The 141,578-nt window shown below is 41.6% G+C and overlaps 1 protein-coding gene, 1 non-coding gene and 1 pseudogene across 3 annotated transcripts; 1 reads left to right on the forward strand and 2 right to left on the reverse strand.

The window, feature by feature from the left end:
* Positions 1–15,051: 15,051 nt before the first annotated feature.
* Positions 15,052–15,404, reverse strand: LOC127206381 (uncharacterized protein C11orf98 homolog; annotated as a pseudogene).
* A 3,457-nt stretch (positions 15,405–18,861) lies between these two features.
* On the forward strand, positions 18,862–109,277 carry Trim33 (tripartite motif containing 33). Of its 2 annotated transcripts, XM_051165914.1 has the most exons (20): positions 18,862–19,456; positions 54,409–54,527; positions 54,893–55,037; positions 55,356–55,488; positions 68,432–68,548; positions 72,634–72,748; positions 75,370–75,516; positions 76,075–76,192; positions 77,853–78,127; positions 79,035–79,199; positions 83,184–83,381; positions 92,109–92,241; positions 93,965–94,028; positions 96,539–96,698; positions 98,176–98,522; positions 100,653–100,776; positions 102,363–102,437; positions 105,695–105,847; positions 107,268–107,318; positions 107,398–109,277. In XM_051165914.1, the coding sequence occupies exons 1-20, from the start codon at positions 18,877–18,879 to the stop codon at positions 107,608–107,610; spliced, it is 3,432 nt and encodes a 1,143-aa protein (XP_051021871.1). In that variant the 5' UTR covers positions 18,862–18,876; the 3' UTR covers positions 107,611–109,277. The 2 variants fall into 2 exon arrangements, with proteins under 2 accessions (XP_051021871.1, XP_051021872.1); XM_051165915.1 differs by lacking the exon at positions 107,268–107,318.
* On the reverse strand, positions 42,632–42,738 carry LOC127206758 (U6 spliceosomal RNA). The gene has a single exon (XR_007832854.1). It is a non-coding gene; the product is annotated as a U6 spliceosomal RNA (small nuclear RNA).
* Positions 109,278–141,578: the final 32,301 nt, after the last annotated feature.

The raw sequence follows: 141,578 nt of genomic DNA on the forward strand, positions 1-141,578 counted from the left end.
AACCAAGGGATGGCTGAAGCCAAACATTCCAGCCTTTTGTTGATAATAAATGGACAAGTAATTGTCTTTGACTATTTCATGCTGGCATTGGGGGGCATCAAGTTGAATGTGGGAGGGCAGAAAGCTAGAATGTTGACCAAGTCCTGGGAGGCTGTTCTGCTTGATGCCCAGGACCTGTGAGACCATCTGTGGCTAGGAAGCTGCAAGCCCAGCTGAAGCAGTCTGTGAGGTTTAGGCCAGAGCACCTCATTCTGGATGTAGCTCTTGAGGAAGTACCTGGACCCTACAGGGTGCTAGAACAAATATGTGTTATGTGTTAGGGCCAGAAGATAAAGCTGAGGAGCTTAGGGGGAGAAATTTTTATTTTTATTTTTATTTTTATTTTTTGACATGCATTTGAAACTAATTGGTTCAGAGGGAGTCTCAAAACCAGGAAGAGGACAATAGAGCCCACACCCAGGCATGGGCAGGTAGGGAGACAGGCTCTTAAGTTGACAGAACTTATCTGGAGTCCATTTGGCCTGTGGGTTCAAGTGGATTCCCCAAAGCTTACGGGAATTTAAGTTTAGCTGGGCGGTGGTGGCACATGCCTTTAATCCTAGCACTTGGGAGGCAGAGGCAGGTGGATCCCTGTGAGGCCAGCCTGGTCTACAAAATGAGTCCAGGACAGCCAAGGCTACACACATAGAAACTCTGCCTTGAAAAACAAAACAAAACAAACAAACAAAAAAGAATTTAAGTTTAAGAGAGAGAGAGAGAGAGAGAGAGAGAGAGAGAGAGAGAGAGAACTTCCAGATATGTTAGCATCACCTCCAACCTTCATAACTTGCATTTACCAACCTTAAAACACATTCTTAGATCCTCAAACACTTTCTTAGATCCTCAGACCTATAAACTTTACACTCTTCTGAGAAGGCAGCTAAAGCCTTTGGCTTTTGCTGTTAAAATGATCTTCAAGCCCATCAGAGACCTGAGAAGGATAAATTACCACAGGACGTATAATTCAAACAGCCCATGTATCAATTCATATTATCCTGTAGCATTGATGGCTTTGTTATGGGCGTAGATCCTAGGGGCTGCATCAGTCTTTGGCTGCCAGGCCTGGTCAATCCGAGAGGCCTTTTTGTGGAGGAGGAACTTGGGAGACTGAATGACCTTGTTGTGTCTAGGCAAAACTGGGCAATCAACTCCTGAGTGCCCTGTTTGTCCACAGTTCAGGGAGGATCTTAGCAACAGTGGAGGCATTGGGGCAGTATTGCCCACTAGTATAATCCAGGTGGAGTTCTCTGTCATTGTGCCTATATTTTCTTGGAGGCCTTGGGGTCACCGCTAGGAGCTGGGGTCTCTGTCATAGTAAGCATTTTCATTTAACATTTAAATGCCATATTCAACAGGTCTCTGACAGGCTTGTGGGCTAGCGCCTATCAAACATTCTGAGTTAAACAATCCTTGGGTGTTCTTAGTCATCCACTCTAAACTGTAAACATAAAACAGGAGTACTTAGCATCACTTTAAATTTATGAACACAGAAAAGGATTTGATCATATTATCATCAAAGCAAAACTTTCAATCACAGATACAGTTCATAGACTGGCAACCCTGATGATTCTACTACACCGCATCATTACATTACAGAAAATGTAGTTTTCTGCATGTCCCAGTGCATCCACACAGCCAAAGCTCAAAAAATAGGAATTATATTTGGTGGTCAGCAAGGTACTGAATGCCATTTGGTAGCACTTAGTTAAGACGGTTGTGAAACTACTACTCTCCCACAACAAAGATGGCTGGCAGTCATGTGACTGCCCTTAGTCAAGATGGCAGTGAACCTGTGGCTCCACCCTCTTCATTCCAAAGCCAACATGGCAGTCAATCAGCCACCTGTTCTAAGCTGTCATCAGAGCTGGTATTGCTGTCATTGTCACTGGCCGAAACCATGCATGGATGAGAAGGAGGTGGGATAGAGGGGGGAGGGGTAGGCAAGCCCTGGAGCCTTGTGTGCAGAGAGCCCTAGTAGGATGTGGAGGAGGGGAAGAGACTCAAGCGCAATCCGCCCCCCCTTAAAAAAAAAAAAAAAAAAAACCTGGATAAAGGCAGCGGTGTCTGTGGGAATGGAGGTTTAGACTCAGTGTCACCCATTTTAGCAGCGTTTGCCAGAATCCCAAGATTATGGAAGTGGCCTGTAATCAATACCCTGGGATTAGACAGTTTGGGCGGGGTAACCTACAATCAACCGGTTCCACAGCAAAAGACTCCCCCAGAGCAAAGACCTGGTCTTTGTTTTGGACAGACTGGCTCTGGCCCTTGGCTTGACAGAATAAGTGCAAGGGATCTCAGACTCAGGAAGAGGCAGCTGGTATCTTCTGGCATCAGCTGGGAGATGGGTCACTCTCCGAGTCCAAAGTTGCCTCGGGCTGAGAGGGAGATAGGAGGAGAGAGGCGGTCCCCGTGTGGCCCTGGAGCACCAGCCTGGGTTCTCAAGCCCTCCAGGGTTTCCAGGCAGAGAAAGATGGTGGATTGAATCATGTGGGGAAACAAGAGGTCAAGGGAGAGGCCTCCTGTGTCAGGCCTGCCATGGCCTACAGGGCTAGGTGGAGCTCAGCTTCTCCGCAGTGAGATGAGCTAACTACAAGAGAAAGTTATAGCATACAAATGCAGGGTTATTGGAAGCAGCTCTCAGCTGCCATGCAGGGGACGCAGGGAGAGAGAGAGCGAGAGAAGAGAAGAAAAAGAGTAGGAGAGATACAGAAAGAGAGAGGAGAGCGAGAGGAAAGAGGGGGGAACCAAAATGTCTGGATTATAATATAATAAAGGGCCGCTGGGAGAGGGGAAGCCCTGCCCCCGGGCTGGGGAATTCAGGGTGGAGGGCAGGGTATGCCAGCCATGCCCCATAGCAGGTAGGGACCTAAGGACGTCTAAAAGCAAACAACAGGGTTTCTTTGGCTGTCCCGGAACTCACTCTGTAGACCAGGATGGCCTCTCACTCACAGAGAGGTGCCTGCCTCTGCCTCCTGAGTGCAGGAATTGAAGGCATGCACCACCATTCCCTGGCCACTGTTATGTATTGTAATATAAATATCCGATATTCAGGATATCTGGTATGCAACCCTGTCAAAGGGTTGTTCAACACCGCCCCCCCAAGGGGTCATGACCCACAGGTTGAGAACAATTGTCCTAACAGATCCATAACAGTTGATGTGAATGATGCAGCAATGGGAAAAATCCTAACAAAAATAAACCTGAGCAATGGACAGATTCACTGCTGAATTCCGCCAAGCTCGAAAGAAGAGGGGCACCAATGCTCAAATTGTCCATGACACAGACATAGAAAGTCCTGCCAAACCCATTCTACAAGGCCAGGATGACTCTGATACTAAGATTGGATAAGGAAAATTGATTTAGGCCAGTTTCCCTGATGAATATAGATACGAAAATTCCCAATTAAATTCTTGCCAAATATAGTCAAGAACATACTGAAAATATATACTATGATTTAGTTGGTCTCATTCCAATAATGCAAGTTTGGTTCAATATATGCAAATCAATACATGTAATAGAGCACATAAAAACACTTAAGGACATATTGATAAGAGCACAAACAACCTTTGAGGAAATTCAGCATCACGTCATGATTAAAAACCCCGAAGAAACCAGAAACAGAAGGAACATATCTCAACATAATAAAGGGCAGGTGGAACAAACCTATAGCCAAGTTCTTACTAACTGGGAAAACTAAATGGGAAACTGAAAGCGTTTTCTCCAGAATCTGGAGTGAGACAAGGATGAGCACTGTCTCTATTTTTGTCCGCTGTAGTGTTGAAAGGCTTAGACAGAACAATAGCAGAAAGACAGGGCTGAATACAGCTCAGTGACTAAACGTGTTCACTACCACGGAGTCACTCAAGACCACCAGAAAACATAGATACTTATGATATGATTTGTAACAGTAGCAAAATTACAGTTACAAAGTAGCAATGAAAATAATTTTGTTTAGCCGGGCATGGTGGCGCACGCCTTTAATCCCAGTACTGGGGAGACAGAGGCAGGTGGATCTCTGTGAGTTCGAGGCCAGCCTGGTATACAAAGCGAATCCAGGACCGTCAAGGCTAACACAGAGAGACCCTTTCTCGAAAAACCAAAAATAAATAAATAAATAAATAAATAAATAAAAATAAATAATAATGATGATAATTTTGTTTGAGAGTCATTACAACATGAAGAACTGCAATTAAATCACTGCAGCATTAGGAAGGTTGAGAGCCACTGATGTACATATACGTCTTATGACTGAGCAAAACTCATCAACTCAAAATGAATCAAAGGGGGCTGGAGAGATGGCTCATCGGCTAAGAGCACTGGCAGCTCTTCCAGGGAACCCCAGTTCAGTTCCCAGCACCCACAAGGCAGCTCCCAGCTGTCTGTAGCTCCAGTTCCAGGGACTCCAACTCCCCACGCATGCACGCAAAACACCAATGTGCATAAATTAAAAATAAATAAATAATTTAAATAATAAATTAAATCACTTAAATAAAGTAGTGTTTAAATGTTTTTTAAAAAATAGATCAAAGTCTCAATGTAAGACCTGAAATTTAGTGACTGCTTAAGAAAAGCATACGTAAAATATGTCAAGATACAGGCAACATGCAAGGCTTTCTGAGAAGAAGTCTAATAGGGCAGGAAATAATCTCAAAAACTGATAAATGGCATTGCAGGAAACTTGAAAACTTCAACCTAACAAAGGAAGCAAGCAGTGGAGTGTTAAAGTTGCTTTTGTTGTTGTTGTTGTTGTTGGTGGTGGTGGTGGTTTTTTTCAAGACAGGGTTTCTCTTGTGTAGCCTTGGCTGTCCTGGACTCGCTTTGTAGACCAGGCTGGCCTCGAACTCACAGCGATCCGCCTGCCTCTGCCTCCCAAGTGCTGGGATTAAAGGCATGCGCCTGGCTCTACCAGGCACTCTTAAAGCCAAATTTTCTGAATGCTGGAATTTCCAATCCTGTTTTTATTTCCTTCTTCTCATTTACCTTTTGTGTGGGGTGGGGTGTGGGCGGGGCGGGTTGTGGGGCTGAAGCTGGAGACGTGGTTCATTGATTAAAATTATGCAATGCTTTTGCAGAGAATCCAAATTCAGTTCCCAGCATGTAGGTCAGGAAACTCATAACTGCCTATAACTCCACCTCCAATCTAGCACCTTCCTCTAGCCTCTGTGGGCACCGGAGTTCATGTACACATAGCCCACACAAGTACTCATAAGTAGTAATCTTAACTCGTGTGTGTGTGTGTGTGTGTGTGTGTGTGTGTGTGTGTGTGTCTGTCTGTCTGTGTAGAGATCGGGTGAGTGGATGTTATGCTTCACAGTCTAGGCTGGTCTGGAACGCCAAGTTCTCTTTCCTCAGCCCCTGAAATATGCTTACAGCATGCATCACTCTTCCACTTTACTTTTTTTTCATCCTTGTTATGAATAGCATACTACATGTGCTGCAATTTATGTCCAGCTAGGAGTGTGTGTGTGTGTGTGTGTGTGTGTGTGTGTGTGTGTGTGTGTGTATGTTGGAAGGTGGGAAGTGATCTTATAATAACGTAGACACTAGAACAACGACAATCTTAGGACTCTCATAAATCTGGAATGAATTGCACCAGTCTCTTTTATTGATGGCTATTCCAAGGCACGGTAGCCCTTTGTGTGCACAGATCAGCTACACTACTTACAGTACCACAGTGACTGTTCAACAATCTTTGAGTGAATGAGTAATTATCCCCTTAGAAATCCCACTTCTGTTTATTTTCTTAAATAGTGCACTTTAAAGGTTACAAAATACTGATTTTTTTTTTTTTTTTTAATTCTTAACCTCTAGATTCTGGAAATATATGTTTTTCACATCTTTCGCAATCAATAATGTTACCTTCTTTGGTCATCTCAGCTATATGGCAAATGTCACTTTTTATTTGTATTGTTTTTTTGTGTAATTTTTTTGATGGCTAGTGTACTCTAAATGTTTTTCTCATATGTATGTCATTTATTTTTATTTTTGTGTAATTCATTAGTTGTGTTCTTTTGTTTCATATTCATATTAAGTGCTGGGATTAAAGGTGTGACCCATCATGGCCGGCTGCTCCTCAGCTTCCTGGTTTTTAGAAGCTCTCTTTCTGCACGACGGTAACTAGTATGATATGGCCCATACACCTAGGGAACCAACATGGTCAGCTGCATTTCCGGTCATGTTCACTATTCGAAGCCCCCTGCATGCTCTGTTAGAGGTCATCTCTCCTCCTCGTGGCTTCCGAACTGCTCGTGATTGCCCAAGAATCTTAGGAAGCTTACCCAGCAGAAAGAGACACAAAGTCCTCATCTTTTCCAGTCCCCTTGGACTCTGGGCCTTTGCACTTTCAGATAAAATCTCCTGAGCTCTCTCTAGATAGGCAGGACATGAGAGCGTTGCTCGTTTCTCCTAAAGCCTCGTTACTCGGGAATGGGGTATCTACTCTGCATACCTTATAGAAACACACATCTCAAAAGGGTCTCTTAGCATCTCCTCACAAGTCAATGGATGTCTTCTAAAATTATGTCTTCTTTGTTGTTGTTGTTGTTGTTGTTGTTGTTGTGTGTGTGTGTGTGTGTGTGTGTGTGTGTGTGTGTGTGTATATATATATATATATATATATATACTTTTATAGGCTTTGAGAGAAAAATGACACAGCAGGCAAGATTTGAACCTTGGCAGCAACAGGGAAGCAGGCTGTGGAGGAGAGGAAGAGAACAGAAAGAGCCAGGCTGGCATGGTCCGCAAGGGAGGCAGCGATGACAGTGAGCAGCTGCAAGGCAGAGGGAGTCAGCTCCGGTGAAAGAGCCACTACACACACAAACGTGGGGTGGGGGAAGGCACACACACATGATAAATGTCAAAAACAAACAAACAAACAAACAGCTTTAGACATTATTCTAATCTTAGTTGGCTATTTCATTCCAAATTTCTTCTGGAGGGATATGTCCTGTTCTGGGAGCCCACTTTCAGTTTTCTCATCTTGGAGATGGTGCGGAGGCCCATCTTCTTGCTGGGTCTGTTCACCAGGAGGACAAGGCTTCATTAGCAAGTTAAGTGGTAAGCGTCTGCTAATTATTTTGATGTGCTTGTTCGTGTTGACAGAGTCAGGTACCAGAACTCGGTTTCCTCCAGGACAGGCAGCTGTTTCTCACCCTTTTATTGTTCTAAGATCTCTGGGATCTTGGTGTCTCTCTGCGGAACTGGTTGTCACTTACCCTTTATTTGGAGGGGTAGTGCTGCCTAAAGGTCTTCAACAGCAGGGCTTGGGGAGCCCCTCATGTCCCCTGAGCCTGCAGCTGGGCCTAATGACAGACATCACGCCAGTGGGGACTTGACTTAGGCCCTCCTCAAAGAGTTTTTTGTTTGTTTTCAAGACAGGGTTTCACTATCTAGCTTTGGCTGGCTGTAAGTTTGCTATGCAGACCAGGCTGGCTTCAAATATCCTGCCTCTGCCTCCCGAGTACTGAGATTAGAGGCATGGGCTGCCATGCCCAGCTAAAGAGGGTTGGTTTTTTGTTTTTTTGAAGAGTTTTTAAGTACCCTTGAACTTACAATGTAGCGAAGGATTACCTTTAACTCCTGCTCTCCCTCCTTCTACCTCTCAGGTCCTGTGATTATAGAGACACGCCTATGATTACAGACATGCCTAAGAGCCTAGGATCCAACCTAGCGTTTTGTGCATGTTAGGCAAACTCTCCATTATCTAACTTATATCCCCAGACCTGGTACATGTTGACTTTTCCCCCCACTATGGTCTTCGGGGTTTTTTGTTTTTTGTTTTGTTTTGTTTTTTGAGACAGCGTTTCTCTGCGTAGCCTTGGCTGTCCTGGGCTCACTTTGTAGACCAGGCTGGCTTCAAACTCACAGAGATCCGCCTGCCTCTGCCTCCTCACCCAGCTTAGTTTTGTTTAAAAACTTGCATATCTATGTGTCGCCTATGCATCTATGTATCTATTTGTTATCTATGTACGTATGTATATATATATATATATGTGTGTGTGTGTGTGTGTGTGTGTGTGTGTGTGCCCATAGGCTAAATTATCTAAGCACATTTGTACAAAATGTACTTGACCACTGATTGACACACCCCTAACCTTTCTCTTCCCCATTTATTTATTTATTTATTCATTTATTTTGTGTGTGTGTGTGTGTGTGTGTGTGTGTGTAAGACAGTGTGACTTTGGGGAGTCAGTTCCCCTCTTCCATTATGTGTATTCCAGGATTAAACTCAGCGCTTAGGGCTGCAGGCTTGGCAGCAAGCACTTTCACTCACGGAGCTCAACAGCTCCTCTCAGTTTTTTTTTTTTTTTTTTTTTTTTTTTTTTTTTTGATTTTTCGAGACAGGGTTTCTCTGTGTAGCCTTGGCCATCCTGGACTCACTTTGTAGACCAGGCTGGCCTTGAACTCACAGCGATCCGCCTGCCTCTGCCTCCCGAGTGCTGGGATTAAAGGCGTGCGCCACCACGCCCGGCTCCTCTCAGTTTTTTAAGAAGGGAGGCATAAACCTGTGTTAACTTTATTTTAATGTGTATGTGGGAGGGTGGGGTGTCAGGTGTATGCGTGTGCATGTGTGTGTGCGTGTGTGTGTGTGCACCCACATGTGCCTGTGTGTAGATGCTCTTGGAGGTCAGAAGACAGCATCAGACCCTCTGGACCAGGCTGGAGTTGTGTGCCTGTTGTGTGACCATGTGGGTCTGAGTCCTTGGCAAGCGCAGCCGGTGCTCCTAACTGCTGAGCCATTTCATCAGCCCTGTACTCACATCCACGGTCTTAGCTTTTGTCTGTCGGTTTTACGTCATCCAGACATTTCCCATGCCAGATTTATCAGAAACATCTACCCCAAACCTCTTCTTGCATTTTAATGTTCCGTCCTCTCAGCTTTCCAAAAAGCATTTGGTGAAGCAGTGAGGTAGGTAATGTTCCCAACACTCGGGAGGTAGAGGCAGGCAGATCTCTGTGAGTTCGAGGCCAGCCTGGTCTACAAAGCGAGTCCAGGACAGCCAAGGCAACTACAGAGAGAACTCATCTTGAAAAGCCAAAGAGAGAGAGAGAGAGAGAGAGAGAGAGAGAGAGAGAGAGAGAGAGAGAGAGATAGGTAATGTTCCAAATTTATGTTCGCTGTACATGAAAATCCAGCTGTATGATTCTGTATCTCATAATTTAACTCTTCTCATGATCTGACAATAATAATTTTCTCACAGCAAATAATTACATAACTTTATTTCCTTTTTTTGTTTTTGTTTTTGTTTTTTGAGACATGGTTTCTCTGCATAGCCTTGGCTGTCCTGGAACTCATTCTGTAGACCAGGCTGGCCTCGAATTCAGAGATTTTCCTTCCTGTTGCCTCCCAAGTGCTGGGATTAAAGGTGTGTGCCATCACGCCCGGCACAACTTTTATTTTTATCTAACTAATTCATTTTGTAGGGTCGAGGATTGAGCACAGGGCCTTGAACATGTTAGGCAAGCAGACTATCACTGAGCTTCATGCCTGTCCTTTTTATACTTTTTATTTTGAGACAGGATCTCCATAAGTTGCCGTGTTGCCTCTGAATTTAGGTTTCTCCTATCTTAGCCTTCTAAATGTGCTGGGATTATAAGTGTGTGCCACTATTCCTAAATCCATGATTTTGTTTACTTAAAAAAAATGTATATGGGTATTTTGCCTATATGCATGTGTGTGGACCACATGCATGCCTGGTGTCATGGGAGAACAGAAGACTACATCACGGATGCTCCTGAGCCATCATGTGGGTTCTGGGAATCAAATCTGGGTCCTCTGAAAGCAGAGCAAGTGCTTTTTTTTTTTTTTTTTAAAGATTTATTTATTTATTATTAAAATGTATTTAGTGCTCTGCCTGCATGTACACCTGCACACCAGAAGAGGGAGTCAGATCACATTATAGATGGTTGTGAGCCACCATGTGGTTACTGGGAATTGAGCTCAGGACCTATGGAAGAGCAGCCAGTGCTCTTAACCGCTGAGCCGTCTCTCCATCTCCACAGCAAGTGCTCATAAGTGCTGAAACATTTCTTCAGACACCATGACTCTATTTTTCACATAAAAGCTTATCTCTAGGTCAGGTATTGGCAAAAGTTTTATTTGGCAAAGGCCAAAAACAGAAAACACTTTAGTCAAAACACAAGATAAAAAAAAAAATTCTATAGTGGGCTTGGAGAGATAGCTCAGTAGTTAAGAGCATCTGTGTCTTTTGTAAAGGACCTGGGTTTGGTTCCCAGCACCCATATGGTGCCTCACAACCATCTTAAATTCAGTTCCAGGGGATCTGATGACCTCTTCTGACCTCCATGAGCTCATGCAGGCAAAACATTCACAAACATAAAATAAAAATAAATAAAAAGGATATTCTACAGTAACTATATAATAAGAACACAGCGGCTAATCTTGAGGTTACACTTGATTGCATTGAACACGTAGGAGATAAGGGAAGCTCATTTCTGAATGTTTCCATGAAGATGTTTTCAGAGACCATTAGATGACAGATGGTGCTGATCAAATGGTTTGTTTCATTGATTGATTCCAAATAATGCATTATTGGGGGAGAGACGTAAAATTCCACTAGCCCAGGCAAGGTCATCCTTGGGCTATTTCCTGCCCTAATCCATTCTCTCCATTTCTGCTTCCTGTCTCAGATTATAAACTACTCTAACAGGGCTTCCCACCACACTGGAAACTTCTGGAAATGTGCGCCAAAATAAATCCTTTCTCCCTAAAGTTGTTTAAGTCACACATTGCTGTTAATTTAAAAGTATGATCCAATAATGCTTATTATTAGGCCTTTAATTATTATGGTGGTAGTTTCTAACCCATTATCAATCAATAAAAGACAACTGTTATATTTTAGAATAGCCTGGGTTCACCTAGGGCAGGGCAGATATTAATATCCTAAACTACCTTCCATATCTCCCTGCCCCCATCCCATGCCATCTGCTTCTAATAATTTCTGTCGAGCTAACCGCCCCCCCCCCCATCCATAATCCCAAGTACTTGCTAACGCTCTTCATCTGGACCAAATCCTCCATCCATGATGGCCAAGTGCTTCCTACTCCACCTCGCCCATGGTGGCGGCTTCCTTCCTTCTCCTCTTCCTCTCTTCTCAAGATCCTCTCTGTCCACAAAGCCCGCAAACCTTAGCCAAGTCTATCCCTTTTGCCTGGCCCAGGTGTGTTGGTTTTTTATTGGTCAAACAGGAGTAAGTTTTTAGGCAAGGTTACAAACATCATTTTAGGGTATGTGAGTCTGCTCATTTGGGCAGCACCAGACCAACCCCCAACCGTCAGGTATTTTGATCACAGTGACAAAAAGCCCAATTACTAGGAGGAAAATCAAAGTGCCACCTTTATGTATGTGTGGTGTTGGGTGTGGAAGCCAGTGCCTATAGCAGGCTAGGGAACTGTTCTACCAGGGAGTTATACTCCAAGCCCTCAGTTCTGTGCACAGCACTGAAAAATGTAATCAATCAATCGATCACTTTTTTGGTGGGCCTATCAACACTTTGTTTAACTGGGACTCACTGTGTTTCCCATTACCAGATTTTTTTTTTTTTTGTTTTTTTTTTTTCGAGACAGGGTTTCTCTGTGTAGCCTTGGCCATCCTGGACTCAGTTTGTAGACCAGGCTGGCCTTGAACTCACAACGATCTGCCTGCCTCTGCCTCCCGAGTGCTGGGACTAAAGGCGTGCGCCACCATGCCCGGCTCCATTACCAGATGTTAACTATTTGCGTATTAAACCATTATTCCCCTCCGGAAGCACACAGAAATAGGCTGCAGTCTGATTTGGCCTATGGGTTGTATGTAGCTTGTTGTTTAAGACACAGTCTAATGCAGCCTAGGCCAGCCTCAAACTTGCTATGTAGTTGAGGATGGTCTTGAACTCTCAATCCTCATGCCTCTATCAACCAAGTTCCAGGATGTAAGAGTCCCCACTGCAATAAGCTCTAACTGCTTTACAATACTGTTTCTTACAAAATATCTTGCATAGGAGAAATACATTTGGAAGAGCTGGGCGTGATGGTGCACATCTTTAATCCCAGCACTTGGGAGGCAGAGGCAAGTGGATCGCTGTGAGTTCGAGTCCAGCCTGGTCTACAAAGTGAAACCAGGACAGCCAAGATAACATAGAGAAACCCTGTCTAGGGGGAAAAAAAAGAAAGAAAGAAAGAAAAGAAAAAGAAAGAAGAAATACATTTGGCTGGGCAGTGGTAGAGCTCACCTTTAATCCCAGCACTCAGGAGAACAGGCAAGCAGATCTCTGAGTTTGAGGCCAGCCTAGTCTACAGAGTGAGTTCCAGGACAGCCTGGGCTAGAAACCCTCTATTTAAAAACCAAAAACCTAGTAATGGGGGACACAGAACCTGAACCAGGCATCTTCTGTAACCAGGCGAGGCCACAAGTGGAGGGAACCGGGATACCAACCAGTCACAAAACCTCTAGCCTACAGTTTGTCATGCCTGCAGGCTGTGCCGGGACTGGAGCCTAGCATAATCATTGTCAGGGAGACCAGAGAGACTTCATCCAGATTGAAGCAGATGCAGAGTCCCGCAGCCAAATGTTAGGTGGGGCTTGGGGAGTTTTTAGGAGAAAGGGGAGGAAGAATTGGAGGAGCTAGGGAAATGTTGGATGGGCTTTCAGAGAGCAGGGAGCCTGTAGGGGTCTGACCTAGGTCCACTGCATCTATGCTATGGGTGTGTAGCTTGATGTTATTGTGGGATTCCTAACAGTGGGGACCAGAGCTGTCTGACTTTTTTTTTGCCTGCTTTTATGACCATTTTTCTCCCACTGGGTTGCCTCATCCAGCCTTGATGTGAAAATATGTGCCTAGTTTTATTGTAGCTTGTTCTGCTGTATTTGGTCGATGTCCATGGAAGGTCTGCCCTTTTCTGAGGGGAGATGAAGTGGGGTGGGGGGTCGTATCTGGGGGAAAGGGGAAGTGGGGGAGAAAGCCTGTGGGTGGAGGGAGGGGAACTGCAGCCAGGATATAATACGTATTTTATAAAGAAATTAAAATATAAAAAAATAAATGCATTTACATAATGAAGTCTATTATCTCAAAATTAGGGTTTATGTTACTGATTGAGCTTATTGATGACTGAGAAGCATATCTAACAAAGACAGTTGCCCAAGAGAGGAGCCTTTCTGAGATGAGACATAAAGCTTGAGTAGGTGTGGTGGGGGTGGTCAGAAAATGTACAGGATCCCTAAGGCCAGTGGTGTGTGGCACAGAGATGCCACTGGAACTACAGAGGGAGCCAAGGGAGACCTGGGTGCTTAGAGACCTGCGCAGATGATCCGAGGCCTTGGAAGCATTTGATGGTTTTCTTTTTCACGTTAAGAGCAATGGGGAGACATGGGACGGGTGGTTGGGGAGGTAGGGACCAGTTTCCTCCTAGAAATGATGGCAGCTTGGATGAGGATTTCAGAGGAGACTGAGCACAGAGATGAAGTCAGTATTCTCCTGAGGGTAGAAAGTTAATTTAAGATGGTGACTGTGGAAATAGAGACAAATGGAGAGATGTGGACGAATGTTTGGGAATTCAAACTTCAAATAATGGATAATACATTTTTGCTTTGTTGTTTCGAGATAGGGTGTCTAATTCATGTTTCTTCTCCTTTTGCCTTCCAAGTGCTGGGGTTACAAGTGTTAGCCTACAACTCCTGCAGGAAGGAGACTGAACAGGAGGAGTCCGAAACTGTATGTTGCAAGCATGACACATTCTATACATATTTAATATAGAAAAAAGTATCATTTAAAAATTCTTAAAAAGTTTACTTTTTTGGTATGAATGCTTGCTTGCATATACACGTGCACACTGTGTGCATGCCCTGCATAGGCCAGAAGAGGGCGTCATGCCCCTGGAACTTCAGTGAAAACCCACTGTGAGCTGGTAGCTGACCCAGGGTCTTCTGGAAAAGCTTAAGTGCTCTTAACTGATGGGGCATCTTTCCACCTCCTTTAGATTTTTTTATTCATGTGTATGCATGTATGTGAGTGTCTGTTGTGTGTGATCCTGGAGGCCGGAAATAGGCATCTCTGCCTGGAGCTGGAGGAACAGTCCATTATGAGCTACCCTGGGCAGGCCTGAGAATTGAATTCTGTTCCTCGGGAAGGACACCAGTATCCTTAATGGCCGAGCCATTTCTACAGCCTTCAGTATTTATTTCTAAATGATCTTTCTACTGTAACCAGTGAATAATAACCATTCGCTGCGATGGGGGAATGTGGGGGATGAGGGGCATCTGCATGGGGAATGTGAGTCTTCAACATGCTGAATTTGTGGAGCCATTCATCAAGGAGAAAAAAGGCACTACCCAAAGGGCCTAGACTTCAAAGGACAGACCTGGACTGAGATAAAACTTTGGGAGTTGTCATTGTATCAGTGGTGGATGAACTTGTGCCATGAATGAATTTGTCTAGGGAAAAATGATTGAGAGGAGAAACTACAGCCAGGAGTTGAGAAACTTCAACATTTAATAACCGTGCACATGAAAATGTAGCGTCGTAGGTCTGTCTGTTCAAATTGTCCATATTCTAATGAAAAGCTTGTCTTCAGGCTTCCTACAAGTATGAGTTTTTGAGGAAGCAGCCACAGCGTACATTTGACCTCTGGAAGGACAGAGTCTGAGCAGTTGAGCTGTCATGAGGACCTATGGGACTGACTCCCAATACAAATGCTGACAGCATGGCTTGGGTGGGCTTCTCTGCTTGGCAGCATGATATATATATTGACACACTCCATTCCTGGGGGAACTAATGTAACTCTAAAACAAGGGGACACCTGGAAACTTTGAGCCTGTTTTCTTTTCTTTACTTTCGAGTGCTAGAGAGGGCACTCCACAGTCTTTCTCTGAGTCCTCCCAATATTTGCCTCCAGGGGAGGCCAGAGAGTCATTACAGAAGAGGTGTCTGGGAGAACGAAATATGGTAATATTTTCTCCAAAGTCCTCCTAATCCTCTGGCTGCTGCTGAGAATCTTCTGGTAGAAGAGGTAGGAACTTTAGCTCTCATCTGCAAGATCCTCCATGTCTGCATCCTGGGGGGCTTTTTATCTTTTGTCATCATATGGGCTGTGGCTCACTAGTCTTGGTTGACTTGGAGTAAGTTTTCACTTCCATGGCTGCTTTTTCTTTCTGGGCAAAGCAGATCTGCGGCAGGACTTTCCTGTGCTTCTTCCTAGGGAGTATGATGTTGGCATGTGCACTGGATGCCTGCTTCTTGAGGTGGTGCCTGGTAGTCAGCCTGGACCACCTGGCACTTCTGTCCCTAATCCCTGCTCAGCACACTACTGCACTTGAAGAACTTCTTCGGTTCCATCCAGGGACAACTGACCTTTCCTCCTGGAAGAGCCATAGCTACACTCCTTGAGCCTTTTCTCTACCGGACTTTGCCCTCCATGTCTTTTGCCATTGATGTTTTTTTTTTAATCTATACCTGTCAACTTTAACAACGTATAGCAGACTTTTGCAGTTCTGTAGGTTCATTCAGCAAATCACTGAGACTAAAGATGGTACTGGGGGTCTCTGACACAGTGTGTAGCATAGGGACAGCAGCTCAAGTGGCAGGAGAGTCAGGAGAGGGTCATGTCAGGAGAGCCAAGGAAGTGATTCTGGAAGAGGAGAGGGCAACAGTGTCATAATGCCTTGAGAAGACAATGAAGGTTAGGAGTCAGACAGGTGCACTGAGTGCAAAGATATGGAAATAAACTACAATGTTGGTGAAAGCAGTCTTCGTAATGCTGATATGACTGGAAACCTGGCCAGAGGGGACTCAGGAATGAGTGGGATATGGCAAAATACAGAGACAAGCATGTGGGAAAAAAACCAAACAAACCCTGAAAGTTAATTACATTCATATTTATGATAAAAGTGCATCAAAACTGTTTGGTTTTTGTTGTAGTTGCTCTGTTTTGTTTTTTAAATAAGGGTTCCCCTTTTTTCATATCCTTTCCAACATTTCAGTTTCTTGATGACTGCCATTTTGACTGGGGTGAAATGGCCTTGCAAAGTAGTTTTAGTTTGCATTTCTCTGATGACTATGGAAGCTGAACATTTTAAAAATAGTTATTGATCATTTATTTGTCTTTCTTTCTTTTTTTGAAAGTATCTATTCATTAGTCCATTTGATGACTGGCCAGTTTAGTTGCTTGGTATTTGTTTTTTTTCAGTTTTTGGTAAATTGTGGATATTAGCCCCTTGTTGGATGTATAACTGGTAAAAGTTTTCTCCTATTCTGTATGCTGTCTTTGTGCTCTGATAGTTTTCTTTGCTGTGTAGAAACTTTTTAATTACATATACTCTCCATCTGTTGACACTTGGGGCTAGTCTTGTTATTGTTCTGTTCAGAGAGTTCATGCCTAGCCTAACGGTTATTTAATAGCCTAAGATAGTGAATTTGTACTATTAAAAACCTTTACAATGGCCATACTATTTGAGTTAGCAATTCCATTTTAAAAAATATTCAGAAGAGTCTGGTGTGGTGGTGCACTCCTTTAGTCCTAGAACTCCAAAGGCAGTGGCAGAGGCAGGTGGATCTCTGTGAGTTCAAGGCCAGCCTAGTCTATAAAGCCAGGACAACCAGGGCTCTGTTACACAGAGAAACCCTGTCTAGAAAAACAAAACAAAAAATCAGAAGAAATAGAGACATGTAAAATATGACCACAGAACTTATCACAGTATTGTTTTTCAATTAAAAAAAATAGAAACTACCTTATTGTTTAGCAGGAGATAGCCAGTGCACTATAATACACTCATGTAGTACTTAAAATCTACTTATTGTCTAAAGTAGGACACATCTTACTAACTGCAAGAGTTAGAAATATGTTTGAAAGCAATTTGTAAGTTAGAAAGTTTCTGCTTAAATGCTGTTGTATTTATTACTGGGATACCAATGTACTCCTTAGTGATCTTGGAAATACAGAAAGGCTGATAATGATTCAGTGCAGAACGCCTATCTGTCCTCATTCTTTTTGATATTTGTGGTTGTCAAACTTAGTGACTGAGTGACTGGAAGTTAAAGTGTTCTTCACCCATCAAGAGACAAGCTTCCTGCAACAAACCACACCTCCTAATCCTTTCAAGCCGGGCCTTCCCCTGGCGACCAACCATTCAATTAAATGAGTCTATGGGGGGCATTTTTATTTAAACCTGCACAAGTCTTATCTCATGCTCTCCTCCTTTCTTTGTTCAAGCCATTCCAGCCACACTGACTCCAGGTTGCTCCTCTACTAAACCGAGAAAACCTATTTGCCTCAGGCCCTTTGTATTTGCCACCTGTCCCCCTATCTGGAACTCTCTTGTGCAAGCCAGGCTTCTTCACCTCATCAACAGAGCCCTTGCTCAGTCAGCACTAATCCTTCACATCTTCCTTAGTTTTACTCCACAGCACTTAGCACCCCCTGACACACTACCCACGTTCATTCATTACATCGCCAGCTTCTTGAAGGCAGGGAGCTTCTTCCTTCGTTCCTAGTGTTTGTTTCTAACACATAAGAGGTCATCAGAACATTTGAAGGAATTAATGAAAAAACGTTTTTCTGTGAATTCAAATAAACACACGAATACATTTCCTGCAATACTATCTACTGTCCAGGATGGACTTCTGAGACTAACATTCAAACAGCTGTTGAGCTCACATACATTTCCCCTCTCCCTACAAAGCCTAAGCTGGCCTTTAACTCAACAGTCTTCCAGCAGGTGACTACAGGTGGGCCCTGTATCACATTACACTTGTATGCAGCACTGGCAAAGTGGCGGTTTGATGGCAGCCTAAGGCAGAGGCCCGATCTCAGAAAAATAAAACCCTCTCAGCAAGCTTCTGATACTGAGGTTGTGAGGACAGTCGGGTAGCTCACCTGGGGACGCCGAATGAGACTCTTAGAATATAATATTGACTAGAAACGTGGTCTCCCAAACTGGCACAGCGGCCGCTGGGGCTTTTCAACATTCATCTGCTTTCCAACTTCCTGATTCTGTTCTGGGGTGTGGCCCTGGCATCTCTGTTGAGAAAAAGCTCATTTGATTGGCCCTCAGGTATGTGGCAACGTTGGAGAATCACCTTAGGAAGCTAAAAATAGATTTTTAAGAGACTTCTTTCTCACCGGAGGAGCCTATTTCTGGAGACCTTTGGGTGTGTTTGTGTGTGTTGGGGGGGGCTGTGGGGTGCTCTGCGCAGCCGCTCTCTGGAGTCACAGCCCTCTAGAGAACGCGGTCCATTAGCACCCAGCAAAGACCCAGGTGGTCTGCACCTCCTAGCCAGGAGGCCTCCGCGTCCGAGCGCGCGACAGGTGAAGCTTCCGCGGTGGCGCGCCCGTCGCTGGGGATGGCGTCGCCGAGGAGACGCTCGTTCGTGGGGCGAACGCGGCCCGGCCTCCTACCCTAGCACGCTTTCCCTCCCTTTTCCCCGCACCACCGCCGCTTGGGCGCTAGCAGCCGATTCCGCGCTATAGAGACCCAGCTCCACCAGTTTCAGGCTTTAAAACGCTCCTTTCGAGTTACAGAGTCCTGACTGTTTCGCAACGCACCACGCCGAGGCGCGGAGCACCACCGCGGACTGTTCCGCGTGCGCGCGCGGCCAGCCAGAGTTCCCGCCTCCCCCCTCCTCCCGGAGGACGTCGGTGCGTGCGTGCTCGCGCCCTCACCTCCCGCCGCGCGACGCGAGGGCGGGGGCGCCGCGTGCGCGCGCGCTCTCGTGTGTTCTGCTCGCTCGCTACCTCGCTCGCTCTCGGCGGCCGCTCTCGCTGTGGCTGCGGCTGAGGCTGGGGGCGGCGGCGGCGGCGCGAGCGGCGGGCGGCGCGGGGCGGTCCGGCGGGTTCAAAGAGGAAAACATGGCGGAAAACAAAGGCGGCGGTGAGGCAGAGAGCGGCGGTGGGGGCAGCGGCAGCGCGCCGGTAACTGCCGGAGCCGCCGGGCCCGCGGCGCAGGAGGCGGAGCCGCCTCTCGCCGCGGTGCTGGTGGAGGAGGAGGAGGAGGAAGGCGGCCGAGCTGGCGCGGAGGGCGGTGCGGCTGGGCCCGACGACGGGGGGGCGGCCGCGGCCTCCTCGGGCTCGGCCCCGGCCGCCTCTGTCCCCGCGGCCTCAGTGGGTTCCGCGGTCCCCGGGGGCACGACATCGACGCCGGCCTCAGCTGCGGCTGCGGCTGCGGCTGCGGCTCCGGCTCCGGCCCCGGCCCCGGCCCCGGCCCCGGCCCCGGCTCCGGCTCCGGGTCCCTCGTCGGGGCCGCCTCTCGGGCCACCAGGCTCGCTCCTGGACACCTGCGCCGTGTGTCAGCAGAGCTTGCAGAGCCGGCGTGAGGCGGAGCCCAAGCTGCTCCCCTGCCTGCACTCCTTCTGCCTGCGCTGTCTGCCGGAGCCCGAGCGCCAGCTCAGCGTGCCCATCCCCGGGGGTAGCAACGGCGACGTCCAGCAAGGTGAGCAGCAGGCCGCACCCGGGAGGGTCTGGTGACGCGGGTGGGGGCGGGGGGGGGTTCCTGAGGGCTGCACGGACGGTGCAGGTGCTGCGAGGTCTCAGAGGCGAAAGCCACGGCCCCGGGGACGGTTACCAGAGAAGCTGCACCGCGGGAGATATGGGGAGGCAGAAGGGAGGGGTGCCGGCAGCAGCGAGGGGCTGGGGGAGGGGATGCTGCTGCGAGGGAGGGTTGAGGCTCTTCTACAGAGGGTGGACTAACGGAGACAGAAAAGGGGTCTGCAAAACCCGCCGTGAGCTGTGTTTTTGGGTGGAAGGGCCTGGTCCGAGAGAGTGTGGTCAGAGAGGGGTCGAGACATTGGAGACCTTGATGTAAAAGAAGGCCCTCGGTGACACCGCGTTGAGAAGCTCGGTAAGTGGTCATAGTTGTGAGGGGCCTGTATGGTTAGGGGAAATCCTTGGGTTTGAGGAGGAAGAAACGAACTTGGGAGGGAAGAGAGTGCTAGGGAGAGTTGGGCTTATGCTCTTTCATTGGTTGCACTTTAATAGGCCCAAGTATTTAGGACACTGTGCTAGGACTGAATAAAATACTCAGTGAGGAGCTCATTCACTCTACTAGGGGAATGCTATGTGACCTGCAGCGGGTAAAGCTAGTCAGTCTTGGAGCATGGTCCTTGACGAGCCATCCCCAGGAAGGGTGGATGATATTCCCAGCACAGGACACTTCTAACAGTTCCAGGTAAAGGATGTGCAAGGGGATTGGTGGAAGTTAGATTCGATTAATGGGCGGAATAGTTAAGGCGCCCACCCTTCCAGTTTCTGAAACTGTTAGCTGTAGATGTGCTTTGGATTTGAGATGCAGTTTTGGAACTTTTTTGTTTCCCTAGAAAGGTCTCTTCTGTAGTACTCTAGCAGGGTCTGGATTGGTATGCTCTCATGGAAATGTTTCCGTATAGAAACTAAATAACCAAATTAATGGGGTAGATAGCATCCTACAACTAATTGAGTTAGGTTTTGTGTGTGACAAGGTTGCTAAAAGGTTTAACATTTCAAAGCTTTTGAATTAATTTTGGAACTGCTGGGAAGGGATTGTGGGCTGTACTATAAAGGGTTGGTTGGGGTTTATCCTGTAGGCTAGAGGACCTTCCTGAAGGGTCTCTTCTATCTTAGGCTGGCCTCAAACTCTTTGTAATGTCTAGGATGACCTTGAACTTGGGATCCTACTCCTTCCTCCTAAGTTTAGGGCTTACAGCCAGCTATATACCACTACTGGTTTTATGCAGTGCTGGGTGATAGAATTGGAGGTTTCCTGTGTGCTAGGTAAGCGCCTGGCCAATTGAGCTAGCTCAACTCCTGAAGTTTTTGTATCAAGAAGAAAAAAAAAATCAGATTTGCAATCCAGAAAAATGACTTAGGGCACTTGGATGGATGAGGCTGGAGGCAAGGCTTCAGGTGGGAGGACCAGTTAGGAGAACCTTGGCATTGATTTAGGCAAGAATTTGTTTGGAATGGGTAGTAAAGACTGACACCAGGTGTTACATAAGGGCACATCTGGTATTAGGGTAGATACTGGCTTTGTGAGAAATGCTGAATTTGGCCTTTTACCTAGGGCCATTTGCTTCTTAGCATTTGGACAAATGAATTATTTCATAGCCGCATGTTTCCTCATTTGTAGACTAGAGACAGATATATACACACTGTAGGGTTGAGAAAACGAAGTGAGAGGAGGTAAAGTGACTAGTACATGGTAGCTAAAAAATGGCAGCCAGTTTATTGTAGAGGAATTTTAATCCAGCAACATGGTTACTCTGGCAAGGGATCACATTCAGAAACTCAGGTCTGTGTGATCCATCTGGACTACAGACACACCCTTAGTATGTATTCAATTTTAATCCCTCTGGCTGGGATATAGACATGACACACCTTTAATCCGTTTGGCTGGAATACAGACATGCCTTTTGTACAGACCTTTAATCCCAAACAATTATGCCTAATTGAGTGACAGACAAAGTGACAAATCAGAGAAAGATTTGACAGAATGAGTCATGAGAACAGAGGAAAGGGAAGCTACTTAAGAGCAGTGCAGAGCCAGTAGAGAGTGGTAGAGTACAGTCCAGGAGTGCAGTAGAGATCATGCAGTCAGTACAGGACAGTTGGGTTGAGTTTGATGTAGGCAGTTCAGTGCAGCTCAGTTCGTGGAGTTCAGAGGCAGTTTGCCCAAGCAGAGCAATTCAGGGAGAAGTGGAGAGAAGCTAATTTTAATCAGTCAGCTTGGAGAAGGGTTTTCAGCTAGAATGTTGGAGCAGTCAGCTAGCGCTCACAACTGGAAAGGGTGAGTTTATTCAGCAGAAAGTCTTGGAGGTTGAAAACATTTAGGCCTAAGTTAGCGGATGGAGGCTGGAAGCTGCAGTCTTCTAGGTCCAGGCTTTCGGAATCTTTCTGGTTGGCCCTAGGCCTAGGGATACTTAGGTAGAAGTGCTCTGGGCTCATCCCAAGCCATGTAGTAGTAAAGCTTGGGTACAGCTCTCATCTCATTCCCCATCAAAGGAAATAAAAACAACATTTACAGCTTGTTACAGCAACTCAGTACAGGTGGCCATAGAAAATGGAGGTGGAGGAGAGCAGTGAGATGACTGTGAAGGAGATGACCGTGGTTGGATGAATTCCAGGGTCCTTGCTTGGTTGGCTGTACCTTTATTTAAATGGATTTCAGGCACACAACACTCAGGTATTGGTGATGGAAGAAGGATTTTTGAAATATTACTGGAACATGCAGGCCCCTTCTTTTTTTGTTGTTTGTTTTGGGGACTGTTTCTCTGTAGGCCTGGCTGTCCTGGAACTCACTCTGTAGACCAGCCTGGCCTCAGATCTGCCTGCCTCTCTCCTCCTCAATGCTGGGGTTAAAGGCATGAACCGCCACAGCCCAGCTAAGAATACAGTTCTGAGCTGCATGTGGTGGCATATATCTGTAGTCCCCACCACTTGGGCTGAGGCATGAGGATTGCTGTTGAGTTCAAAGCCAGCCTGGTTACATAGTGAGTTCACAAGCAAACTCTGTCTCCACATGATAACAGCAACAACAGATAAGTTTTAAAAACTGAGTTTTCGTTGATGGAGATACTAAGAGATAATAGATGTAAAGAGGATATCTGCTTATCCCTTAAGAGCATAGTAAGACACACGAGACTCAGTGTTCCTGTGAAAGCCTGTGTTGGGGACACATTAACTGGGAACCAAAGATGCAGATGCCTGTGATTAACTGAGGGACTGAGGCGACCAAGTTGACTCTCTGAAATTTGTACAGTAGAGAGAATAATCTGTAAATTCCCTCAGTTATTTTCCCCTTTGTTTTTGAAATAAGTGGAAAGGAATAAACAGTCATTTCTTTGTTTATTTTCGAGACAGGGTTTCTTTGTGCATCCTTGGATGTCCTGAACTTGCTTTGTAGACCAGGCTGGCCTTGAATGCCTACCTGCCTCTGTCTCTCCCAAGTGCTGGGACTACAGGTGTGTACCTGCTCCCCGCAAACACAGTCATTTCTAAGTAATGCTGCTTTCTGAAGAGTATCTAAAACAGATGGAATCAGCCATGTCTTTAGGCAGTCTAGAAAGCATTTTGTCAGTAGTAACTTGTGTATGTACCCTTTGCATTTCATAGCACAGTTAAAATCTATTTTTTTACTTGTTTATCTCTTATTTCCTATTAGAAAATTATAGACTCTGTGTTCAATAAATGGCTTTTGAACAAATAAGAATCATCTAGAGTAGTGGTTCTCAACCTTCCTAATGGTGCAATCCTTTATTTTGCAGTTCCTCATGTTGTGATCCCCAACCATAATTTTTTGTTGTTGTTGTTGCTGCTGCTACTTGATAACTGTAGTTTTGCTACTGTTATGAAGTGTGACGTGAATATTTTTGGAGATAGAGGTTTGCCAAAGGGGTTGCGACCCTCAGGTTGAGAACCACTGAACTAAAGGGACAGAAGAGATAGCTCAGTGGTTAAGAGCACTGTGCATTTATGTATTTTGGGAGGGGGGGGGGGGGCGGGAGTTGAATCCAGAGCCTTAATCATTTGAGGCAAGCTCTCTACTACTGAGTTGTACCTGCACCTCTCGTATCTGTACCTTTATTGTTGTTTTTGAAACAGAGCCTCATGTAGTCCTTTCTGACTGGCCACAGACTGATGGTCTTGAACTCCCTGATCCCCCAAGGGCTAGGATTACAGGCATGTGCCACCAGATTGGGCTCTGTATATATGTTTTTAACATGCCCCTCATGTGATTCTGGTGCAGGTAATATTTACCATACTTTGAAAAATCTGTATTTAATTTTTTTTTTAATTAAAATTTTTATCTTATGAGTGTTTTGTCTGCATTATGTGTGTGCCACATGCATGCAGTGTCCATGCAGGTCAGAAGAGGGTATTGGATCCCCGTGAAATGGGATTTCAGGAAATTAGGAGCTGCCAAGTGGATGTAGGGAATTTAACCTAGGTCCTCTGCAAGAGCAGTAAGTGCTTTTAACTACTGAGCCAGCTCTGTAGCCCATGGATTTAAGTATTTTGAGGAACAAGTCTGATTTAGTGTTAGAGCATTGGAAAATCAAACTATTTCATGTTTATTGAATCTCAGTAGTGAGCTTTTAAAAGTGCGTTTGTGACTTAAAAAAATGTTTGGTGCCTTGTCAGGTTGTGTATGTTTAAATCTATAATGTAATAGTAGAAATAAAGATTTTATTGATACATCTAAATAAGAGTTTAAGAGTTTAAGATAAACTCTTAAAGAGGAGACCTACTTGGGTACGTTTGTGATAGTGCAGAGTAAGTTGCGTTGGGTTCTGCTGTCAGTCAGCTGTGTGATACTTAGGAGAGGAAGGCGCCTAGGCATCAGGGCAGCTCTTCTGCACTCTGAGGCTGCTGATTTTGCCCTGTAAAATTCTAAGGTTCTGTTGTTGTCCTGTGACATCAATATACATTGATATTTGGGGTGAGGGGGCTGCAGAGACAGACATAGATGCACTGACTTGCTGTTCATCCTTGGCTGCTTCTCAGCTCTTAGATCTGGGTGTAATGTTCTTACAGTTTCTGGGGGAATGATAGAAGAATTAGCATAAAATGATTTAAAGCCAGACTTTGTGGTCCATGTCTAATCCTGCTGCCCAATTGACCAAGCAGGAGCAAGACATCCTGTTTCAACCTTAAATTTATTCTTTTTTTTTTTTTTTTTTTTTTAAGTTCTAGTCACTGTGTGAATTAAGTGGAAGGGAAAAGCTGGGCATGCTTTGCAGAATAGCACTCTATAGTGTTTCTGACTGTTCACCACAGTTGGTTGAGCTACTCAGAAGTCTTGTGTGTGTGAACCTTGGGATTTATGTCCCAAGAGTACATACACTGGCAGTTCTAGCTTCCGTGTGGCTTACCTATTTGGACACTTACTATCATCATCATCATCATCATCATCATCATCAGATTTACTTTATTTTTAATTACTTGCTTGTATCTGTGTGTAGGTATGTGCATACAAGTGCGGGTGAATCCAGAGACCAGAGACCTTGGATCCCCTGGAGATGGAGTTATAGGCAGTTGTGAGCTGCCTGATGTGGGTGTTGGGAATTGTATGGGTTCTGGAAGAAGAGTATGTGCTCATAATAGTGAAGCTATTTCTTCAACCCCACTTTAAATTTTAATTCTAATTTTTTGAGACAGTGTCTTACATAGTTGAGTCTTGAATTCAGTATGTAGTTGAACATGACTTTGAACTTCTGATCTTCCTGACTCTGCCTCCTGAGTACTGAGATGACAGGCATGTACTCCTGACTTATGTGGTGCTGAGGATTGAATTTAGGGCTTCATGCCTGTTAGGAAAAAATTCTACCGACTTACAGTTTAGCCCTGTTTTTCAAGGGAGGGTCTTGCAATGCTCAGACTGTCCTTGGGCTCAAGTAATTGATCCTCCTGATTCAGTTTCTTAAGAAATTGAGACCTTAGGCTAGGGACCTCTTTGGCTAGCTAAACAGCAGTTCTTTTTTTTTCGAGACAGGGTTTCTCTGTGTAGCCTTGACTGTCCTAGACTCACTTTGTAGAGCCGGCTGGCCTTAAACTCACATCTATCTGCCTGCCTTTGCCTCCCTGAGTGCTGGGATTACAGGCTTGGGCCACCACACCTGGCTCAGCAGCAGTTCTTAAAAGGATGGTCCACAGAATGTGAATGGTGTTATTTTTGAGACCCTTTATGATTTGCAGGGCTAGAACACTTTAAAAAATTAAATAACTACACTGTTACATTATTTGCTTTAGTTATTGTGATGACACAGTGATGGTAAAGAGCAATAAAATTGCTGGCCTCGTAGCATAAGATGGTGGCTTCATGCCTTACTACTGAGATTTATCTCTTACCTAGCCTAAATCATTGTATCCTTACTGCCACTTTGTTAAAGTAGTTCTGAGCTAACTTTTTTTTATTAATGGAAAATAATATGTTAATTAAAAGTGACTGACAGATGATGTTTTCAGGCATGGGTGTTTGGCAGCCATATCTCAAGAATGAATGAATTGAGCCTGTCACTTCTATGAAAACAAATTGCAGTTGTTTGCCAAGGATAAAAATTGAGCTTCTAGATGAAAAATGGAATTTTCTGGCTGTCCTGGAACTCTCTTTGTAGACCTGGCTGGCATCAAACTCACAGAGATCCACCTGCCTCTGCCTCCCGAGTGCTGGGATTAAAGGCGTGCGCCACGCCCGGCTGCTACTTGAGAACTTGATAGAAGAGGATTGCCTGAGTCTACAAGTTCAGGGCCAGCCTGGTTTCAAACCAGTGGAAACTTGACTAGACAACTTAGGTTAAATGCAGGTTAGTGTCTACTAAAGCAGACATCAAAGAGATTGAAAGTTATGTAGCAAATGCCACTCTTAACTATGGATCTGTCTGTCTGTCTGTCTGTCTGTCTATCTATCTATCTATCTATCTGGTACATATTGGATCCATGTCTGGAACATTCCATGCACATGCTTTACCACTGAGTTATATATATATATATCTATAGCTTACACACACACACACACACACACACACATTCTTTTGGAAAATTATTTCTGGTAGTTTTTTTTATGTCTGTGGTTTGTGTATTTGTATGTATGGGTACATGTATGTGCAAATATATGTTCATATGTGTGTGCTTGCCTTTGGAAGCCTGAAGTTTATGTTGGGTGTCTTCCTTGAATACTCCACACTACAGAGTCAGGGTTTCTTGCTGAACTTGGAGATTGCCACTTCCAGCTAGTCTGGTTTCCCCTCTGACACTCAAGTGCTGAGATTACTGCCAGCAGTAGGCATTCCCTCTTCTCTCTCTCTCTGTCTCTCTCTCTCTCTTAAAAATGAGATGATGTCTCACTGGCTGGCCTGGATCTTTATATGTAGACTAGGCTGCCTTGAACTCAGTGATCTGCTTGTCTGCCTGTGTGCTTCTGCTCTCTGCCTCTGCCTCCCAAGTGCTTGGGTTAAAGGTATTTGCTGCCATGCTTGGCACTGCAGTGTCCTGGCTTTTAAAAATGTCGGTTCTGGGGATCTGAACTCTAGTCCTCATGCTGTACAGCAAGCAGTTTATCCATTGAGCCATCACCCCATTCCCCTAAAATATTAAAATATGAAGATTAAAAAAAGAATTGATACATTAAAAAAATTAATATTGTATGTATGTATGAATAGCTATATCTGAATAGCTATTCAGAAATGCTTTGAGTTCCTTAAGAACTAGAATGTAAGGATTCTGAAACCAAAATAAGATCTGGTTCCTTCCTTAGGACAATGCAAAAATGATAATTTGCAGTCATTGGGACAGTGAGGATAGGAGGCAGCAGAATAATTCATTTAAAGTCTTTAGATTAGATGTATCCATAGTGGGCCCCTAACAGAATGTAAAAATGAAGTGTTTCTTATCTGAAGTTGGCTGTTTCATAAACAGTTCACCATATACCTACTGATTTTGGTTTCTTTATGGTTATGATTTTTCCATCACTGTATTTTTCTAGTGCCAAGTTTAGAGATCAGGCTCAGGATGATGGATAAATAAACCTTTATCTCCTCTGTGAGTCACAAACTGCTCCTCTGTCCCTAGTCATTAGTCGCAAGGGACAGTGGGAAAGAACTGCAATAGTGAATGAACACAGATGCATCCTTTGTAGAGAAATACTTAAAGTTTGTGACTTAGTAATGAAAAACCGTGCACAACATGGGACTAACGAACACGCTCTACACATGCATTTGTCATATGTTGGGTATCAAAGCTAGGACCTTTACATGTTATGTTAGACAAGTGTTCTACCTCTGAGTACAGCTCCTGCAATACTTTGTGAGTTTGTTAATATGATTTATGTTCTTTCTAGGAATTGTCTGTATGTTTTCTTTTTTCAGGTTGCTTTTCTTTGTTTTTTACAAGAATTTTCAGTGGATTCTATATATTACTTTTTGTTGAATATGCAAATTGAAGTTTTCTTTTTTTGTTTTTTTGAGACAGGGTTTCTCTGTAACAGAGTGCTGGGATTAAAGGTGTGTACCACCATTCCCAGCCAAATTGAAAGTTATTTTGAGCCTCTCTATTTTGGTATGGTAGCCAGCCTCTAAAGTAGTGTCTTGTTCTTGTCTTTTTGTGTTTGTGACCACTGTTTTCTCAAGGCTGATCTCTTTGACCAAGAGAACACAGCAGTTAACAATGGTTTCCTAAACAGCACCCCCAGCTGGCAACCAGGTGTTTAATATTAGAACCTAAGGGGACATTTCTCATTTATCCACCACACCAAACAAATGGGCAACAAGGCACTGACTTAAAGCAGAGTGGACATTTAGTGAAGAAGGAAAATGAGGCTGATGTAGAGTGCTCAGGATGTAGAGTGCTCAGGATGTAGAGTGCTCAGGATGCATGTTGGAGTTTGCAGGGAGGGGAGCGTGAAGAGGAAGCAGGAGGAGGACAGAGCTGTGATCACTAGGTTCTAGGGCCTGAAAAGGAAATGAAAGGAAGGAGAAGAAAGAAAGAAAAAACAGAAGCAGAAGAGGAGCCAGCTGTGCTGTGGTGGTGTGTACGCCTGTAACCTTAGCACTTGGTTGTTTAGTGGCAACATTCAAGGACAGTGTGAGCTATATGAGACCTTGTCTCAGAAATCAACCTTTAAAATACCCCCAAGAAATAGGGAGTTTTGGCTCAGTGCCTCTAATGAAGTCATAGTCAGAATCACTAGGCTACAATTATTTGAAATGGATTAGGCTAGAAGATGCACTACTTCTAAAGTTGTTCATTCATATGGAAGAAAATGTCTTTGCTTTATGGGCCCCTTTCAAAGGACTCCAAGAGAGTGTTCTCACAGCACAACTTTACCCTCCAGAATCAAAAATCCAAGTGTATGTAAGTAATTGTGTGCCTTTATTGACCTGGCCTGAATCACAGAAGAATTTTTTACAAATAAAAAATGAAATGACTTTATGAACAAGATAAATTTCTGAGTCTTATTTCTAACAAGCAAGGAAAGTCCTATAGATGTGGGCTTTATTTTAAATCTTCAGTTAATCAAAATGTTCCAAAAATTTTCTAAAAACACTTCGATTCTTATTACAGTTTTACTAGATTATTTCATTTTTGTTTTTTTGTCAATAAAAATTATAGAAATTTGTTTTCTTTGTTTTGTAAGTTCCTCTCATATTTTTGATGTTGTCTCAAGGCCTAAAACACTGACTGTGCCTTCTGATACCATATCCCCATATTTGGATATGGTGAGACCTATTAGGTAACAGTTATGAGTCAGGTTTTAAGAAGTGTGTATGCAGTCTGGTACGATATGTAGGATTTGAAAGATCACCCAGATTTTTACTTGAAACAATAAAAGTGACTGCTAGAATACAGTTTTTGGAGCATTATAGTCAATTAATATAATGTTAATATCCTAACTATACAATATATCTTTTTTTAGAAACAAACTAGTGTGGCTGGGTAGTGGTGGTGCACACCTGTAATCTCAGCACTTCGGAGGCAGAGGCAGGCTGATCACTGGTGAGTTTGAGGCCAGCCTGGTCTATAAAATAAGTCCAGGATAGCCGAAGCTACACAGAGAAACCCTGTCTTGAAAAAACCCAAAAACAAAAACACTATTTTATTGGGGTTTCTTGTATCTCTTCCTCCCTTCTCTGCCCCAATCCCTCAAAGGAGAGAAAGGTTACTGGGGAGAGGGGTGTGGTTCTCTTTAACTGCTTCCTGCTGGTTAGGGTCTCCAACTTGTCAACCTGTGTCAACAGCAACCAGGAGCAGCGGGGGGGGGGGGGGGGGGGGGGGGGGGGGGGGGGGGGCACAGCCTTATTCCTCAGAGCCCCCTGTCTCTGGGCTCTGCATTTATTCCCTCTCCAGATTCCTCAGAATTAAACTATTTGCAGTCGGCAAAAGGACCCCCTCAGAGCCAACACAAGGCTAATAGTCTGCTGTTGTGGACAATCTGAATCAGCCCCATTTTTCACACCTGGGGTGAAAACAAAAACATGTTTACAAAGCATAACATAACTGAGCTTTTAAAGGCACCAGAACTTATACTACAGATAAGAGGGTAGGGTGCTTAAATCATTTCACTGTGTTTGTAAGTCTAAAGGAACAAAAGTAACAAAAGCACTGCATTTCAGTGTTGTCTACATATATTAAATTTTCTGTTTTCTACTCAGCATTACCTCCATGTATTGTGAAGCCTTTTTTTTGGGGGGGGGTGATATATGTAATAAACCTTGAGCCTGCTGAACCTTGCTGAGGTGATTAACACTTATTATTTTTTAAAAATGGTGTAAGGTATTTGTAACAATAAATCAAATACTCACCGAAATGTTTAGAAGTAGCAATTAATTATAGCTGAAATTTACTGCTTTTGCCCATCATGTGGGCTTGGAGGTGATCTCTTTTCCTCATATACATATTATATATGATTTATTTTGGTCCTTATCCTTCATTTGAAACTCAGGCTGTTCTTCGCATCTATCCAATTTTTTTTCTCATTTTCCCCTCACTTAATATTGTATGCTTTCAGGATAGATTGTTTAATTAATAATGGCAGGAAAAATGAGCTCTAGACAGACAGTGAATTATTTGAATGCTCCTTGAATTAGTTTAGACCACTTCATTATAAAATAACCCGAAGTTCAAGCTGGATATGGCATGGCTTCATCTATAATCCTAGCACTTGGGATTTGGGATTTAAAGATAGCTTGGGTTACCTCTAGCAAGATCCTTTGTCAAAAGCGAAACAAAGAAAACAATCCCAATGTAAAACATTTTTATGCTATCTTATTTGCTTATAAAGATCTGCTCAAAGGGGTGATGTTATTTTTCTGATGCTAAGAATCAAACCTAGGGCTGTGATCATGTCAGTGAGCCATCCTCCCGTTCATCGATTCCTTCCCCCTTGAAAAGAGCCCCTCACCTTTTATAATTTTATTTTTTTATAAACAAACAAGGCCACGGAGTATTGATACAATCATATTTAAATATGGCTCTTCTGTGTTGGAGATATTAACATATAAGATATGAATATAAGTAATGAAGAAATCCAGCCTGAAGTTGAGAAAGAGGGTGTTGGATCCCATAGACTGAAGTTGCCGACAGTTGTGAGCTGCCATGTGGGTTTTTGGGGATTGACTCCAGGTCCTCTGGAATAACAGCCAGGTATCACCTCACATTGGGCTGCAATTACTCTGGACTATCAAGCCGCCAGCCACCCAAGTAATGACAAGGAGACCTTTTATTTATTATGAAAGCTGGGCCTAAGTTTAGTTATTCCCAACTAGCTGTATAACTTAAATTAACTCCTTTATACAAATCTGTGTTCTGTCACACGGCTCATTTCCTCAGTGCTGGCATCTGCATCTGGCTGGTGAAACCCCCATGCCTGATTCTTTGCCAGTATTCTTGTCTGTGCCTGGAAGTCCTGCCTGTCCTCCCTGCCCTGCTATAGGCCATCGGCTCTTTACTAAGCCAGTCAGAAGGTGATGGAGAAACGTGTTCACAGAACACTGAGCCTTGGAACTCATATCAAAGTCTGGCCTGTTCTCAGCTCCCTGCCAGTACAGAAATCAGCATTTGAATAATACAGAGACAACCTTTACACAGCGCACAAGAGATTATCCCAACAGCCAGGACTCTTAACCACTTAGCCATCTTGAGTTCCTCAGCTTGACTTTCCAACTTTGACGTTTAAGTTCTTTAAGTACTTAATAACTACTTAAGTAAACTTTTCCATTTAGAGTTTTCAGTAACTGTATTGTAATATATTGATGTTATTTGTATGTGTATGTGTTTATTCATGTGTGCCTGCAATGTGCCTAAACCAGAGGTTGATGTCACATCTTCCTAAATTGATTCCTAGACTTTATTTATTTATTATGATGATTATTATTACTTTGGTTTTTCAAGACAGGGTTTCTCTGTAGCCCTGGCTGCCCTGGACTCACTTTGTACACCAGGCTGGCCTCAAACATCTGCTTCTGCCTCCCTGTGTGCTGTGATTACAGGCATGTGCCACTGTGCCTGGCTTGTGTTTTATAATTAAAATTATCTTTTGCTCTTTGTGTGTATATGATGAGGGAGATGATTTTTTTAATATTTACTTATTTTTATGTATTTGAGTAGTCTATGTGCATGTACACCTGCATGTCAAAAGAGCGTATCACATCCCATAATAGATGGTTGTGAGCCACCATGTGGGTGCTAGGAATTGAACTCAGGTCCTCTGGAAGAGCAGACAGTGTTCTTAACCTTTGAGCCATCTGTCCAGCCCCAAGATGATACTGTTTCAACAAAACTCTGACACTCAGTTTCATCAATAAAGACTCTGGATCTAGATGGGGGGTGGGGGGAGAAAGCCTACTAGATCAGAGAGAACAGAGAAAGCACCCAGCTGACCTTTCCTGCTCAGCCGACCTCCCCAAAAGAAATGTCCCTTCTACTTCCCTTCTTACTCTCTGTTTTCCTATATTCATTCCCTGTCAACTGGTTGCTTGCTCCATCTCTTAACCTATGGTTGACTCTATTTATCCTGTTTATAAGCAGAAAGCTCTTGGATAACAGGTGTATACTAAGGTATGGACACAACAATTAGAAACAGTTTTTTTTCTAGTAAATAACATAATCTTGGGGTTCACAGTGTGATTACATACCCTGCAACATTCCCTGCTTTTTGTCTAAATAAAATGGAAAGATTTTAAACTTTTTTTTTTTTTTTTTAAAGATTTACTTATTTTACAGTATTCTGCCTGCATATGAGCCAGTAGGCCAGAAGAGGGCACCAGATCTCATTATAGATGAGCCACCATGTGGGTGCTGGGAATTGAACTCAGGACCTCTGGAAGAAGAGCTGATACTATTAACCTCTGAGCCATCTCTTCAACCCAAGATTTTTAACTCTTAAACTAGTGAAATGATTTACAATAACGAAGCTATTTCTGCCAAAATTTCCACAATGGCCAGCTTAGTTGTATATTAGTCTCATGAATTGAACAATTTGAATGTTCTCAGCACTTTGTAGTCTAAAGCTGATCTTTGGGTAGTGTCTGTCAGCTTAGTGGCAATGCTGACTAGGTAGAACATAGTAGTCAACCCAGTCGGCGTCCACTGTTTGAGCAGGACCTGGCGACAGAAGGGGCGCAGGCAGTTTGGACCAGTGGTTAGCGTTACCACAGTGCAGGTGGGTTTGTTGTTGCAAAGCCCCATGATCTTCTTGGAGACCTCAATTGTTAGTGTTAGGAATGGTCATGGTTGATTGTAGAAACCTTAAAACATTTTAAATGCCATATTCAGGAGATTTCTAAAAGGTTTGAGGACCACAGTCTATTAAGAACATCCGAGGTACACAAACTTTGTTCCTAGTTACCTGCTTTAGACTCAAATCTGAAAATCCATACAGGAAGGTAGATGAAGCTTATTTCCAGGGTTAGTTAGTGCTCTATGGCTAATAGTATCGTGACAAGAAGTTTATACATACATAGCACTGTTGGAGATTTTGCGATGGTCATACCTTAAGAACAGTTTTAAAGAATCAAATGAAAACCCCAAAGACTATGAGATTAGTGGCAATAAAATAGTCTCTTATTTTTTGTTTTCCTCTGTCCCACGTCAGCTGGCTTTTTTTGATAGAGACAGACATTTTGGTTTTTCTTTAACAAGTGTCCATGGGCTAGAGAAGAAGAGAGCTGCATTCCAACCCCAAAGCCAAAGCCAGGGTTTTGTTTTTGTTTGTTTGTCTGTTTGTTTTGGTTTTTCAAGACAGGGTTTCTCTGTGTAGTCTTGACTGTCCTGGACTCACTTTGTAGACCAGGCTGGTCTTGAACTCACAGAGATCCATCTGCCTCTGCCTCCAAGTGCTGGGATTACAGTCATGTGCTATCATGCCTGGCTGCCAGCTTCCATTTTAATTGAATGGGGACCACATAAGAAGCACTCACCACCTGTACCTGTAGGAGGTAGTGATACCACTTGGCCAGTTTACTCTTTTTTTGTGGGACATTTTCTCTTGATGATCCATCCTTTTTCTTCAGATGTTTCACTTGTCCAGGGGTCTCCAGATTCCTTAGATGCTTTCATTCTCCTGGAAAGATAAAAGCAAAACTCTACCCCAACTCTCTTTGGGGTGGGGGAAGTTCTTTTTTGGAGTGGGTTATTTGTTTTCTAGGGCAAAATGTTTTTATCTTTCAATTGAAATAAAAAATTTCTTTTGAAAAACTGAAACTAAATATACTTAGTATGTGTAGACAAATACAACTATATTCCCCTTTCAGGAATACACAAACCCTGTCAGTTCAGGGTTTATGTATTTATTTTTAGATCACAAAGGCCATTCACTTTAAATTTCAGCCTCCTTTTTGAAAGTGGCTTTTTAATTTAAAGCACTTGTAATTCTTATATGTCTGCCTCTGTTTCTCATGTGCTGGGATTAAAGGTATGAACCACTGTCTGGCTATGGTTTCTTTATAATAGTTAGTTTCATAGGGTTTTCCTGGTTTAATTTGGTTCTCCATTATATTTTAGTGTTAGGGGTAAACTTCCAACTTTTTTGAATGCGTATATAGTCTATCGTTCTTGCTGATTTATTCTGAGTTTGTTCCCTGACAAATTTTAGCATTCTAGTCTTAATTAAACATTTAAACATGATACCAATTTGTCCTCTATTTCGTTATTTTCAGATGTCTTACCTGCCTTGCCTGTATGAGCTATATAAAATTTGATGTCTTTGCTAGGTTTTGCCATTTTATTCATTCCTCCAATGACCTAATGCCTTTGCTGTTGATCTGCCAGTTAGTGGTTTCTCATTTTGGTGACCGTACAGCTATACCATTGTACATGTGCCATGAATCGGCGAAGTTAGAAGTTTTCCTTCTGCTTCCCTAGTTGTTTTATGGCCAATAGTGCTGTGCTGATTTTGTGGTTCTTTCTTCAGTATTTTCCATCCCACCACCCATGTCTATAGGCTGCAGTTTCCCATTAGTTCCATCAGTGGCTGAATCATAATTAACCATGCCTTAGTTAGCCAAATGTTGTGACCATTTCCTTTAGTCCCCACAGTTCAGTAGGTGCCTCTTTTGGGGAGGAGTAAGCAGTTTAGGGATGGGGATTATAGGCAGCTGAGCTGTTTCCTTCGTGGGGGAAGGCACAGACCCCTTTGCTACCACATCCTGGTCAAGAAGGGATTCAAATAGGTACCAGTTCAACTGTAATATCTTTCCATTCCATGGCTAAGTGCTTAGGAGGGACTCTTGCCTTCAAATGGATCCAGTCCAACATTGGAAGAGGTGCACTTTGACTATAGAGTGGTTGGGAATGACTAAGTATAAGGTTCTTGTAAAATGTCCAAATTTGGGCCGGAGAGATGGCTTAGCCGTTAAAGGCTAGGCTCACAACCAAAAATGTCCAGATTTGTTTCTCAAAGAGAGAATATTTATTTTCCATATATTAAAAGTATTTGCAATAGAAGCCTACAGGGAATACCCCGTATAGTGCTACTTTGGATGGCTTGAAAATAGAAGCAGAAAACGAAAAGCTAGATGGCTTAACTGAAATTCGCTCAATATAGATTATGATTATTATTATTTTGGTATTTCATATTTTAGCCTTACTAGAAATAGTGACTATATCTGTATAGTCTCAAAGAAAAAAGCTTTAGAGATACAGGCAAAGAAAAATAGGAAATGTGGATTGATAAGATACAAGCCTTAGAAGAAAAATTAGACTTATAAATGAGAAAAATACTCAGACACAGACAGGACTTTAGACAAGAACCTACTGTTCTTGTTATCACTGTGTGATGAAACTGAAGAGGGGTGGCTCAGGGTTGTTAGGAAGTCAACCTTAGCATACCCAGTTAGTGTATAAGGCCCACCAGGAGAGACTGTGCTTATGAAGAGATTAAATGCAATCCTATAGACATAATAGATCTGCGGAGATTTTAGGAAGCTGTTGTTTCAATGGAATGCATTTACCCTGTGTGAAACATACTAAATTCATGGGCAACTCAGAATAGAATTATCCCCCAAGACTGGAAAGATTTGGTAACAACAATATTGGAAGCTGGCCCTCAGTTACAGTGGTGAACATGGTAGGAAGAGGAAGCAAGGGCCACAGAACAGTGACCCAGGTTAGGGGAATTGCTGTTTCCCAGGATTAATTGCTAGGTGAAACTCAGTGTGCTGAATTACAAAGACAGCTGGAATTTGAGGATCATACCTTGGCCGTGTGCTGTTAGCAGCTTTAAATGCTTGCGACAAGATTAAATAGTCAGGAAAGAGGTGTGACTTATTTACTAAAAGTACACAAGACCCGAAAGAAGCCTTCACTCATTTTCCCCCAGAACTTGACTTCAGATGTCAATAGAATAGTATCAGATTCAGAAGCCAGACAAATATCTTTGGCTTTTGAAAATGTTAGTTCAGGGTGCAAAAGGGTGATCAGGCCTTTAAAGGCAAGATCAGCAAAAAAAAAAAAAAAAAAAAAAAAAAAAAAAAAAAAAAAAAAAAAGATTGGATTAGAAATATTGCTGATACTGGATCTCACATTTATGATGCTACTCTGATAGGAAAAGTAATTTTTAAAAGTTTTAAGAAAAACAAAAATGTTAGATGTTTTAACTGTGGTAAGCAACGCCATTTGAAAAGGGATTTCAGTCAAAACATTCCTAGAAATATTTTTTTCTAGAGATAATGCCAAAAGAAGGCCCCAGACTTTTGGGGTATGCAGAAGGTATGGCTAAGGCTTGCATTGCATTAATGAGTGCAGATCAACAAGAGACAGGGGGATCTCTGTAAGTTAGTTGTTCATGCCTTGCTGGCCACAGGCTCTGGGTGTTCAATCCCCAGCACTTCAAGAACAAACAAACCTTAAATTGCTGGCTGGGAATAAGGCTTGGAGGTTGTGAGCCACTGTGTGTGGACCAGGAACTGACCCCAGGTCCTCTGTAAGAGCTTCACTGCTGAGCTATTTTCCCCATACTACCTTGTATTTAAAGAATTTTCTGGGTTCCTTGACTTTTTCACTGCATATAGTACATGTTGGTATCTGTGTGTCAGTATTCATTTGGTCCACAATCTTGTTTGTCCAGCCATGCAGGGGACTGAACCTTTAGGTTCTTGTATGCTAGTTATGTGCTCAGCCCATGAGCTGCACTCCCAGCTTACAGAATCAAACAATTAAAATTAGTGTGTTGCTTTTTACTTTGTAACAGATTCTGTAGACATCTTTAGAGGGTCATTATTATTTCTATCTTAATTTAGCTACTCCAATTCTTTTCTTTTCCTTTTAAAATGGTATGAGTGTTTTGTCTCTATGTCTGTGCAGTAGTTGTATACCTGGTGCCCACAGAGTACAGAAGAGTGTCAGATCTTCTGGAATTTGGAGTTACAGAGAGTTGTGAGCTACCGTGCAGCTGCTGAGAATCAAACCTAGGTCTTCTGAAAGAGCAGCCTGCTCTTAACTACTGAGCTATTTCTCTAGGCATGTGTTACCCACTACTCTGGTGGTTTGCATGATAACATCTTTTCTAACCCTTTACTTTGAATGTATTTGTATATTGTGAGACTAAACTGTCTTTCATTTACAACATATAGTTGGATCTTATTCTTGGTTTTAATCTAATCTAATTTGTTTCTGGGACTTGAATTAAAGGCTGTGTTATTTTAAATTGTCACTGTGTTATGACCCAGTACCACTGTCTGCCTTTTGGTTGTTTTATTTTTATTTTTTTATGATTTTTTGAGACAGAGTCTCTCTGTGTTAGCCTTGGCTGCCTGGACTCCCTTTGTAGACCAGGCTGTCCTGGAATCCACCTGCCTCTGCCTCCCCAGTACTGGGATTAAAGGCGTGTGCCATTACACCCGGCTTGGTTGGATTGTTTAATTCATTCATACTTAATGCTTTTATTGGTAGAGTTGGATTTACACCTACCATTTTGGTATGTCTTATTTCTCATATATCATATGTTCCTTTTCTAACATTGCTACCTGCATTTATTTAATTTAGTGTTTTTGCTTTTGGCTTTTTTGTGGTGGTTATTTTGAGATAGTCCCATGTCCCAGCAGGTCTTGAACTTGTTATGTAGCCAAGGATGACCTTGAACTTTTGATCATCATGCTTCTTCCTCCCAAGTACTGGGGGTTACAAGTATGTGTCCGTAGTTCACTTCATTGACGTGCTGGGGATCAGGCGTGGGGTCCAGGTCATACCTCCTGCATGGTAGGCAAGCACTCTTTTAACAACTGAGAGCTCCTGTCCCTAGTATGGATGTGGATTGTCCTCGCTTCTGTTATTTACTGGTTTTTGCTTAGTGTATATTCTACATTGTGAAACATCTGTGTCTACTTTTAGAGGGCATTAGCCTTTGTGAGTTTCGTAGAGGCAATGGTTTTAGCAGGTGAAATATGGCTGAGCTCTGCTTAAGTACTTTCCTCTTGATGTCACAGCTAGCCGTGGGGACCTGCTAATTTGTGCGTGTGCTTGCACATGTGCTGGGGGCACTGCTGTCTTAGCTATCCCTGTTCGTCAGTCCTTGTGTCCTGTCCCTTGGTGTACTGCACCCCCCCCCCTCCTCAAACGTGTGAGCCACAGATTTGACGTTAATCTTGAGAGATTTGTTCTGACCCCAGAAGGAGAATGCGCTTTCGTGGTCTGTCTTGTCAGCTCTGTTTTGTGGAGTTGTCATCTATGTCTTAACTGTTTGTCACCACAATTTCCTGTTTTTTAAAGAGTGTTGTTAGGCTTTGAATTTTTTTTTTGTTTGTTTGTTTTTCTGTTCCAAATTAAGTCAGTTTTTTGAGGGGTGGGGGAAGAGCTTGATGGTTCTTTGTTCTCACTGGCTTCATTTTCCCTGAGCAGATTCATATTCATATTCATATTCTCCCTGTCTCTCTCTCTCTCTCTCTCTCTCTCTCTCTCTCTCTCTCTCTCTCTCTCTCTCTCTCTCTCTCTCTCTGTGTGTGTGTGTGTGTGTGTCACACACACATTCAACACGTGCTCTTTCTCTCACAAGCCACACTGTATGAATGTTCGAGGACAAGGACAGGACAACCTTGGTTATCTGTCCTTGCCTTCCACCTTTCTGTGACCGCTCCTTTGCTTTGCCACTGAGTATGCCAACTTAGTTGGACTACAAGTTTGCAGAGATTCTTCTCTCTGCCTCCCGTCTTGATGTACAGCGTTGGGATTATATTACACACCTGGTTTAACATGTGCCTGGGGATTCCAAAACAGGTTCTCACATTGGTCAGCAAGTGCTGTACCCACTAAGCCGTCTCAGCTTAGCTCTTCAAATGGCACGAACAAGATGTTGAATAGAGGAGAGCCATAGCATTGGTTTCATTGGTTTGACTTTTCTAGAATGAATTCTTGGCCCTACAAGCCTCTGCATCTTTTGGTCTGTAGTGCTTGGGACAGAATCTTTGCACTGGGAGCAGCGCTGGTTACACTGTTTTGGCTTTGGCTTTGAAATTCAAACACAGGTGGGATGAGAAACGCTGTGGCTGGTCCTTGACCTGACATTGGTGGGCAGTGTTCACTTGGAATGTTGCTTTTATTATACTGAGGAGAGGTTGGGGAGAGGGTCATTGTTCAAGTGTCATAGATTTCTTTTTTTACTTTGGCCACTGGGCTAGTTTTTCTTTTAATTTGTATTTAGAAGTATTTAACTTAGCTCTGTATAAGATGATTATTGATGCCACAGCTTAAATATGTTACATGTTGTATATCTCTTTCCTTGCTGCCTTCATGTGTTACCTAAAAAAATTTAATTTTTATTTATGATTTTATGATTTAATGTGATTTTACATAGTGTTTTGACTAGTTTCTTTTTCTTTTCTTTTCTTTTTTGTTTTTTGAGACAGGGTTTCTCTGTGTAGCCTTGGTTGTCCTGGACTCGCCTTGTAAGCCAGGCTGGCCTTGAACTCACAGAGATCCTCCTGCCTCTGCCTCCTGAGTGCTGGGATTAAAGGCGTGCGCCACCACCGCCCGGCTAAGTTTCTTTTTCTTGAGACAGAGTGTCTCACATTGTAGCCCTGGCTGGACTGGAATTTACAGAGATCAGCTTGCTTCAGCCTCCTGAGTTAAAGATTTTAGTTTTTTTAAATTAGTGTGTGTCTGTGTGTGTGCATGGGTGTGTGCACATGGAGGCCAGTGATTTCAGAGCCCCCTGGAGCTGGAGTTGCAGGTGACTGTGAGCCACCCTATGTGGGTGCTGGTGTGCTCTCCACATGCAGTAGGCACTCTTAACAACTGAGCATTTCTCCAGCTCAACTAGTTTCTTAATGCTTATTCTAGATAAAATATTTGTAACTTTTGTTTTGCTTTGTTTTTCTCAAGACAGAGCTTCTCTGTGTGGCTTGGCTGTCCTGGACTCACTTTGTACACCAGGCTTGCCTCTAACTCACAGAGATCCGCCTACCTCTGCCTCCCCAAGTGCGGGTTACAAGCATGCGCCACTGTGCTTAGCTTTTTGTTTTTGTTTTTGTTGATGCTTTGTCATGTGGAGAAAGTTATAGAAAATTTAGACTGAATGTGATGATATGTCTGTGATTTCACATATAGCACTTGGAAGGCTGAGGCAGGAGATTGACAGTTCTAGGCCAGGCTGGGCTATATAACGAGACCATCTTTAAAAAGTTTTCTTTGAAGACATCACTTGTTAGCTAGTGATTTTAATCTCAGCTGTCCTTCATCACTGAAAGTAGATGTGTTTAAATTCAGTGAGAGACTCTTTCTCATAAAAGTGATTAAAGAACACATCTGTGTTGACCTCGTGTCTCTCCACACCTATGCACAAGTAAGCTCAGCTTTATATGCATGTACACACTTTTGGGCACTTGTTTCCATGCACGTGTACACAGACCTCAGCCTAAGCAAAAATGTAAGGATTTAGTATGTATGTATGTATATATGTATGTATGTATGTATGTGTATATGTATATATGTGCTGGTACCCCCAGAGGCAAGAGGTTAGAAGCAGTTACAAGCTACCGGACCATGGGTGTTGGGAACCAAACTGGTCCTCTGCTAGCGCAGTGCTTACTTTTAATCTCAGATTGATTTCCAGCCCTTAAACAGAAATTTAAGAGAGCTCCAACTTTGTTAAATGCCTAGTGAAATTTTAACAGGAAACAAAACATTTACTCTGTTTTACAAGCTTAGTCTTTTTAAAATTCTACTAAAAATAGAGTATATTTTGACAAAGTCTAATTGCTTTGATACAAAGTCTGAAAACTCAGAATATCTATACTCTGAAGAAATTATGGGTGACATTTACAGATGTAATTATGTGTTATATTTGTCAAATATCTATAGCATATTACAGATAGAACATTTTTGTAAACATAAATACTGAATTTAGTGATTTAATGAACCGATTTTAAATGTAATAGTGCCTTTTTTGTGGACAATACTGGTTTTATCTTAATAACTTTACAGTATATACACTAAATAAGATATTAAAATTTCTAACTACATAAGATTTATATAAAATGTATCATCTATCAGCAGTGAATTAATGTTGAACAAAAGATTTCTTTGTTTTGTTTTTCAAGAAAGGGTTTCTCTGTGTAGCCCTGGCTGTCCTAGTCTTGCTTTATAGACCAGGCATTCTCCGAATGCCACCAGGCCTCCCCACCTAGAGGATGTGGTCAAACATAGGGCACCAGAGTTTGTGTCAGAGTCAGTCCCTGCTCTCCACTCAACTGTGGAGCATGTCCTGTCCACTGGCTAGATCTGAGTATGGGTTTGATGTGTACTGCATGTATTGTCCTTGGTTGGTACAGTAGTTTGAGCAGAACCCCTGGGCCCAGATCTGCCCGTCCTGATGTTGTTCTTGTAGGTTTCTAGGACCCTCTGGATCCTTCTATTTCCCCATTCTCCCATGCTTCTCTTACCTAGAGTCCTAATAGGATATTCTCACATCTATCCCAATCTCCTGGTAAGTGAAGACTTTCATGGAACACGCCTCTTGGGCTAGTGTCCAATTATAAGTGAGTATATACCATGTGAGTCTTTCTGCTTCTGCATGAACTCACTCAGTATGATTGTTTCTAGTTCCATCCATTTGCCAACAAATTTCAGGATTTCGTTGTTTTTAATAGTTGAGTAGTATTCCATAGTGTAAATGTACCACAGTTTCTTTATCCATTCTTCGACTGAGGGACATTTAGGTTGTTTCCAGGTTCTGGTTATTAAGGCCTGAATAAGGCCGCTATGAGCATGGTTGAGCATATGTCCTTGTTGTGTGGTGGAGCATCTTCTGGGTGTATTCCAAGGAGTGGGATACCTGGGTCTTGAGGTAGTCCTATTCCCAGTTTTCTGAGAAAGTGCCAGATAGATTTCCAAAGTGGTTGTACAAGTTTGCAGTCCCACCAGCAATGAAGGAGTGTCCCTCTTTCTCTACATCCTCTCCAGCATGTGCTGCCACTTGAGTTTTTGATCTTAGCCATTCTGATGGGTGTAAGGTGGAATCTCAGAGTTGTTCTGATTTGCATTTCTCTGATGACTTAAAGACATTGAGCATTTCTTTAAGTGCTTCTCAGCCATTCAATGTTCCTCTGTTGAGAATTCTCTGTTTAGTTCTGAGCCCATTTCTTAATTGGGTTATTGGATTTGGTGGTATTTAATTTCTTGAGTTCTTTATATATTTTGAATATTAGACCTTAAAAATATGGAACACTTCATGAATTTGTGTGGCATCCTTGCGCAGGGGCCATGCTAATCTTCTCTGTATCGTTCTAATTTTAGTATATGTGCTGCTGAAGCGAGCACTAATTCTACATTCTTACCAATAGTGTATAAAGAGTTTCTCTCTTGCTTCCCCAACAGCATTTATATTCTATTGTCTTTTTTTAAAATAATAACCATTCCAACTGGAATAAGATCATAACTTATTGAGTTGTCTTTGTTATCAGTGATGTAAACGTTCCATTACTCTGTGTGTGCATGTGTGTGTGTGTGTGTATATATATGTGTGTGTGTATATACACAAATGTGGAAGACAGAGGACTACTAACTCTTGGGGAGTTGGTTTTCTCCTCCTACCCTGTGAATCATGGGAATGTAATTCAGGCCTTTGGGCTTGTTGGCAAGTAGCTTCACATTCTGAGCCATCTTGCTAGTTCTTGAACAGTTTTTATATAGTTGCCGACCATCTGTATGTTTTGAGTATCCAGCTCACTTTTCCATGCCGTTTGTTCTGATTGGGACTGACTACATGCTGGGCTAGAGCTCTTGTTACTGAGCTACGTCCTCATCTTTCTTCCTTTCTTCTTTTCTTTCTTTTTTTAAAGATTTATTTATTATGTTTTTCCTGCACGTACATATGCTCACCAGAAGAGGGCACCAGATCTCATTGTAGATGGTTATGAGCCATCATGTGGTTGCTGGGAATTGAACTCAGGGCCTTTAGAAGAGCAGCCAGTGCTCTACCTGTGAGCCATCTCTCCAGCCCCCCTCTTCACCCTTTATTTGCCCATTTTTAGCACTACTGCTGGTGCTTGCTGTTGATTTACTTGTATATTCTTAGTTTCATTCCTAGTCAGATGATTAATTTGTAGATATTTTTCCCATCCTGAAGATAGTTTGTTTACTTTGTTTTATTAATTACATACATAAAGTTTAATTTTCCTGGTTTTGTTGGCTTTGCTTTTGAGTCTTCTATAGTTACGTTTTGTAATTTGACGTTCCTGGATAAGTTGCTTCTGTTGCTGTTCTGTTTGTTTTAATATCTTTCAGATTTTAAAATGTAGAAATCATTTATTTCATTTTTGCAGAGCTTTTTTTGTTTTTATTGAATTTCTTTAAGAAATTCTTACTGCTGCTGCTGCTGCCACCACTATAATCTCCCTCACCTTTTTTGATTTTAAAACAACTCCCTCCTTGCCTCCTTTTCTCCCATCTCCATTTTTTTAAAGCTAGGTTTTCTTTCGTTTTGTCTGTTAGTTATGCCTCAGTAGGAATGTTCCAGTCTCTTCAGCTTGTTCAGCTTGGTTTCCATCAAGTTACTGCAGCTCTTTAAATGGGATATGTGTGTTCTTTGCTTATTCATGAGTGTGACTCCCTTTACAGGATCAAGTTGATACATGACTTTGTAGTTCTTGGTCAGTGGTAAGCCAGCAGACCATAATAGACATGATACTCTTTTTTTCATTTGCCCTATAGTGACTACATTTTCAAATTAAATGTCCTAGCCCAAGACCAACAGATCCTCACTGTTCCCTGCTCAGCTAGTACAAGTGGGCTTAGAATAGGTCTCTCTTGATCTTTTCATAACTGACTCTTAGTACAGAATTCAGATGACCTTCTAAGGAGTCAGTGAATAAGTGACTACATTGGATCCTGGAAACCATTAGACTCCCCAGTTCTGTACAAGTCAATGCCTCCTTCTTGCATAACGAGGGAAAAATCTAGTTGTATGTAAATTTACATATGCAGGTATATTCCTGTGCATACAGAAAAAAGCCCTGTGCCCTGTGATTGCATTGTTAGGCTCAGGGTTTCCATACTTTGGAATTGAATTTGTTTGATTTGTTTGTTTTGTTGAGACAGTTTATTAGCCCTGGCTGTTTTGGAACTCACTCTGTAGAGCAGACTGGCCTCAAACTCACAAAGATCCACCTGCCCCTGCCTCCCGAGTGCTGGGATGGGATTGAATATTTTAAGAGCTATGTTGAAATTTCTGATTATGAGGTATAATTTCTGTCTGCTTTAGTAAAAACAAGATCATTCACTCAAGTCATTTTAAAAATAAACATTAACATTCTTCTACAATTTCATACATATATAATGTTATTTCTGTAGAATTTCCCTCTTAATCTGTATCCCCAGTTCTGGTAGACACCTCACCAAATCCTCTTCCTACTTAAAAGTAATTCTTAGGTTAGTAGCTGAAATAAACATTTTACTCTTGGTTTGGTTTGGGTTTGCTTTTGCATTGAGATAAGAGGTCCTGAGTTCGATTCCCAGCAACCACATGGTGTCTCATAGCCGTCTATAACATGATATGATGCCCTCTTTTGGTTTGCAGGTGTACATGCAGGGAGAGCACTGTATATAAAATAATAAATAAATCTTAAAAAAAGAAAGAGAATATTCCCTGATAGCCCAGGCTTGCCTTAACTCACAGCAGTCTTCCTGCCTCACTCTCTAATATTTTTTAAAAAAATATGAGTTCTAGGTAGTGAGCCACCATAGGTGTGCTGGGAATTGAGCCTGGGTCCTGTGGAAGAGCAGCCAGTGCTCTTAACAACTGAACCATCTTGGAAGCTATATCATGGCATTCTTGAGGTCAGGACACATTGTAGGAGTCAGTTCTCCCCTGCCCAACATGTGATTCCTAGAGTTCAGAATAATGTTTTGTTGACTGTACTTTAAAAGACATAGCTGACAGGCTATAATTATCTTAATTATTTGTATCACTATTTGAAAAGCATGTTAATTTTTTTACACAGGTTTCTGCCACGTTGAAAAAACTTGTACCTTATTTTAAATGATGTTGGATATTACTACTGATATATTGCTATATTTGATAACAATTTGAAGTCGATTCATTTTATGATTATATAAATTAAAAAAATTTAAAGACGTATAGATTCTTAAGAATATATAAAACTAAGAATATCAGTAATTATTTACTATAATACATCCTTAATAAGTTGCTAAATATGTTTCATTATTTTTGATACCAGAATTGGGTTTAATATGATCATGTGTGCACATATATGACCATAAATTATAATTTTAGTAGATATTTTTAATCATAGTGCTAAAACTGATTTGTGAAAGTTTGGTGGATATTTATGACCATAATCTAAATATATGTTGCTATATGGTATTATTTTAGGGGTTGAGCCAATTTACAAATTATTTTCTGTATTACATCTTCAATTTTTTTCTTTAAATTTATTTTATATGTAGGAGTATTTATCTACATGTATGTCTGTACCATGTGTATACAGTGCATTCAGAAGCCAGAAGATGCCATCAAATCTTCATCATCTCTCCAGCCCCTCTCCCAATCTGATTTCACCTCTATCCAGTAATGTTTATTTTACTTGGATTCTCTTGGCTACTCTGTTCTTTTACTTAATTGCCAATTGTTTTGGCATAATTTTTTTAAACACTTCTCATCTCCAGCTTTCCATATTCTTGTTAAAATTTGTTTGCTATTATCTCTATCTTCTGGTACTTTGCAGGGGGCGGTTGAACACAAGGCTTACAAGTGCACAAGGAATACTTTACCACGGAGCTATAGCCCTAGCCCTTATCTGGATTATTTAATTTAGACTTTCTCCAATTAATTGTACAGGACACTCTCATTGCCTGGACTGGCCTCATTGAGGCAGTTATGGGCCTCTTCTTCATTCAACTGAAAACACTTTTTTTTGTTTGTTTGTTTTTGTTTTTGTTTTTTTAAATCCTTACATATTTTCTAAGGGAGGGGTTTGTTTATTATTGAAAGATGTGAATGTACTTAAAGATACCAGAAGGAAAATTTAGGACTGAATAAAAAAGTTGTTAGGTCATGCAAAGAACTGATTATTTATATATATATATATATATTTATATATATATAAAATTTAAAAGTAAATTGTAGTGATGAGAAGCAATAGAATTTATAATAATAATTCCACTAATTATAAGTGACTGATGGAAAAGTAGTTTGTTTCAGTTATGTGTTTATATACTTCAGTTGGAGAGCAGCTCTCTGCACCTCAACTCCTAGATGTGTAAATACTGACATTCAAGGGTACTGTGTCTGTTTAAGCTGTGACCTAACCTAAGTCCTTATGCACACTAGGTAAGCTTTCTGCCACTGAGCTACATCTTCATTCAGCCTGAGCCTTCCGCCCTTTACTTCTTTTAGGTTTGGCTTGATTACATCCCAGTGGTTCAGTTGAGAATCAAGTTAAACAATATTTATCCAAAACCTTGTTATATTTTGACTAAAAAAACCTTTCCCTTATTTTGAATAGTTGTGTAGTTTTCCATGAAAATTAACCAGCAAACCCTGGTCTTCCTTTCTACTTCCCCACCAAACTACCATCATGCTTGGCTTTTTAAGTATGTGCTGGGGATCAGGTTCTCAAGCACTTTACTGATTGAATACTCTCTCTAGCCCCTATTGCAATCATTTAAGTCCACTTGATTCTTCTGCATTTTTTCCTTTATTTTATTTTTTTTAAGATTATTATTTGAAGTGGATGGGTGTTTTGTCTGTGCCACATATGCATGATGTGCCTGCACAGGCCAGAATTGGGAATTAAATTACCTGGAACTGGAATTGCAGATGGTTGTAAAATGCCATGTGGGTGAGTTGAACATAGGTCTTATTGGAAAGCAGCCAGTGCTTTTAATCTCTAGCCCTAAACACAGTTCTTTTAAATTTAACCAGAAGGCCGGGTGTTGTGGCTCACTCCTTTTTATTTTTTTAATTCTTTAATTTAATTTTATTAATTTATTCTTATTACATCTCAAGTGGTTATCCCATCCCTTCTATCCTCCCATTCCTCTCTCCCTCCCACTTTCCCCTTACTCCCCTCTCCTATGACTGTGACTGAGGGGGACCTCCTCCCCCTTTATATGCTCATCGGGTATCAAGTCTCTTCTTGGTAGCCTGCTATCCTTCCTCTGAGTGCCACCAGGTCTCCCCCTCCAGGGGATGTGGTCAAATATGAGGCAACAGAGTACGTGTGAAAGTCAAACCCCACTCTCCACTCAACTGTGGAGAATGTCCTGTCCATTGGCTAGATCTGGGTAGGGGCGCACTCCTTTTTAATCCCAGCACTTGGGAGGCAGAGGCAGGTGGATTGCTGTAAGTTCGAGGCCAGCCTGGTCTACAAAGTGAGCCTAAGACAGCCAAGGCTACACAGAGAAACCCTGTCTCGAAAAACCAAAAACAAGCAAGCAAACAAACAAAAAAACCCCAAAAAACTAAATTTAACTAGATATTAGATTCTTAAATATTTATTTTACTTTTAAAATTATAAGCATGTATCTGTGGATATGTGCATGTGTATGCAGATGTCTGAGGAGGCCAAAGGCATTGGATTCCCCAGAACTAGTTACAGAGGTTTTGAGCCACCTGATATAGGTGCTGGCAACCAAATTTGGGTCCTTTGCAAGAGCAGCAAGTGTCTTAACCACTGATCCATCTCTTCAGCCCCTTAATTTAATTTTCAAAAACACTTATTTAGGTGTATGTGTTAGAGTGTGTTTGTACATGTACATAGATAGATAGGTGCCTGCCCTACAGAAACCACAGTAGGGCACTGGGTCTCTGGAGCTGGAGTTACAGGCAGTTAGTTGTGAGCACCTTGGGAACCAGACTCTGGTTCTTTGCAGAGTTCTGTCCTTTGCAAAAGCAGCAAGTGCTTTTAACCTTTAATTAGGTTAAATACTTTTTATTATGTCCGTCTGTCCGACCGTCCATCCATCCACTCTGTTTTGAGGCAGTCTCTCTCTATGTAGTTCTGTCAGTTCTGGTGCTTACTATGCAGACCAGGCTGACCTTGAACTCAGAGACGGTCTTTGCCTGCCAGCTGCAGGGATTAAAGGAGCGTGTCACCGTTCCCACCACTTTACTTTTCACATTTAATTTTTAGTTTGTGTGTATGAGCATTTGCCTGCATATGTATATGTAAGTGCATGTTCCCTATGCCTCTTTTCATACATCAGTAGTTTTGGTTAACCCTTTCCCACCTCTTCTGTCCCATGTCTCTTCCTCCTATCCCTGTTTAAATCTTTCCATTCCTAGTAGTCTCGCTTCACTTCTGTTCTCGCTGCATATGTGTTTTACAATTATTGCCCAGCCCACCTTATCCCCCTATTCTCCCGTGGCCTTATTTTTAGTTACTGGTATTTATATACACTTCTGTATAAACATACATGCACACACGTTACTTAAATTACTTTTCATAATTTATAATTAACTTCATCATTTCATCAATTTAATTTAAAACTTAATGTGTTATGTTTAAATATGCTTTAAGATTTAGAAGCTAAGATCTGCATATAGGGGAGAACCTGCATACTATCTTTCGGATCTTAGGCTACCTCAGTTAATATATCTTCCGTTTTCCTGCAGGTCTAATAATTACTTTTTCATTGTGGCTTAGTAAAATTCCATTGTGTATATGAACTACACTTGCATTACCTGTTTATCAGTCAGTTCCGTTTTCGGCTTGCTTTAAATAGGGCAGCAATAAATAAAGCTGTGTAAGCATCTCTGTGGTAGGATATGGAGTCCTTTGGTACATACCCAGGAGTGATATAGCTGGATTGTATGGTAGTTCTAATTGTAGTTTTAATTTTTCTGAGATGTTTTCATACTGATTTCTGTGGTGGCTGTACTTTCTGACACTCTCACCAACAGTGAATAGTTTCCTTTCCTCGAATTTGTCCAAGTTTTTGTTGTTCTTTTTTCAAGATGGTTCCCATTTTTTCTGGCTCAGGTGAGTTGGAATCTCAAGGTAGTTTTAATTTGTATTTCCCTACCCCTGCCCCAGTCTAAGAATTTAACAGTTCAAGAGCATGTGCTAGAGAAATTCATACCTTAATTTTAGAAATTTGTGTACCTCTGACCCATTTTTATTGTATTTCCAAATGTCCTTGAGTAAGTTTTCTGGTCTCTGACCCTATTTCTTCACCTTTAAAATGGGGGCAGTAATTGAAAGTCCTTATGTAAAATAGACTTATGTAAAACTAATCACATACATTTTACAATAAAACCTCATATTGTTGGAATGTGGTGGTGCAGTTCTTTAATCCCAGAACTCAGGAGGCAGAGGCTCATGGATTTCTTGTGAACTTACAAAGTGAGTTGCAGTCCAGCCAAGGCTGCATAGTGAGAACCTGTCTCAAAAAAGGAAAAGGGTGGAGAGATGGCTCAGCAGTTAAGAGCATTGTCTGCTCTTCAGGGGATCTGGGTTCCATTCATAGCATCCACAGGTGACTTAAAATTGTCTGTAACTCACAGACATGCATGCAGACAAAACACTCATAGGTATAAAATAAAAAATAAATCTGAAAAGAAAAACAAAACAAAACAAAGAAAGCACAGAAAACCCTTGTATTAATGAAAGTTTAAACATGACTTGTCTATTATTGACCCCTGTTTCAATCATAGCCCCAGTTTTCAAATAGGTGATTAGACTGTTGAATGAGGGAAAGTGCTGGGTTGAACACTGCTGAACTGGGCCCAAAGCACCAGACAGACAGGAGTGCTCAGTGCTGCTGCTGCTGCTGATTTTTGTTTTTGTGTATCAAGCTAAGGGAAAAAATGGTACCAACAGGGATCCTTGGAATTCTTGCCCATACTTTAGAATAGTTATTCTCAAAGTATGGACTGAGGTCCTCAGAGCTGTAGGTTTGGTGTGACATCCAACTGTTCCATTAACCTCTGAGAGTAATTACTGGGGAGCTGGCTTGTACAGATTGACTTTCCAGCAGCTAGGGTATTTTAGGTCATTCAGTCTTTAGGTCCTCAGTTAATGTGTTAAAACAAGGTTTCTGTTCTGTTCTGTTCTTCTTCCCCCTTCCCTCTTCCTTGACACGGAAATAGTCTTAGCTTGGCACTGTTAAGAAAGGGAATATCTTTTTCAAAGTTGTTGTGATCTTACAAGTGCTCATTCATATAGTATGAAATGAACATGCTTTCAGAAGGTTTAAGCCCATATAGCATTGTTAAGCTTTCAAATGCTAAGCCTTTTAAGTATTAAGATTGTCAAAAGCTGGGCGCTCTGGCACGCTCCTTTAATCCCAACACTCAAGGGGACAGAGGCAGAGGGATTTCTGTGAGTTTGAGGCCAGTCTGATCTACAGAGAGAGAGAGTCCAGGACAGCCAAGGCTGTCACAAAAACCAAAGAACAACAACAACAAAACACGCTTAGTAAATAAAATGAACAAACTTGATTTTTACTGATAGTACTAAACAAAGTTATGTCGCATTTCCCCAGTTACATAAACTTCATTATCACACGAACTAAGAATATAAAGGACATTTTATAAAGAATATAAAGAGTATTCTCAGCCAGGCTTATTTTATTTCCCTGCTTTCTATTTTAACATCTTAAGTTTTGAGGTGGAATATGTCTATGTCTGAAACAAATGCAATAAATAGAATTTAAGTAGGGACCAAGGTTAAAAGATGGGTAGGGCTGGGTAACCAGTTTTTTAAAAATATTTTTCATAATCTCTTGGCTTGTAGTTACTTTTGAAAGTGCTGACACCAGTAATTCCATCGTGTGTGTGTGTGTGTGTGTGTTTAACAGAGTATGTTTGTCTCCTGGGAAATAATCTTTTAGAACAGCAGTTCTTTCGTTCTTTCGTGGGGGTGGGGGTGGGGCTTTCGAGACAGGGTTTCTCTGTAGTCCTGGCTGTCCTGGACTCACTTTGTAGTCTAGGCTGGCCTTGAACTCACAGCCATCCATTTGCCTCTGCCTCCCGAGTGCTGGGATTAAAGACATGCACCACTACTGCCCAGAACAGCAGTTCTCAACCTGTATGTTGCAACCCTTTATGGGGTGGGGCATTCAAATGACCCTTTCACATTGGAAAACACAGATATTTATATTATTCATAACAGCAAAATTAAAGGGATGCAGATTAGGAAGGCTGGGAACCACTGTTTTAGAATGAGACAGAGAGACAAATTAATTATGTTGCTTAGGCTGACTGTTGTTGGACTCTCAAGCTAAAGAGATTCTCATGCATCAACCTCTTGAGAAGTTTTCCACCATGCCTGGCTAGAATGGGAAGTTTTATTTACATTTTTATTTTCTGTCAGAATGATTGTATAGATTCTGTGGTTTGTGTACTATGTAATTCTTGGGGACTTTGCTATACCTCAATCTTTACATGTGGTATTTCCTAGAATTGTGTGTTATAAACCATAAGCATACAGTAATTTTAGCCTTTATTGGATTATTGTTGATTATTAATATTTAATATTGATTTATACTTTTAGTGTAATGAGCGGTTACTCTTTAACCAGCTTTATATCGAAATAACCACACAGAGAGACTGGGATATATTTAATTAGCCTAGAGCACAGTACTGAGTAATAATTCCTGCACCCTAACCCTCCATGCTAGTGTAGTTTCCTCCCATTCTGTCTTCTCATATTATACTTGCTCTTTACTCATCTCTTAGGTCTGGTTCATTTCTCCTAGTGTCTCCTGGTCTTCTCCACGGCTGAGTCCTGTCCTTCCATCTCTCTCTCCTTCCCTCACCGGCCCAGAATGTCCCACCCTGTTCTGTTATTGCTCAGCGTTGGCTAGTTGGTTTTTATTGGCAATACAGAAAAATAGTGACATGTTTATACAAACTTGAGACAGGAGGTACTTAGACTAAACATCACAGTGCAATGTCCATATTGAAACCAGAGAGTGGGGCAGAGAAATCAGCATTTGAATGAACAAGGGTAAACTGTACATAGTCCATAAGAGCATTATACCAGCAGATTATATTTGTTTTGATTTGTTTATTTGGTGATAGGGTCTTGCTGTATAGTCTAGACTGGCCTTGAATTTAGGATCATTCTGTCTCTCAGGTTTTAGGATTAGCAACATCTGCCATTGTGTTCAGCATAAGTAATGTCATTTATTTTATTTTTTACAACTCTTGTTTTATTAAAGAGTTACTTTTATTTTTAAATTATGAATATGTGTTTTTTCTGTGTGTGGGTGTGTGTATACGAGTGCAGGTGCTCTTGGAAGCTAGAGGCATTGGGGTGCCCTTGGAACCGGAGTTACAGGCAGTTGTGAATTACCCGACATGGGAGCTGGAGTCATACATAGGTTCTCCAGAACTATAGTTTGTGTACATAATTGCTGAGTCATCTCTTCAGCCCTTATGTGTCATTTGTACTGTATGTGCACCTTCAGTTCCACAGTTGACATGTCAGTAGTTTGCTTTATTGACTTCTGTGTTTTTAATTTCCTTTACTTCCATACATTATCTCAGCAGTTTATCCTGTTGAATAGATAGTAAAACACGCATAGGCAAAAGCATGGGTGTTCTCCCACAGTTGCATAGATTATATTAAGTACCAAACTAAAATTTATAGAATGTTTATTTATTTTCTTCTTTGCTACAATAAAATCACCCAAGTGTAGGCTTCAAACTTTTTCAAAACTACTTTATTTGGGGTTCTGTAATGTTTATACCTCCCTTCCAACCCACCTACCCTAGATGAGAGAGAAAAGAGGTTAACGGGAAGAGGAGAGGTAGACCTTTTTAGACTCAGTTCCTTGGAGCAATTCCACTCCTTGTCGTCAGGATTTCAGCAGACCTGTTAAACAGCAAGCCAGCAATTTAGCAAAGGTGACTGCAACTGCAGCGGCCGGAACCTCGAAGTGTTCTTTGGAGCAGTTCTTTCTCGGAGCATCTCAAAGCAGAGCAATGAATAGCCAAACAATAAGAAGCAATGCCAAAAGCAAAAGCCAAAAAACCCAAGCCTCTTGTTTTGGAATACACACACACACACACACACACACACACACACACACACACACACACACGTGTCCTTTTGTAGTGGACAGACATCGCCTGTTCTCTCACAAGTCTGTTTCCAGTGGAAAAACTGCACGCTCCCACACAAGTCTGTTTCACATCCCACACTTGTGATCAAACCAAAAAGAAGGTTAGATCCACTACACCCAAGAATTTGTTGAGTTAGAACACATACACCTTTTACTCTTAAAGTTCTGGAGGTAGAAAGTATGAATTCAGTTTCACAGAGCTAAGAGCAATGTTGACAGGGCTGAGTCCACAGGCGTTGGGAAGAATCAGTTTATCTTCATAGCTTTTAGTGGCCACCTTCCTTGGCACATCACTCCTAATCTGCATCTGAGTATGGAGAAATGGTTCAGTGGTTAAGAATGTTTGCTTCTCTTCCAGAGAGCCCAAGTTTAGTTTCCTGCATTCTCCCAAGCCGTGTGGCTTACAACTGCCTGTAACTCTAGCTCCAAACGTCTAACACCCTTTGTTTCTTCCTTGAGTATCTGCACGTACATACTAATCTTCATCTGCCTCACTCTTAAAGGTCCCTCTGAATAATTTAGAAATAATTCTATCTTAAGCACCATGATGACATCTCCTTCCTCCCACCCCCTCTTTGAGACAGGGTCCCACTATGTCGGCCTGGCTGTCCTGGAACTCACTATGCTGAGCAGGCTGGCCTTGAACTCAACAGAGATCTGCCTGCCTCTGCCTCTGCCTCCCAAGTGCCAGAATTAAAGGAGTGCTTTACCGCCAAGCAGCAGTCTCTTTTATGCATTCATAGGCTTTGAAGATTAGGATTTTTTAAAGGACTGTTAGTCAGTTTTATTCTCACGTCTTTGGTCTTTTCTGTGGTTTCCTTCCATATGGGTTTTATGGAGAAATTTCCTTCTTTTCCTTTCGAAAAGCATTAACCCCCCCCCCCCCTCTTTTTTAAGTTGGTGTGATACGATGTCCAGTATGTCGCCAAGAATGCAGACAGATAGATCTTGTGGATAATTATTTTGTGAAAGACACATCTGAAGCTCCCAGCAGTTCTGATGAGAAATCAGAACAGGTATGAACCTCAGTTTTTCTGTGCTCCTATATATTTTCCTTGTTGTCAAATGTAAATTGTAAGAAAAGCATGTAATTAAGTAATTTAGGCATTTCTGCTATAGTTCTGTCAAATTAGAAATAAAGGATAACTCTTCCACACTCTTAAACTTGGTGGAATAAAATAGTTATTATTTTAAAAGTTAAGTTTTATATAGGCTTTTATATTCTGAATATTAGATTTTTTTTGTCTATCTAAATGTTTTATTGATAAATAAATAATAAATTGATAACAGGATGGTTTTTTGCTTTGTATAATGAATTGGTGTTTTTGAGAGCAAGTTTCTTTGGCACATGTAATGTAGATTAGTATTTATTTCTCTTTAGGTATGTACTAGTTGTGAAGACAATGCAAGTGCAGTTGGTTTTTGTGTAGAGTGTGGAGAGTGGCTATGTAAGACATGTATTGAAGCACATCAAAGAGTAAAATTCACTAAAGATCATCTGATCAGGAAAAAAGAAGATGTCTCAGGTATGATACATATAGTTGCTGTTTTTAAAAAAAGTGTGTGTGTGCTCAAGCCACAGTGCTTATTTGTGGAAGTCAGAGGACAACTTGCAGGAGTTGGTTTTCTCCACCATTTGAGTCCTAGGGATCAAATTTAGGTCATCAGGCTTGGCAGCATATGTCTGTAGAGCTGTCTTGCCTGTCCCTATACACATATTTAACCTTTTGAGTCCAAAATAGCATATTCTACCTATTTATGATCTTTGAATACTAGTACTTAGAAAACAGAGGAAAATTAGTCAAAAATCTTATTGTTTAAAATTTTTTTTTATTTTGTTACAGAGTCTGTTGGAGCATCTGGTCAACGCCCTGTGTTTTGTCCTGTACATAAGCAAGAGCAATTGAAACTATTCTGTGAGACATGTGATAGACTGACATGTAGAGACTGTCAGCTATTGGAGCACAAAGAACATAGGTACAGAAGTCATAATCGCTTACTGAAAAATATTAGAAATAGTACTGATAAATTTGCTCTTAAACAAATATTGTTCCTTTAATTTTGTTTTATAGTATTTAAACCCACATTTTGTTTGTTTGATAAAATGTTTTCTATGTTCCTATCTTATATTTGTTATGGCACATCATTAATGTGGGTTTGGGTTTATAAGATTGTAGTTATCTTACTTCATTGTTCACTAGGCTGTGGTTCAAATAATGCATTTTCCCAAATGTAATGTATTTAGTCTGGAGGCTATAATATGAAAAGGCAGTATTTGTATGGAGGTAATTATTCTCATGTATATGACTGGTACCGTGTTTTAATACCTAAGCACAATATCCTGCCTTCATAGGAAAACCATAAACAAGTTAACATTACTTAGTATAGTACTGTTTAACATAATTTTTATTAACTATATTTTAACTGAATCAGCAAAACTCATGTCTGTTTCATCTAAATTGTTTTAGAATTATACTAGAAGTTTTAGTTGGGCATGAGAGTGGTTTTACAAGCTTTCTCACTTTCCATGGCATCTGTTTATTACAAATAATAGGTGGTATGACCCATCCACAAACTAGAATTAAGAGGTTTTTTAAGAGTAGATTTTCAGAATGGATGAAAGTAAGTTTTCGTAGTCTTCTGTCAAGAAAAGATAGTAGATGAGTTTCTGTTCCAGACCCTAGCTAACCTGTATTTTCTGCCCAGCCTTTCTGTTTTTAGTGAGGTCTTGCTAAGTTACCCAAGTTGCTTCCCAACTTATGCTCTTCCTGTCTCTCTTAGACTCCCAAGCAGCTGGGATAATAGGAATGTACAACTGTGCCAGGAGTCAGGATTTCTCTTAATGTATTGTTGCCTTCACTGAATTTAGTGAGTTCACTGGATGTTATTGTCTAATTGCTAACGGCTATTCTATTTTATGCTGGGCACTTTTCTCAATGCCAAATGCTCATTTAGTTTCTGAAGAATTAAGGTGCTGGTGCTGTGAATGATTCAAAGGTGGAAGAACCTGCTCTCAGGAAGCTTTAGCAATCTGTACACATGGTAAAGCATGGTTAACCCAACCAGTGTTTATGCTTTAAATCTCTTTATATGTTCAGTAAGAGAACTCTCACTGTTACAGAACATTTTATAAATCCCACCCCCACAAACAGGGCTTCTCTGTGTAGCCTTTGCTGTCCTGACTCTTTGTAGACGAGGTTGGCCTTGAACTCACAGAGATCTGCCTGCCTCTGCTTTTCTGAGTGCTGGGATTAAAGGCGTGCACCTCCACGCCTGACTCTATTTGTATTATTTTTAATGTGTGTGTGCGTGGGGGGGGGGGGGTGTCGCATTGATAGATTACCAAAGAAAGCCCCAGACTTTATCATCATCTCTTGAAGATTTTTTTTTAAAATCATCGTTAGCCTGCAATCTACTGAGATTAATATTATCCTTTATTCTTGTCTCCCCAAGAGTACTACATTCCCAGGTATCCTTCGTAATGTATTCCCATAAGATTCGTCATGAGTCTAGTCTCTTCTTTGTCACTGATATGGTTTGTGTCCTCATCCTCCACCCTTTTCTCGGTCCTTTCCACTGCAGTTAGACAGTGCTTCCCTGCTGGTCTTAACTGGCGGCTCTTGTTTATGTTCTATTATCAGACCTTACGAAATAGTTCCTTGTTGTTTAGGACAGTCTTTCTTTCTCCTCCCTCAGATCTCCAAATTTCAAAATCATGCCACCATCTATAACCAGTTATTACTGCTATTCTCTAAAAGCTTTCAGGTCATTCCTTTATCTCTTTAAGATTTTAGTTTTTAACTCATGGTTAACTGTAGAATACTGTTATCTTAATGTCTGGCAATTATAATAAACAGTAGTTTGTTCTAAGACTCCGTTAGTCTTTGTAAGGGTTTCTTTCTTTCTTAACTTTCTTTCCATTTTTTGAGAAAGGTCAGGAAAAAAAAAACATGGCTCAGGATGGCCTGGGGATCACTGTATACCCTCTGTGATGTTCTATATGACGTTAAGAGATTAAAATCTTATACTCTGTAAGACACCACAAATAGAAGTTGCAGGCCTGAAAGCTGCTCTGCATGAGTTCATAAGAAATGGGCCAATTTAAAGAACCAGGACCTCAAAATATTATAGTGTTCACAAGCCCTGTGTACTTGGGCTGCACTACATTTTAGAACAGGACTTTAAAAATCTTAAAACTTAAATGTTTTTATAAAGACTTGAGCTTTAAGCAGATACATAATAGATTGATGAAAATACTGTCTGTTCTTGACCAAAACAGTATTATGTAGCACACTACACTATTTGTATAGAAACATTTTAAGTTGCATAAATAATTGAGAGACTCTTGCTTTATCTTTTAAACCCCATCTCTCTGTCTTGTATGTGTATGCATATGCATGCATGTGTGTGAGTGCATGTGTTTGTGTAGGCCAGAGGTCAGTGTCAGCTGTCTTCCTTGATCACGTTCTGCCTTCTGTTTTGAGACAGTCCTCTACTGCACTTCAAGCTCACAGAGAGGTAGACTAGCTGGCCAGCAAGCCCCAGGCATCTTGCTGTCTCTCCACCGCCTGGGCTGAGGGGAGTGGGCAGCTGAACTCAGGTCCTCGGGCTCGCACAGCAAGTGCTTCGCCGATGGAGCCGCCTCCCCGGTCCCTTTCTTGTAATTGGAATATTTCCTTCTGTTACATGTCTGAGCATGCGGTTTATCTTTTGTGATACTAATTATTGAAACTAGGGCCTTACACACGCTAAACGTGTATTCTAGCATTGAATGGCACATCTCTAGCCTTGGTATTTGTTTTTTATTTCCCTCTTTTTGTTTTGTTCTTGAGTTATTTTTTTCTTGTTAGGGTTATAAATCATTTTTCATTACTTTTATGTTTACTTTTGGCCCTTAGAGCTGTATTTCTTTATTCTTTTGTCTTGATGGCTTTAGGTATAATATGTAACTCTACTGACTTAATGTCTATTTAAGTATTTTTAGTATTTCTCACTTTACACATTTAGTACCTTTACAGAATTAAACCACTTGCCTTATTGCATATTATTGCCTTACGTACAATTACTTAATTTTAAAAAATCTGTAAATGTGTGTGCCACAGTGGACAGTGTTGTGGAAGCAGTTCTCTTCTACTTTACATGAGATGTGGGTAAATGAACTCATGTCTCACTTGTGAAGCAAGTGCCTTCCTTTACCTAGTGAAAAGCGCTGAAAAGAAAGCTGTCTTGTGGTCTGGGGAGATAGCTAGTTCAGTAAGTCTTACCTGTGCAAGCATGAGCACCTTAGTGTCACAGTAACAACACCAAGCAGGTGGCACATGCTTGAGCCTCAGAGGCGGGGAAGAGGAGGCAGCAGGCGGATCTGTGCAGGCTGATCAGCCACTTTAGCCTCGTCTCTGAGTTTCAGGCCAGGAAGAAACCCTGTTTCAAAATCACAGGTGGGTGGATGGCTCGCCCTTACATGAGCTCTGTGCATTGAGCTCTGCACATCAGGCTACTGCAGCAAGCACCTCTGATTGCTTAGCCGTCTCACTGGCCCTCTGACAGCATTTCTTTTTCGTGTGTTTTTTTGTTTATCTTTTTGTTTTTTTGTGACAGGGTTTCTGTGACTATCCAGGACTCACTTTGTAGACGAGGCTGGCCTTGAACTCCCTGAGACTATCTACCTCTGTCTCCCAAGTGCTGGGATTAAAGGCCCTTACAGCATTTCTTAAGAATCTACTGGCAATGACTCTTTTTAGCTTCTGTTTATATAAAAATCCTTAATTTAGAGAAGTGTATTTTAAGGTTCTGAATTGACATTTTTTTCCTTTCAGCACTTACAATATGTCAGTACTTTGCATTGAGATCACATGGCCTTTCTTGTTTTGTTTTGTTTTTCTTCCCAACTTTCCCCCTTTCTCTTCGATATTTCTTTTGACAGCCACGCGCGCGCGCGCACACACACACACACACACACACACAAACACACACACACACCATCCCTCTGAGGGTTTCCTTTGTGTGGCCTTGGCTGTCCGGGACTCGCTTTGTAGACCAGGCTGGCCTCAAAACTTACAGAGATCATCCTGCCTCTACTTTCCTGAGTGCCAGGATTACAGGTATACGCCATCGCACCCAGCTTTTGACGTCTTTTTTTATGGTATGTATTTCAGTTCATTTTGTGTGAGATTCACTTAGCTTTTATCTGTAAATTGATGTGTGTGTGTGTGTGTGTGTGTTTCATTGTTTTTTAAAAATATTTATTAACTTATTAATTTATTCATACTACATCTCAGTTGTTATCCCCTCCCTTGTATTCTCCCATTCCTCCCTCCCTCCCATTTTCCCCTTACTCCCCTCCCCTATGACTGTGACTGAGGGGGACTTCCTCCCCCTGTATATGCTCATAGGGTATCAAGTCTCTTCTTGGTAGCCTGCTGTCCTTCCTCTGAGTGCCACCAGGCCTCCCCATCAAGGGGACGTGGTCAAATATGGGGCACCAGAGTTCGTGTGAAAGTCAGTCCCCACTCTCCACTCAACGGTGGAGAATGTCCTGTCCATTGGGTAGATCTGGGTAGGGGTTCGAAGTTTACTGCATGTATTGTCCTTGGCTGGTGCCATAGTTTGAGCAGGACCCCTGGGCCCAGATCTGCCCGTCATAATGTTCTTTTTGTAGGTTTCTAGGACCCTCTGGATCCTTCTATTTCCCCATTCTCCCTCCCCATGCTTCTCTCACCTAAAGTCCCAATTGTTGTTGTTTTTGTTTTGTTTTATTAAATCAAATGTAGCTTCTCTCCAGCTACTCAGGAGTGCTGAGATTTCCGCCTGTGTTCTAGTTGATCTCTGGATCATTTTTATACTATTGAGTATAGAGGAAGGGGGTTGGCTAAGTAGTAGGAGTGCCTGCTTAGCATACGCAGAGCCTGGGACTGATCCTGCTTAGCATGCGCAGAGCCTGGGACGGATCCTGCTTAGCATGCGCAGAGCCTGGGATGGATCCTGCTTAGCATGCGCACAGCCTGGGACTGATCCTGCTTAGCATGCGCACAGCCTGGGACTGATCCTGCTTAGCATGCGCACAGCCTGGGACTGATCCCCAGAGAACTCCCAGGGAAAATTAGATTGTCGTTAGACATTTTTTGGGGGAAGGGCCTATGGACAATTCCTGAATATAATTATTGCCTCTTATTTTTGTCTTGTTTTATAGTTTTTAGTGACCGGACGAGTATAATATTGGCTATTCCATCATGCTTTAAAAAGGAATTATCTTTGTTTAACCTTAACGTTTTTTCACACCCTATTGCAATTTTGTGTTATTTAGAATTTATTTAGCTACTTAAAATATTGTGTGTGTGTACATTATATATATATATATATTAATTAAAGTATAATGTAGTATAAAGGTCACTTGAGTAGAACTTTGTAAGTGAAACTTCTCTACAAGATCTTTCTACATAAATAGTTTTTCTTGGTATTTAGTTGACTTTGAAAGAAATTTTTGCATAGATACGGCTGATATTTATAGTCCTAGATATGTATTAGAATTACGTATAGTGATTTTAGAAAAGATACCCAGACCTACGTTGTTAAAAACAAACAACAGTAACAACAGTAAATAGTATTGATCCTAGTCCAGACTGATTAAGAATCTTATGGCAAGAGCAGCAGGTGCTTTTAACCTCTGGCCATCTCTCCAACCTTTGAGTCTATGATTGTTTTACTTCTCTGTATGTTTCATTTTTGTTTGCCATCATTGTCTAGTCCATAAGAAAGTTATCTTTGTTGTAAATGTCACCATCTACTTCATTAATTGTGTCCCTTAACCGTTTCTATGGGATTCTGCCCAAGAGACCTCATTGTAGTTCCCAATACCTTTGTTGTTATAGTTCTAATCACAGTCCTTGTCAATACAGAAAAGGCTCTTGAGGGCTTGGTCTATTTTCCATTAGTTCATCCGCTATGTTGCAAATGCAGCCAGTTTCCAAGATAAAACTCAGTTCACTTCACCTGTCTCACTGTGAGACCCAAGTGAAGAACCTAACTCATGCCACAGTGTCGGAAACCTCTCTCATAAGGTCCTTGTGTGCAAGTCTTCTTGCTGTTGACGATTTGAGATGTTAAATTGTAATACTAAATCATTTCAGGTTACTGTGGAGATGCTTCGGGTGGTAAAGTGCTTGTCATGCAAGCATGAGGACTTGAGTTCCATCTCTAGCATCCATATAAAGAGCCAGGTGTGGTATTGCACACTTAAAATCCCCTGCTGGGTATGGGGAAGCAGTTGGGTCCCTCAGGCTTGCTGACCAGCTGCCATATCCTAGTCAGTGAGTCCTGGGTCCCAGTGAGAGGGAGCTCCTGAAGCATAACACTCAGTGTTGACCTCTTGTCTCAAACACATGAACATGAACACACACAAAATAAAAAATTACAGTGGCTGGAGAGATGGCTCAGAAGTTAAGATTACTGACTACTTTCCCAGAGGTACTAGGTTCAGTTGGTGGCACATACATCGTGGTTCACAACCAGCTGTACCTCCAGTTCTGGGGGATGGGGTGGGGTGTATCTTTAGATCTCCAGGAACAGTGGTTCATAGACATTTGGGTAAGCAAAACACCTATACATATTTTTAAAAATAAAATAATTACAGAGAATAATGACAAGCTATAAATCCTATTGCTTTAAGTCTTTTTTGTATTTTGGCCAATGTAATTTTTAGAACATTCTGATGAAGGTAAGTATGATCATTTTATATTTTACTGAAAAGAACTAGGACATAGAGTCATCTAGCTGTTGGCTATGAGCCATAATAATGATATCTAAAGTCACATTAATATGATAAAATGCTTTGTCTAAAATATGGAAGCTGAGCACTAAGAAAGAAGTTCAATGAGAGAGAACACAGTCCCTGAAAAGCTAGTAAATCCTCAAGACAGAATAGTTGTTATGGTCTATAGATGAATACTTAGATGCAGTAATCTAAGGGAACAGATAAAATTGGCCAACGTAGATAAAAGTTGATGGTAGGATCATTGAAAATTGAGTTTTGAGTGTATGTTTAAAATATGTAAGCTAGGTGTGGTGGTGCACACCTTTAATCCCTGCTCAAGAGTTAGCGGCAGACAGATCACTGAGTTACAAGGTGAGTCCCTGTCTCAAAAACAATGTCCCTACCCTCCCCCAAAAACCCTACAAAAACCAAACCATCACCACCACCAAAACAAAAAATAACAGAATTATGTATTTAACAATGGAATAGCTGAAGAAAAATGAGGCATTGATACAAAGGTCTCCCTTTATATTCATCTTGGATGCAAATTGAGGTGAGTTTAGTCATCAAAATATAGCAATTATTATATAAAAATAATATATTGTACTCATTTGGCAAGCTGAATAGTAGAGTTTAGATCTTAGTTCAGGATCATAATGTGCAGTCAAAAGACTGAAGTTACAATTAAGTAATTCTCAGTCTTTTTCAATGTATTATATGTGCAGATGTTTTGCCTGTGTCTATGACTGTACATCACTGTGTGATAGAGGAGGCCAGAAGAGATGACTGGTGGATCTCTAGGAACTGGAGTTAACAGACAGTGAGCTGCCATATGGGTGCTTTGAATTCAGCCTGGGTCATCTGGAAGAACAGTCAGTGCTCGTAGCCACAGGGCTTCTCTGTGTAACAGCTCTGGCTGACCTGGAACTCTGTCGACGAGGCTGGCCCCAAACTTAGAGATCCATTTGTCTCTGCCTCCTCAGTGCTGAGATTAAAGGTGTGCACCACCACCACCACCTGGCCCGATTCTCAGTCTTAAGAAAAATAATCTTCTTGCTTCCTGCCTCCCTGTCTGCATCCCTGCATCCATCTCTCCCTCCCTCTTCCTTGAGAGTACAGAGTCTCACTATTTATCCCTGGCTGTCCTGGAACTTACTGCCTAGACCAGGCTGGCCTTGAATTCACAAAGATCCACCTAGCTCCACCACTGGAGCACTAGGAATAAAGGGATATTCATCAATTGTTCACTAATTATTTACCCATGAGCACCATATTTTCAAATATTGTGTAGCAAGTTGCAAAAATAAAATCTATTTTTCAAGGACAAAAAGACTACTGATGATTCTGATTAAACTAAATGGTTATTTATTATTATTGTGTATTACACTAGGTAAAAGCACAGGAAGTTATTAAACCATTCTAAACTAAGTCCTGAGCATATACAATTTTTTCTTAGGACATTTTGATATGCTGAAAATATTTTTTTAAGACTAAAGTCCATGTTAATAGTAACTAAAGGGCCCGTGAGATAGATGGCTTAGCAAAAAAGGCTCTTGCTGCTAGCTAAGGACCTGAGTTCAGTCCTTGGAGCCCACATGATGGAAAGAGAACAAACTTCTACAAGTAGCCTCTGACCTCCACATATGCCCTGTGATGGTATGCGAACATGTGTGTTACATATACACTGTCTAAATGTGTATAAGAAATGTTTACTTAAAAAATAGAATCACTTAATGAAGATTCAAATCTGAAATTACTTTTCAATATTAATAAAAATTAATAATCTGTCTATTGATTCTTCTTTCTTCCCACTTCTGTTGTTGCAGTTTTAATTAGTTAAAAATTGGGTTGGCTTGATATAGCCCACTAAGAGTGTTTGCTATGCAAACCGTGCAGAACCTGAGTTCAGATCCAACACTCATATAAACACTCACTTGTGCCTTGATGACCAAAGTTTGCAGGTCAAGTCAGCTTAACCCAAATGGGGGACCTGAGGCTCATCAAGAGGCTGTCACGGGAATAAAGCAGAGAAGGGTAGAGAGAACACCAGGTTCTTCATGTGCAGTGTGCGCATTTAGTGACACATACATATCTCATACATGTGCACACTTTATTGTTTAGTCTGTAAGCCATCTAGTTGCAACTGTGCTCATACTATTATGCATTTCCAACCATGCAGTTGAAATTGATTCAGGTAACTGATACGGTGGAGCTCACCTTTAATCCCAACAACATTCGCAATGCTGGATCAGGAAGATAATGAACGAGGCCATTTTGGGCTGCATACATAGCAAGAACCTGGTTTTCCTTCTTTTGTTTGTTTTTGTTGTTGTTGTTGTTGTTGTTGTTTGTTTGTTTTTTTTTTTCTTGTTTGGTTTTTACTTGACCATCAGTACCTTGATAATTTATCATTACTTCTAAATCTAACACCAGCAAAGCATACAAGACATTTTATCTGGTATTTTCCTACTCTGTGCTTCATCCTGAAAATGTCAAATAGTTTCAAAATGATGTGCTTTGAGTTTTGTGTTTCAGTGGATCTCTTTCCTTCCTTCTAACTTTGGCTTCCTGGAAAGTTTATTCATTCCTCAGCATATACTTAAAATTTTGCAGAAAGAAATGCACGTTAAAAACATAAGGAATAAATCAATGTTGTTCAGTGAAGACACTTGTTTTTGTCTTCTGCCCAAATGAGGATATATTAAAAGATTTTTATCTTTCTGTTTGTTTATTTACTTGTAATAGTCCACTTTCTCCAGCTTGTTCTGTCCATGTACTTGCCATTGGGGTTTCTACTGGAGCTTAATACCTACAAGGAGCCACACCCTAAAGAAACCTGATTCTACCTTTCCTAGAAACTGTTAACTATCCATGGCTCCTTAGTATTTATTTACCTACTGGTTTTTTTTTTTTTTTTTTTTTTTTTTGGAGAGTTTCACCTTGTCCTTGAACTCATAGTCCTGCTCCTACCTCCTCAGTGCTGGGGAAGACATGTACTACAATGCCTGCCAGATTTTTCTTTTGTTCTTTTAAAGACAGGATCTCAGACTGGAGAGATGGCTCAGCTGTTAGAAGCACAGGGGACCTAGGTTAGTTTCCCAGGGCCAGCATGGTTGTTCACTTCAGTTCTAGGGGATCTGATGTTCTCTTTTGACCGCTGCCTTTACCAGGCATGGATATGATTTATATACATACCTACCAGTGAAACAGTCATACACAGAAGATAAAAGAATTTTCTAAAGACCTCACTGTTTCCTAGTCTGTCTTAGCCTCCTGGGTAGCCGAGACTGTGTACATATTACAGCGTCCCATCTACACTAAATAAAATGCATTTTATGCTGTCTAGTTAAATGTATAGGTTCTTAAGTTTTTTATTTTATGTGCATTTGTGTTTTGCTTGCGTACATGTCTATTGAGTGTGTCCGATCCCCTAGAACTGGAGTTACAGATTGCCATGTGGGTGCTGGGAATTGAATCGGGGCCTCTGGAAGAACAGCCAGGGTTCTTAACTGCAAGCCATCTCTTCAGCCCCCTTACACAGGGTCTCACTCTATCCCATGCTGGTATGGAACTCAAACTTGCAGAGGTTGGATGGGAATGCTTCATTAGCCTCCCAAGGATTTTAGGGGAAGAAAGCATGGCTCTGCTTTGGTTAGGCATTAAACACCCTTTTTCTTTGTCCTTCCCCCAATAGAATATTTTGCATTTAATTTTTTGACTATTTGATACATGTAAACAATGCATCTTGATCATATGTACCTCAATTTTCACTCCTCTCCGAAGAATCCCTTATGTTTCCCTCTCATATTCCCACACCCTCAATTCCCCTAATATTCCCTTTAGTGACTTCTTTTCTTTCTTCCTTCCTCCCTCCCTCCTTTCCTCCCTTTCTTTTCTCTTCCTCTTTTCTTTCTTTCTTATTTGGGGGGGGGGCGGATTTCTCTGTGTAGCCTTGGCTGTCCAGGAACTCACTTTGTAGACGAGGTTAATTTTGAACTCAGAGATCTGCCTGCCTCTGCTTCCTGTGTGCTGGGATTAAAGGTATGCACCACCACACCTGACCTTTCTTTTCTTATTACCTCCTCAGTCAAGTACTGCCTGTTGTGGAATACTGACTGATCTTGTTGACTTGATCTTATGTAGGTGATCATAGCTGCTACAGTGAGTTCATGACTGCAATGGTCATGTCATATCTGTCCCCAAGACATTTCACTGTTCTCCTTCCTATCCTCTGTTGTCTCTTACATTCATAAGCCCTTCTGTGATATTCTCTCAGTAGAGGTGGGGGTGGTTTGGTGTGGTGTGATGTGTTACGTTATGTTGTGATGGCGTTGAAATAGGTGTCCTATTTAAGGCTGACCACTAAGTAGAGACTTACTCTTATCACTGATTAGTTATAAGACTCTGCATTTAACTGCTGGGTAGTTGAGAGAGAAGCTTCTCTGGTCAAGGTTAAGGAGAGGCGAGTATAAATATTTAGAGAAAGTGGTTTGACAACTTTTTAAGGAAAAAGAACAGTAGTAGGGTTCTTACCTAGGACCTCTTGAACCATGGACCAGATTTACAGCATGGGGCTCAAATTCTGTCCTGTGAAATAGGCCTTAAATCCAACCTCCAAAGTAACTGGTTACCCCATAACTTTCAGGCCACTATTGTATGTACCATATTTTATTCTCCCAAATCATTAAAACAGCTGACCTCTCACAAAAATCAGGTAGCTTGTTTGGCTATACCAACCAGTAAACTTACCCTGATCTCCCACCTGTGCTTCTGTTTTAAGAGTTTGAACTGTTCATTTGAACTGTCTCCTTAGGTTTGGTGATATTCTTAGTCTTGTATTTCTATTGGATGATCGCCCTAGAGTGTTCTGATTTTTCATATTTTGCTTAGAATTTTCAAGGGCTCTCATTACTTAAGAGAACAAAACAAAGAAATGGCATGCTATACCTGGCCTTTGATACTTAATTTATTTTAATTTAGGGTTTTTTTATTCTGATTTTGACATTTGAATATTCTTTGACTGTGTTGAAAATGATAACTGTTAGGATTTCTTTGTGAAGCTTCTTAGATCTCGAAGCCATTTTTAGGCACTAGTTTTTGGTACAGATTATATCTCATAGTGTGCTATCAATGCATATTTGTGCCTATTTATTACTATACTATAAGCCACAGGTGTCTTTTTACTTGCATAGGAAGTACACTGAATAACAACAAAGAGATGAAAGCATGTAGAAGAAACTCAAAATTAATTTGTTGATTAAATGAATAATTTATAAACATGAAATAAAACTATTATTCTGGCATCCTGGTAGCCAAGGGCTCTGGACTTTTAACATTGAAATCTAAATTTCTAGTGTTATTTTTTTTTTTTTTTTTTTTTAAAGGATTTATTTATTTAATTGTACAGTGTTTCACCTTTATGTACACCTGCATACCAGAAGAGGGCACCAGATCACATTATAGATGGTTGTGAGCCACCATGTGGTTGCTGGGACTTGAACTCAGGACCTTTGGAAGAGCAGGCAGTGCTCTTAACCTCTGAGCCATCTCTCCAGCCCAATTTCTAGTGTTATAATTAGAATGTTTGAGCATGTATCAATCATATTGCCATCGTTAGAGTAAAATATGTTGATTATTTGGTAGAAATCTTTTAGAAAGCCTCATAAAACAGTAGATAATAAAAATCTAATGCAAAATTGCATGTGTATTATGAGACAGTTCTACTTAAAAATGCTTATCTAGGTTTGTGGGCATATATCAGTTTTAGAGCACTTGCCTACCATGTGGGTTTGAGTTACAGAGCTCAGTCACTGAATGGATGACACTTTATAGATTGTTAGCAGTGATTTTTGGAACATTAGTGACCTTGATAATATTCTGTACAGTATGTTGTGTTTTATGATTTAAGTTGTATAGACCATATTCTGATGGTTAGATTAAAAAATAGGACCATCCGTTAAATTTTTTATGTAAGTCAGAGTATTCACATTTTTCTGAGGAAATTTTTCTTTCATAATGGCTTTTCCAGGCAGATGACCTTGGTTTGCTGTTATAGTAATATACAAGTGAGCAATAGATAAGAGTTATTTCAAGAATGGCTCATTTAATTTCTTGAATCTTAATTATAAAGTTTCTGTTTTGAATATAGTTTTTGTTTTGTTTTGTTTTAAGGTACCAGTTTTTGGAAGAAGCTTTTCAAAATCAGAAAGGTGCAATTGAAAATCTGTTGGCTAAGCTTCTTGAAAAGAAGAATTATGTTCATTTTGCAGCTACACAAGTGCAGAATAGGTAAGCCTATTGCATTAAAAAAACAATATTTTGATGGCCGGGCGTGGTGGCGCACGCCTTTAATCCCAGCACTCGGGAGGCAGAGGCAGGCGGATCGCTGTGAGTTCGAGGCCAGCCTGGTCTACAAATTGATTCTAGGACAGCCAAGACTACACAGAGGAACCCTGTCTCCAAAAACAAACAAACAAAAAAAACCCCCAAACAATATTTTGCTTTAAAGATTGTTAAGGAAGAATGCATCCAGATTAAGGTTATTTTCCTACTATATCAAACATATATAGAGAGGATATAATTTTTAATAGACGAAATGATAAAACTTAAGGTTGACATATTTGTTAACTAAGCAAGTTTACCAAAAACATGAAAAATTTTTTAGGAAATGTCTTTGACCTTTGGCTGTCCTAGAACTCACTCTGTAGACCAGGCTGACCTCGAGCTCAAAAGAGATTTGCCTGCCTCTGCCTGCTGAGTGCTGGGACTTGAGGCATGTACCACCACACCTGGACATTTTTTACTTTTTATAATTAATAAAATTTCAATGTATTTAAGCTTTGAACTTGGAAAATGAGTTAATGTGGAAAGAATTGAGTTGTAAGGTTTAAAAGCAGAGATTGATTGTGTAGAAGATACAGCATAGAGGAGAGAGGCTGACAGCTGGCAAAGGCGTAGTGAGTAAGAAGTTTTGGTGCGTTAGGATGAGGGCCTGATAACCTGTACTACATGGAAGGCTTAGTGGGGCTGAAGGGAGAGCAGGAGTATGACTGCGGTGGCTGCGAGAGAGACTGTCATGGAAATGAGGGGAAGGTAACAGAGCAGGGCATGTATGTAGCACACATACTTGAAACAGCAACAACAAAAAACCCAGCAGCATTATACGATGAATATATACTACAGATTTGGTGTCCTAAGCACTCAAACTGCTGTTATTTTTATCATTGCCATGACCATCATCTTCTTCCTCCTCCTCGTTATTATTATTATTTCTTTTTCGTTTTTTAAAGATGTATTTATTATTATTTATACGGTGCTCTGCCTGCATGTACATCTGCAGGCCAGAAGAGGGCACCAGATCTCATTATAGATGGTTGTGAGCCACCATGTGGTTGCTGGGAACTGAACTCAGGACCTTTGGAAGAGCAGTCAGTGCTCTTAACCTGTGAGCCATCTCTCCAGCCTGTCTTTCTTTCTTTTCTTTTCTTTCTTTCTTTCTTTCTTTCTTTCTTTCTTTCTTTCTTCCTTCTTTCCTTCCCTCCCTCCCCTTTCTTCCTCCTCCTCTTCCTCCTCCTCCTCCTCTTCTTCTTCTGTTTTCTTTTGTTTGTTTTGTTTTAGTTTTTTTCCCCTGAGACATGGTTTCTCTGGTTTCTCATGGTTTGGTTGTCCTGGACTTGCTTTGTAGACCCGGCTGGCCTAGATTTTACAGAGATCTGCCTATCTCTGCCTATCAAGTGCTGGGATTAAAGGCATGTGCTATTATGCCCAGCTGCTGCTATTATTATTATTATTATTATTATTATTATTATTCTATTCTGTTTTTATAACTTTTATTTTATTTTGTGTATATGAGTGTTTTGCCTGCATATATGTCTGTTCACCATACACATGCCTGGTACCTAAGGAAGTGCTGAGCCTCCATGCATATGCTGGGATTCGAACCTGGGTTCTTTGCACAAACAAGTGCTCTTACCACTGAGCCAGCTTTCCAGCCCTCATTATTTTATTTAGGTACATTTATAAACAAACTAGATTGTTTATAGGAAAAGTGGTAACAAGTTCTAAAGAGGGCCTATTTTACAAAGTTATGACTCTTGACACTGAAAAAAACATCTACTTGTAACTGGCACACTTTAAACCTGGGAAGAGTGTGTTAGATGGTAGTTACTGTATAGACTCAATGACATTGTGAAGCGTTGTTTTGAATAGTAAAATGTATTAGTTTATAATGGTTAACATGACACATAAAAATGTAGAAAGGCATTAACTATTTGAATGAATGAAAATAGTGGTTTATGTATGATGGAATATTTTTATCTTGAGAGAGATCAAAAGAAAATAAAAGACAAGATTGGAGAGATGGCTCAGCAGTTGAGTACTTACTAACTAGGATTGGTACCCAGAATCCACAATCAGTCTGGCTTATTGTGTTGGTGTTAGGATCTGAATTCAGTCTTTTTGTTTGTTTGTTTGTTTGTTTCTTTTTTTTTTTTTCCTTTTCCTTTTTCAAGACAGGGTTTCTCTCTGTAGCCTTCTAGTCCTGGACTCACTCTAGAGACCAGGCTGGCCTCGAACTTCAGTCTTAAATCTCTAGCAAGTTCTCTTAATCACACGTTTCTCCATGACTCTCCTCCCTATTATTTAAAGTTTTTATTTACTATCTTTTCAATTTTAAGAAATAATACTTTTTATTTACTTTTTAACCTGTCTCTGTATGTGTTTGCTTGCTTATCTGTTCATGCACCAATGTGTACCAACAGAGGCCAGAAGAAGGGCCTGGAGTTAGAGATGGTGAGCCTCCTGATGCGGGTGCTGGGAATGAACCCAGGCCCTCTGCTCGTAACCACAGAGCGGTCCTTCCAACCCACATTTTTTATTTTTAAAATTTATATATGTAAGTGTTTTGCTTATAGGTATATGTGTGCACTTTGTATGCTTGGTGCTTAAAATAGCCAGAAGGAGGAGTTGGATCCCCTTAAACTCACGAACAGTTGTGAGTTTTAGGAACTGAACCTGAGACCTCTATGGAAACACTCTTAAACTCTGCACCATCTTTCAGTTGCACCAACCGCCTCCCCCCGCCCCCCCAGTAGTCTTTGTGTATGTAAGTATATACAATAAGTCTGTCTGAGGCTACTCTGCTTTCAAGTATGCTGTATGACTTATGTTTTTTGGTTTAGTTGCTTTATGTTGGAGGTCTGTATATCTTATTACCAATGATTAGTAATTTTTATTGTCTTCCATTTACTGTAATAAGGACAAAATTCAGTAAAATTTGCAAATAACTAAATACGCAGTGGCATAGAAGCAAAGGAGGAAAATTTGTGCTATGTTGCCAAGTATATTAAAATTGCTTGTTTATGTATTTGGCTAATGAAAGACAATTTATACAAAAGTAGAATATATAAAAGATGACTACATTTTATGGTTATGCTTGACATTAATTATTAATGAGATATTAATGAGAAGACCTGCTTTTCATTTAATAAATGACGAAAACAACATCACTTTATAGTCATAACCAGAACTTCTATAAACGTAACTTTTAAAAGGTTGGGGCATATTTATCTCTAAAATACGTAGTGGCTGTTTTTAAAAATGGATTGAGTGTTTCAGAATCTCTGGGGATAGAACACATTCTTAGCAATAAAAGAAGCCCTGGGTCACTGCTAACAGGTGTGCTCCCCCAAACCCAGTGATATAATATGTTTTTTAAAGCCAGTTTGAGAGGAAATTATGAAACAAGCTTAGTTAGAACACACATTTGAAGTGGTAAAGTTTGAAGTGAAAATAGATACTTTTAAGTTGAATTCCTGTTCTTTTGAAGGTTGTAACTATTGATTTTGATATTCTTATTGTATTTTGTTTGCAGAAAGCATCTTAAATAGAATAAAAAGTGAATTAAACAGAATAAATGTAGCAAGTTTGATTGACAGTAGTGTTAGATATTTGTGTATAACATTCATACTGTAGGAATTTGAGATTGTTCTACAAATTAATAAACTGGCCTTCATGAGCTTAATTTAAATTACTAAATATTGAATTCATTCTTTATTTGGATCTAATTAAGTGGCTAGCTCTGCTGAAACATAAGTGGAACACTTTTGAGAAAATTTTTATTAATGTGCATTGGTGTTTTGCCTGCTTGTATGTCTGTATGAGGGTGTGAGCTGCTATGTGGGGGCTGGAAATTAAACCAAGGTCCTCTGCAAGAGCTGTCAGTGTTCTTAACTGCTGAGTCATCTCTCCAGCTCCCACTTTGACAAGTTTTTAATTTTAATTACTTGGTAATGCCTAGTTGGATGAATTTTGGTAACAGTTGATGATTCAGACACAGGTTGATTTGATGACCTAATGATGCATTTCTCTAACAGGATTAAAGAAGTAAATGAGACTAACAAACGAGTAGAACAAGAAATTAAAGTGGCCATCTTCACCCTTATCAATGAAATTAATAAGAAAGGCAAATCTCTCTTACAGCAGCTAGAGGTATGGTTCAAAGCCAAAATAAAGCAAAAACTGCTTCTCTTGTTCTTCAACTGTTCTCAGTGTTTTTAAAAAGCTCTTTTAAATGAGTTGAAGAAAATGGAAATAAAGTAAAATAAGAAATGAGGGTTTTGTTTTGTTTTTAATTTCCTATTTGGGAAGAAAGCATGTTCAGTTGCTTTGTAGTTCATTTTATGATACTGGTTGATTGTTGTTTTGTTTTTTGCCTGGCCTCGAAATCACCTTGCTATCCTTGGACCTGTAGAACCTATCTGTGTCTCCCAAGTGCTGGGATTAAAGGCATACAATGCCTGACAATAAAGCACTGTTTGGTTTGGTTTGGTTTTTTTAAGACAGGATTTCTCTTTGTAGCCCTGTCCATCCTGGAACTTTCTCTATAGACTAGGCTGGCCTCAATCAGCCTGCCTCTGCCTCCCAAGTGCTGAGATTAAAGGTGTGTGTCACCACTACCTAGCCCTAAAACAATGTTTGTTTGTTTAAAGTCATATAACTAGGTAATAGTGCTACTGCCTTAGGAAAGAATTATTACTAAAGGATGATGTAAGCGAAGACAAAGCAAGCCCTTTTAATGTCTTTCCTTTTTCTCTAACAAGAGGCCCCAGTTTAACTTTATATAAATACAGTTGGTTTTGGGATTGAGCCATTTATGTATTTGTATAATTTACCAAAAAAATTCCACATTTTGAAATATATAAACCTTAAACTTAACATTTATTTTATAGTATTAGGTCTCTGTTTCATGTTTTGAAATTAATGTGTAGGTAGTTATGTTTTCTGAAAATCTAGTACAGTTTTGAAATCCAAATGAAGTTTTTGTGTTTTGGTTTTTTGAGACAGGACTCCTCTGTGTAGCTGTTCTAGAACCCCTCTGTAGACCAGGCCGGCCTGGAACTCAGATATGCTTGCCTCTGAGTACTGAGATTAAAGGGGTGCACCACCATACCTGGCTCCTACATTAATTTTTTTACTTTTTAAGGAACTTTTTTTTTTTAAAGATTTATATATTATTATGCATATAGTACTTTGCCTGCATGTACACCTGCAGGCCAGAAGAGGGCATCAGATCACATTATAGATGGTTGTGAGCCACCATGTGCTTGCTGGGAATTGAACTCAGGACCTCTTGAAAAACAGTCATTGCTCTTAACCTCTGAGCCGTCTCTCCAGCCCTCACATTAACTTTTAATTCAAATCTTTACTGCCCACAGTTGATATGTTCTTAGAAAATTTCAAATGTGAGTTTTATAGCAGTTGAGCTTTTAAATGGGTAAGCATTTATTTGAATATTTTATGTTCTTAAGTAGGTTTATGATATTGAGGTTATCTTTTATGTGCCACTGAAAAGTTTTAACTTTAGCTGATGAATTTAATTTCCATAGAAATTTCCATTTTATTCATCCATAGAACCTTTTAAAGATACGAGACAGGTAGTTTCATGCCAATGAAAGAAATCTTGCAAGCAAAATATCTGAATTCTTGTCTTTTAAATACATCTTACATTGAAAAACAGCAGTGAGACTAAAAGCCCTGAGCATATTAAAGTTGGGTGTCTCTCACCTATTGTACTTGTAGCCAGTGACTTTTAACCCTAATAGATTTTGTTTCTAGAATAACTATATGAATCCAGAGCAGTTAGTAATAACTATTTTTGATACATTTTAATGTGTTACACACATATATATATTTGCCTATATGTCTAAAAGTGGTAATTTTAAATCCATTTCAAGATCTTTAGATTAAAATTTCATTTTAAGACTAAAGTGTATATTAGCACTTTGTGATAAATATTCCATGTTAAATATTAACATGTTAATAATTTTAAAATAGTTACTTTTGTATAACATTTTTCTAAACTTAAAGAGACATTTTCCTAAGCTTTGTTAGGGAATTGATGGTTCTAGTAAGGCTGTAGATCAAAATTCTTCTGTTGAATACTTTCATCCATTGATTTATATTATAAGATGAACTTGTTCTCCTTCAAAGAATACTGCTTAGTGAATGAAGTTGAATAATTTTGGGGAGAAAATGGTTAAGAAGTAGATAGGTTATTTTTGGCACACTCAGTGTCATGATATATAGGACATTGCCCACCCTTTCAGTGCAGTGATTTCTTCCAAACACTTGCTTCTTCCTTGCAGCAGTTTACTGAAACTAGTTTTTCTTCTGTGAACTTCGGTGTACCAGTTTACCTGGGCCTCTGGAATTCATAGCCCACCCCCCACCCCCACCCCTTTGCTTTAGGTGTTTAATTTAACATCCTCAAACCATACCAGTAGGTGGCACTAGTAGCTCAGTATTTTCTTTGGCCCAAAAAATATAGTTAAGATTCTATAAAATGGTTTCTCAAGGTTGGCTCATATTGGATCAACCTAAAAACAGGAAGACACTAATTGAACAGTTATTAATTCAATGAAAGAAAAGCCATAAGTTCTACTAATGTCCTGAATGTAGTGAGCTAACTTAGAGCAGAAAGGGTTAGTCCCCCTTTTCTTAGTTAGATTCATTAAATAATTACAAGCTTCTCTTGTACAATTTTTGAAGGAAATAGAGGTATTTGTATATGTAATTTTTAAAAAATCAGTGAAGTTGTTGCTCTGTTTCAGAATGTTACAAAAGAAAGGCAGATGAAGCTGTTGCAGCAGCAGAGTGACATCACGGGCCTCTCCCGGCAGGTGAAACACGTCATGAACTTTACAAACTGGGCCATTGCAAGTGGCAGCAGCACAGCCCTGCTTTATAGCAAGCGTCTGGTGAGACACACACTAGCTTTATTTTTACTTAATGTACCTATTATTTATAAGTGTAGAATGCTTATGTTGTAAATACAAAACCCTGTTTAAATTGTAAACATGTATTTTGGGAAATTTAACCATCTGTATTTAAAGATAAAGAAGCTGAGCTTCGTGGCATATAACTGCAATTGCAGCCAGCACTTGGCAGATTAAGGCAAGAGAATTGTGAGTTCGAGGCTAACCTGAACTACATAGCAGTGCCCTGACTCAGAGAGCTGGAACATTCTTATCTGTTGTTCTTGTTGATCATTGACTAATCTTACTTCTGTCATTTTCCTGGAATCTCATGAATGAAATCATGCCATTATATATTATTTTGAGGATACTTAGTATCTTACTGCAGTTTATTATCAAAGGTGGCAGAAATTAAAATATGTGTATTTTACTTGCTTGCTAATTTAGACATTGACACTTCTGTGATAATCCAAGGCTTGATGATGTTAAAAAAAATGTCTCTAGTATGTTTCTTCAACTGTCATTTAATTTTAAGGCTAATGTGACTTTTTTCCCTTTAAGATTACTTTTCAGTTACGTCATATTTTGAAAGCACGATGTGATCCTGTTCCTGCTGCCAATGGAGCAATTCGTTTCCATTGCGATCCCACATTCTGGGCCAAAAATGTAGTGAATTTAGGTGAGCAACCACTTAAGCAAATTCTAGATAATGAGTTTAAACTTTAAGATGTGAATGATAAGAAACGTGTTGTATGTTGGAAACTCTTTAGGTATAGGCTTTATTTGGTCTTGGTGCTAGGACTTGAACCTGTCCTCCAGCACCCTGAGCATGCTGTCTTACTCCTCAGTCCTTGCAGAGTGCTTTTCAGTGTGGTCCGTTTCTAGCCTGCCTTTTTCAAAATTAGTATTGATTTTTATCATAGAAATCTTACCAAATCCCAGTTTTCTGAATAATTATTTAGATGTTTAGTAGTTTAATGATGTCAAGGGGTGCCATGGAGGAGGAAATTGAATACGCTGAAGTGTTCTGTAACCACATCCAAGGAGCTTTAGACAAACGCTCTTTTCACTTGACTTTGCTTTTGTTGCTCCACACTGTTGACCTCTGAAGACCATGGGTAAAAGTTGTAGATGCCAACAAAAAGCCAAGCAAGCGACACATGTAGCTTTAGCTCCTAAGGAGAGTGAGGCAGTAGGCTCCCTTGAGCCTAGGAGTTTAAGGCCAATGCAGGTGACATAGTAAGATGAGCTCACACTGAAGCCTGCCATCCACTCTAGTATTGCTACCCTCAGAGTAACTGTGTCCTTGAGATTCAAATTAATACTGTTTAAAATAAGGCATTCTTTGTGTAAATGGAAAAAAAAAGATACTCAATTTTGACTTTAGATGAAACACCAGAAAATCACTGGTGTTTGACTTACTAGACTTGTGTGTGTTTGTTTTCTTTTTGTGCTGCATTTTCAAAACGGTTTAAAAATATTGTTGGCTGTAACAGATTTTTTTTTTTTTTTTTTGGATGGCCTGCCAACATTACCTCAAAGCAAAGACTTATCCTCTATTCTGTTCTATAAAAAGGGAGGAAAGTGACCAGTTTAAAGGCATAAATGGTTTAAAGCATTCAGAATTCCCACAGAAAATTATTTGGTAGCAGGGTTTTGACAATTCAAAAGCAGATGAGGAGCTGGAGAGAGGACCCACGTTTGATTCCCAGCAGCCATGTGGCAAGTCACAGCTTTCTAGTTCTAGGTATCTGGTAGCCTCAGGTACCCAGGCATGCAGTAGTTAGTGCACACACACATACATGGTCAAAACACCCATATATATTTAGAAAGAAAGAAGAAACAAAGCAGAGAGGATCAATATAGGAACCCATCATGAGTACCCTGAGTCTTTGTCAGTCTCCAGCCAGCTTAGCCTGGGTTATGCAGCAGCAAAGGCACCATACCTCACACTACCTGGAAAGGTGAGGACTGACACCCAAAGGTTGTCCTTTGACCTCCACATGTCCTGCTGAACATACCCACAATCATCCACCCCCAAAATGCATCTATAAGTGCCCGCGCGCGCGCGCGCACACACACACTCACTCACTCACTCATGTGCGCTCATGCACAGATAGTGTATCCTGAATAATGTGCTTATTTGTGGAAGGGTTTAAGAGGCTTTGGAATCTATTTGGTTTCTAATTACTGTCATTAAACTTAGCTCTCATCTGTGCTGTTCTGTTGGAATCTCTGAGATGCTAATTCTCAGAGGCAGGAAAAGATAGTAATTCATCTTTAAGGTGGGCAGTTTAGCTGATTATTTGTAAATCCTTCTTATGTTTTTAAACCCTTAGGTAATCTAGTAATAGAGAATAAGCCAGCTCCTGGTTATACTCCTAATGTTGTAGTTGGGCAAGTTCCTCCAGGGACAAACCACATTAGTAAAACCCCTGGACAGATTAATTTAGCACAGCTTCGGCTCCAGCACATGCAGCAACAAGTGTATGCACAGAAACATCAGCAGTTACAACAGATGAGAATGCAGCAGCCGCCAGCTCCCGTACCAACAACAACAGCAACAACACAGCAGCATCCTAGGCAAGCAGCCCCACAGATGCTACAACAGCAGGTAAGCATTGTGTCCATGCATTATTGATAGAAATCAAGAAGATCACAAGACTACACTTCATTCCGTGTACATGATTTAGACATCTGGAGTTACGCGGTGGAATTCAAAGGTCAGAGATTTGGGAAAAGTTTAAAAGAATAAAGTTGTTAAGTAAGATCATGAGAAGCAGTGACATTTGTTCCCTCTATATCATATATTCTGTGACCTGCATAAAATTGTGAGCCAAAGAATCAGATTGTTTCTAAGATCTCATGCACACTTTCAGCATTTGCTCAACTTATTCTTATCTTTGCTCTTTTCTTGTTTATATGCTGCTTCGCTCAGTATTGTTAACTCCACAGTCCGCCCTCCCTTTCTTCATCCCAGAAAATGTAGATAGAAACACTTTTATAGTCATTACCAGTTCTGTACGTACTGTGGTTGGAAAAGAGAATATGGCTTGGGGCTGGAGAGATGGCTCAGAGGTTAAGAGCACCATCTGTTCTTCCAAAGGTCCTGAGTTTAATTCCCAGCCACCGCATGGTGGCTCATGACCATCTCTTATAAGGTTGAATGCCCTCTTCTGGTATACAGCCACACATGTGGGCAGAATATTGTACAAATAATAAATAAATAAATATTTAAAAAAGAATATAGCAAATATTATTTGCTTTATACCTTTCTGTTCTATCTCTTACTTTAACATTTCATGTAAATTTGTAGAAATACTATTATCAGCTGGGCATGGTGGAACACGCCTTTAATCCCAGCACCCAGGAGGCAGAGGCAGGTGAATCTCTTGAGTTCAAGGCCAGCCTGGTTACAGAGTGAGTTCCAGGACAGCTAGGCAGCTAGAGCTGTACAGAGAAACCCTGTCTTTAAAAGTGAAAGGAAATATTGTATGAATTGCAATTTCTACTTTTTATAGCCTCCAAGATTGATCAGTGTGCAAACAATGCAAAGAGGCAACATGAACTGTGGAGCATTTCAAGCCCATCAAATGAGACTGGCTCAGAATGCTGCCAGAATACCAGGGATACCCAGGCACAGCGGTCCTCAGTATTCCATGATGCAGCCACACCTCCAAAGACAAGTATGCCTAGAGTTACATTTGTAAGAGTCATACAATTTTAAAAGTAACAGACATTATTTTTCATAATTAGTTGTTGGTGTAGGTCTTTAATGTTTCTGATAATCTGATGTTTTTTATTTATTTGCTTGTCTCACAAAAATGTACATACACATAAAGATTTGTCTCTTTAAACTTATCACATGCTAGGGATTAAAATACTCTGGTTAACAACTCTATATCTACAGAGTAAAAGGCAAATCAAGGATTTACCATTAGTCAGCAATAGTAATTCTGAAAATCAAGATTAGAGTTTTAATTTTCTGATATTGTTACTACACTTTTAACATGATGTTTTATCTGGATAACAAAGAAATCTTTAAATAATGTGACTAGCAAAATGGGTGCTTATTTTTTTTTTTTTTTTTCCTTTTCTATACTCAGGTATTATTCTTTTTTAGAATATTGCCAAGTAACTTAAGCTGGGTTTAATGGCTGTGACTGTTATCCTAACACTAGAGAGGTAGAGGTAGGAGGATTAAAGTTATCCTTGGTTTGATAGCAAATTCAAAGCCAGCCTAGGCTACATTAGACTTGTCTCAGAAGCCAACTAGGTAGGGATGGAGAAATGGCACAATGGTTAAAGGCACTTGCTACTCTTGCGGAGGACCTGTGTTTGGTTCTTAGCACTTACCTGGCAGCTCAAAACCACTTGTAATTCCAGTTCCAAGAGATCTAGCACCATCTTCTGACTCTTGAGAGTACTGTACATATGTTGCAAAGAAACTCATGCAGGCACACACATGCATATAAATAAACAAATAAAGTAACATGCAAACATTAGTGATTTAGAGACAGACTTATATTCTTTATATAATTATATAAATACTATATAAACTTACTATAAAATGAAGCCACTTTTTAAAAAAACAGTATTTCAAATTAAAAATATAGTTCATTATTTTTTCTTAAAACTCCTTGAGTGTGTTCTCAAAACGTGAACATGCTTTGAGCTGAGTGTGGTAGTACATACCTGTAACCCTAGGACTCGGAAGGCAGTGTAGAAGTATATGAATTGGAAGCCAGGCTGGTCTATAGAGGTCTTGTCTCAAAAATTAAACAAGCATATTGTATAGGCTGTTAAAATCACGGGTTAGTTTAAAGTGCAGTGGTGGTGTTGCTGTAACAACTTTTGAGTTATAACTACTGGACTAGGGTTTGGGGGAGGGGAGTTTGGTGATGGCTTGGACTATGAGCACTTACTGTTCTCTTGCAGACAGCAAATTCAGTTCCTAGCACTCACATGGCAGCTTACAGTTATCTGTAGCCTTCAGTTCTGGGGGACCCAGCACCTCTTCCTGTATATGTGTGGTCCATATAAACTCAGGCATACCCACCTACATGACAAACTAATAAATCTTAAATAGAATCAAATAATTTCCAGAAGGAAAAATAGGATAAATTCAAGTTAAGTATTCAGTCCACATGTTTAACATTTGGACTGTTAAACAATTAGAGCAATGATTCCCCAGCTTTTTAGCCAAAAGTACACCCAGAAATAATTGTGAAAAATGTTCTCTCACTTTGCGTAAAACACTTATACATTTGTAAGTAGTACCAAACTACTCTAGCATATTGTAAATTTTGATTTGAAAACTAAAAATAGTGTGTGTAGGATGTCTCAGCAGGTGAAGTCATTTGTCACCTGACTTGAATTTTCTCCTCAGAAACACTGCAGGATGGAAGGAGAGAACCAAATTCTGTAACTTTGTCCTCTGACCTCCACACTGGTGCCAACTCGTGTGCGCACGTGTACACACACACGCGCATGCGCGGAGAGAAAGTGGGAATGGGGAGATGGCTCAGTGATTAAGAGCACTAGCTGCCCTTCGAGGTTTGATTCCCAGCACCCACATGGTTGTTCACAAACATCTGCAACTCTAGTCTCAGGGAAACCTTACATTTTTCTGGTCTCTGAGGTACAATGCATGTGGTGTCTAGATACACATGCTGGGGAAACACCCATACACATAAAATAAGTAAATCTTAAAAAAAAGAAGAAGAAGAAAATTAAAAAAAAAACTTACAGACTATTCTCCTTGGACTTGAATTTCTTTCTTTCTTTTTTTTTTTCTTCCTACTTCTATAGAATTTTATCTTCTGTGTTTATATCTGACAGACAAGTTAACCTTTTGTAATTTTCTGTAGAAAAAAATTTTTAACAGGAAATGTTGTTAAATTGAGTGATAATGAAGGCTTTTTTAAGATTTAAAACCTTCTTGTTGAAAAGTTATCATTTCATTATTTATACACAGTTATGGAAACAAAATATGTTTATTTGGTTTAATAATAAGCTGTAACAAGGCTAGAGAGATGGCTCAGCAATTAAGAGCACTTCCACTCTTATAGAGAACCTGGGTTTAATTCCCAGCACCCATGTGACTGCTCAAACTGTAACTCCATTTCCAACGTATGTGTTGCCCTCTACTGACATCTGCGGCCACTGCACACAGTGTGATGCACATACATACACTCAAGCACTCATACATATAAAATAAATCTAAAATAAAGAATCAGGTAATATAAAATTCTTTAATGTATATATTTCTTAGAATTTTTGCCTTTTCGGCTATATGCTTGCTTACTATTACTATTAGAATAAGAATAATTGATTTTTATTTTGAGTTTTTGTTTTTATGTAATGTTTACAAAACTTGACAAAATACGTAATTGGTGAGTTAAAATTTTATTACAAAAATATTTGTCAGTCTTTTGAACATTTTGTAACAGCTGTCCTCATAGTTCTGCTTCACTAGTCAGGGCTTTTTGGCTCTTCATTTTTGTTAGTCTGCATCATTAGCCCATCTTTAATACCGAAGCCTTTTCCATTTGTGCCTTTGTTTAACTTTACTATTTGGTTTTAGTTTTTCTCTCATATTTGTTAGCATTATGCAATTACTTTGTCAAATGAGAGCACAGTAGTGAAAAGACCATCATACATGTTTAAAAAATAATACTTAGGAAGGTTGAAGATACTGATTTCCTTCTAACTATTGAGATACCCATATACTCCTTAGTTCTTGGGGTGCTTTCAAGAATTGTATGTAACAAGGTTCTACATTGGAAAGAGTACAAATGAAACAGAATCAGACTAACTAGCTGCTAGGTTTTGGGGCGTTCTTTTCAGAAGTCAGTGTTGGCATTTTTAGTTTTTAGATTTTATATGATTTAATTGTATATGTATAGTAACTTATTTCCAAAGACCTACACATGCATGACCTTAAATAATCCTTATAATAGCCCTCATAATGAAATTAGTAAAGGATTATTTATTCATAATTCAGAATTATTGAGATTATGTGACTGTTTAAAACTGCACAGTAGCTGAGCATAGTGGTGCACAACTTTAATCCCAGCACTCGGGAGGCAGAGGCAGGCGGATCGCTGTGAGTCCGAGGCCAGCCTGGTCTACAAAGTGAGTCCAGGACAGCCAGAACTATTACATAGAGAAACCTTGTCTCAAAACAAAAACAAAAACAAAAAACAAACCAAAACTGCATAGTATTAGAGCCAGAAATCAATGTCTTGGTTCCTTTCTAAAATTCATCATTCTTTCTACCATATCCAGTTACATTTTGTGGTTCTTTTTCATTAACTAGAAGATTGAAGTATTAAAGTGGAATGTCTTTAGAACTGCCTTCTATGGCCTGCTATTTGCAGACTTGGTGGCCTCCATATCTTCTTCATATACCCTTGTTCTGAAGATCATATCAGTAGGCTGACAGGTTGACAAATCTGTTTTTCCCTAGATAGTACATAAAAATGAGTGAAAAATGAAAGGACTAGTTCAAACTATTCTCTTGCATAAGTTCAAAAGGCCCCACTTTGTCAGGCTACAGGCACTTTCAGTTCGGAAAAGATACACTAAAAATAGTTACAATTGTTGCTAAGGCATGGTTCCGAGACGCTGCCAGAGCACATAATAATAATACCTTCTTTCTTAAACAGCACTCAAACCCAGGGCATGCTGGACCCTTTCCTGTCGTCTCAGCACACAACCCAATCAACCCAACCAGCCCCACCACAGCAACTATGGCAAATGCAAACCGGGGTCCCACCAGCCCTTCTGTTACAGCAATAGAGCTAATCCCATCAGTCACCAATCCAGAAAACCTGCCATCGTTGCCAGATATTCCACCCATACAGGTTTGTATTTAAGCTGAATGTATCATTTAAAATGCATACTAATTGAAGAAAATACATATTTTAGATTTTCTTTAGTTTCAGGACCAATATTTCCTTGAAGCGTCTGAAGAGTAGAGGAAACACATGTAAAGTTTAAAGTTACAGTGCTCGGGGGCTGGTGAGACAGTTGTTAAGAGCACTGTCTGCTCTTCCAGACATCCTGAGTTCAATTCTCAGCAACCATATGGGGTAGCTCACAACCATCTATGCTGGGATCTGTTGCTCTTTTCTGGCATGCAGGTGTAAATGCAGATAAAGCACTCATATATGTAAGATAGATAAATAAATCCTTTTTTTTAAAAAAAGAAGAAAGGATTAAAAAAGAAAAGTTAGTGCTGAAACTAGCATTCTTCTATGTTTTAAAGTTAGAAGAAACTGAATATTCCAAGTTAAGAATCCATCTAATGGACCAATACTAGCTTTGTTGATATGCCATTCTTCACAGTTTTTAAAGCACTTTCCAAAGGCAGATATCAATCAAATAATATGCTTGCTTTATGATAAGAATTTGGAACCTAGAAGAGGTTCAGAACCAAAATGGGGTCTTGTCTTTTGTTACTCTGATTTTAGAGCCATAAGTAAGGGCAGTCCGTTACTCGAATAAACCAGGTGGGTAGAGAAAGGCTTGTGTTGAAATGTTGTGTGGGAAAATTGTGTTTAGATATCAGGCACTTTGGGAGATAATTTAAAAGGGAAGAAATGATGGTGAAAAAGAGAATATGACTTGCACAGTGCCTCTGAGGTTTCTCATTTCTTTAAGCTGAGAAATTTCCCTAATGATACGAGTCTTTGGTACCTTTTGAAATTCCCAGCTCATCTGAATTAAAACAGTTTTCTTAAATGTAAATAAAGTATTTGAGGATTATGTGGTTATTTCCCCTTATTGTATGAGTATTAGAGTTGGAGGTCACCATGGCAGCAAGGAGCGGTGAAGCTGCTGAAACAGTAGGATCATTTTGTTTTGTTGAGGCAGGTTCTTAGTATGTATCCCTGGCTGGCCTCAGAGTCACTGAGGTCACAGCTCTTTCTGCCTCCCGGGCTGTGATTGAAGGCATGAGCCGCCAGTATCTGGCTGTGTGAAAGTCTTAAATTGTGTGTCCTCTTATAACTTCAAAGTTACTTGAAACCACTGACTTCTCGTGGTTCTTTTATTCTATCATAATTTCTTGATGTAGGAAGACCTCTCTCTTTGGCAGAGGAAATGGTAATAGTTCTGGTTTGAAAGAGTTAAACCAGTTTGGAATAGTTTTTGGAATGTAAGTTAGAAAGTTGCATTTTTGTCAGTTAACTTAATAACAGGATGCTTTCTTGAGCAGTGTGCTTTGAATCTTGAGATCACTTGTTAGAATGTGTAATATTGCTATCTACAAGGAGAGAGTGCTGAATGGTTTTCCTATGTATGTAGTAATTGGAATTTGATTCAGACTCCTGCTTCTAAATTTAGACTGTTTTATTATCCATAGCAACACCAAGAAGATAGTTGAGATTGGCTGAAAAGTTACTCTTTGTCATATGTTTGCAATATTGTTTGGCTGTCACCTGTAATTCTAGCTTTTTTTGTTTGTTTGTTTCAAAAATATAAACAAAAAATTAAAAATATATTATATTGCCAGTCATTCTCTGTTTCCTTGTTGTTGTTGTTGTTGTTGTTGTTTTTCGAGACAATTTCTCTGTGGAGCCTTGGCTGTCCTGGGCTCACTTTGTAGTTCAGGCCTGCCTCCAACTCACAGCAATCCATCTGCCTCTGCCTCCCAAGTGCTGGGATTAAAGGTGTGCGCCACCATGCCCAGCACTCTGTTTCCTTCTTTAATGGCTCCTAGAAACCATTAATAACTCTTCTGTTTCTGTTACTCTGGCCATTCTGTGTCGATAAAATATGTGGCCTTTTATGCTTGCCTTTTTTCACTTTCATATTATTTACCAGGTGTCTATATTATTATATCTTAGTTCCTTCTGTGGCTGAATAATGTTCTGTTGTGTAGAATACTCTTTTTTCCTTCTTTTGAAGATAGCGTCTTGAAATATAGAATAATATGGCCTGGAATCCACCATGTAGCCCAGGTTGTCCCCAAAGTGATTTTTTACCTCATTCTCTCACACAGTAGGATTATAAACACATAGCCTGTGCCTGTTCCTGGCTTTGGATCTGTCACAGCCTGTTCATGCATTAGTTGTGATGGATATTCTGGTTTCTACTTTTTACCTGTAAAGAAATAATATGCCTGTGGGCTACTGTCTACATCAGTGGTTCTCAACTTTCCTAATGCTGCTGCCCTTTAATATAGTTCCTGTGTTGTAGTGAGCCCCAAACATGAAGTTATTTTGTTGCTACTTCATAACTGTAATTTTGCTCCTCCATAATGTAAATACCTAATACCCAGGATAGCTAAAGGGGTTGCCCCCCACTGTTTGAGAACGACTGGTCTATAATTTTACTTTTTGTGTAAGTTATTTTTCTAAGATGAAGTATTTAAAACAAAACAAAACCTGAGTAGGACAAAGCAGATGGACAGGAAAAAGAAAGGCAGCCAAGTGGGGAAGGGGTAGGGAACCCACAAGGAGCACATATATGCAGAGGCACATATATTCACACCACACAAATCCCATAACGACACAAAATCGGGAAGCGTAATATATAATTAAAAAAACCTATAAGGTTTTTAAAAAAAGACCACCACACCCAGCTTGGTAAACATTTTTAACTGTAAACCTTGGTTTGGGCATGTGACTTCTCTAGCTATCTAGCATGTACAAGCAATCTACCTACCTACCTTACTTTTTTCCTTCTTGTTTTGAAAGACAAATCCTCAATTTATAGCCCTGATTGTCCTGGAACTCATGTGGACCAAGTTGGCCTCCCAACTCAGAGACCCACCTGCCTTTGCCTCTCAAGTGTTGGAATTAAAGACATGAACCACCATACCAGGTCGTAAAGTTTTCTGTTTTTTGTTTTTATGAGACAGGGTTTCTCTGTGTAGCCTTGGCTGTCCTGGACTCATTTATAGGCCAGACTGGCCTTGAACTCACAGAGATCCACCTGCCTCTGTCTCCCGAGTACTGGGATTACAGGCATGTGCCACCATACCCTGCTGTAACATTTTCTTATACAGGGGCTATCAAATAGCAACAAAAATACAGTAAATACCTAGTATCAGTAGCAGTGATTAGTTTTCATTATCAAGTGCTATGTGCTGTATGTAATTGTGTTATACTTTTACAAAATTTTTTATGTCTCAGGTTTGTTTGCATCAGCAACATCAATCACATGAGTAATGGCTTTGTGTTGTGACTGGCATCATTAAGTCAATAGGAATTTAGAAAAATGGTTAAAACTCCATATAGTCATGTGTTCCAAGACACTGATTTGAACTGTGCCATTCACATATATAATGATATTTCAATAAGTTATGTAGTACAGCTAAAATTAGACTAAATTAAGAATTCACATAGAAAAAAATCCAACATTAACATTAATCAAAGTAAATAAATAGTAGAAATGGTAAGTTTAATATAGAATATAGAGATGAAGTCTCAGACTGACCTATTTTGCACAATCCAGAAAACAGCTCATTTGTACTTTGAGTAGATGAATATACTGTGTGGTTCTGTGGTTTGGTTGGTCAGCATGACGATAATTGGATGTGACAATACTGTACTGGGAGTGCAGGCAAGAGAGACAAATGGAAGTGGTTAGGAATTAACAACTATATTAATAGCCCTTTTACTAAGATGTTATAACTTTGACAGGTAGCCAGAAAATAATAAAGTGAAGATTTAAAATTAAATTGTTATTGTGCAGAGTGTGTGTGTGTGTGTGTGTGTGTGTGTGTGTGTGTGTACGTACAAGTGTACACACAGCATACAAGTATGTGGGAACCAGAGAACAAGCTTGCGGGGTTTTACATGCCTTGCACGGGTTCCATGGATTAAATGCAGATTGTACAACAAATGCTTCCACCCTGCTGTGCCATGTTGGTGGTCCTAAAGTGAAAATTGTTGAAAAACAAAATACAGTTTGCTTCCATGAGAAGTTAATAGGCGGTAGTAAATAGAAACCAGAGTGCTTCATATTTTAATGTTTCATGTACAGTAATAGTGTGTGTTCTCAATTGGCCATGTTTACAACAGTAATGTATTTTGGCAGAATGTAGTAATTTCTTCATGATTAGTAAAATAGTTACTAGGTTCAAGGCCAGAATTTCAGTATACTGCAGTCTAAAGACTACATGTTCCTGAAAACATGCATCACTATACTATAGTACATTTTCTTCGAAGATTTGGCAACTTGCCACATATTAGGCCCTAAGTACTGGTTGTCTAAAGAACAAAGAGAAACAGTCTTTGATCTCAAAGGTTTTCTCATAGGGATATAGTTTTCTAGGCATGTTCAAAACCTGAGGTTACTTCTTCATTTGAGTATAATGATATCGGTAGAAGAGCAGAAGACCGTGCCAAGCTCCCTATGTGTAGAAGTCAGACTTTATATGAAACTATCTTCAACGTGGGTTTGAGGGATAAGAGTCTCAGGTATTCATGGTAGAAACTCCAGGCAGGAGGCACTATGCATGCAAAAGCACCAGGCATCCATCACTTGGTTGTAATACAGCCAGCAGTATAGTACAATGAAATTAGAGCTTGTGGTTTCTTAAATATTGGCCTTGCTTGCCACTCTTTAATTTCTTAAATGTTTGAGTCTCTTAGAATCTACCTCATAGGCTTACCAGGGAGATTTAAGTTGGTATCTGCAATGTAAATGTTTAATAAATATTAATAGTTATGATTAGCTTTGCCTCCTATTATTATAAAGTAGCTTTAGGAGGAGGAACCAAGAGAGTTTATTTAAAGGGAAACATAATTATTTATTTGACAAATACGTTAAGCACCTTTCTTGAGGAATAGTGGGGACAAGAGAGGCTTGCTGACATGGAGCTTGCTGGTAGAAGAACACATATGTTTAAAATCTTACTTGTGTTTGTTTTTTAAAGAGGAAAGCACGAATTAAATCTAGTAAAGTGTTAAACTTCCTTGGAACCTGTGGGCTGGGTGAGAATTAGGAAATGAGGTGTTGGGAATAAATTGTATGAGGCAAAAGGAACAAAATTCCAAAGCTCGATGAGGTAGAAAGGAGCTTGTTTTGGTTTTTCTAAACAGGGTTTGTCCATGTAGCCCTTTCTGTCCGGAAATTTCCCGATACACCATGCTGTCCTTGAATTGATAGAGATCGCCCTGCCTCCGTCTGTTGAGTGTGCCACCACCACTCAGCTACAAAGGAGCTTTTGAAGAGCAAAAATAAGGCTAGTGTGGGAAGGAAAAGGAAACAGAAATGTCAGGGAAGGCGTCTAGAGACAGCAGGAAGTGGGTGCACGGGGCTTTGTAAGCTGCGTAAGGGACGCGTAGTTCAACAATGACCTTAGATTTGGAGAACTTAATAGTAGGCGAGGAGGGAGGGAAAGAATATTCTATTACCTGTGGGGTTTTCAGAGTTTAAAGGGCCTCTGTAGACTTTATAAAATATCCCATTTCCTTGTCATCAGTTCCTATCGCTTTCTCTCTCTCTCTCTCTCTCTCTCTCTCTCTCTCTCTCTCTCTCTCTCTCTCTCTCTGTGTGTGTGTGTGTGTGTGTGTACACCCATACTTTTCCTTGCTCTGATGTAAATGATCAGACTCTGGCGAGCGGGGAGGTTACAGGGGGCTCACAAGAGCCTATCCTCCATTGGAGGCATGTATTCTACAGTATACCCCACCCCACCCCACCCCCCGCCCGCCTGCAGGGCCCAGGGCCTTGCTAGGCAAGTACTCTACCACCGAGCTAAACCCTTCTTGTTTTTTTGTTTTGGGGTGTTTTTTTGTTTGTTTGTTTCTTTGGTTGTTGGTTTTGGTTTGGGGGAGGTATTTGTTTGGTTTTGGTTTTTCAAGACAAGGTTTCTCTGTGTAGCCTTGGTTGTCCTGGACTCTCTTTCTAGACCAGGCTGTCCTCGATCTCACAGCGATCTGCCTGCCTCTGCCTCGCAGAGGGATTAAAGGTGTGCGCCACGCACTGCTTCCTTGTTTTTAAAACTACATGATACTTTATTTTGTTGGGTACTAGGCATGCATATGGTGCATATATTATATTCATGTAGGCAAACATTCATTAACAAACAGAAGTAAAAAAACCAAATAAATAAAAAGCTGTTCATTTGAAAAATCAATATTAGTCACAATGGAAATGACGTCTGACACTTTGCATAGTATCTGTACTATTGGTGAGAAAGTGGAGAATCCGATTCCTTACACAGTTACTGGGGATACAAAGTGCTGTGATCACTTGGAAAAAGAGTTCATTTCAGGGCAAGTCAAATATATATTACTGGACCAGCTTGCTCTTTCGGTAGTTCATTTGTTCATTTGACACTGCTAGAGACTGAACTGAGGTGTGGGGTGTTGGGTGTGGTTGGCACCAGTTGTGTTCATCTCAGCCCTACCAGCTTATGCATTTTAGAGTATCCATTTCTGTATGACCTTCCCACATTGGATTCAAATCAGTCTCTATCTGTGCCAGTCTGGTAGGTAAAGTGACATCATTGTGACTTAATTCCCTTTCTCTCCTTTATTCTTTATGAACCCTGTCCCCACACTGCCCACATTGTTTTGAGGCAGCCTCACTAGGCAGCCACTTAGGCTGGCCTCAAGCAGGTAGTCCCCGGCTCAGCCTTCTTCACAGAGCTTATAGGTGTGCAACCATCCACTGGCTTGGTTTTCATCTTGAGTTTATTCTTTGTTTTGTTTATTTCTGTAAGAGGTCAGCATATTTCTTTTGTGTTGCCTTTCCTTTTACACCACAAATTAGTTATGCAACTTAGGTAACACTCATGCAGTTATTTGGAGATAGTACTAAGTATATTTAATAACAAATGATTTGATATTTTTCCAATTAGATGGTTTTTAAACACCTTTATTTTAATTAGTTTATTTGTTTTGAGATAGAGTCTCACTATGTTGCTCTGGCTGCCTTGGAACTTACCATGTGGGCTAGGCTGGCCTGTAAGTCACAGAGATCTTTGTGACTCCTTTGCTTCCCTACCATCCAACTAGTTAGATGACTTTTAACTCGATGATGGGGTTCATGTCTACTTCCTGATCTGTTGACTTCTTCAACTTCAGGGCTGTCAATTAGCTAGAGAGACATTGTAGGTAGAGAATATAAAAGGAGTGGTATAGGGTTGTTATTTTCCCTGTTTGTTTTTATGTGGTTTGCAGCACTCTTTCTGGGGCTGGAGAGATAGATAGCTCAGAGCATGTGCTGTTCTCACAGAGGACTGGAGATGAATGTTCAGCACCCACATGGTGCCTCAGAATTCCAGTGCCTTCATCTGACCTCTGCAGGAACACACATGGTGCACATAAATGCAGGCAAAACACTTTTACACATTAAAATAATAATAATAATAAATATTTAAATATATGAAATAAAAAACAACAAAAAGCTCTCATCTTAAGTTACTTATATTTAACTTGAATTACAGCTAAGGATTCTCCTAAAGTTAGAGCTAATAAGTGGATGTTTAACCAATAGCTATGCTCACAAGTTAGACAGACAGACTATTACTTTTTGTTCTGATTAAGTTAACCTTTTTTTATGTTAGCCTTACTTGTCACTGGCTTGGGTTTTTTGTTTGTGTGTTTTTAAGGGTTTGGGAAGTCATTTTTGCTTTTTAGGAGGATCCTCTCCTGCCTGTGTTGTATCGTAGCCTGCTTCATTCTTAGTTTTCAGTTCTGCTTTGGGTTTCTCCAAAATCTGTAACTTCATACCATCATTTGTTTTATTGCTGTAAAAATTAGTTCACTTTTAGGAGGAAAAGAGTAGGCAATAAATGCATAGCTTTGTTTTAAGCCAGAAATAGATTTGCATAAGAAATAATTTTACCTTTGTCTAGAGAACAGGTTGAAAAAAGAAACAAATGTGGGAATAAATAGAATAAACAAGATTAACAATTAACAATAACTTGACAGTTTCTTAGGAATAATGTGGATTTTCAGATACTTTCAACACTTATGTCCTTTTACTTGTGTAAATGCTTTCTCACTTAAGCATCACATTCTGTAGGGCAGATGGCTTATTTTAAGACAGGAAACTGATGTGGGTTTGCTCTTTGGTTGGTTGGCTTGGTTTAGGGGGAGGACTGTCTGACCGTATCCTTCTGCCTCAGACTATGAAATGAGTTTAGATTTCCTGTCCCTTTTCTTTCCTGTGTGTACAGTGATGCATTTTTGCCAGGCAGGATGCTGATAGAAGAACTTGTCAAACCTTAAAGTTGGGTTTTGACATCTATTTCTCTTTGAGTGAATTATTGTGATGGAACTCTAAAATCAAGGGACAGAGACTGAGGACAAGGGTACTCCAGCAATTTTGAGAAAATGAAGTCAAGTATTAGTATGTCAGAACTGTTTTTGTAGTTGCACAGACAGTGCTTAGTGGATTTTTAAGTTTGCCTTAGCAGCTGGATATCTGTTGTGTAATATAAATTACAGTATCAGTCACATAAACTTTATACTGTATGAGTTCTCAGAATAGCCTAAGGAAGCAACACTTAGGCTGAACTTGATATTGAACAATCTGTAAACGTACAGCACAGTGAATATCAACAGTGACAGTAACTCCTTCATCCTCAGTTTAATCAGAACAAATCTACTTTTATCTCTTTTTAGTTGGAAGATGCTGGCTCAAGTAGTTTAGATAATCTTCTGAGTAGATACATCTCAGGCAGTCATCTTCCCCCACAGCCTACAAGTACCATGAATCCTTCTCCAGGACCCTCCGCGCTGTCACCTGGATCTTCAGGTAAAACAGGGGTATCGCTTCATTACTCTAACACCTTAAGCCGGGAGTTGGAGAGTGAGGGCTGTCTTCTGGTATCCGGTTCAGGTTTAAAAAAAGAAAGAAAGAAAGAAAGAGGGAGGTGTATGGGTAGTATATGTGTCATATGTATATACACGCCACACAAATGATGTAATAGGGAGGAAGGAAGAGGACAGGGAATTATCTTAAGGAATTGCCTCACATGAGTTTATGTGATTGTGGGTATTGGCAAGTCTGAAATCTGCAGGGCATTTTAGCAAGATGGAGACTAGGTCCCAGAGTAAAATGAGGCAAGTAACTGCAAGGAACAGCTCCACCTTTGCCAGGGCTTCAGCTGGCTACATGAGGCCCGCTCGAGTATGAAGATAATTTGCTTTGCTCGAGGTCTGTTGACTGTTCACATTTGCATGCATGCAGGTTTAAATGACGTTGAATCTGTAGCTAACTAGAGCGATGCTAAGTATACCTATATCCTGTCTCTTGACAGCTCTGAAGCATCCAACCACACTGCACTCATTCTTTGGTGGGTTTAGAGTCTGTTACCTTTTTGTGTCGTGTGTTTTACATTTAGATGATGAACTGAGTTTTTAAATTTAAACTCAAAACAGTTTTAAAATAGTGAAAATTATTTAACAAAGTTGGTTAATATGAAGTTTCAAGTTATAATTTTAAAATAAAAAGCTTAAATTTGCCTTTAACAATTAAGATATTTGTAAAGTGTGATTTTTGCCTCAAACTCAGATTTATTGTTTCTACTATCATGTGATTTTAGCTGAGACATTCAAAAGTCATGATTGGAATAATGCCAAATAGGCTAACAGTCAAGTCATTATGGAGTATACTCCCCCCCCCCCCTTTTTTTTTTTTTTTTGATTTTTGGAAGGAAGTCTCACAGTGTAGTCCAGGCTACTATCTAACTGAAGTAAGTAGGTGAACTCTTAGCTCAGGCTCTCAGGTGCTGGGATTACATTCATAAACTGCTACATCCAGCTCTGAAGTAAGCTAAGTGGATTTTTTGTTTTGTTTTGTTTTTTGGTTTTTTGGGGGGGGTTGTTTGTTTGTTTGTTTTTTAACTAAAACAACATCTCATTTCTGGAGGAAAAATAGTTCAGATGTAAACATGGTCTTTTATTTAATTGTCTGTGTTTTGAGACAGGGTTTCTCTCTGTGTAGACCAAATGGGCCTTGAACTCAGATCCACCTCTGCCTCCTCAGTGCTAGGATTAAGGGCCTGCACCGCCACCCTGGCATTTTTACAGGAGATATATATTAACATTTTTTGAATTACTGTATTGAATTTCAGAATTTCTTTTTCAGGACATTAAGAAGGATAAATCCCTGGTTGGCTTGTGTGCGCCTATAACCTCAGATGGAGGCAGTGGACAGCCGAGAGTTTAAGGCTAGTGTGGGCTGTGTAAGGAAAAACTTTCTCAGTTTTTTAAAAAGAGTAAAGGACTAAATAGACTATTTTGTGATGTGAAGAAATGACAGTTTTCTCAGTCTGCTGCTTTTTGCTTATGGAAGAGCAGTTGGAAAAGGATTCTACCGTCATGTCTGAACTCAGCTGTAAGGAACTGGTTGATGTTTACTAATGTTATATTTGCCGTCTCTGACTTTACAACTGTCTTTATTTATAAGAATTCCTCTTGAATTGGGTTACAAAGTCTGAGCGTTCTGATACTCAGTTTGACCTGCTGTTTTTTAGGCTTATCCAATTCTCACACACCTGTGAGACCCCCTAGTACTTCTAGCACTGGAAGTCGAGGCAGGTGAGTAACTTTTTTCCCCAGTATTATGTTACGTACAACTTTTTTAACTAAGAAAAATTCCAAATATAATTAATAAATAAGCTAATTTTTATATACCCACTTTCAATAGTCAGTACATTAGTTAATGCACAATCTTCTTTCCTTTGTAATCTTCTCTAATCCCTTGTCTGGATTATTTTAAACAAATCCCAGGAATTATGTCATTTTGCTTGTAACTATTCAGTACTGTTTAGATCCAGTTATTATTAAAGTTCCCATTTTTGTGTGTGTGTGTATGGTGGCAAAAAAGCAAATCATTTCTTGCAACCACGTTTAAATAAGCCATGTGCACTGTCCTCAACAGATGGGTTTCCATAAGCATGAGTTTATTTTTTGCAGCTGTAGAAGTTCCTCTATTTAGACTTTCTATTATTGTTATTTAGTTTGCCTCATTTTGTTGTTTTGTGTGTGTGTTTATTTGTTTGTTTGTTTTGAGACTGGGTTTCTCTGTGTAGTCTTGGCTGTCCTAGAACTTACTCTGGTCTCAGGCTGGTCTTGAACTCAGAGATCCTCCTGCCCCTGCCTCTCAAGTACTGAGATTGAAGGCGTGTGCAACTACTGCCCAGCTATTGCCTCCTTTTTTACACACAACACACACACACACACACACACACACACACACACACACACACACACACACACGCTCACTCACTCAAAAATAAGGGAGATTTTTATTGGAATTAAGGTTTTAATTAGGAAGAAACAATATTTGAATTGTACTGTGTGCTTCCATGGAGGCAGTCTTTTTGGTTTTATGTGTAGCTTGTATGCATGTGGGCAGTGCATGTGTGTGGAGGCCAGAGATGACATAAAATGTCTTGATCATTGAGCCTGGAGCTCAGATTTGTCTGGCTAGCTGACCAGCCGATGAGCTCCAAATTTGCCTGGTGTGCATTCGTGCCTACATGCAGATCAGAGGGCAGTTTATGGGGAGTGAGCTTTCTTTTACTACTATGTGGATCCTTAAGATCAAATTCAAGTTGTTGGTCTTGGTGACAAGTGCCTTTGCTGGTTTAAAAATATTATTTTGGTAATTGTTTATTACTTTAGAATACTTTTATAATGAAACTTTGTCAATTACTGAGTTAAGCAAGATAAATTTTCTTTATTGATTTTTATGATGAGCTGATTCCCAGTTTGCTTCAGTGACCCAAGAGTTTGTTTCTCTGTGTGGCCCTGGCTGTCCTTGACTTGCTTTGTAGACCAGGCTGGCCTCAAACTCACATAGATCCACCTGCCTCAGCCTCCCTATGTACTGGATCACAGGCATGTGCCACCGTGCCCAGCTCGACTGTTATTGCTTTTATGAATCTCTATATTTCAACATGATTTTGATGTTCTTCTTGTAGCTATTAAGGGCACTCATCACTTCTAAATTTTCCATATTTTCCTTAAGCCTTTCAGTGGAAAGAGCTAAGAAATACAATTTTAAGATTAAGCATAATATTGGCATTTTTTTTAACTGTTCTATACTTTGTATAATTTAATACAATTTAAAATTTTAACTGATTTAGGGAATTAGGGTTTTACATTTTTAATTTATATTTGAAAGGTGTTCCTTTAAAAGTACTTGGTTAGCTTTTTAGTATTTTAAAAAGCCAGTGCTTTTAGAAGAAAAATAAGTAAGTGAAAAATGTTCATTCTGCATAGCTATACTAGTTTTATCAGTTGCTTTGCTCAGTGGTAAATTTTGTTGTTGGTGGTGGTAGTGGTGGTGCTGGTGCTGGTGCTTCCGGTGGTGCTTCCTATAGACCTCTTTAGCTGTGTACCTGTATTCTTCACTTTTTAAAAAATTGATTCTAGTAAGTTTGTACTAGGTTGTTTCCTATTTACTGGTTTTTCTCTTTCAGTCCCCTTTCCAAATCTGAAATAATCACTGTGAGGCTTTATTAACACCGCTGATGCTGTTTGAGGTGGCAGTGTTGAGACTGTTTATATAAAGAGACATAGCCACTGACATTTTGTACTGTAGGCTGAGCATCCCTAGCCTGAAATTTGAAATGCTCTAAAATGCTATGATGCCTCAAGTAGAGAATTCCATACCTGATCTCATGCGGTAGGTTGCAATCAAATTGCTAGGCGTACTTAAAATATTGTACGATATTACTTTCAGGTTATATATGTAAAAAATATAAATGGATTTTATGTTTACATTTGTGTCCTATCCCAAGGCATCTCACTCTGTATAGTAAATGTTTCAAAATAGGACAAAACATCTCAAAACTCTAATATCAGGTGTTTGAGATAGGAATACTCAACTTGTACTGGCATGGAGAAATGTAAATGTTTATTAGGCTCTTTCAGTAGTTTACTCTTAAGTGTTTTGGATCATGAAGTGTAATTTTAAGGTCTTGGCTTAGGTCTGTCACGTTTCTTTTTTAGGTAACTACCTAAATTACCTTTAATAAATAGTGCTTTCGCCTATTTATGCTATGCAAGCAAACATGTGACTTTTACTTGTTTCTTATTAGCTGTGGCTCATCCGGAAGAACTACTGAGAAAAGTGGTCATAGTTTCAAGTCTGATCAGGTGAAGGTCAAGCAGGAGCCTGGGACTGAAGAAGAGATCTGTAGCTTTTCAGGAGCTGTGAAACAAGAGAAGACGGAGGATGGCAGGAGGAGTGCCTGTATGGTGAGCTCCCACCAGGATCTGACAGGGTGTCAGGAAGTCACGACCCTGATCTTCTAGCTCATTAGACATACTTATTTGTTTTTAAATCTTTGTGTCTGACACAAGCTAAGATCTCGTTTTATTTTTGCTTTTAAGAGTCAGCTATAATTAATCAGAAAAGACTTGATTGCGTTAAGTACTTACTTGATATTATCTTGGAATTTCTATTTAGTTAATGCTAACGCCTTGGTGCTAAATTATGTCTGTTAATGGTCTCAGTGTACATGTAGGATCTCAAGGCCACAGCAGACCGTTAACTCTTGTTTGTATCCTAGGAACTCAACACTAAGGTTGTTCATAGGAAAGATTATTGATCAAAGACTTTGGGATAGAAAGATTTTCTTTTTGTCTTATAAACCATTCTCTAGAATTCTCAGATGAAACAGTGTATACAATTTGTAAAACAGAATGGAGGAATGTCCAAGCCCATCTTCATATAAAAATTTTACGTTTTGTTATTCCTTTTGCCCAAGTTTTTTACATTTCTTCCTATTTTATTGGCACATAGATATCTCTGCATATCACTTTATGAGGTACAATGTTTGGATTAAAGAGCTACAACTTTAGCTCAGTGTTTATAACAATGTTATCTATTCAACTAAAACTCCTAGTTTAGAAAGTGCCCCCATAAGCCTGGCGTGATAGGGCACACCTTTAATCCCAGCACTCAGGCGGAGGCAGGTGTGTATCTCTGTGAGTTCAAGGCCAACCTGGTTTACAAAGTTCCAGGACTGCCAGGGGCTGTTACACAGAGAAATCTTGTCTCAACAACAACAACAACAAAAGTGCTCTCATAAAATAGATGGTATTGTGAAAGATCTATTTTATATTGCTATAGTCCTCCATTAGTTACACAATAGGTATGCCGAAGAGTAGTATAAGACACTTCTCAAAGGCTGTATAACTGATTGTGATTGGAAAAATAGTGTGCTGTAATAAGCTTTCTGTAAAAATCATATAACTGGCCTGGTGTGGTAGCACATGCCTTTAATCCTAGCACTTGGGAGGCAGAGGAAGGTGGATCACTGTGAGTTCAAGGCCAGTCTGGTCTACAAAGAGTTCAGGACAGCCAAGATAACACAGAGAAACACTGTCTCCAAAACATACATACATACATACATACATACATACATACATACATATATATATATATATATATATTATGATTGTTAGTTCATTTCTTAGTCATGTGTATAATGGTGTAGTGAGTTTTGGAACTATATGAGCAAACCAATATTAGAGGGAAAAAACTCATAAAAATCATTTTAGCATATGTAATTGGGAGTTTATTTGTATTTTATTTCACTAAAGTGATTTACAGAATAATTTTAGTAAGTATATGTCTATTAATGTAGCTTTATGTATATATATACATGCTATATACAAGTAAGGATTAAATGATTTTGTAAAAAGGAAACTTGTCTTTGCTTTCTTGTAGTTGAGCAGTCCTGAGAGTAGTTTGACACCACCTCTCTCAACTAACCTCCATCTAGAGAGTGAGCTGGATACATTAACAAGCCTGGAGAACCACGTGAAAACCGAACCCACAGATATCAGTGAAAGCTGCAAACAGTCAGGACTCGGTAGTCTAGTTAATGGAAAATCTCCAGTTAGAAATCTCATGCACAGGTCAGCAAGGACCGGAGATGGCAGCAGCAAAGACGATGATCCAAATGAAGACTGGTGTGCTGTCTGCCAGAATGGAGGGGATCTGTTGTGCTGCGAAAAATGTCCAAAGGTCTTTCATCTTACTTGTCATGTTCCAACCCTTCTCAGCTTTCCAAGGTATCAGTGAAATAGTTGATTCGAGTCCTTTTATTCCTAAATCTAAATATATAGCAGAAAGTTGTTCTGGTCTTTCCTCAAAAAAGCCCATTTTAAAGATTAAACTTTTTGACTGCAAAAACTAGGAGATAATGAGGCTGAGGCAATGTAGTCAGTGCTAGATCATGTGCCTAGCATACTTAAAGCCCTTGGGTTCAGTCTGAGGCACTAAAATGGGAGAAGAAAACTAGCTATATAAACAATGCCAGAATATTTTTTGGTTGTTGTTTGTTTGTTTTAATATTTATTTATTTATTTACTTATTTATTGGTTATGTATGCAGTGCTCTATCTGCATGTACATCTGCAGGCCAGAAGAGGGCATTAGATCACATCATAGGTGGTTGTGAGCCACCATGTGGTTGCTGGGAATTGAACTCAGGATCTCTGGAAGAGCAGCCAGTGCTCTTAACTGCTAAGGCATTTCTCCAGCTCCTTTTGGTTGTTTTTTAATTGTAATACCTGATAGTGGTATGATTTGCTAGTGATCTAATAAGAAAGTTCCTTTCTTTTTATTATATTACTTATTTATGTGTATGTCTGCACGTGTGCATGCACATGTGTACACAGGTGCTCTGGAACATGTATGGAGGTCAGAGAACAACTTACAGGATTCAGTCTTTCCTTCTACTGTGTGGGTTCTGGGGAGTCAAACTCATCATCAGGCTTGGTGGCACGTACTCTTACCTTGGCTGTCTTGCTGGCCCCGTTTTCTTGGGATGGTAATATCTTGGTACATTAAGACCTTGCCAATTTTCTTTTTTCTTTTTTTTTTTTTTTCGAAGGAGGGGGAGGTGGTGGTGTACTCCTGGCTATCCTGGAATTTACTATGTAGACCAGGCTGGCCTTGAACTCACAGAGATATGCCTGCCTCTGCTTTCCTGGTGCTAGGATTAGAGGCCTGTGTCACTATACCCGGCTAAGGTTTTACCAGTTTTTAAAGGCAGACACTTAGGGAAGAATGTAAACTATTGGCATAGACTCTATATAAAACTCCTAGAATTAGAATATTTATTATCTACTTAGATTAATACATCTCTATTTATCTCTGTATATTTATATATAGACAGAAAAAAGGGGGAAAATATGGACAAATAATTTGTGAAATGCATAATTTAATAGAAATCCTGATTTAAAACTCTATATATTTTATCTGACTTTTAAAAGTTAAGAGAGCAGGCTGGAGAGATGGCTCAGATGTTAAGAGCACTGGCTGCTCTTCCAAAGTTTCTGAGTTCAGTTCCCAGCAACCACATGGTGGCTCACAACCATCTATAATGAGATCTGGTGCCCTCTTCTGGCCTGCCTGCAGCTGTACATTTAGACAGAACACTGTATTTATAATAAATAAATATTTTTTTTAAAAACTTAAGGTAATACATATGCTTGTGCTTACAAGCATGTGTTTGTATATCCATTTTTTAAAGAGGCCATGAAAAAAGACGTGATTTGGTTTTGGTTCATTTAATATGCTTTAGAACACTGTAGATGCTCAAGAAACTCCATACCGTCTGCTGTTTCTTTGTATGTACATACATTGTGTAGGGCGGTGTGTGTGTAGGCCAGTGACAGCCTTGGGTACTGTTCCTTAGGTGCCTACTTGAACCATTCAAATAGCTAGGTTGTTAGCTTGTTGCCTGGAGTTTCTCCATCCTGCTTCCCCTGTGATGGGAGTTACAGGTGTCATGTAGGTCTTTGTGCTTGCAAGAAAATAAATGACAGATTGTTTTCCTATCACAGAATTAGGACCATGGGATGCTGATATGGTAACTTCAGAGAAGTTGTCAGGTATTTTGCTGCAGGAACTGGTCATTGACTTTGTGCCATGAATAGACTCATATTTAACGTAGAGATTTCATATTATTTCCAGAAGTTTGTCACTTGTTATGTGATTGGAAAAAGTTTTGAAGAGTTTACTGTATATGGGAATAAACAAACTCCTTTTCTCTCTCTCTCTCTCTCACACACACACACACACACACACACACACACACGAAAACAAAATAAAATGGAGACCTGTACTAACAACCTGTCTTCTCTAGAATAGGCTTTGTTGTCATTACATGGACTAACTGCCTTTCTCCCTGTGTAGTGGGGACTGGATATGCACATTTTGCAGAGATATTGGGAAGCCAGAAGTTGAATATGATTGTGATAATATGCAGCATAGTAAGAAGGGGAAAACTGCACAGGGCTTAAGCCCCGTGGACCAAAGGGTAAGTATCAGAGCTGACTTGTTAATAGGGATTTTGTGGGCATCAGCCTGTGTCTCCCATGTTCCCTACCCAGCCCATACTATGCACAGCCCGCACCTCTGTGTAGTGTGCACAACCTGGTAGGTTCTACAGCATCTTATGATGTATTATGGCTTCTCAAGTCTTTAGTTTCAGTTTTGAGCTCAAGACTTAACGTTTTTTTTTTTTGTTTGTTTTTTGTTTTTTAAAGATAGTCATCCCTTGCTGTTAGCTGGGCTTAAATTTGCAGCTGTACTCCCTTCTGAGTGCTGCGATTACAGGCATGTGCCATCAGGCCAGATTAATATGTTTTAACTCAAATCCTGGTTTCTGATCCTCCCTCAAAAAAAATGATAGCAAACACCAGACAAATAATTCCTTCCTTAGTATTCCTACCACCTTTATTGTTGTGACCAGAAACCTCTGAGATTAAAATGTCACATGATTATAATGCCATTAAAAAAAAAATCTCCCCACCATAATTTTGTGTTGATTTCTTTGTTTCTTCCTTTGTCCCTTAAGTCTGTTTTTCTATATTTAAACAGTGTTCTTTTCTTTAAAAGAAAAAAAGTAAATAAATTTACCACTTCCTTGATTACAATATTTATTCATTCATTTATGTATGTATGTATTTATTTATTTATTTTTGGTTTTTCGAGACAGGCTCTCTCTGTGTTATCAGGCCAGCCTCGAACTCACCTCGATCTGCCTGCCTCTGCCTCCCGAGTGCTGGGATTAGAGGCGTGCGCCACCATGCCCCGCTTGATGACAATTTTTCAATAGCTTCTCATCATGTTAAAAATGAAACCCAATTTTTAAAGTTTACTCAAATTTTCACTAATTTCTAGCAACGGGATACCTTTCACATAGTTCTGTGGACATTAGAATTAAGTTTAGCTTTAATACGTATACTTGAAAATACAAACTAAATACAAATTAACGATTAAGTAAGTAAAAACTACTAATGTAAAATAAAGTTTAGTGTAATAGCTCTCTTAAAAATAGGTCTTGAGCCCAGCACTCGGGACAGAGACAGGAGAGTGGCCACAAATTTTAGGCTAGTTCTGGTCTATAAAGAGGTTCTAAACAAGCCAGAGCTATGTAGTAAAACCCTGTCTCAAAAAAAGATAAAAAGAAAGAATTAAAAGGGAAGAGTTTGTAATTGGATTAAAGAGAAAGAGATTTTTGTTAATTTTAAATCTGAATGGAGTCGCTGAAAAACAGAAATAATACTTGTTTTGCCTACCTTTGGGAATTGTATTAGGTACTAATGGTGAAATTTTCTTTACTCGTTTACTGTAAATTGTTTTATGAATTATTTATATTTCTGTAAATAAGAATAATAGATAAATTACCTTAGTTATATTAGAATAGATATACTTAATTAAGGTAGAATATATCATAGTGTCAAATTTTAATGGAAAGCAAAATTATTTTGTTTGATACCTATTATATAGAAGATATTGTTTGTTCTGTTTGTTGTGATAGTGCTTTGTAGCTGTATTCTCCAAAATATCTTACTGGGAAAAAATAGTTGTCTTTTTTTTTTTTTTTCTTTTGGGGGCCAGAAATGTGAACGTCTTCTACTTTACCTCTATTGCCATGAATTAAGTATTGAATTCCAGGAGCCTGTTCCTGTTTCGGTGAGTTGCATGCTTTGTATCCACCCAGTAAAGCAGTCTGTGGGCTGTGGCTTCCTTGGGGCTTCTTTAGTAAGTTACTTAACTTATTGTGACTCGTACGCTCTGGTAGTTCCTCCGTGTCACTTTTTTTAGAACTTAAATTTATGAGTTATGTATACTTGTAGGGTGCAATATGATCTTTGACCTACATGCAACTTGAAAGATTTAATCAGACGAGCATGCCCATCACCATCAATGTAACATTTTTTGTCATGAGAGCGGAATGTCAAAACTCCTTTAAAGAATTTTGAAATATGCAATATATCATCAAATGTGATTTACATGTGAGGCAGTAGACCCCTCGCCTAACTGAAGTTTTCTATCCCTTGGGCAACATCTGTTGTCTTGCCTCTCCCTCTACACTCTTAACTGCCTTTTCACCTTTGCTTGCTTGCTTGCTTGCTTTTTGTTTTTTAAAGCAGAGTTCTTAGGTACTTTGTCCTGGAACTCACAGAGATCTGCCTTTCTCTGCCTTCCTAGTGCTGGGATTAAATGCTCTGGAAACACCTTTTAAAAAATAAAATACTAATTATTATTATTTTGTTAAGTTTATTTTTGTGCGTATGGATGTTTTGGCTGTGTGTATATTTGTGTACCTTGTACATGCCTGGTGCTCAGGAAGGCCAGAAGAGGACAGTGGACCCCTTAGGACTGTGGTTACAAACAGTTGTGAGCTGTTCTGGGTACTGGGAACGGACCCCAGGTCCTCTGGGAGAGTAGCCAGTGCCCTTAACTGCTGAGCTGTCTCTCCTGCCCCTAAAATAGTTTATAGGATTTAAAAAAAATTTATATGTATGAATATTTACCTACATGTATGTATGTTTACTGTATACATACTGGGCATCTGTGGAGGCCTGAAGATGGTGTAAGATAACCTAGAACAGGCAATTGTGAGCTGTCATGTGGATGCTGGGAACTGAGTTAGGTCCTCTGCAGGCACAGTAAGTGCATCTAACCATTGGTCCATCTTGCCGCACAGCCACCCTCCTTTGTTTTCTTACAGATTTTTGGAGTGCACTTTGATAATTTGATAAATGTTTATAGTATGTAGTAATTTCCTTCCTTCCTTCCTTCCTTCCTTCCTTCCTTCCTTCCTTCCTTCCTTCCTTTCTTCCCTCCCTCCCTCCCTCCCTCCCTCCCTCCCTCCTTCGATATAGGGTTTTACTATGTAGTTCTTGATATCTTGGAACTCACTGTATAGACCAAAGTGGCCTCAAACTCAAGAGATCTACTTGCCTCTGCCTCCTGAGTGCTGGGATTAGAGATGTGTGCCGCTGCTGAGTGCGGTGGCACATGCTCGTAATCCCAGCACGCAGGGAGGCAGAGGCAGGCAAATCTCTGTGATTTTGAGATCAGTCTGGTCTACAAAGGGAGTCCAGGATAGCCAAGGCTATACATAGAGAAACCTGGAAAAACTAACAAACAAAAGATGGGTACCACTACCATTCTTAACCTCATTGAAATATTTAGAAGTTTATAGAAAATAATCAGTGTAAATTTTGTACATAGCATATAACATTGTTAAATATCTTTTGTTTAATCAATTTGTATGTGTAGTGGTTTGGGAAATTGAATCTGGGCTTTGTGTAAGGCAAGTGTTCATGACTGAATTACCTCCTCACATCACAATCAGAAACCTTAGTTTGTTAGCCAGGCATGGTGCTGCTAGTACTTGGGTAGCTAGGGTAGGAAGACAGTTTGAAGCCTGCCTAAGCTAACACAGACATGCATCCTGTCTTTAAAAAGAAAAAATTAAATTGTGTGTGAATGTTGTTCGATAGAAATTGTGTTTTATTTCTATATTCTCCTTTTAATGTTGACATAAGAGAAGAACATTGAACTAGGGCAGAAAGCCTGTTCTTTCAGCTCTTCCCTTCTTTCCTGCTCCTCTTCTATTTTTCTTTAATCTACAGGGTCCTGCCTGTGACTCTAGAGGTCTAGGACTACAAATGTGAATTGCCACATGTGTGTCAGCTAACTTTAAAACTGAGAAAACATTGTGTTCTTCTGCCTTTCATTTCTAATTGTACAGTAAGAATACTAAACTGTTTATAAGATTCTATGTCTGCTTTGTTCCAGTGCTGCTCACAAAGAAAACAAATATTTAAGTGTTTAATAAAGTGTGCAGTTGTATTTTTCACAGTAGCTTTGCCATGTGTAAGTGCTCTTAATACAAATAGTTAAGATTGAGAAAAGACACGTAGGGAACTTGGCAGGTTAGTAGGGGTTTTTTGTTCATTCTGCTAGAGACTTGGAATAAAGGCTCTGAAATACTACAATAAAAGAAGGGCTAGGGGTTCTTATTGCCTAATTAGGAGAGTAAAATGTGCTGTGTGCAATTCATTTGTTAGCTATTTGTTGTTGGATATAAGCATGTTAACAGAATACTGAATAGTAATTGGCCTGTTTGCTAAGTAGGCTAAGAAATGAAATTTAAAAAGCACAAAGGTTTTACAGATGAAAAATATCTTATACAGTACTAGTCATTTGGTTCTAGAAAACCTTTTTTATCTTTTCAGTTTTGGGATTTCACAGTAGAGCGTCACTTCCTAGTGTTTTCTTTTCTTGGTGTATTCAGATCGCTTCTCTAGCTGAGTATAGGAGCACATGGTACTGGTCGCAGGACTTGGGAGGCTGAGGCAGGAGGATCTTCAATTTGAGGCCAGCCTGAGCTGCATAGACTGTGTCTCAAAATAATAGCCAAGCCCTAACCAGCCTTACTGTGCTCACTTATATCCCACAGGTGTCTAGAAAACATTTGGCCAAAGGTGGAGTCAGAACACTAAATGCAAATTTTTCTTTTAGTGTTCTGAGATTTTTTTAATGAAGTGTTGATGTCTTCTACAACACTGTGCTCTAACCATAGCATTAATATACCTTTCAAACACTTTTCTTTCTCCTTTAAATTTTTTTTATAAGAGCTCTTCAGAGTCATCAAGCACCAAATGAGCCCGATGTGCTGTAAGTCTTATTGGAGACAACTTCTCCTGCTGGTTGCCTTTTTTCATTATGCTTATTAATGATAGGACCTTGGGAACTTAAAGTAACCATGGAAACCAGCACATAGTTTGCTATAAGATTTGATATTCAAGATATAATTGGACAGAAAACATGAAGGCCATTTATTGTGTTTCAAATGTAACCAGTATGCTATATATTTTCAAATTAAATACCTTGGTATTTTGGAGAATTCTGACATGCCATGATTTATTTTTTAGATACCAAACTACTATAAAATTATAAAGAAACCAATGGATTTATCGACAGTGAAAAAGAAGCTCCAGAAGAAACATTCCCAGCATTACCAAATCCCAGATGATTTTGTGGCTGATGTCCGTTTGATCTTCAAGAACTGTGAAAGGTTTAATGAAGTATGTTAGCTTCCAACCTATAGAATATTGGCTTGTTAGTTTTCCTTTCCTTGGTTCCTCTTTTTTGTTTTTCTTGTTTAAAGAATTACCTAATTCAATTGATTTTTTTTTTCCTTGCTTCATTCTATAAAATCAGATTTTTATCTTTTTTCCTCAACTCCAGAGAAGAAAGTTTATTACCTGTAATTTGGAATATATTCTTAAATATAAGACAATAAGAGTGTTACAGAATAGCCTTTCCTAAGGGAGTTGTAGTTGAGTACAGAAAGTAGTCTGAAGTTAAGTAACTTGGTGGAATATGATTTTATCCCACCACATTTGGGGCACTTAAAGGGAAGCTAAAAGTGCCTGTGTTGTTTAATTCTGTCACTGGCCACATAAATGTAGAGTGTTCCGACTAAACTGCAGGCCTGCTGAATAGTAGTGCCAATATGGTGAGGGTTTGGTTTCTGCAGTGAGTTAAATTTATTTCTTGGAAGCTAAAGTTGTATTGCCCATATTTTAAGAGAAAAAAGAAAGTGACAGATAATCTATCAGGGGGATTGCTTTTTGTTGTCTTTGTAATAAAGTCAAGTTTGTTACTGTTATGGAAGCTTTTCCTTATAGGAGGAAAAAAAATCGTCTTAGATGAGATTCCAGGTCTACCAATAGCTGTCTCCAGAGACATCCAGGTGGTGCTTGAATACACAGACCAAAATCCCCATAAGGTTTGAAGTGTAGTCAGTTTTATATCAGTATGTCACAGAATAAATCAGTAAAATCTTACTGCAAATTTACAAGTTACAAAACCCAGATTTTTGTCTTTATAAAAATATAGATTATTTTCAAATGGATATGCTATTGTGTACTGTCATTGACAAAAAGACATATTCTGCCTATTTCATTAATAGTTAATTTGTGAGCTAGACATAGTGTTGCCCACCTTTAGTCCTAGCACTTGGGAGGCAGAGGCAGGCAGATCTTCATGAGTTCCAGGCAAGCCTGGCCTATATAAGTGAGCAGTTCCAGAACAGCCAGGGCTATGTAGGGAAGACCCTATCTCAAAAACAAAACAAAAAGGTTAATTTATGATTAATGTATTACCATAAAGATATAATTCTGATTATCTTGTGGAAATTTTGACTGTTTTAAAATTAGCATTCTATTTTTCTCTTGAGTAGATGTCTACTGACCAGTTTCTACTAAGATTGACCTCAATAATTTGGAGTGAGATATTATTGAGGTTTCAAAGTAACTTTATTAACAGCTTTGTAAAGAAAGTGGTTCCATGTTCTATAGAATTTTAGATAGCACTTAATCTGGTTTTAGCAATTTGTTCTCCCTAGTATGGCTGACTTTCGTCACCAATCCTATACAGTTTCTTAACTTTAGAAAGGATTATAATTTCCCTTTTTTTTTTTGACTCTGGTATCCTTTTTAGATGATGAAAGTTGTTCAAGTTTATGCAGACACACAAGAGATTAATTTGAAGGTAAGCTTTTCAGACCACGCAAACTTGGTGAAGGAATATGCATTATCAATAGGTGAATATTCCTATCTTTTGCTTGCAGGCTGATTCAGAAGTAGCTCAGGCAGGGAAAGCAGTTGCATTGTACTTTGAAGATAAACTCTCAGAGATGTACTCAGACAGGACCTTCGCTCCTTTGCCAGAGTTTGAGCAGGAAGAGGACGATGGCGAAGTGACGGAGGACTCTGATGAAGATTTTATACAGCCTCGCAGAAAGCGCCTCAAGCCAGACGAGAGACCGGTGCATATAAAATAGAATGACATGGACTTAAATCAGTTGTTTTTCAAAAGAAGGAAATAACAAAAGAAATAAATAAAACGCCCTTTTATTTAAGTGTTACTGGAATATCCTGTGTACAGTGGGTACCTCCTTAAAGAAGCTGGTAGCTTTCATACAGTATTAGATTGAAATAATGGACACAGAAAACATTTTTGTCAAGAAAGGAGGAGAGAACGCTGTTGGCAACTTTAAGAACAAAATTACAAGTGAAATTGTTTGGGAATTTGTTACAAATGAAGATGGTTCTCTGGCTGTTATAAACGTAGATGATCATGTGTGTTAATTAGTGAAGGGTACTGAGTCAGGCAAGCCTGCAGGCTCATGTTGCGTGACGTGTCTCTGCTAGAGCACACAGTTAAGCAGCTTAAAAGCCTCCCCCTCCACAAACACGAATGGGTTGTTTTCTGGTTAAAAATTGAGTAGATCAGATTCCACTTGAATGTCACTAAAGATGAATTGAATCATGCCACTGTATTTTCTCTCATATTGATCTATTGGGCCTTAGTTTTTAAACTGGTTTAAAGAACTCAACAGTAGTTTTATTTTCTACTTAGTTGTAGGGTCTAGGAGTATAACCATTGATTATTTAGTCAGCTTCAGTGGTGTACTAAAATGACGATAACTTTGAGTAGTGGATCATACAGACTTACGGAAGTCCTTTCCAGAAAACCCATCTAAGCAATTACACTTATTGGTCAGATCATCTGATCACACAGTTAGTTATTCCCTCAAAAGACAGGACATTTATTTCAGAATTTCTGTACATGTAAATTACATTGAGAAGGTGACGACTAACTTTCACCCAGTCCGTCTTCATACCAGTTTCCAGTAGACCACTATTGGTAAACAGAAACCTGTCAGCTACCAAATGTGTACAATTTTCTGTATTTCACTTTGTCTTATTTGTAAATAGTGAGCTCAGACTTCTGGCAGATCAGCAACATTTGCTGAGCCTGTTTTTTAAGCTAATGTGTATTCTTACTAATGTTCCTATCAAGAATGGATTTGTAATATATGCTGTCTATTTCTAATGTTCACATTCATATTTTGAGGTTCTATCTTATTTTAATAGAGAACAGACTTCTCAAAAAATCTTCAGAAGCAGCTTATTATTGAAATATCAAAATACTGAAATAAACCCGGTGGGGTTAGATTACTCATCTGTCCACCAAGTGGGACACGTGCATGGACTGGGGGCGTTAAATGACTTAGAACAGACCTGTAAGTAAATCCTGAAAACGAGCTGATCCCCACTTGAACGCTAACTGGAGTAAGCCCAACTTTATTAACCACCTGATGACAGGAGCAGCACCTGGGGCAGGTAGACCGACTGCTCTGGCTTATTTTTCTCCTCTTCAGTGTGACACTCAGATCAAGTGTGCTCTAGATGGTATGCGCCTCGCTGCTGGATTAAGAGCTGTAGTCCTACTTCTGTATGGGCACAGTAGAGTATAAAGTGACCAAAGCAGAATTCAACATCAGAAATACTTCAGGTGTCAGCAGATGTGTGGCAAATCATTTGCCTTTTTAAAAAATTCAACCTAAGCAGTTCAGACTGTAGACTTCCTCAGAAAACTATTTGACGTAATTGTTGAAGAAGTGAATATTTTTAGTGTGCATTGAATCAAATAAAGTGCTCTAAAGAAATTATTATACAGATTCCTTTGGGTTGTTTTTTTCTTAACAAGGGGTGTGGGTACAGAGGAGTGTGATTTAGGCCTTCTCACTCTGCACTCAAACAGTGTCGGTCATATTATTGCCTCATCTCCTTTCTCTTCCCTTCTCAATCAAGCTTCATTAAAAAAAAAAAGACACTCCAAACCATTTTATCATTTTTATTGAGGTTTCAAGTTTTTTTTTTTTAATGAGGGGAAGAATGTTTATTTTTAAAGTATTTATACCTATCTCTTTGATATCCATGATTCGATTTGTAAGTGCATTTTTGGCAAGTGGGAAGTAGGAGTTCACTTCATTTTGTGAAGCCCCTGACTTCCAGTGATTTCTCTGTGTCTCGTACAAATCCTTCCAAGCTCTCAGTAATGAGTTATAAATAAGCCCAGTTAAGTGAGGCAAACACAGATTTTTTTTTAAACAAATGTCTCTCAATGTTTGAAGCCCTGAGAGTGTCTTCCATAAAGGCATGCTCATGTTTCCTTGGGGTTTGGTTTCCCCTTTAATTTTTTTAACTACCAATTTAGTCTGTGCCATTTCTGTCAGCAAAGACGCCCCTACTGCTGAGGGGCTGATGTAGCCGCTGCGGCCGGCCAGGCTTATATGACGCTCACTGTAACTCCATAAAGCCCCTTCTGCACGCTGGCCATTGTGTTTCTAGGCTGTCCAGCTTTGTCATGAGTATGACTTAAAACATAAAATGTGATTCCTAGTCAAATTATCTCCTGTTTCCCTCTTTATATTTAAAAAACCAAAAACCAAAAACAGAGTATCTGCTAACTCCTGGGTGCAGGAGAGATGCTCTTCATGCTGTGTTTGTTAGAGTCTGTATCTTAGATTTGGAGAAAAGGCTGCATAATGATGATTCCTTAAAATCCTTCAAGGTTCCTGGTAAATTTAGGGCTGTTTTTACCATCAGAAAACTAAGAATAAATGTTCCTCAGCCTGGTCTGCTGGCCTTGATTTACGTGTCTCAGCATGTGACTCCGCTGCTTGACTGAGAGAATGAACTGCTTTATCAGATGGAGTCGTTGCCCTATCTATAGGGTCCAGTTAGATTATGGACCTTGCTCGATATGCAAACGTCAGGTTGCTACCACCCAGCTATGGTAAAGCATTATATCCCTTGGTGAAATTGTCCCCTTTGGAATCAGCAGGTTGTTTTTTACCCCACTTGTGTTTCTTATGAGGGAATTTTAGGTCATTAAAAGTCAGTTCTCATTCTTTTAACAGGTTTTGAGATTTATTTTTTATTTTTTTTGGTTAATCCAAAGACATAATGCTTTAAAGTGTGCAAATTATAGTTTATCAGTTACCTCAGCAGGTATCCTGCCATGTAATTATTAGTGAGTAGTATTAGTAAGCCAGAGATTCAGGTCTTCCAACTATGCCCTTGGATTGTGGCTTACTGAACAGTCCTTTTTATCCAAAATGGGGAGTAGATGCTGTAGTCCCCTCGCCCCTTACTTAGCCTTTCCATCTGGTGCCCAGCCTTATTCACACACAGCACATAAAGTACAAAAATTCAATTTCTTTTTGTAGCCAGCATTGGATTGGATCAGTAAGTAGTTTTGTTAATAAAAATTTTAAGAAAACAAACAAAAATAAAACCTACCCACCCAACTTCCTGAGTTAAAACAGCCTGGTTGAGCTGAGGAGATGACTCATGGGTTAAAAGCGTGCTTGTTCCACAAGCATGGGGATCCAGCAGCACCTATGTAAATGTGGGAACAGCAGTGTGCGCCTATAAGCACAGTTCCACAGAAAGATGGGAGGCAGAGAAGCCCATTGGCTAGCGAGCCTGGCACATTCATTCTTGAAGATGGAAGGTGAGGATTAACACGTAAATATGTCTTCCGACCTCCACACATGCACCCTAGCACACGTGCCCTCATGTGTGAGTATGCACCACACATGAGCCCTTACACACAACATGCAAGCAGGTACACCATTCATGCCTCCTTACTAATTGTCTTCTGAAGGTGATTTAAGATTTTCAAGATGTGTTGCAGTTGGATCATACACCCGACCTGGATGTTAACTTGTTTCTCCCAGTTAATACTTCCTTGATAAAGCAATAACGCTGCTTTGAGTCTGCTGCCTAATAATAGCATGTCATAACCCTCTCCTGGATGGTGATTTTATAGGAAAGTTTGTATGCATATCACCCAGTCTATCTTTTAAAAAAAATTAAGGAATTTAAATGTATGCTGGAAGTAATGACAATATATTGTGGCATTTTATTTTAAAAGAAAAATTGGAGAAAGTTGCATATTTTTTTAACAGTAGCTGTTTGAGTAAAAAGAAAACTGAAGGTACTTTTTTAAGGAAAAAAATTTATATGCCACAGTTTACATAGACATTTCCAATTTCAGCATTTACTCTTGGACATAATGGCTTCTTTACTTGGCTAAATGCATGTTTTACTATGTCAAAAGTGCATCTCTCCAATCTTAGTTACTTATGTTTCCTTACGTGATCCTTTATATATTTTTATTGTATCTAGAAACAAAATTATCTTTAAAAAAATAAGTTGGGGCGTATTTGTCAAACTACAGAATGTATAGAATCAAGGTTAGCCCTTTTTATATCAAGTGTTATTTAAGAACTGAAAATGATACTCTGTTAACATTCAACCAATTCCTATGAAGGCACCAAAATTATATTTTAAGTGCCACGATACTCCATTCAGTAGTGGCCTAAATTTCATTCTTGAGAATGAAGTGCATGTCTGCTCCTGATCTGAGACTTGTAGGCATTTACTATGTTTCAGAGCAATGAAACATGGATATGAGCCTAGAATGCAAGGTGTGAGCAGCTGCAAAGCCTGCTCACTTTCTACGTGGACGCATCTACACACAAAAGTGTTAAAAGTCACAGCCTTACTAGTTCCTTGCTTCCAGTATTTCTGCTGGTCTCCCCTCATTACTACTATTTTTGCACATAGTTAAACTACCCTTCAGAATGATTCTTAAAAAGTGCTGTTTCTGTGGTATTGTATTCTCCAAATGATCATATTTAATTTTTTTAAACAAGGTTACAATTTCTAATTGTTCTGTTCCTGTGTTTTTTGCTGCGTGTAATAAGCAAGTTTTTTTCTTTTTATGGTTATTTAATACATTAGCTGCCTGTAAATAATTCTTGTTACAATGCTCTGGAATGTGTTGTAAAAGTTGTATTAGATTAGTTTGAAGCCTTGTTTAAAAACCACGTTGTTTTGGTTATTTCTATTAAATTAGAAAATTGCAAAAGTTTTCAAATGAATTTCCTTTCTTTTTGAGACTTAATTGCAATTCACAAGTTTGTGTATTCTGCTAGACAAGGTAAAATGCAGCCCCTGCCTTCACAGTGTTTTAGACTGTTAGTGGTACTGTGATCAGGATTGGCACAGGGGACCTATGACTGAATCATGGGATAAATGTTTTTTAAGAGGATAAGATGTTAGTGGTGATGTTTCGGCAAGAGATAAGGATGAATTGGGTTTAGCAATAAGAAAGCCATAGACACTCTGCAGGAGCTGTTGAAGACTGAGTGGCATGAGCTCTGCTGGCCAAGTGCATAGGTTGGATGGTACCTACCAGAAGTTGTTACCTTGGCCTTTCTTTAGGTTGTATATAACTTAAGTGCAAGTAAAACGTCACACTGTAAGCTATCATTATTCCCCTCTGTAGTTGGCCTTTATGTAGTTGATTTAAAAAAAAAAAATGGGTTTTGGTCCTTCATTGTACAAACTTTGGTTTGAGCTCTAATTTTGCTATTTGTTCTGTGGACCTTTTATAGTCACTTGGATCCCTGGTGAAAAGAGAAGAAGCATATCCCGCTCATGGACCTCAGAGGGAGTGTAAGCTTCCCATCCACTGGGATGACACAGTAGTCACTCCAAAAAAGACAGGGCTTCTCTGTGTAGCCTTGGCTGTTACACCAGGCTGGCCTTCAGCCAGAGATCCACTTGCCTCTGCCTCCCAAGTATCGAGGTTGAAGGTTGTGCTACCGGCCCAGCTAAAGAGTTTATTTTCTTTCTTTCTTTCTTTCTTTTTTTTTTTTTCCCACGTTATTTCCAGCACCCAAGAGGTGAAAGCAGTAAAGTTTTTTAGTTTGGGACTAGCCTGGGCCACATAGTGAGACCTGTCTTAAATTTTTTCCCTTTTAGTGATGAAAAAGGCCTTCCACACTAGACATATTTTAAATCTGTCCTCAGCTATTATGGACTGGTAAAATTTTATATTAATTTAGTTGACTTGTAGACTTCAAGAGTCCAACTAACAACCTTATAAAGCTTGGGTTTTTAGAGAATACAAGAATAAAAACGTAATGGACATTTTTATCGCCAGTTTCCCTTTTTTTGTATTACATAGCCTTAGATGGTGATAAACACATTACTGGTGTGTGTGTGTGTGTGTGTGTGTGTGTGTGTGTGTGTGTGTGTGTGTGTGTGTGTGTGTTCTCATTTGTAAGGTTGTTAGTGATCTGGAAATAACATGGAGCTGACCAGGAGCTGAAGAGTGAAGTCTTGTCCTCTTTTATGTGACAGACTGAACACTTTCTTTTGAAAACAGGGCGTCTGTTCTCACTTCTTGTGTATAGATTGTACTGGAAGTTTTGAATTTGAATATTAGGCCAGAAAATTGAAGCAAAATACATTCAAATTAGAAATGAGGATACAGAGCTACAACATGACATTACAGACAACTCTTAGGATCCATCAGAAAGATTGCAAAATATACTGTATGAAAGTTATTTGTATTTTTTTTTTATACTTGCAATGAATGAACATCTGAAAATGAGATTAAATGAAGTTTCTTTGTTAATGGAGCAGGCTACATGTACTGTCCAGCCTGGCTGTGTCCTATGTTCTGGTTTATTCTAAGGGCTGACAGTTTCTGGACAGTAGGGAGTACCTCGAGCCACAGTGGAACATGGGTTGTGTTTGAGTGGCGGCACCGATGGAGTTATTCCCTACCCTGCACCTGCCTAAGCAGGCAATGGCTTGGACTGACTAGCCAGCAGGAGCCTTCGTGCACACCAGGGCAAGTTCCTCGTCAAAGGAATTTAGGTCTTTTCACTAACCTCACACATTCTGAGTGTGTGAAGGGTGCAGACTCCATCGGGCCTCAGCCTATCTACCGGGCCACGGGACCTGTGTTTCCACTAGCTCGTTGCAGCCTCGGCCTCCCTGGCATTTCTCCGAAGGGACTGTCCGTGGCAGTGACGCAATAACCGTTTTGGCCCTGGCACCCACACCTTCTGTTCTGTTCTCCAGCCAGACTGGAGACCAACAGAACCAAGAAAATGTAGCTCCAGTCTCAAAGACATCAGGTTAAGAGGGAAGACAAGAGGAAGGAAGCATGGGTGGGGGCGTTGTCTGAGCATGTGCAAAGATCACAGAGAAATCTAGGAGGATTGTGGGATTGAGGGGAGGTGGGTGGGAAACGGGATCCCCAGCACGATAGTGGGGTTTCTTGTCCTGTTTCTGTCTTAGAGAAGTCTTTTCTTAAACCAGAGTAAACCAGGAGAGCTGCGTGAGCCGCTCACTAGGACTATACAAGCCCTGGGTCCCCGAGACTGGAATCCACGGTTGAAGGTTGAAGCTGGCTTTCAGGTCTTCGCATGCACTGACTCTGGTGGGAAGGCCTCCTCCGCTCAGTGAGTGCTGCTGCCTTCGCCCGAAGCTATCTCTTGGGTTGTCTCCTCCCTTGCCCCGCCCCCCGCCCCCCTCCTCTTTATTGCCCTAGGCTAGACCTACTCCTAACCTTTTCTGTGGTATGGTCTGCTGGGAGCTGAGGCCTTGCCAGCTCTCCTCCTACCCTGAGCATCCCCTGCAGGGCACACCAATTCTCCTCTGCCATCCCGCTGAGGGCCTGCCACACAAGGATGCCTCCCAGTTCTGATGAAAACGAACCTTAGCCAATGAAATTACTAATGGTTTTTTGATATTTTAAAAAAATGCACTTATTAATAATGTGTGTGTGTGTGTGTGTATCACTCAGAGGAAAACTTGTGGGAGTTGATTCTCTCCTTCCACACGTTGGTCTCAGAGATCAAACACAGGTCATCAGGCTTGGCGGTAAGCACCTTACACGCCGAGCCACTGAGTCCACCCAAAGTTACTGATTTCTAACTGAAATTTTATCACTAATTCCAAGAGGCAACCTTGGCTTTCCAGGCCCAGGCTCTCCCTCTAGTCTTCTACAAAGATGGGGATGAAAGACAAGGGGCTCTGATAGCATAGCCTTGCCCCTGCTCCCTATCCCTCCGTGGAACTGCCTCTCTGCACTGCCTGTCAGCCTGTCTCTACCTCCAGACCCCTCCTGCCTCCCCACCTGCCTCCCCACCTGTCTCCCCACCTGCCATCCACCTGCCTCCCCACCTGCCTCCCCACCTGCCACCCACCTGCCTCCCCACCTGTCTCCCCACCTGCCACCCACCTGCCTCCCCACCTGCCTCCCCTACCACCTCACTGTTGGCTGTGCTGTGCCTTCCTCACCATGCTCTGCTCTCCGCCTCCTTTCAGTCTTTCCTGGGGATCTGGTTGCCTTGACTTTGTACCCCTTCTTCTGAGACGTTGGGCCCAATTCTTTCACTCTTAGGGACCAACATGTGAAAGTAGAAAATCAGCTCCTACAGGTTGTCTTCTGAGTGCTGCGCGCGCGCGTGCACACACACACACAGATACACACACACATACACACATGTGCACACACACACCACACACGCTCATGTACACACACACACACTCATGTACACACACACACACACATACAAATGCAATTTTCTAAATACAAGAAAAAAGGGGGGCAGCACAAACTGCGGTACCAACCAAGAACAGTGCATGCAGTAAACCTAGACCTCCTATTCAGATCTGGCCAATGGACAGCACATTCTGCACAGTTGTGTAGAGAGCAGGGATTGAACTCTGGAGCCCCCATTGGACCACTTCCCCTTGATGGGGAGGCCTGGTGGCACTCAGAGGAAGGGGAAGCAGGCTATCTGGATGAGACCTCATAGGCTGTGATCATATGGTGGGGGAGGAAGTCCCCTTCTGTCACAGGCCTAGGGGAGGGGAATAGGGTGAAAGGGCGGGAGGGGGAATGGGACGATATAAGTGGGGATAACAATCAAGATGTAATCTGAATAACAAAATTTAATAAATTTTAAAAAGAAAAAGTCAATTCAAAATTAGAGAGAGGGAGGGCGGGAGGGAGGGAGGGAGGGAGGGAGAGAAATCAGTAACTTTATTAGATAAGATTTGTTTTTTATCAGAATTGGTACACATCCTCTGGGTGGCAGGCCTTCCAGGGGATGGTAGGTGAGGACACTCAGTCTGAGAGAACAGTTGGCAAATCCTCCTGTAAGGGACCTAAGGTTCCACTTTTGACAGTTGAAGGGCAAGACTAACACCAGCTCTGCCTTTCCGTCACACATATCAGTCCAGCTCAGGTAGATGGTCTCTCTACTGGGGTGGGGTGGGGGACGAGGGTCATACACCAAGCTGGGTCTCCCTTGGTGGCTGGCCAGCTCCCCTGGTGGGGAACAGGCAGGATTTTATTCTTTGGTAGTAGAATCTCAGATATCAAGTCCAGGAGCAGATGGAAAGACAGAAGCCCTTTTATAGATGCAAGTGAACCGGAGGGAACCTGCTGGCTCCTTACAGAGCAGGGACTAGTGATTGGCTATGACCTCATTCAGCAAACATTTACTACCCATAACCTGTGGGTCAGCCAATGAGTCAGATCTGTTCCTCCTGCGGAAGTGGAAGCTCTCTGTCCATCTGGGTTCCACCCCGAGGTCCTTCACAAGTGCAGGGGCTAATGTGACATTAGCTTTGGGATGTTACTATACACCGAAGTCCAACCTTCCTACTCCATGCATGGCCAGGGTTTCCAAGGCCTTCCATCTTTACCTAATGAATCTGCCTCACCTCCACCCCTGATCCAGCAGGTTCAGGTAGTTACTCACATGGTGCAGGGCTTTCTGAGCAGGAGACCACGGGGTGCCTTGTTTACAACCTCCCACCCCAGATGTGTTAACCACAGCCTCCTTTTGACCTCATGGCCCAGGCACTCTTTTCTAAGACAGTTTCCCAGGGGCAGCCCCAGCTTTCACACAGTACATAAGCCACACCCCCTTCACTTCTATGAAGCGAGGAAGTAGTCAGCCATGAATAGCCAGACTGTGTTGTCATTACCCTTTATTCAAATTCAGAAGCCTTTAGAAGGCAGCGTCACCCAACCTTTATTAAACGGTTTATGCTGGACACTACTTGAACACAGCCATTCCCCGTCATTCCTTCTTATCTTTCCTTTCAGCAAGGTCTCAATGTGTAGCTCCGGCTGACCAGGAACTCACTTTATAGCTGAGGATAACCTTCAACCCTGACTCCCCCATGCCCACCGTCAGCCAAATGCTGGTGTTACGAGGATGCATTGCCGCAGCAGGCAAACGCCGGGAGCCTTTCCATCTTCCCAAATATAAAGGAATTTCTGTTGCCAGCGCCATGTTACCAGGTCTTAGTAGATTTGAATCCAATGAACTCGGCTTTGAGTCTGTGCTACACTCGGTGGTCACTGTGCTGCCCCGCCTTTTGGCGCACTGAATCTCTATTAACTCTATGCGAGTTACCTTTTCTGAGCATTCCTTGTGACAACTTAGGAAAATGTCCTAAGATTGGAATGACACTCCCAAGTGAGTGTGGGTCTTTATGGGGTTGAACCAGAGTCACACACACTCCAGCTCCCCCCACCGCTGCCCGCCCGACCTAGGTTAGTGGCCACTGGCTATACTGCTGTAGTTTGTGGCTGAGTTGGGTGTGATGCCCCTAGCTGCTTGGTCTGGGATAGGAATGTGACCCCTGAATGTGTTGTGCTGCCATCATCAGCCTCATGCAAGTGCACACAGCCTTCTGTGACATTTGTGCACCCCAGGTTAGCTCACTGGAATCTGTCTTTTAGCTCATAAGATTTTTTAAATTTTTATTTTATTTTATTTATTTATTTATTTATTTTTTGCTCATAAGATGTTATTGCTGCCTCCTTATATCCTCTTTTTACAATTCTTCATGGTGTGGGCAATGTTTCCACCTCGTTTGCTTAGAAGATCTGGGCCTTTTGTTTGTTTGTTTGTTTTCCTGCCTTAAGGCTAGACCTTCCTTTGACAGAGAAATGAGCCTCCGTGCTGTAACAACCACCTTGAACATGAGTGTGCTTGCCTGAAAAGTGGGGACAATGGCAGTGTGCTCCTTGATACAGATTGACACACAAGGGAGTCGCTTCAGAGTCTGAACCCGCAGGACTCCTGGGTGAGATCCAGCTGTGCGGCTGGAGGGATGACTCGGTGGTTAAGAGAGCTTGCTGTTCTTGCAGAAGACCCAGGTTCAGTTCTCAGCATCTACATGGCAGCTCCAATCTGTAACTAAAATTCCAGGGGATCCAGCATCCTCTTCTGGATTCTGTAGGTACCAGGCACATACACCATGCACTTTCATGATGCAAGCAAAATATTCATACGTATACTATAAAAAGTGTAAACAAGGTTAGGGGGAGCTGTTACAGGAGGCTGTGATGGTTAGTACCTTGGTAAGCAGTTGACACTGGGTGACAGCTCTGCTGCTCCCCTTGCGGGGGTGGGGCTGGGACCAGAACAGACATGGTCTGTAAGTAGACCTTGGGGAGTGTGATACCCATGCTTCTAACTTCTACTTGCCTTTCTATCTGTCTATCTATTATCTATCTATTTATCTATCTATCTATCTATTTATCTATCTATCCATCTATCTATCTATCTATCTATCTATATCTATTGACAGGGTCTTTTCATGTAGTCCTGACTATCTTAGAACTTGATATGTAAACCAGCCTGCCTTTGCCTCCTGAGTGTTGGAATTAAAGGCATGTACTGGGCTAGAAAATTGGCTCAGAGGTTAAGAGTACCAGCTGTTCTTCCAAAGATCCAGAATTCAATTCCCAGCAACCACATTGTGGCTCAGAACCATCTATGATATTGGTGCCTTCTTCTAGTGTGCAGGCATACATCCAGGCAGAACACTGTATACATAATAAATAAATCTTTAAAAAAATGGCATGTGGTGGTGCACACCTTTAATCCCAGCACTCAGGAGGCAGAGGCAGGTGGATTGTTGTGAGTTCAAGGCCAGCCTGGTCTACAAAGTGAGTCCAGGACAGCAAAGGCTACACAGAGAAACTGTCTTGAAAAAACAAAACAAACAAAGACCACCAGCATGTGCCACCATGCCTGGCATTATTGTGGTGGTTTAATAAAGATATTTTAATATAGGATTAAGTGTGAGGGTAAAGAGAAAAATAAGTTTCTGGGTATGTGGCACATGCCTTTAATCCCAGCACTTGGGAGGCAGAGGGAGGTGGATTTCTGAGTTTGTGGCCAGCCTGGTCTACAGAGCAAGTTCCAGGACAGCCAAGGCTACACAGAGAAATCCTGTCTTGAAAAAAAATTAAAGAAAGAGATACATACATACATACATATGTACATGCATGCATACAGAAGGGGGTGGTGCACAGAAGGAGTGACAAGATACCTCGGAGAGCATAGGCCTAGATTTCTCAAAGATGTAACAGCCCTAAGAAACCAGCATCGGGGTGAGGCAGACCTGTCTTTGAACAAAAGATCTCAGGACGCTTCTATGTTCAGAGTTTCAGTTTCCTCTTAGCACTCGCTTCCTGCTTTGCAGTGTCCTTGTGAGAACAAACTGAGCTTAAGCAGCGCTGGCTCCCTGATGTCCCAGAAGCCCCTGCTGCACGGGCAAGGATGCTTGCACTAGCTGGTGGCACGCAGAGGGTGGTTCCCTCACTTAGATGTTGCTGCACCATGTAGGAAGCTTGAGCAGGGCGGCTGCAGACCTGATTTCACCAACGTTTGGTGGGATGCTTGCCCTCTGAGAATCCAATCAAACAGACAAATAATGACGCACACCCTATCAACAGTGGAAATGTCTCCTACCCTTGAGATCTGGCTTCGAGCATGGAGCCCAGCTCTGCTGTCTACCCATCATGCTTCACTCCAGTCATTTCTCTCATCCTGAGTTCTGACCTAACAAGCTTCAAATTCTTTCCTTATTGCAGAGAGTGGCTAGGAATGTGTATGGCTCAGCAGTTGAGCGAGTATAGTGATCCCAAAGAGGACCTACCTTTGGTTTCCAGCACCCACATTGTGTGGTTCACAACTTTCTGTGAGTCCAGTTCCAGGAAATCTCGTGCTTCTGGGCTGGAGTGGAGGGGAAGGCTGACACACACACACACACACACACACACACACACACACACACACACACATGCACAAGTAATTAAAAACAAAAAAGCATAAAAATGTGATTACGTGATACTTTGGGGAGGTCCAGATATTCCCCTAAACCTGCCACTTGTGACTCCGTAGGGACTGTTGAGCAAAAGAAAATCACAGCTCTCACCTCAGACAGAATAAGACCAAGTTTATTCTGGAACCACATTTGAGTGGCCATGGCCTGAGCATATAGCCATTCTGAGCACGCTGATTGGTGGAGAATGCGATTTTGTTACGTTAACCCATTCTAAAGGTTTTTACATGTCAGCTCTGATGCAGAGGTGGGCAAAGAACGACTGTTTGGGGCTAAGGGGATTATAGTTAGGCTGTCAAATCAGTGACATTCCAAATGTGCGTTCTCACTGAAGGTTTATCAGTAGACAGGAATTCTAGTTCCCAGGCCAGTGCATTGGAGAATGAGTTCGTGTGTGTGTGTGTGTGTGTGTGTGTGTGTGCGCGCGCGCATGTGCACGAGCATGTGTGTGTGCATGCATGTGTGTGCTCATGTGCCTATATGTGTGTGTGCACGCGTGTGTGTCTGTGCAGGTGTGCCGTGTGCATATGTGTGTGTGGGTTATTCGCACGCGAATGTGTGTGTGCGCGCGCGAAGTCACCCCACAGCAGGGCATTGGACAGATTGACTTTTGTGCCTCAAATGAGTGACCTAGTACTTAACAGGTACCTGAGGTCATTTTGTTCCAAGTCCGAACACAGGTAACCTCAAATGCCTTCCAAGTGTACATGAAGGAAAACCTGTCAGATAGGCCCCTCCCATTTCTTATGTTTACCACATGAAAATAATTATCCACAAAAGCTGCAGTCAACTCACTATTGAGTCAATTAGATTTTAATTTTTTTTTTTTGCTTTAAAAAAAAGGTTTACTTATATTTGATATGAGTGTTTTGCCTGCATGTATGTGTGCCGTGCATATTAGTGCAGAGGCCAGAAGAGGGCGTCAGATTCCCTGGAACTAGAAATACAGATGGTTGTGAGCCACTGTGTGGGTGCTGGGAAGCAAACCTAGGCTCTCTGAAAGGGCAGCCAGTGCTCCTAATGACTGAGCCATCTCTCCAGCCAACTGCTTAGTTATTTTTTAATTGAAAGAACACCTGTTGGGATGGTATGGTTTCAGTAACTGTATGGGGGAGGGGCATACCCTGTTCATTCGTTCCTACTTCCCTGAGTGTGTTGAGGGTTGAGATAGCATCTGCCACGCCAGGGACCCATCATTTGCAGCCTCCCAGGTGCCTCTGTGTGTAGCTGCTAGTCCAGGAGGCTGGTGTACCCCAGAGCTCATGGGAAACTGGGATACATGAACTGTACTTGGTCTTGAACTCCATCCTGCCCTGTCACTGAGCCAAGAGAGTGACTGATGGGTGAAACAACCTGGGGGCTAGTCACAGAAGCCTTCACTCTACCCTCCTCTGCCACCCTCCCCACCCAACACAGGGCTCTGTGGGAGGGGAAGAGAACAAACTGGAAAGGCCTTGGACGGACTCATTGTCCTGTGGGGATTCCAGTGCTGCTAGGGACCTGGGGCCATGGCTGTTCTGACCACTGAAGTTTTTGATGGTCAGACATCCTGGTTCAAAACACTGATGGCCAAGAGGCTGGGAGCAAGGGGTGCTTTGGTGAGCACACTGATGGAGGTAGCCAGTGCTATTCTGGTGGAACGTTCTAGAAAGAGTCTCTTCTTTTACTAGCATTGAGACCTCTGCTGGGGCTCTGAGGCCCCTTGTAAAAGCAGAGGAAAGATAAGTTTTTTTTTTTTTAATTTAATTTTTGTTGTTTTGTTTTTTTAAGACAAAGTTTCTCTGTGTAGCCTTGGCTGTCCTGGACTTGCTTTGAACTCACAAAGATCCACCAGCCTCTGCCTCCCGAGTGCTGGCATTAAAAAGCATGTGCTACCACCACCTGACTTTATTTTACTTTTTTTTTTTAATGTTTGCATGTGTGTGAGTGTATATGCATGATTGTGCCAGTGCTCACAGAGGCTAGAACAGAATGTCAGATCCCATGGAGCTAGAATTATGGATATTTGTGAGTCACGTGATGTGTGTGAGAACCAGACATGAATCTTCCTAACAGAGAAGCAAGTGCTCATGACCGTTGAGCTTTCTGTCCAGCCCCGGAAGAAACTCTATCAATAAGAAACTATCAATTTCACCTTACAGCTGTAGTCCATCATCCAGGAAGTCAGGGACCTGGAGGCATCTCAAGCAGGAGCCATGGAGGGGTGCTGCTTCCTGACTTGCTCCTCGTGGCTTGCTCAGCCTGCTTTCATGTCTACTCCGGTGGCCCCCTTCTCCCATGGGACTGGCCTACCTACTTCAGTCATTAATTCAAGAAACTACCACAGATTTGCTTACGGGCCACTTGATGGAGACATTTTCTCAGTTGAGGGTCCCCTTCCCAGAAAGCTCTAGCTTGCATCAAGTTAATACAAAAACCAGCCCGGACTACGGATAGGTGTTTGTTTACATCAGACAGAGAGCTTCAGATGTTGTGTGTGTGTGTGTGTGTGTGTGTGTGTGTGTGTGTGTATGTACGTGTATGTGTGTGTCCCATCTTCTAGATCCATCCTGCTTTGCACAGTCCTAGCTGAGAAGGCTTGACACTGACCCTTTCACACTTGGCTTTCCCGTGAGCCTCATGAGATGCTGACCATTTAAATGTCACCCCATCTCCACTGTTCCTGACATCCTATAATAATCCCGAGGTGAGACATCTCAAGGTTTCTTTGAGATAGGAATCCTTCACACCAGGTCAACAAACCTGGCTTTGTTGGGGCACCCTGTTTGTCTCTGCTGCTGACTTAAGACAGACATAGTTTAGTTTGTGGATATGGGGGGTGTCGGGTGGGGAATCAAACAGCACAGCTGAAGGGTCACAAGGTGTGAGGCCTCAGAGGGGTCTTGGAAAGCTGCAAGGTGAATAAACCAGAGAAGCTGAGGTTGCAGGACAGAGGACAGAGAAAACTGAGAGAGCACAGAGCAGCACATAGACAGTGCCAGCGACGAGTGCCTGGCTCAGGAGCGAGGTGGAGGCTTGGCTGGTACGGAGAGCCACTCTTTCTAGGTGTGACTCCAGGCTTGGGGGCTTAAGGTCCTCAGTTAGACTGGGGTCCTCTGCATGCTGCCAAATCACATCTCAACAGAGCTAGCTTTGGGGGAATGTTTTTTGGTACTGAGGATCTCCCCCAAGGCTTTGTATAAACTAGGGCAACTCCTGAAAGCTGTACCCCAACTCCCTATGGTTACAGATCTTTACTGGCTTTATTTGTGATTCTAGAACTGAGCACTTGCCTAGAACAAAAAATGGTCCAAAATGCTTCACTCTGCTTATGGGCAAACTCTCTCTTCCCCTACCCTGTCTCCAGGGCCTTACACAGGACAGGCATGCAAGTGCTGCACACAGAAGCCCAGCCCCAGCAATGGTGGGTTGTTTGTATTTATAGCCAGAGAACAGGACATGACTTGCAGAAAGTGGAATCCAGGACCAGAGACAGCTCGATTAGCTACATCTGTCGAGTTCCTTATCTGAAGGAGGTTTGAACAGCTGGCTGCTTTTGATTGGTTGAGATTCAGTGATCTGTTACAAGAGTGGGTTGTACTCTGTACACACAAGTTAGGTTACAGCTTACTATGTTCAGAGAGCCAGTAGGGCACATTTAACAGTTTCTTGCAACATCAGTAGCTTAAGTGATGCTTTCAGTACTAAAATCTCAGATCTGAGACCAGCCACACTCAGAATGGGGACCACACAGGCGAAGGTTTGCCTCATTCATTCACTCACTCATTCATTTATATATGTAGCTTGGTAGAAACAACCATATCAACAGCAGCCCTGTGGCAGTATTGGTTGCGCTGGAAATGTCACCCAGACACGAACTGAGGAACCTACAGGAGGGTGTGAGTATGGCTGCCATAGGGACCTAGGAGCTACCATTGCTGAAGGTGCTGGCTTACATACTTGGGCCCCTCAATGTCTCGTGGGTAACTAAAAGCAAAATAAAATCCCAGCAGAGACAGCAAGATGACACAGTGGCTAGAAGGGCTTGTCTTGCAAGGCTGGTGACATGAACTGGATCCTAGCAACCCATGTCAGGTTGGAAGGAGGGAACTGACTCTCAGGTACCCTCTGGCCATGACATGTGTAGCCCACTTCCCCCAACAATAGTAAAGTGAATAACACTTTTGGGCACCTTGATCTCCATTTTGTACCTTGTTTCCGGTTAGGACAGCGAAGTCACCTTGTATACCTTTACAAATGAACACCACGGCCTTGCATCTTGATGGGTGCACAGCGGCCACAGGCACAGGAGAGACACACGCGTGGAGGAGAACTTACCACCTGCAGCAGGCAAGGAGCGCAAGGGCGTCATTTTCAAAGCAAATGCCCTGTTGCTTTAAATGAAGATCTCAAATCTTCTATTTTACCAATAAAGACTCAGGATCCAGATGTTGTGGTGTAAAACCTGTTAGCTCAGAGGCAGAGAAAGCACCAGCTGAACTTCCTACTCAGCTCATGCCCCAATGGAGAAGGCCCAAAAGGCTCACTAACTCAGCTGACAGCCCAGGAGGAAAAGGGCAAAAACCCCAAAGCCAAAGTCTTGCTACCTCAAAGCCCAAAAAGCCCAAAAAGCCAAAGGCCAAGGAACTGAAGAGCTAAAACTTCTTCCATTTCTACACACTGTCTTAAATACATTTCAACTCAAAGTCCCTCCTACTCTTTAATCCCTGTCAGCTGGTTTCTTGCTCTGCCTCTTGACTTAGGGCTAACTTTATTAAATCCTGTGTACAGATAGCTCTTGGATTAAAGGTGTGTGCTAGGGCTCAACCACGCCAAACAAAAGGCAGGGTTTTACAATTCACAATCTCGGGGATAACACTGGGATCAAATATCCTGCAACACCACTGCCTTTGAACAAAGAAGGAATACGGCGGTTTGTTTCACGGCGGCTGTCCACACAGGGTTAGCCCAGCCCTAAGCAGGCTCAGGTTAAAGATGAAAATGATGGGATGCTCAGCTCACACCATACAGTTTCAGCTGAGAAAGGAGGAGAGTAGGGCCCTGAAGGGGCAGGGCTTACACAGTGGCTAACTCAGTGTTGGGAGAGAAATGTGTGGAGTAGTGAGGGAGGAAGGGAACCCTTGTCCAGTCAGCCAGATCACACACCTCAACCCTGACTGTCAGTGAGGGGACAGCATCACAGCCAGATGGCCCTTCTGTCCTCTTCCTCCGTCTGTCCTGCACACAGCATGCTAATCATCTAAGGCTTGTATCTGTACGAAAGCTAGCTCACGCCTTCAGGGATTCAAGGCTGGTGACTGAAGTGACTAATACGCTTTCAAAGTGCCAGGAACAGCGAGCCATGTGGTATATGGGGAGTCAGGGTAGGAAAGGGGGAAAGGGGTAACCCCAGAGAGACAGATATCCCACCCATACCCCCCACCCCCATCCCCAGGCAAGAGCAATTATCCCACGATGGAAACTGGATCATCGTTTCCAGCACTAACAACTTCCCTGGTCTCAGAGCCAGACCTGAGACAACCATCAGTCAGAGCACAGTGTGAGCCCCATTGCCTGTTCTCTTCTGTAATCCTGGAACTCTTGTGAGCACCCCCAAAGACAAGCTAAGGACACGCTGGCCTGTGCTTCCTGACACCACTCTATTGAGTAGATGCCTTACTTGTCCCTCACCACTGCTGTCTCCTGGGACTGAATTTTGGGGTGGGTAGCTGGACCTGGTCACTCCCCAACGTCATCCCCCGACTCCCACATTTGTGTAGGACTCCTACTAACTGGTCATGGTGAATCTCTGCCAGGAAAACAACCTGACAGGATGGGAGGAAAAACCCAGTGCTCAGGGTGGGCCCCTGCCTCTTGCAGGCAGCCCCAAGATGACAGTATTGGTTCTAAAGACAGAAACTCTCTTAAGTTCCCTGGGGTGAGCCAGGCTTCTGCCTTGTATCCAGTCTGAGCAGACAGGCTCCGGTTGGAAGGCGGAGGGAGGTGACAGGAGAGAGAAACAGGATGTCACTTCTTAAGGAGGCCAGAGGAGGGGTACTAAGAGTGGTAGGGCTATTCCTAAAGGCCCCCTCTTTTCAAATGCAGCACAGGTCGCCATCCCTCTGAGTCCTACGACACATGGGTGGCATGTTTTACTCCTAGCATGGATCCCACTTACATTTGCTGCCGCAGTGCTGTAGTCTATCGGGAGCAGCACCACCAGCGCACACCAGTGTTGACCCAGAGCATCTAACCGAGCATGGCGCTGCTCTAGGAGACAGGCCTAGGCAGGAGGAGGTGAGCTACGTCCCCGGGGAGGGGGCTTCCTCTCACTTTCCTGGGGTCTACTGGGTCTTGCTGTAACCTCCAACCTGGGCGTTATAGTGTTATATTTAGTAATTAAAGGCAGTAAGATGTAAGGTAATAAAGGTATAGTAAGGTACCAGGCAGCAGATATTATGTTGTAGAGGAGTTTATTAAATGAGCATGGGGCGGGGGGAGGAAAAGAGGAAAGGAGTGACTCCAGAGAGACAGATACAGAGGAAGAATGAGAAGAAGAGTAAGAGGGGTAAGAGAGGGGATGGGGGGAGAAGGAGGGTACAGAGGTAGGGGGGGTAGAGAGACCGACAAGGGCCTATCTTTTTATCTGACCCTGGCTGGGCAGGGCCACACCCCCATGGCAGGTAAGCAGTGACATCACCGGTAGGCCGATTGAAGCCGAATACTAACACTGAGTAATTTCAGTTCCCAGTTTGAGATTCGTCCCCTGTGAGGAACACCTGGTCGCTTTACCTAGTTCATAGGAAGGCTCTGAGGGTTAAATGACAAAAAGTCTCACTAGTGGCTTTTCAGTCCCACTGGACTTTCAGGAGAGAGGCCGGGCCGCAAGGGGGCGCTCGTGTGCTGCGGTGGGGGGGAATACTGGAGATGCTCTAGGCTGCATGTGCCTTCGACCATTGAGTTCTGTCAACCTGGCCCAGGACAAACTCCCAGGAGGACGTCCAACAAGTCTGGGGCTAAGGCACCTGCTCCACAGAGCGAGATGCGCTTGGCTGATTTAGCAGGGTCGGGGGTGGCGGTGGCGGCGAGAGTGCAGATTGTCCCTATGGTCCCAGACCTTGGCTATCTGAAGTGGCCACAGAAATTTCCGTTGGCCAGGCTCCCTGTGTTGGCTCCGTCTGATGACTTCTCAGGTAGTCAGGCATGGCCTAGGGTACTCGAATGTTTCTCCAGAGGCTCTGGGAACTTTGCCCGGAGCCCTAACCGTCTGAGGCCTGGCTGGCTGATCCTACGTTTAACAAGCTCATCTGTCTGTCGGCCTGTGTGTTGGCCGCAGCCCCGCCACCTCCTCAGTTCCCTCCTTCCTGAGTTTCTAAGAGATAGTTTTTTTTTTATAGTGGAGCAGAAAAGTCAGGCCTGGAGGGCAAAGAGCCCTGGGTGATCTTGAATAAGAGCACTTGAGTGGGAACCCATCGGAGATGGTACAGACAGGAGGCTCTGGGGAAATACTGCACCGTTGAGAGGCCACACCTGATGGATAAACAGTCTCCTCAGAAAAAGCCATCTGGTTTGAGTTACATACCCACATTCACATGCGCAGAAACACTCAAATCGGTGTCATCTTGGATAAGATCACCTTTGTGAAACCGTGGTTAGCCTCTCTGAAACCTCAGCATCTCTATATTAAGTCATTTTTATTTTTTTATAATGTATTTTAATTTTAATTTTAGGGGCATTGTTGGTTTGCCCATATGTATGTCTATGTGAGGGTGTCTTATCCTCTAGAACTGGAATTACAGATAGCCAGGAGCTGTCATGTAGGTACTGGGACTTGAACCTGAGTCCTCTGGAAGAACAGCCAGTGCTTCCAACCACTGAGCTAGCTCTATATTAAAAATTACTTTTATCGGGCTGGAGAGATGGCTCAGAGTTAGGGGCACAGAATGCTCTTCCAGAGGTCCTGAGTTCAATTCCTAGCAACCACATGGTGGTTCACAACCATCTATAATGTGATCTGATGCCCTCTTCTGGCCTGCAGGTGTACATATATACGTACATATATATGCTCTCATATATACGTAAAATAAGCACAACTTTAAAAAAACATTGAAAAGTTATTATTATTGTTACTACTGCTGCTGCTGCTGCTGCTACTGCTACTGCTACTATTATTTATTGTGGAGGGCACACATATGTTTTAGCACACGTCAGAGAACAACTTTGGGGAGTCATTACTTTATACATTGGGGTCCAGGGATATGGCTGTCAGCGTTACACGGTGAGTCATTTTACTGGATATTTTACCTCGCCAAGCCATCTTACTGGGTGTTTTCCCCGAGTCTTTAGTGCAAAGATCTTGTTTGTTTTTGCTTTAAGTGAATGAGTACTCTCCTTGCTTCTGCGTGTGCAGCACGTGCATGCAGTGCCTTGAGAGGCCAAAAGAGGGTGCCAGATCCCCCGCAACTGGAGTAAACAGCCCGTTGTGAGACTCGGGTGAGTGCAGGGAACTGAACCACGGTTCCCCGCAAGAGCGGCCAGTGCACGTGACCTCTCCAGACCCTGGCTTTGGCTTTGTCGAGACTGTCACACTGTGTAGCCCTGGCGAGCCTTGAACTCATGGTCCTCCCGCCTCAGTCTCTTAAGTGCTTAGTTACCCAGGAGGCTCACCGCACCTGGCTAAAAAGGCTTTTGCTGCTGCTGCTGTTAATCTGATAACTACAATGGGTTTACTCTCTGTTCTTGCGAGTCCTCAGGTGTTAGTAACAGAAGCCTGTGAGACAGGAGACCAATGTAATATGATAGAAACACAAGGGACCTGGGGAGGACCCGTGGGCCTGCCGCACCAGGATTCCCTAAAGTGGGCTCTGACCAGCCCAGCCTAGTCTCGAATTCCCAGTTCTCAAGCCTCAGCCCCTCAAGTGCTAGGGTTACAGGCATGGACCGCTGTTTTTTGTCTACAAAGTTTTTGGTTTGGGGGTTTAAATGATGTTTATGAAGAGCATTTAAAATCGCAAGTGAAGGGTGAAGTGCATTTTAAAATTTAAAACATTTTTAAATATCCAGAGATAGTTCAGTTGATAAAGGCGCTTGTTGCTAAGTCTAACAACTCAAGTTCAAGTCTCAGGACCCGCATGGTGCGAAGCGGAGAACTGACTCCTTCAAGTTGTCCTCTGCTCTCTATATGCACAATGGGACATACGGATTTCTCTCTGAAATACATACACATTAAAAAGTCCCCGAGGGAGAGGTAATAACTCAGGTCTTCAAATAACCTGTGAGGAACAGCCAAGATAAGATTATTCTGGGCCAGAAACCCTTAGAGGGGCAAGAGACCATTATAATTAAACCACAGCCACCGTCACAGCTGCTTACTGTTATGACGGCGATGATGATGATGATGACGACGACGACGACTTAGGGACTGCCACAAGGGATATGAAACGGTTTCAATATAAAAATCCTTACGCGGCATGTATCGGCAAATTTACGCTACTGAAGGAAGCTGGCGCCTGTGACTCTTAAAGTCTCCTGGAAATTCAAGGTTGCGGTTGGGCAGACGCATCTGCGTCTTCTTCAGAGGAGCACGGGCGCCCTCTGGTGGACAATATTGAGAGGCCCTGCAGAGCGCTGCAAAAGCACGATGGCCGCTAGGAGAGCTTCAGGAGCTCCTGAGGTTATTTGTAAGTGTTTGGACAGTCCTTAGGGCGGCTTCTTAAGCTGATTTCTGCCTGCCAGGGGAAGTCTTATGACGCAAATGGAGCTCACTGGACAAAGTTTTGTTTTCGGTCACTGTCCCAAGAGTATACATATATAAAAAAAACCATTTGCTGAACAACATAACCCCCTTGCTTTTTCAGGTTTTAAAATTCACGAATACCTTGACCGAGAATTTGGGGAAAGGAGATAGGGACAGATAGAAGGATACACAGAGTCGGGGGCTGTGCTTGCCCTCCCCGCCATGAGCTGATGTCGTGGTGACCTTGGGAACGCGGGGATGTGACCACAGGGAGGGACAGGAGTTGAGGTCTCCCTTGCAAGCAAGCTAACCCCCACACGGCATGCAGATGGGGTGCGGGGAGGAGTGTCTCTTCAGACAGACCCTGCTGTGCTGCTGGAACAGAGTCTTGGCATTGTTAGATGTCTACACTGGCTTCCCACATAGTAGGTGGTTGTTTTTTTTTTTTTTAAAGATGTTTACACTTGCTCCCCACACAGTAGGTATTTTGTTTTTTCTTTTGTTGGACAACCTTCTGGGAGCCAGAGCCTAGGAATCTTCTCCAACACAAAGCCCCCTCTTTCCCACATCAATCTTGTCTCTGCTTCTCTCTTTATAACAAAATTATTCCTGTTTCTCCTGGGCTCACCAGGAAACAAACAAACAAAAAGCCTCAGACTCTACCCAAATTGTTTTAAAGATCGAAACTGACAATGGGGAGATTACACTTGATAAAATCTGACAGACTGAAAATTAGCTGAAGAATAAATTTACATCACCAAACAGACTATCTGATCAGAAAAGATGGTAACAAAAGGGAACTCCCAGCTGCAGCTCTGTAGTTGCTGGAATTGAAGGACCTGGCTCACAGTCAGCCATCTTTAAGATGTAGAATTTAAGTAGGAAAGGTTATTGCTAATGAAAAGAATTTCAGGAATATGAAACCAATAATGGTGAAAACCTGGAAGATTTCAATTGTACAGGAAAAAGACCAAGAAATGAGGTGAAGGGCTCAGGAAATGGCTCAGTGGCTTATGTGCTGGGCACAAAGTGTGGGGACTGGTGTTCAGATCCCCCAAACCCACCTAAATGCTTGGTGGCCAGTCTGTGATTGCAGCCGTGGAAGATGGACACAGGGGATTCCCCAAAGCAAGCTGCCTAGCAAGAATTAGCTATGTGGGCAAGCTCTGGGTTTGACGGAGATACCCTACCTCCATGAATAAGGTGGAGCAGCAATGGATGATGGTTCCTGCCACCAACCTCGGAGCATACACACACACACACACACACACACACACACACACACGCATGCACGCACGCACGAACGCACGCGCGCGCACACGTGCATCCACATATGCGCCCCCACATGCAAAAACACAGAACATGCATATATGCATATGTATTCCACATACAAATGAAAAGGAAAAACAAGAAAAATAAGCAATGAAGTTGAATTGAAGACATGCCCCCTGAACGATGAGTTTTCTCTGCTTTTGTGACTTTCGCTCCCTGTCACTTTTTCTCTTTACAGCACCTAGGGGCATGCGTGAAAGGCATCGACCCACTTTGTACCTTATTCACAAACAGAAGAGCTCCAGTTTCAAACGCTGAGCTTTGAACTGAGTTTCTTTGTACTCACTCAGTCTCTCAACTTCCTGTGTCCCCACCCTCACTGAAGCACACTCCTGGCTCACACTGCTCTGCCTTTATAGATCATTGTCTCTTCCTTTCCAGAGGGCCTCTCGGCAGCTCATTTCACGTCTATCTACACAGGCATAACGTCAGACTGCTTCTGTATGGCCTGTCCTGGTGGTGCTTCTTATCCACAGCAGCAGCAGGCTGGGTAACTGAGGCAGCAAAAGGAATTTAACAGAGTGATGTTAGGTCTATTCAGAGTCGGCAGGAGGTTAAGAGCAACCAGTGCTCTTAACTCCTTAGGACCTGAGTTCAATTCCCAGCACCCACCCAGCGCCATCTATAATGGGATCGGATGCCCTCTTCTGTCAGGCAGATGTACAGGAAGACAGAGCACTGTATACATACATAAATAAATCTCCTTTAAAAAGAACAATTAGGGCTGTTTAGAAAGAGCAAAGGACCAAAGGGAGGGGTCTTTGCCCTGTGATAGAGACCGAAGCCTAATGCCATTAAATGACTAAACACACACGTTCCAATGTGTTAATGAACTTCAATGTTACTCAAGGACAAGTGGCCTGAGAACCTTTTGAAGAAAACTTCTCAAAGGAATGGGAGCAAGCTGCTACTATCAGGGCTTTTGTGACCCTCCTAGATCCCATCTACATAGGTGCCTAAAACAGCATTCATGAAGATGCTCACAAGGACAGGATGTAATGTTGAAGGCCCAAGAATTTGGTATTGTTTGTTCAGGTTGCCCTTGGACTTGCTACGTGGCTGAGGATGGCCTTGAACTCCTGACTCTCGGAGCGTTATGTATTAGATTTCTGTCTCGACCAGGGCCATCTAATATGGCTATTGGAGATTCCAAAATGGCTGAAAGCCATCCAAAGCTAGCAAGAAGTTCCTCCAGCAACCACACCATGGCAATTTAGAAACAACTCCAAGCCTTTTTATTAACATAAATGTTTGGGGGAAACCATTGTGTATCATAACTCCTTGTTTCTCCCTAGCGGGAATAGAAGATGTTCTGAAGGGTTTGATCAGAAGGAGAGAAAAACAAACAAACAAACAAAAACAACCCACAGCTAACCTGGTACCTGGTTTCCTTGGAATGCCCTGACGTCTGCGGTGGACCTGTACTAGACACAGAAGCCTGTCAGAGCTGCGTGGATCGTGTTCACAGTTACACTCTCCTCAAAGAATTTGTCTTCCAGCTTGTCTTATTAGCCACAAGATGAGTCTCCTTTTGATATATTATTTTAAGTCCTGAGTTGTTTAATAGGGCACAAAAATGTCAGAAATGGGTGCCGTTGCTTTCGGAACAAAGGCTGGGGGATGGGCAGGCTGCACAGCTCAGCCCTCTGTGGGCAGAGGTGGAAATCAGGAGGACCAGTCTTTCAGTTACCCGCCTCTTTCTGCATTAAAGGAAACATCCTTTGTGGTTCCTGCCGCTTTTGTGGTTTGTTTCAACTTTGTGCTGAGATGAGAGAGAGAGAGAGAGAGAGAGAGAGAGAGAGAGAGAGAGAGAGCGCTGTAAAGCAGGCATGTAAGACCGTGTAAAGGGTGCCACTTCAGTTGTGAGAAGCACAAGCAAAGAAGATGGACTTCAAGACAAAAAAGCATCATCAGAGAAAAAGGCAAGCTCTTTCATAATGGTAAGATGACCAAAGGCACTGAGAAAACAGTAAACACGGTGTGCCTAATAGCAGCTTCAAATGCCACGAGGCATCGTCCCCCGCCTCCCCACTCTCAGCAACTGACAGAAAAACTAGAAAAAAAAATTCAAGATTTAAAGGGTCTGAACACTACAATAGACTACTCTGTCCTAACTGATGTGAACATCACAGCTTCATCTTCAGAATTTGAACGCTTTGTAGACGGCATGTTATGATCCCACAAGACAGACTGCAGTAGGGTCAGCCCTAAAACTGTGGCACACATGGTGTGATTTCAGATGCCAACAGTCAACGGCAGTGCACATCCCAGGGAGGCAGAGCCACCTCCTTCTAGCAGATCGCTAGGGAATTCAAGAGCAAAGTTAGAAAACACTTGAGCGGAAGTGATAATGCAAGTACGCCATAACGAAGCTTCTGGGAGGCAGCTAAAGCAGAGTTTAGGGGCATTTTTTTTATGGCAGGTCTAGGGCTGCAGAGATCACTCAGTGGTTATAGGCAGTGGCTGCTCTTCCAGAGGACCTGGGTTTGAAGCCCAGCGCCCACACGGCGGTTCACAGCTGTCTTTAACTCCAGCTCCAGAGCATCTGACCTCTGTAGGCTTCTGCATGAATACGGTGCACAGACATACATGCAGCCAGCCAGCCATACACATACAATTAAATACATAAGCATAAAAAACTTAAAAGCAAATAAAAAATAAAGTTATCCCACTGGTACCATGAAAAGCTTAAAAAGAAGGAAGGAAGAAAGGAAGGAAAGAAAAAGAGGAAAGAGAAAATCAGGTCTAGAAAAAAATAATAGTTGTAGGTTTTTTCCTTCCTTGATTCAATAAATCAATACTGAGAATGAAATTTAGGCCATACAGAACCAAGTGGCATAGACATGGTTGCCACCCGGGTGGCTATGGTCTACTGAGATACAAATTAAACAGGCCAACATATATAATATAAAATTCAAATTATCATATATGTTGTAAGGGGAAAGAGGAGGCAAGTGTGGGAGATGTGATCTCATTTACACTGGAAGACTAGTTGGGGCTTTTGAGAATGTGACACTAAGTTCAGTGGGGCTTGAGTTAAAAGCAGGAGATGGGTCCCAAGTGGGAGGAGCTACACCAAGACACAGCTGGGCATGGGATGAAGGGCTCTGAGCATCCTTTGAAAAAGGAGCTGCAGTCTGAAGTGTAAGGGGGCCCACATGGACAGCCAGGGCCACGGGGCTTCACGTGGGATATTAGTCTGTTTTCTGTGTTTCTGCTCTTCTGCATCTGGGTCTCCTGGGAACAGCATCCCCCTTCTATCCTGCCCCTAAACATGTAAAATTTCAAAGCTTCAGAAGGGCTAAGGGGCAGACAGGAATCCCTGGTGGAGGCTTGTGGGGTGAGCTCTTCTCCTGTAATTCCAGCGGCTGGAGGTGGAGTGTCTGGCTGGCAGGCACAAAGCTCTGGGGTTGAGCCCCAGTACTGAATAACCCGGGAGAGGTGGCTTAGAACTCTAGAGATTTAGAACTTCAAAGCTATCTCCCATCATGTAGCAAGTTGGAGACCATCCTGGGCCATGTGAAACCTTGCCTCGGGAGACACATTTGATGGGAGGTCTTGGGGTTTTCATTAGAGGGAAGTCTTTGATTAGGGAAGGAAAATGCAGAGTTGTTTGCATGGCTTTTTTCCCCATCCAGGGACCACGCCCGGGTGCAGGGTATAGTTGTGTGTGCTGGTAACAAATGCTATTTTCATAGGAAGAGTGGGCTCACTCATTCGTTTTCAGAATGATGCCTTTCAAATATTTGATTGTAAATAACAAAGGCCATTCTTTCAATCAGTCAACCATTCTCCTTTCTTTCTTTCTTTCTTTCTTTCTTTCTTTCTTTCTTTCTTTCTTTCTTTCTTTCTTTCTTTCTTTGTATAAATGGTGTCCTATGAAGAAAGTGCTGTTCATTTATCAACCCAAACTCTTTGCCTGAAGTAAGCCATGTCCTGCAGGTTTCAACAGAATGGGCTGTTCCTATTGAGAAATCCAGGATTTTAGGAAAATGCACACTTAGGATTAAGACCTAATAAAATTAATGTTTATTGTTTCAAAAAGCATATTTTAGGAGGCTGGAGCGATAGCTCAGTGCTTAACGGCACTTGTTGCTCTTGCAGAGGACCCGGTTCAGTTCTCAGTTTCTCTGAGTGGCCCTGGCTGTCCTAGACTACCTTTGTAGACCAGGCTGGTCTCTAACTCACAGCGATCCGCCTGCCTCTGCCTCCCTGAGTGCTGGGATTAAAGGCGTTATAGGGAGATGAGATGCCACAGTTCCGGTTTGCGCTGAGGCTTCAGGCCTTCCACTCCGTGTTTACTTACGTCGTGTCCTCAGGAAAAATGTCAACACTGGGGAAACAGACTGGACAGAAACCTTCCAATAGAATGGATCCTAATTCCAGTTTATTTAAGTAGAAGACGATTTACTGAACAGACAGTGAGACCCACAGAACTAGGCATGCGAACTGAACAGAAAGAATTAGAAGGAAGCGCCATGCTCAAGACCGGGGCCAACAGCGCACCCTGGAGGCAGCCACTGCTTCTGCAGGCACTGCTGATCCCAGCCCTGATCTCTGGGGACTACTTACTGCCCTTACCTGGAAAGATCTGGACTGAGTCTGATGAGCCTCTGATTGGCTGAGCCATCTCCAGTTTCTGTGGGTGACACAGCGGCTCAGCTTTCTACCAAGACCTGGAAGAAGGAGGAGTCTGTAGCAAGGGAATGTGTTTTGGATGCGAGGTCTGAGGCAACCGTTGGCCGGGCTGCTTCAGCTGGCTCTGTCTGCGCGCTGCTAGCAACAGCCACACACTGATCATTGGAGGGATAAATTAAAGAAATTAACGAGAAGAGTGAGCAGAGAAGTGAGCCCTGAAGCCTCCCAGGGTTTGAGAGAGACAGGAGAGCAGAGGGAGCTGGGAAGAAAAATGCTGCGTCTTGCGAGTCAAAAAGGAAAGAGCTTTGGGAAGTAGACAGGGTTCTGGGTATTGAATTGCGCCTACAAGTTCAAGAAAATGGAGTTCCGAGAAACACCCCTCCGTGAATTCTAAAATGCCAGCAGGTCTGCTCCTTGCCCCGAGTCATTGATCTTCAGTGCACAGGGCTGGGGACCACTGTCAGCTCTCCCAAAGCCAATGGAGATGGGAGTGACATTTAATTCACCAAATCTAGTTCTTTGGCGGCGGGGGTGGGGTGGGGTGAGGTTGGGGGATTTGGAGGGAGGGATGTGGGACATAATTGAATACCATTTGGAAGTTCACGTGAAGAACTGAGTCTGGGCTTGGGGCGTAGCTCAGTCGGTATCGTGTATGAAGCCTGGCTTTAATCCCTTGCACCACATAAAGTTGGTGAGGTTACTCACATTTGGGAGGTGGAGGCAGGAGGGTCAGAAGTTCAAAGCCATCATCTGCTACATATAGTAAGCTGGAGACCAGCTTGGGACACAGAAGGCCTTGTCTCAGAAAAAAAAAAAAAAAAAAAAGATGGGTCTTACACAGAGGACAAAGCAACACTCTGTAAGACAGAAAACATCTATATTAAAAATTTCAAGCATACAAAAAGCCCAGGTGAATATGGTCCTAGCTCTTGTTGACCCTTGCTCCAGCCCTCTGGGATGTTGTCCATGGGAACCCTGGCCTGCTGTGTGTCTTAGTGCCCCTGGACCCGCCAAAGGCCAGGTCACATTTCACACTTCCATCCAGTTGATGTATGGAGGCCCTGGGACGTGGCATGTCTCCTCTTCTGTGTGCCTCCTTTCCCCTACTCATCTGCTCACGGATCTTTCTGACTAGTTGGAAACGATCAGAGGCAGGAGCCTGTTACTGTGATTTGCCAGTGCAGGACTTTTCTCACAATGGCATCCGTAGCCCACAGACCTTAGCAGATGTTTAATCTACCTTGGTGGAACGAATGTGTGCGTCAGCATTCGGACAGCTCAGGGTTAAACTCAGATGCCACTCAGCAGAGAGGATGGATCTGAACAATGGGAGGGACCACAGAAGCTTGTTAGAAGATGAAGTTCTGTTCAGGCTTGAGAAGGCAGACAGACTAGACAGGCAGGCAGGGGCCAAAGATGTCAAATTAGACGGCTGACACCTTTTGAGTGTGACGGCGGAGGAAGGAGTTGCGTCACCGGAGGGAAGTGTCTATTTTGGGAATTTTCTGTGCTTTAGATATGGCTGAGGAAGCATGCTTCTTGCAGGCCCATGCCAGGCTGTGCTGTGGTAAAAGGTGGTGGCTGAATAAGTCCTTCCTTCTAGATCTTTCTCTACTACATGCCGTGCCACTGCTTCCTGCCACCCCGGAGTGGCGGGAGCCGCGAGCAGGCGCTTTGCATGAGGAGCCAGCCTGTTGGCTGGAGGGTTCTGTGACGTGCGGGATGCAGGCAGCCCTGGCCACATGTCATGAGCACCATCTGCACTGCAGGCGCTGCCCTGCTGCAGCTCTCTCAGCCTAGTCAGGCATAGTTGACGCGAGCTTAGCAAAGAGCCTTTGTGAATTTCTACTCTTCTGAGCCGTGTTTCCCCTGCAACTGCCACCAGCCAAATGTTAAATTGGACCTGAAGGGCCATCAGCAAACGCAGGGACTCATCGTAGAATTGGAAAGGATTCTGGGGCTCAGGTGGCCTCCCCCAGCCGATCCTTCCTAAGAGCGAGACCTGATGCTATAGCAAAAATCTTGGTGCCATGGATAGGAGGCGTCGTCAAATCTTTACAAGCATGACTGTCTTCGCACGTAGACATGTCCTTCATGCGCTGCATGTAAATCAAATCTTTGTTACTTTAATGCAAAGGTAATGTGATTTTTAAACATTTTCTTTGTAAAAGTTGTCATTTTGTTTGGAGTCGCATGCAATAATTGTGTATATCCACACACAATGTGACACTTTGATGTAACACAGCCTTTAATGCATTTTAAAGGAATTCTCTACAAAGTGTTTTGCTTTGTTATGTTTTTGGTTAGGGTAAAAAAAAAAGCCTTGCCTTGTCTTTCCTATAAATGGAATACAAATGTGGACCTACTCTGAGTATGGGTTTGTAGCTGCTGTGTGCCTGTGTTGAACACCAGTCTCTTCTGGAAAATGCAGAGGAGGCCTGCTCCTGATTCCTAACACTTCCTCCTAATTTAAAAGAGAGGCTGAAGGGTTGAGTGACAGGTACAAAGTAGTAGGAACTAAGATTTCGCTGTCACTGCCTCCCCCCGCCCCCAGCATCCGTATAACAAAAGGCATAAAAGCAATATCGCACTGCATTCTGGGATGAGCGCATTGATAACCACAACTTAGATACAGCGTTCTGAGATTTTAGTGTCTACAGAGGTTGAAAGTGCTCACTAATTGAAGAACCAGGGGACTTCGTTGTTATTCTTTAACAAAAGCTTGTTATAGAAAAGGCACATTTATAAATGCACAATACAAATTATCTGGTGACTGGAATGTCCCCAGTTTCTAATCCATTTGGCCGAAGCAACAACCCTTCCCCGCATTTCCGTATTAGCTAAGAAGCAAATTTTATGTTTATTAAAAGGAAATAAGATGATCATGTCGGGGGTCATCAATTTAATACGGGCCACCAATTTTATGTTTATTATAAGATAGAAGGCAATAGGATAAGAAGATGATAAGGTATTACATTATATAAGGTTATTAAATGAGCATGGGGAAAGAAGGAAAGGGGAAGGGGCACCCTAGAAAGAGAGAGGGGGTGGGACAGAGACAGAGACAGAGGAAGAGAGGGGAGAGAGAGGAAGAGTAAGAGAGTAGAGAGCCATGAGGAGGGCTTGTCGGTTTACATAGCCTGGGCAGGGCCACGCCCCCATGGCAGGCAGGCAATGACATCATAGGTAGGCAGACTGAAGCAGAATCCCAACAGCAACTTGTAGAAATTAGCTTTCCAGGTGACTGTGAGTTTAGCTTGGAGAGTTAATACCTTAGAATAAGAGACTTCAACTAGTTAAAAAGGAAAGTACAAAACAAGCCAATGGTTTATTTTTGTAGTACTGGGGTTGAACCCAGGTAGATGAGCGGTCTATCGCTGACCTACAGCCCCAGACAGATAACTAATGTTCATACAACAATGTGAGGTAGACGGATAGGTCAATTTGGCCTCCAGTGGGGCTGGGTGCTGGAGGCTGGAGGCTGGAGGCTGGGGGCTGGAGGCTGGAGGCTGGAGTCTGGGGGCTGGAGGCTGGAGGCTGGGGGCTGGAGACTGGAGGCTGGAGGCTGGAGGCTGGGGGCTGGAGGCTGGGGGCTGGGGGCTGGAGGCTGGAGGCTGGAGGCTGGGGGCTGGAGGCTGGGGGCTGGAGGGTGGAGGCTGGGGGCTGGAGGTTGGTGGCTGGAGGCTGGGGGCTGGGGGCTGGAGACTGGGGGCTGGAGGCTGGGGGCTGGGGGCTGGAGACTGGGGGCTGGAGGCTGGGGGCTGGAGGCTGGAGGCTGGGGGCTGGGGGGTGGGGGGTGTGGGGCTGGGGGCTGGAGGCTGTGGGCTGGAGGCTGTGGGCTGGAGGCTGGAGGGTGGAGGCTAGGGGCTGGGATCTGGAGGCTGTGGGCTGGAGGCTATGGGCTGGGGGCTGGAGGCTGAGGGCTGGGGGCTGGGGGCTGGAGGCCGAGGGCTGGGGCCTGGGGGCTGGAGGCTGGAGGCTAGGGGCTGGGATCTGGGGCCTGGAGGCTGGAGGCTGGAGGCTGGGGGCTGGAGGCTGGAGGCTAGGGGCTGGGATTTGGGGCCTGGGGGCTGAAGGAGCACTCCTCTAATTGTGAACCAAAAGAAAAATGCATACGTGTCTGAGGAAGGTGCACACTTTTCCTCTCCACCCCGCTTTTCCTGGGGGTTATCTGTCCTTGAGTCCCCTAGAAGGGTCCGTGAGGCAGAAGTTTCTTCAGGTGCAAAGAGTCATTGAGTCCTAAAGCCAGAAGCAGGAATTGCATTTACTCTCTCATCCTTGGCATCTCCTATGGGCAAGGCTCTTGGCGACTGGATGAATGAAACAGTGAGCGACTGTGTGAAGCCGAGTTTAGGCTGTGGCCCCGCACTGGGTATATGGTAGAGTTAGCACAGGATGGGTGAAAGGAACTTAGGGTTTGTACTGGGATTTCTTCACACCCCTAGCAGCAGAGAAGGGCTAGCCCGAGCCACACTCTGCAGCTGGAACACTCTCACCTTGTCTTGGTCCGATGCATAAACTCTGGGAAAGGCGCCACCGTGCGGGTAAGTAGCTGCATAGCACTCTTGGGTGGCTACTGCCACTCTGGTGTCTGTGATTTGATCACTGTCCTTGGTCGGGTGGCCTTGTGGGCATACCGAGGAAGGGCATGCAGGCTATCCTGATGAGACCTGATGTGCTGAGGTCAGACGGTGGGGAATAGGGCAGAAGAGGGAGGGCGGGTGGGAATGGGAAGATAAGAGGGAGGGGGTAACAATCAGGATGTAATGTGAGTAAATTATAAAACAACAACAGCAACAAACCTCCTTCCTGCCTCTCGAGGCAGCAGTGGGACTAGGTCGAAATGGAACTCACCTATAAAGCGCTGGATTTAGAGCCAAGCATGGAGAGCTGGCATGGGGGTAAGTTGAGTGTGGGGCCAGGTGGAGCGTGGGGGAGCCTGTTCCTGAGACCAGCCTCCCGTTGCCCCTGCGGTCCTACTTCAGGCCAGTTGCTCAGAGGCCAGAAGTCTTTCCATTGACTAAACTGGGTTTCTGCCACTTGTAACCGATACGTTCAAGATAATTAATTTTCATTGTGAACCAGTGAGACCAACGTTGCTTTTAAAGAAATATATTTTAACGCTGATGAAATAAATGGCTTAGAAGGTACAAATTCTTGCCGCCAAGCTTGAGTGACCTGAGTTTCATCCCTGGGACCCACGTGATGCAAGCATGTGGCAGCTTTACACACACACACACACGC

The sequence above is a fragment of the Acomys russatus genome, chromosome 23, assembly GCF_903995435.1.
Source record: "Acomys russatus chromosome 23, mAcoRus1.1, whole genome shotgun sequence".
NCBI lineage: Eukaryota > Metazoa > Chordata > Mammalia > Rodentia > Muridae > Acomys > Acomys russatus.

What these genes read in the sequence shown, in the direction of transcription:
- Trim33 (XM_051165914.1), top strand. Translation starts at nt 18,877, where the DNA reads ATGGCGGAAAACAAAGGCGGCGGTGAGGCAGAGAGCGGCGGTGGGGGC. An exon ending in CTGATGAGAAATCAGAACAG is followed by an intron (nt 54,528 to 54,892) that starts GTATGAACCTCA and finishes ATTTCTCTTTAG; the next exon opens with GTATGTACTAGTTGTGAAGA. An exon ending in CACAAGAGATTAATTTGAAG is followed by an intron (nt 107,319 to 107,397) that starts GTAAGCTTTTCA and finishes TTTTGCTTGCAG; the next exon opens with GCTGATTCAGAAGTAGCTCA.